The sequence below is a fragment of the Ranitomeya imitator genome, chromosome 1 (genome assembly GCF_032444005.1).
Source record: "Ranitomeya imitator isolate aRanImi1 chromosome 1, aRanImi1.pri, whole genome shotgun sequence".
In the NCBI taxonomy this organism is placed as follows: domain Eukaryota; kingdom Metazoa; phylum Chordata; class Amphibia; order Anura; family Dendrobatidae; genus Ranitomeya; species Ranitomeya imitator.
The window spans coordinates 71,118,128-71,262,306 of NC_091282.1; the positions used below are offsets into that span (position 1 = coordinate 71,118,128).

The following is a 144,179-nucleotide window of genomic DNA, read 5'->3' on the forward strand; positions in this document are numbered from 1 at the left end:
AAGGGATTACAGTGCAGATCGCGCGCTGTGTCTTCACGTGGGCGCAGGGAAGTCGGAACTCTGGACATGCGCACACCACTACGCCACCAACGGAAAGCTGGGGAAGAAAAGAGCGCTGTGAACACGCCCACCTGACCAGACCAGCCTGATTGACAGGCGAAAACGGCGACTTTGGTAATGTATCAATCTCAAAAAACGGGGTGACAGGTTCCCTTTAATAGCCGTCTACAAATATCTCAAGGGCTGTCACGTTGTAGAAGGATCATCTTTATTCTCATTTGCACATGGAAAGACTAGAAGCAATGGGATGAAACTGAGAGGAAACACAGATTAGATATTAGAAAAAACTTTTTGACAGTGAGGGTGATCAATAAGTGGAACAGGCTGCCACGTGACGTGGTGAGTTCTTCAATGGAAGTCTTCAAACAGGCTGGACAGATATCTGTCTGGAATGATTTAGTGAATCCTGCTTTGAGCAGGGGGGTGGGACCAGATGACCCAGGAGGTCCCTTCCAACTCTACCATTCTATGATTTTATGATCCAAGTGATCATATCCTAAGGCTGTGTTCACATAGTGAAAAGAGCAGCACAACCGACCAGATAGTCCAGTAAAATATAACTTTATTCTATCAATGTAAAATTACAGTGAGTAGTACAGTAGCGGGAAAATATACAGGATAATAAAAACAACAAGTATAAATAGAAATGCAAAAAGACGCATATCCAGGAAAATATTAAGTAAATATATATACAGAAAGACTCAATATGAATCACGGCCAAGAACATGTGCAAAGATCGTGATTTATGATGTGAATGAGATAAAGTAGAATCCACAGGTATTACCAAGGACAATCAATGTGTAAAAAAAAAACACAAAACAATAGTGTACAAAAAGTGAAAAAATGTAATTCTGAAAAAATTCAATACTTAACTAAGTGCCAATAAACCAAATAGGAATAACGTGGGGTATATAAATAGACTGGTGAAATTTCATATTGATAAATAAAGGGAATAGGAACAGTGTACTATCATAGGTGTAGGAAAGAAAGGGGTTAAGCCGAAAAATGAAAATAAAAAGCAAACAGGGAATCACTGAAAACTAATAAGAAAAATATCAGTAATGCATAATCACCTACTGTGAAGTAGTGAGACCCTGGTTCCTGAATGGGGAGGACCGGTCCTCTTTGAGATGATGGGTCCTCTCTGAGATGATGGGTCCTCTTTGAGATGATGGGTCCTCTGGGATGATGGGTCCTCTTTGAGATGATGGGTCCTCTTTGAGATGATGGGTCCTCTTTGAGATGATGGATCCTCTTTGAGATGACGGATCCTCTTTGAGATGACGGATCCTCTTTGAGATGACGGATCCTCTTTGAGATGACGGATCCTCTTTGAGATGACGGATCCTCTGAGATGACGGGTCCTCTTTGAGATGATGGGTCCTCTTTGAGATGATGGGTCCTCTTTGAGATGATACGATACGATACGATACACTTTATTGATCCCGTGGGAAATTATGGAATGGGTCCTCTTTGAGATGATGGGTCCTCTTTGAGATGATGGGTCCTCTTTGAGATGATGGGTCCTCTTTGAGATGATGTGTCAAACAGTCTGAAGTAGAAATGAGAGCACATTTAACAATAAATGGCACATCGTTAAAAATAATGGACCTTTAAAATTGAGGCACTTGGGTTGCCAATTAGCTGGCAAAGTGGATCCAGTTTTGCTACTTTTCACATTTTTATACTGGCCCAGTAACTTTCTTAAAAGCAGGAAGAAGACATAATCAACATGGCTCAAAATATTTACTAGACGTTACTCTAGAAAGTGGTGTAAATGATAGAAGAAATCTACTGTAGGTCAGAGCGGTCCAGCTGCATGAACAGCCTGAACAATGCCTCCAACTCATCACAGAGGTTGTCCACTACTGTCTACTGCGTAATTACCTCCTGCCATTTCCTGCACTGCGTCCTCAGACTGGATAGAGAAGGCTATAGATTATTAACACATTGAAAAATGTTTGTATATCAAAATACCATAAATAAAAACTACACCTATGGCATAGAATCTTAGAGTTGGAAGAGATCTCGTGGGTCATTGGTTGGCCCTGCTCAATGCAGAATTCACTAAACCATCTCAGACAGATGCCTGTCCAACCTCTGTATGAAGACTTCCATTGAAGGAGAGCTCACCACCTCTCGTGGCCGCCTGTTCCAGTCATTGATCACCCTCACCGTCAAAAAGTTTTTTCTAATATCTATTCTGTACATGAGCACGGTGGCTCAGTGGTTAGCACAGCAGCCTTGCAGCGCTGGAGTCCTGGGTTCTAATCCCACCTTGGACAACATCTGCAAGGAGTTTATATGTTCTCCCAGTGTTTGCGTGGGTTTCCTCCGGGTTCTCCAGTTTCCTCTCATTCCAAAGACATACTGATAGGGAATTTAAATTTTGAGCCCCATCGGAGACAGTGATGATAATGTGTGCAAACTGTAAAGCGCTGCGGAATATGTCAGCGCTATATAAAAATAAAGATTATTATTATTATTACATACAACCAAATGTATTAAAATTATTTTTTATTGGATAAATTATTTACAACAGGACAGATTAAAAATTGTTTAGGGAAAATAACACAAAAAGATGGTTCAAAAGCATAATGTAGGGGTGTGTCTTAATCATAAATATATTAAATATAATATCAGAAATAATCAAGTGATAAATTATATGCATGCCTGATCAGTTTACACAGAAACTGTAGGAATGTGCACTCTTGGGTCCAACTTCGAAACACGTAGAGAATAAACAGCTAGTCAAATTTCTTATCGTCTTTGTTTCTTTTGAGTTCTCCATCAGCAGCGCATGCTACCACCACTATTCTATTATTTACGGTGTTCAGCACAATGGGATTTCAACGCTGAAGGGTGCTGCCGCAGCTGTTATACATGGCTCCTCAGTTGTAAGGGGAGCAGCAATTCCCTCTTTTTCTGCTTGATTTTCCTCCTTAGGATAAGACGTCATTGCTCCTGGTGTCTCTTTTCTTTCATTTCTTGAATATGGAGCATGTGGGTTCATACTGAAAATTTTACACAAACTCAAAAAAAAGCTCTTCATTGTCCTATGTTTTTTTTTGAGGCTTTGTAGAGCAAAAAGTGGCATAATCTTAATCTGTTATAATGTTGAAAAATACATTCAAAATTACAGCCCAACGAAACAACTAGTAGAACTCGTTGTAAGGGAAATATATACAACTATCATTTACTGAACATACAATTTTGTCTGAGATTACTGCAAAGATTATCAATTGGACTACGAATAACATTGACAGGATTGACTGGTTGGTTATTGTTAACAGGCGCTGTTCTATTCTTACCCCCTGCGGTGGTCAAGTTAGGATTAGCTGGTAGGCCATTGTTCTTTGTTGTAGACACAATTCTGGTGTTTTGGCAAATCATCCATTGTCCTCACAGGGCACCTTTACTTTGAATAGATTCCGGTGCCATAAATACAGTAATTAACAGAGGTCATCTGGTGTCAGGCATTCAATGGAAAGATTTTTTCATAAGTGCAAGGACGCCATTCACAAGATGTATTAAGGTATAGCGTGGCACAGCTGAATTGGTGCTCAAAGAAGGTTCCCACACCAGAGAATAAATGTAATAAACTTTGGCACTCAACTTTGTATGCTGAAAATATTTTATTTTGGCAGCCACTTGTACAGACGTTTCGGTCAATAAAATGACCTTCTTCAGTATGCTGCAATGAATATTATTGTACAATGTATAATCCATGTCCATGATATATAGTTACATGATGCGATTCAAACTAATACAACAACATCATCGTGCACTTATAGTGAGGGATGGCTAACGAAAAGAAGAATGACAAAAAGGGGAAAAAAAGGAAAAAGAAAATACTAGAAAAATAGGTCATACCTTAGTACTAATGAACGAACGTGTATGTGGCTCAAAATCGAAGAGGGGTCCTACTTTGGATCCTAATAAAGGTGATGGTATACCATAATGAAGATAAGAAATTATTCTGAGGTATGTTTATAAGATGATGAGTAAAATTATTGACTAACCTATAAGGTATTGTGGAATGAGGATGTTACGTGAAGTCCTGATGGTGGCTTAGGAAGTGATATCCTATTCAGTCAGAGAGGTAAATCTATATATGAATGTATGAGAAATATTAGAAAAAGCCATGTATAGTGGTGTTAATAAAGGAGAAACTGATATACATACCCCATGTAATCTTATATAGTGGTAAGACCCGTGTAGTGGACCCGTCCCTGTCTGGGTGTAAGAAGGCATGTTATAATGCATTGCAACATGGCCAAAATGCCCCTTAATTTGTGACCAGATTCCATGTATGTCTCTTACCCAGGGTAGGCTGCGCTAATGTCCGGATAGAACGCGGTGTCCGCTGCTTGTTCTGAGGTGGAGTGAGGTGATGTCCGCACATGTTTTTATGTGTTGGGGGCGGGACAAGTCCGCCGGCCGCAAACCGGAAGTGCGTCACCGGAAGTGACGTTGTGATTATTCCGGTGCCATTTTGTGCGTTCCAGGGGAGGCAGGAACTGGTATGGTGGAGCGTTCCACTCCTGTGTGATGTGGGTGTCACTACTGGATGCGTACTATCATATATGTAGCCATGGAAACAGGAGTTCGTATGGTGGAGCGCTCCACCGCTGTGTGTCCTGGAAAACATAGCGTGTTGTATAAAGGAGGTATTTAGCCAGTGAGCGGATTTGTTGATCTAGGCTTAATAAGTTGTTAATAAAAGAAAATACCCAACTTTTATTAACAAACCCCCATATGTACTCAACCCCAGGCTGAGTACATGTGGGGGTTGCCTGGTTGATAGGGAATCCCCACATGTGTTCAAGCTGTCTAGTAGCCGCAAATCATGCTGCTGAGGCGATGAAAACGTAATCTCCGAGCAGTTACAAATACTCGGAGACCACCCGAGCGTGCTCAGGAAAACCAGAGCAACGAGTACACTGTTAGGTGTCGAGTTCCCGCTGATGCACAGGGGGAATCTCGGGCCATGTCTGCTGCGGTCTCCCATTCTACATCAGCTGCAGTGGAGCCTGCTCAGAGGAGACGTCGGTCCCAGCGTCTCATTCAGTCTGATACTGTGCGAAGGGTTACTGCTGCCTTTCCAGGCTCTTCCTTTGTAGCCAGCACTGGTCAGGGCAAACAGGCTTTTCTGGGACTAAGTCCTGCTTTGCACACACTGAGCATGCCCACGGGAGAACCTCTCATTGGAGGTCACACGCTCAGGCCCTGTAGCAGCTCCAATTGGTCCTCCCTCCAGGAAGGTCCTGAAAGAGCTGCAACTATAAAAAGTTCGCATGGCTATGCGCTAGTATCAAATGTATTTGGCTTATGCCAGTGGATACTTTACCACTCTCTCTCTCTCTCTATATATATGTGTGGTGTGAGACTGTAGCGCTGGGACTGTACACTCAGGCAGGCAGTTAGCATCAGTGGGGGCAATTAGCCGTTGGCTTGCTTGCAAGCACAACCCTAGTTAGGGCAATAGTTTTTGTGCACAGCGCGGCAACAGAAATCGCTTTCAGTTCACACTGGGTGAAGCTTAACCCACGTGTGAGCTCTGAGTTTATCCGCCATTACTTTGCAGCAGATATCTCTGCACGGTGGACCCCGGGCTGCGAATGCACCTTGTTGCTTCCTACCTATACTCGGTGCGTTCCGCTAGCCTTAACACTATACTAGCGCCAGGATCTGGCTAAGTAATGGCGGACGAACAGCGATTGCAGGGGTACATCCAGCTGCTGGAGGGTCGGTTGGCGGCTCTCGAGCATGCAACCTCAGCCGTGGATGTTACCGCAATAGCTGTTCAGGCTGCTAGCGTGGCTGCAGCAACATTAACCACTGCCACCCCTGTTCCAACCTTATCCCACCTCCCTCTGCCAGAGAAATATATATATATATATATATATATATATATGTATATATATATATATCAAATGTGGTGTGAGACTGTAGCGCTGGGACTGTACACTCAGGCAGGCAGTTATGACATCTGGGGGGTGCCAATATGCACAAGTACGGCATGCCCTTGTGGCCCAGAACAACTTGGTATTAGACTACGTCTGTGGAGTGGGGACCACGAGGGGTGTTATCTCCTCTTTATATAAGGATCTACTTCACACTCACCTATTGGGATATCTGATTGGCGCGAGGGCTAAATGGGAAAGAGAGCTGGGTCGTTTAGAGGATGAAACGTGGGAATCTGTAATAGAATGGATACCAAAACTATCACTGAATGAGACATATAGACTTTCCCAGCTTTATATTGTACACAAAGTGTATAGATCCCCGGATGTTCTGTATAGAGCTGGGCTGAGATCTGACTCGGAATGCCCTAGATGTAGGAATGATAGTGCTGGAATGTTTCATATGTTATGGTCGTGTTCGAGATTGACTGGTTTTTGGTTGGTGGTTGTAAGGCGGATAGAAGGCGCATACAGATGTGTAATTCCAAGAGAACCTTTGGTGTGCGTGCTGGGGTACGTGGAAGAGATAGCTGTGGATAACAAGCTGAAAATAGCAATCGCCAGACTACTATACATGGCTCGGAAGGTCATAGCCAAAAATTGGATCAAAGAGGGGAGAATATCTTAAATATGTGAAGCAGGTCATTACCCTGGAAAAGGGTGTATATCAGAAAAGAGGGAAGATGGGCCTGTTCGAAAAATAGTGGACGCCTTGGGTTGGAACTAGGCTAGGGGAGGCCAAGAGAAGTTAGGCCTGAGGAGGGTTTGCCTATATATTTACGGTGTATTCGTTTACAAATAAAAGTTATTGTATATGGTTACCGTATATAATACCACAGGATATGTTAAGAGGAAAGCGTGAGCTGTCTAAAAGGGAAGGAGGGGGGCGGGCTAGGTAAGGGGAGGGGGGTTAAGAGTGGGGAAAATGGAAATTTATGTCTTAATGTGAAATGTTTTATTGGACTCTTATATTTAATAAAAAACATTTGAGTAAAAACTATGTCAAAAGCAGAGGACAGGTCTAGAAGGAGGAGTATAGAGTATTGTCCGTTAGCTTTGGCTGTAAGTAGGTCGTTAGTAATTTTGGTCAGGGCAGTCTCAGTGGAATGATGGGGACGGAAACTAGATTGTCAAAGAGCAAGTTAGAGGAGAGGTGGGAGGCAAGTTCTGCGTGGACGTGCTGCTCCAGGAATTTGGAGGCGAGAGGAAGCAGCGATATTGGGCAATAGCTGGACATAGCGGTTGGGTCTAGGGTTGGCTTTTTAAGGATAGGCGTGATTGTGGCAGGTTTGAAAGCAGAAGGGAAGGTACTAGAAGTTAGTGATAGGTTGAAGAGATGGGTTAGGGAAGGGATAAGTGTGGTGGTGAGGTTGGGGAGGAGGTGGGATGGGGTCTAGTGCATAAGTGGTGAGGTGTGATTTGCAAAGGAGACAATTAAGCTCCCCTTCAGTGATGTTGGACAGGGAGGTTATGGGGTTGGGGCATTGGTCTGGTATACAAAGGGGTTGTGGTGGTTGAACAATAAAGACATGCCTTGTTTGGTCGATCTTATTTTTGAAGTGTGTGGCAAAGTCCTCAGCAGAGATGAGGGAGGTTGGAGGGGGAAGCGGTGGGCGGAGGAGGGAGTTAAAAGTTTTGAATAACTGGGGTTGGAGGAGGGTTGTGAAGTAGGCCTGTTTAGTAGAGGTGAGGGCAGATTTGAAAGCTAGCGTTGCCTGTTTGAGTGCAGTGAAATCATCTTGCGAATTTGTTTTCTTCCAACGCCGCTTTGCAACCCTGGACACTTGCCGAAGCTTTTTAGTGATGTTATTGAGCCAGGGTTAAACAGTTCTTCTCATTGAGATAATCCAGAGTAACATCCCTCAGAAACCCTTCAAATATTTTACCAACAATAGAGGTTAGATTTACTGGCCTATAATTTGCAGGTTCGCTTTTAGAGCCCTTTTTTAATATCGGAACCACATTTGCTAATCACCAGTCCCCGCCGCTATAGAGTCCCTAAATATAAGAAATAATGGCTTGTCTATTACATAACTTAGTTCTCTTAGTACTCGTGGGTGTATGCCATCTGGACCCGGAGATTTATCTATTTTCATCTTATTTAGCCGATTTTGCACCTCTTCTTGGGTTAGATTGGTGACCCTTGATATAGGGTTTTCTCGCGCGGCATTTCACGTAGCATTTCATTTTCCACTGTGAATACCGTGGAGAAGATGTTTAACATATTAGCTTTTTCCTCATCATCTACAACCATTCTTTCCTCACAATTTTTTAAGGGGCCTACACTTTCACTTATGATTCTTTTACTATTGATATAGTTTAAGAACAGTTTGGGATTAGTTTTACTCTCCTTAGCAATGTGCTTCTCTATTTCCTTTTTGCAGCTTTAATTAGTTTTTTAGATAAAATATTTTTCCCCCTATAGTTTTTTAGAGCTTCAGTGGTGCCATCCTGCTTTAGTAGTTTAAAAGCTTTCTTTTTACTGTTAATTGCCCCTCTTACTTCTTTGTTTAGCCACATTGGGTTTTTCCTATTTCTAGTCCTTTTATTCTCACAAGGTATAAGCCGCTTACACTGCCTATTTAGGATGTTCTTAAATATTTCTCATTTATTATCTGTATTCTTATTTCCCAGTCAACCAAATAAGAGCATCTCTAAGCTGGTCAAACTTTGCCTTCCTAAAGTTCAGTGTTTTTGTGACTCCCTGACAAGTCCCCCTAGCGAAAGACAAGTGAAACTGTACAATATTGTGGTCGCTATTTCCTAGATGCCCAACCACCTGCAGATTTGTTATTCTGTCAGGTCTATTAGATAGTATAAAAGTGCTGCTCCTCTGGTTGGATTCTGCACCAATTGTGAAAGATAATTTTTCTTGGTTATTAGCAGAAACCTGTTGGCTTTATGGGTTTCGCAGGTCTCTGTTTCCCAGTTAATATCCAGGAAGCTAAAGTCCCCCATAACAAGGACCTCATTATTGGTTGCAGGTTCATCTATCTGCCTTAGTAGTAGATTTTCCATGATTACTGTTATATTTGGGGGTTTGTAGCAGACCCCAATGAGAATTTTGTTACTACTCTTCCCTCCATGTATTTCGACCCATATGGACTCGACATCCTCGTTCCCTTCGCTAATATCCTCCCTTAAGGCTGTGTGCACACATAGCAGATTTTTCGTGTTTTTTTTCACGTTTTTTCGCTATAAAAATGCTATAAAACCGCGAAAAAAAACGCTCACATTAAGCATCCTATTTAATAGAATGCAATCCGCATTTTTTGTGCACATGCTGCATTTTTTTCCTGAGCGGATTCGCATTCCAAAAAAAAAAAAAAAACGCAGCATGTTCATTACATTTGCGGAATCGCGGGGATTCCGCACACCTAGGAATGCATTGATCTGTTTACTTCCCGCATGGGGCTATGCCCACCATGCGGGAAGTAAGCAGATCATGTGCAGTTGGTACCCAGGGTGGAGGAGAGGAGACTCTCCTCCACGGACTGGGCACCATATAATTGTTAAATAAAAAAGAATTAAAATAAAAAAATCGTGATATACTCACCGTCTGATGGCCCCGGAGTCTTCCTGCCCCTCAGCGCTGCACGCGGCCGCTTCCGTTCCTGTAGATGGTGTGTGAAGGACCTGCGATGACGTCGCGGTCACATGACCGCGATGACGTCGCGGTCTCGTGACCGCGACATCATCGAAGGTCCTGCACACACACCATCTATAGGAATGGAAGCCGCTGAGGAGATCGACTGTTTGGGGTAGGTGAGTATAACCATTTTTTATTTTTTTAAATTATTTTTAACATTCTATCTTTTACTATTGATGCGGCATAGGCTGCATCAATAGTAAAAAGTTGGTCACACTTGTCAAGCACTGTTTGACAAGTGTGACCAACCTGTTCAATCAGTTTTCCAAGCGATGCTACAGATCGCTTGGAAAACGCTAGCATTCTGCAAGCTAATTATGCTTGCAAAACGCTTTTTTTCTGTGGGAATATGCATGCCAATTCCGCATGCGATATTCCCGTGGCAGGAGGCGCAGAATTGCTGCGCAAATTTCCACGGCAATTCTGCAACGTGTGCACTTAGCCTAAAGTGGACTTTAGACAAGACTTTACATAAAGACAAACCCCTCCTCCTCTATGATTTTTACGATCCTTTCTAAGCAGACTGTAAATTATGACAATTTCGCAATTTTTCAACTTTGAATTTTTATGCAATTAAATCACAGAGATATGTCTCACAAAATACTTAATAAGTAACATTTCCCACATGTCTACTTTACATCAGCACAATTTTGGAACCAACATTTTTTTTTGTTAGGGAGTTATAAGGGTGAAAAGTTGACCAGCAATTTCTCATTTCTACACCACCATTTTTTTTTAGGGACCACATCTCATTTGAAGTCATTTTGAGGGGTCTATATGATAGAAAATACCCAAGTGTGACACCATTCTAAAAAATACACCCCTCAATGTGCTCAAAACCACATTCAAGAAGTTTATTAACCCTTCTGGTGCTTCACAAGAATTTTTTGACTGTTTAAAAAAAAAATGAACATTTAACTTTTTTTTCACAAAAAATTTAATTCAGCTCCAATTTGTTTTATTTTACCAAGGGTAACAGGAGAAAATGGACCCCAAACATTGTTGTACAATTTGTCCTGAGTACGCCAATACCCCACATGTGGGGGTAAACCACTGTTTGGGCGCATGGCACAGTTCGGAAGCGAAGGAGCGCCATTTGACTTTTCAATGCAAAATTGACTGGAATTGAGATGGGACGCCATGTTTCGTTTGGAGAGCGCCTGATGTGCCTAAACATTGAAACCCCCCACAAGTGACACCATTTTGGAAAGTAGACCCCGTAAGGAACTTATCTAGAGGTGTGGTGAGCACTTTGACCCACCAAGTGCATCACAGAAGTTTGTAATGTAGAACCGTAAAAATAAAAAATCATATTTTTTCACAAAAATTATCTTTTCGCCCCCAATTTTTTATTTTTCCAAGGGTAAGAGAAGAAATTGGACCCCAAAAGTTGTTGTACAATTTGTCCTGAGTACGCTGATACCCCATATGTGGGGGTAGACCACTGTTTGGGCGGATGGGAGAGCTCGGAAAGGAAGGAGCGCCGTTTGACTTTTCAATGCAAAATTGACAGGAATTGAGATGAGACGCCATGTTGCGTTTGCAGAGCCCCTAATGTACCTAAATAGTAGAAACCCCTCACAAGTGACACCATTTTGGAAAGTAGACCCCCTAAGTAACTTATCTAGATGTGTGGTGAGCGCTTTGACCCACCAAGGGCTTCACAGAAGTTTATAATGGAGAGCCGTAAAAATAAAACAAAAATTTTTTCCCACAAAAATTATTTTTTAGCCCCCAGTTTTGTATTTTCCCGAGGGTAACAGGAGAAATTGGCCCCCAAAATTTGTTGTCCAATTTGTTCTGAGTACGCTGATACCCCATATGTTGGGGGGAACCACCGTTTGGGCGCATGGGAGGGCTCGGAAGGGAAGGAGTGCCATTTGGAATGCAGGCTTAGATGGAATGGTCTGCAGGCGTCACATTGCGTTTGCAGAACCCCTTATGTACCTAAACAGTAGAAACCCCCCACAAGTGACCCCATATTGGAAACTAGACCCCCCAGGGAACTTATCTAGATGTGTTGTGAGAACTTTGAACCCCCAAGTGTTTCACTACAGTTTATAACGCAGAGCCGTAAAAATAAAAAATCTTTTTTTCCCACAAAAATTATTTTTTAGCCCCCAGTTTTGTATTTTCCCAAGGGTAACAGGAGAAATTGGACCCCAACAGTTGTACTATTTGTCCTGAGTACGCTGATACCCCATATGTTGGGGTAAACCCCTGTTTGGGCACACGGGAGAGCTCGGAAGGGAAGAAGCACTGTTTTACTTTTTCAACGCAGAATTGGCTGGAATTGAGATCGGACGCCATGTCGCTTTTGGAGAGCCCCTGATGTGCCTAAACAGTGGAAACCCCCAATTATAACTGAAACCCTAATCCAAACACTCCCCTAACCCTAATTCCAACAGTAACCCTAACCACATCTCTAACCCAGACACACCCCTAACCCTAATCCCAACCCTATTCCCAACTGTAAATGTAATCTAAACCCTAACTGTAACTTTAGCCCCAACCCAAACTGTAGCCCTAGCCCTAACCCTAGCCCTAACCCTAATGGGAAAATGGAAATAAATACATTTTTTTAATTTTTCCCTAACTAAGGGGGTGATGAAGGGGGGTTTGATTTACTTTTATAGTGGGTTTTTTAGCGGATTTTTATGATTGGCAGCCGTCACACACTGAAAGACGCTTTTTATTACAAGAAATATTTTTTGCGTTACCACATTTTGAGAGCTATAATTTTTCCATATTTTGGCCCACAGAGTCATGTGAGGTCTTGTTTTTTGCAGGACGAGTTGACGTTTTTATTGGTAACATTTTCGGGCACTTGACATTTTTTGATCGCTTTTTATTCCGATTTTTGTGAGGCAGAATGACCAAAAACCAGCTATTCATGAATTTCTTTTGGGGGAGGCGTTTATACCGTTCCGCGTTTGGTAAAATTGATAAAGCAGTTTTATTCTTCGGGTCAGTATGATTACAGCAACACCATTTATATCATTTTTTTATGTTTTGGCGCTTTTATACGATAAAAACTATTTTATAGAAAAAATAATTATTTTGGCATCGCTTTATTCTCAGGACTATAACTTTTTTATTTTTTTGCTGATGATGCTGTATGGCGGCTTGTTTTTTGCGGGACAAGATGACGCTTTCAGCGGTACCATGGTTATTTATATCTGTCCTTTTGATTGCGTGTTATTCCACTTTTTGTTCGGCGGTATGATAATAAAGCGTTGTTTTTTGCCTCGTTTTTTTTTTTTTTTTTCTTACGGTGTTTACTGAAGAGGTTAACTAGTGGGCCAGTTTTATAGGTCGGGCCATTACGGACGCGGCGATACTAAATATGTGTACTTTTATTGTTTTTTTTATTTATTTAGATAAAGAAATGTATTTATGGGAATATTTTTATTTTTTTTTCATTATTTAGGAATATTTTTTCTTATTTTTTTTTTTTTTTTTTTTACACATTTGGAAATTTTTTTTTAACTTTTTTACTTTGTCCCAGGGGGTACATCACAGATCGATGATCTGACAGTTTGCACAGCACTCTGTCAGATTACCGATCTGATAGCAGTGCAGGCTGCTTCACAGTGCCTGCTCTGAGCAGGCTCTGTGAAGCCACCTCCCTCCCTGCAGGACCCGGATCCGTGGCCATCTTGGATCCGGGTCTGGAGCAGGCAGGGAGGGAGGTAAGACCCTCGCAGCAACGCGATCACATCGCGTTGCTGCGGGGGGCTCAGGGAAGCCCGCAGGGAGCCCCCTCCCTGCGCGATGCTTCTTTGCACCGCCGGCACATCGCGATCATCTTTGATCGCGGTGTGCCAGGGGTTAATGTGCCGGGGGTGGTCCGTGACCGCTCCTGGCACATAGTGCCGGATGTCAGCTGCGATAGGCAGCTGACACCCGGCCGCGATCGGCCGCGCTCCCCCCGTGAGCGCCGCCGATCACGCTGGTCGTACTATCCCGTCCGTGGTCATAGGGGCCCACCCCACCTCGACGGGATAGTACGTCCGATGTCAGAAAGGGGTTAAAAATGTTTTGGTGCTTTTACCTAATAAAAATGTATAGAAATAATTATTTTTGCATCCCTTTATTCTGAGAGTTATAGCTTTTTTATTTTTCCGCTGATGAAGCTGTATGGCATCTTGGTTTTTGCAGGACAAATTGACATTTTCAGAGGTACCATGTTTAATTATACCCTTCTTTTTTATTGCATTTTATTCCACTTTTTGCTCAGCGGTATGATAAGGCATTTTTTATTTTTCTATGGTGTTAACTAAAGGGGTTAACTAGTGGGATAGTTTTATAGCGCAGGTCGTTCCGGACAAAGCGATACCAAATATGTGAAATTTTTTTTATTTTTTTCATACAGATATTTATGAATACAATATCTTGATTTTTTAATTTGTTTTTATATTTTGACAATTATTTAAAGGGAACCTGTCACCCTGAAAATCCCGGGTGAGGTAAGCCCACCGGCATCAGGGGCTTATCTACAGCATTCTGTAATGCTGTAGATAAGCCCCCGATGTAACCTGAAAAGGGAGAAAAAGACGTTAGATTATACTCACCCAGGGGCGGTCCCGCTGCTGGTCAGGTCGGATGGGCGTCTCCGGTCCGCTGCGGCACCTCCTATCTTCTTTCCATGACGTCCTCTTCTGATCTTCAGCCACGGCTCCGGCGCAGGCGTACTTTGCTCTGCCCTCTTGAGGGCAGAGGATAGTACTGCAGTGCGCAGGCGCCGGAAAGGTCAGAGGCTCGGCGCCTGCGCACTGCAGTACTTTGTCTGCCCTCAACAGGGCAGAGCAAAGTACGCCTGCGCCGGAGCCGTGGCTGAAGATCAGAAGAGGATGTCATGGAAAGAAGATCGGAGGCGCCGCAGCGGACCAGAGACGCCCATCCGACCTGACCAGCAGCGGGACCGCCCCTGGGTGAGTATAATCTAACGTCTTTTTCTCCCTTTTCAGGTTACATCGGGGGCTTATCTACAGCATTACAGAATGCTGTAGATAAGCCCCTGATGCCGGTGGGCTTACCTCACCCGGGATTTTCGGGGTGACAGGTTCCCTTTAAAAAAGTTTTTTGTTTTTTATTTTGTCCCACTCTGGGACTATCTCTTTTTTTGCTGGCTGATCACTTGTATGGCATGGGGATGCAGCAGCATCCCTGTGCTATACAAACTGTCAGCTCTGCACTGTCAGAGAAAGTTGCTGATCGTGTTCTGAGCATTATCAAGCGACTTTCCTAGCTCTGGTGACCTGGATGTCATCATGATGACATTGGGTCACAATGGCAACCATCGGGACCAGTGTCACTCCACAGGGTCTCCGATCCAAGGGCAGATGTTGTCATCCCTCTGCCATCTCCCGAAATGCTGCGATTGCAGCATGTAGGGGGTTAAAGTGCTGGGAACTTAGTGCCAGAATCAGCTGACACCTATCCTGCACGCATAGCCTGTGTGCGGGTACGATCGTGTAGACCAAGGGGTCTCAAACTGTATTCCGCGAGGGCCGCAATCCGTGCGTGTCTTCAAGATTTCCTTAGCATTGCACAAGGTGCTGGAATCATCAGTGCAGGTGATTAAATGATCACCTGTGCCATACAAGGAAATCCGGAAACCATGACCTGTTTGCAGCCCTTGAGGAATGCAGTTTGAGACCCCTGGTGTAGACATAATAATCCGTCCTGCATCAATAAGTACCAGGACACATGAATGTATTATTACTGCAAACGTCGGAAAGGGGATAAAAGAGACTAGTAATAATAATCTTAATAATAATCTTTATTTTTATATAGCGCTAACATATTCCGCAGCACTTTACAGTTTTGCACATATTATCACTGTCCCCGATGGGGCTCACAATCTAAATTCACTATCAGTATGTCTTTGGAATGTGGGAGGAAACCAGAGAACCCGGAGGAAACCCACGCAAACACGGGGAGAACATACAAACTCCTTGCAGATGGTGTCCAAGGTGGGATTAGAACCCAGGACTCCAGCGCTGCAAGGCTGCAGTGCTACCCACTGAGCCACCGTGCTGACTAGTGTTATTCTAATAGTATACTATGATTAAGGGTGTCTTAGACGCCAGAAAAGTGTTCGTTTTTTTAAACCCTGTATTACATTTTTATGGCTTGCTAAATAAAAATCCATGTTTTATTGAGTCTCTGGAGGTGCCGCTCTCCTTCCTTTTACTCCTGAAGAGAGTAAGCCTTGTAGACTGGATATCAGGGCGCTGCAGAATTTCATAGAAGAAAGGCGAGTTATTCTCAGCCTTTGTGGAGGATAGGAGGTGAACTACATCTTTACTTCTCGGACTTTAAAATCCATGGGCTTGAGCAAATTGTGTGCCACTGAGGGAGGAACTCTGAAATACGACCTCTTATCGTTTGTTCTGTCAGAGGAAAGGGTTTCTCTCCCATCCCCATTTGAGGTAACTCCACTGGCCTGGGATCTTTTCCTGAAGTTCTTTGGCTCAGATAAAGCTTTCTTGTTTGAGGCCTTCTCCAGTAAATCATCCAGAGCTGGTCTGAACATCTTCTCTCCCTGGAAGTGAATGGAACAAAGCTCAAAGGGAACCTGTCAGCAGGACTGTGCACTGTAACCTACACACAGTGTCAGGTCGGCGCCATTATACTGATTACAGTGATATCTTGGTTGATGAAATCCGTCTTGTGTTTGTTCTTTAATCTTTATTTTCAGTTGTGTGTTAATGATACAGCTCTGTCAAAAATTAAGAGACCACGGCAAAATGTTCAGTTTATCTGATTTTTCTCTTCGTAGGTATATTTTTGAGTAAAATGTAAAATTGTTCTTTTATTCTATAAACTTCTGACATGTCTCCAAATTTCCAAGCACTGACTGGTCACTGATCCGTTACTGACCTGACCCCTAGTTTGCATAATGAATATGTGTACATACTAAAAAAAAAATTAAAAAAAAATTGGAAAATGGTGCCCGCCGTGCTTGCACAGTAGCAGCTATTGGTGTATATAGCTGTGATCTGTTAGCTGCTACTGCGCATGCACCGGCGGCGCCATCTTGGAAGAATTTTTTTTCCTCTAGTCAGATGGCGCTGCTGTACGAGCTATCAGATCACAGCTACTTGTATATACACAGATAGCTGCTACTGGGCAGGCGCGGCAGGTGCCATTTTCAAATAGATTTTTTTTCCCTAGCTGCATAACATGAACAGTTATTATTGGCACATAAAACATGGCGCCTACCTGCAGAATCTTTTATTTCTTTTTTAAGTATGTATAGATATTCTTTATGCAAACTAGGGGGCAGGTCAGTGAAGGATCAGTGACCTGTCAGCAGTCTGCATTATGAATGCCTAGTCAAATTACCACATGAAGACCCCCCACAGGCCGCCCTGGGACACAAATATACCATTAACTAAAAATTGAAAATAAAGATTTAACAACCACAACACGGATTTCCTTAACAAAGGTATCATCTTAATCAGTATAAGGGCGCCGACCTGACACTGTCTGTAGGTTACTATGAACCATCCTGCTGACAGGTTCCCTTTAACTTTAGAAGCAACATCTCTGCTCCTTGATTTTAACCAGAGTGCAAGTCTTGCAGAGTTAGACAGAACTGAGGATCTTGCCGTCACTCTCACCGATTCTGCTGATGCATCGGCCAGGAACCAATGGCCTTATGGAGAAGAGGTAAGGAAGCCAGTATATCCTCTCTGGGTGTTCCCATACTAAGATGATCTTCTAGCCATGGGAACATAGATGGTGCCACACACACACGTAGAGACATTTGTCTTCAGCGGGGTTGCCACTCTAAACAATCCTTAAGCTGAGATGAATCTTCTAATGGAAAATTGTTTTCCTAGCCACTCTAGCTACCTGTATGTCGACCTTTGGTATTTCAGACCAACATTTAGAAATTTCTTCATCTACTGGGAACTTGTCTAAGCCACAAATACTTAGCCATTTCTCAGGAGATTCCCACTCCTCCATTTGGATGTTTTCGTGTATGGGAAATTCCATTTTGTTTTTTATGGGAGGCCCCCAAGCATATTTTCCTGAACCGTTTTGATGGTCTTCTCCTCCTCTACTTCCATGGTACTTCTTACCATAGTAAGGAGTTCTTCCTTATTTTCGGAAGAAAAATAATATTTTTTATTTTCCTGGGTTACATCTGGGACTAAGGTTAACTCCTCCATTTCTAACGGTTCTCCCGGTATAGACATGTGATCCTCCTGGGAATTTGAGTCTATTTCTCCTCTAGCCTAATTTTCCTTTACTTTGCCTTTGAAGGGATCTCAGATGTGGACTGGGAAAAGGAAGCCTGCTCCTCAATAGTTTTATCTGTGCATCCCTGGCATAGTGGTTTTCTATATAGGGAGATGAAATCATCTTTTCACATTTACAGCTTGTCACTTTAGTTTTACGCTTTGGTGCAGGATCCTTGCCCCAGTGAAAGACAGGGGAGGAGAAATAAGGCTAGTATATCATTTGACCTGCACCAAGGAGAGGGACCCACCAATGCCAGAAAAACGTACTGGGACTGCCGGGCTCTGCCGATGTGAAGTTGGAAGAACATAAACCCTCCATGGTATCAGAAAGGATCAGTGCTACCTTAAAGTTTCTTCTGTCCAGAACACTTAGAAACAAGTGACCACACCCTGCAGCTTCATCTCATTAGACGAGACTCCTCACTTAGATCCAGGTCTGGAAATGAGGGGTGGGGGCCCTTAATCACTGGTGGTTATCCTCCGCCGACGCCTGAGTCTGTAACCGGCGCCATAGTGGAATATGCATTAGAGTGGAACACAACTGGAAATGACACTATAAGGGAGCACCCGGTGTCTGACGCCACTTCCGGTAATTCAAGCGTGCATCAAACATGCGTTACATAGCGGAACGCAACCGGACCAGGGCATCGGACATCACCTCCAGCTGCACGCCAGCACAAAGGAGAGGAAGAAGAGCAAGGCTGGGGAGCTCAGGGACGCTCCCAGCCTAACACCATACAACTTTACCAGAAGGCGCAGGAAGAATGGTAAGTCCCGAGTCTGGACAGACAGGATCAGCATGGAGAGGAGAGGCGAAGCAATAATTCTCCGCCTCCCAGCTTTTCCAGATAACTTAGCAGTCTCTGCCGCCGGCACAGAGCACCGCAGAATGACCTCTTTATCCCAATTAGGGCCAGGAAAACCACTGGAGACAGGATGTGGGAGGAGCTGTTTGACCTGTTTCCTGTCCCTATTAGGGTGGGGTGACATCCTCCAGTGGTGCTGTTGTGGAGGGCGATTTTAGAAAATTAGGTTTCAAAAATTATTCTGATCTAAAGTAGACTTGTGGTAAATGTTATATTTTGTGCGGTATAACTATCTGGTTTAAGGGCATAAAAATTAAGTTTAAAAATTGCAAGATTTAAAGTTTGTCCAATTTTTTTTTTTTTTAAAGAAACGCAAATCATATGGACCACAATGTACTACTAACATGAAGTACAGTATGTCCTGAAAAAAAAAATAAAAAAACAAATTTCACCATAACTGGGATACGTTGAAGCGTTCCAGAGTTATTACCCCATAACATAAGAGTGTGTGGTTTTGTATTGACATGACATTATCAATTGTGTAGCGCCTCCCGATTTTATGGAGAGGCTGATATTTTGGTTAATCTAAAGTTATAGCTGCTTTATTGACACAGTATATACAGTATATGTGAGAGAACTCCTGGAAAATGTAGCCACTTCCTGATCACAAGGGACGAGCTGCTGGCCGTTCAGAGAAAGTGAAGAGACCAAAGCTGAAGACAGGTGATGTGCACCGATGTGGTTAAAGGGAATCTGTCACCTCATTTCTCGCATATTAGCTGCGGCCACCGCCATTAGGGACTTATCTACAGTATTCAGTAGACATTCATGAGCCATGACAGAAGCGAGGAAGAGGACGTCATCGCATGAAGATGAGAGCGTGGATCCGGACCTGCGACGCACATCGGACCCGGATCGCCCCTGGGTGAGTACAATCTAACTTATTTTTCTTATCTTTCAGGTTACGTCAGGGCTTATCTACAGCATTACAGAATGCTGTAGATAAGCCCCTAATGGCGGTGGCCACAGCTTATACGCGAAAAATGAGTTGATAGATTCCCTTTAAAATAGAGATTTTTCGTACTCACTGTAAAATCTCTTTCTTGGAGCCTTAACTGGGGGACACAAAAGGGGAAAAAAAAAAAAAAAAAAAAAAGGAAAAAAGCTCCTCAGCAGTATACACCCGCCGACTGGCACAAAGCACCTCAGTTAGTGTTAAAGCAGTAGGAGAAGCAACCAACACAACATATGTACCAACCTAACAACAAAGGCACATAGGCCCAATAGAGGTACAAAACAGTTAGGGAAGGTACTGTGTTCCCCAATGAAGGCTCCGAGAGATTTTACAGGGAGCACCAAAAAACCCACTTTCTTTATGGCTTCATTGGGGGGACACAGGTAGCCAAGGGACATCCTAAGCAGTCCCAAGGGAAGGAAAAAGCATGCAAAGAAAAATAGACTTAGGTCGGCCGATGCGTAACCGCCGCCTGCAGCACCTTCCTTCCCAGGCCTGCATCAGACAAGACATGGGTATGAACCCTGTAAAACCTCACGAAGGTGTGCAAAGATGACCTGGTCGTGGCCTTACAAATCTGTTAAGCAGAAGCCTGGTGGAGTGAGTCTTTACCCCCGGAAGAGGCTGTTTGTCTTGAACGCGATATGCCTCCAATATTGCCGAACAAATCCAACGGGCAGTAGTGGACTGAGAAGCCACTTAAGACGACCTTCAGAGATGACAAATAGGGCATCAGAGTGGCGAAAGGGAGCAGTCCTTGAAAGGTAGGCTCGAATAGCTCTGACCAGATCCAACTTGTGGAGGGACTTCTCCAGGGTATGGACCAGAGAGGGACATGTAGAAGGAAGGACAATTTCTTCTTTACTATGAAATGATGAGATCAGCTTAGGCAAGAAAGAAGGAATGGGTCTGTGAATCACCTTGTACTGATGTAGAATCAGGAACGGAGAACGGCAGGATAATGCTGCAAACTTGAAAACGAGAAGCCAGATTTGGTTGGAAAAGGATCGACAATGCAGAAACTTGACTCTTAAGGGTACTAAGTAGTGATGAGCGAGTGTACTCGTTCCCGAGCACGCTCGGGTGTTCTCCGAGTATTTATGACTGTTCAGAGATTAAGTTTTCATCGCCTCAGCAGCATGATTTACAGCTATTAGCAAGCTTGATCACATGTGGGGATTACCTAGCAATCAGGCAACTCCCACATGTACTCAGCCTGGCTCATAGCTGTAAATCATTCAGCTGCCGTGATGAAAACAATCTCCGAACACTAACAAATACTTAGAGGTCACCCAAGCATGCTCGGGAAAACGCGAGCAACGAGTACACTTGCTCATCACTAGTACTAAGTGATAGCCAGAGTCGATACCTGCTTGGAGAAAACCCAGGATGGAGGGAAGGGAAAAGGACAGAGACCAAATTGTTGTCCTCATTCCACCGAAAGAAGGCCTTCCAGTATCTGTGATAGATAATGCTGGTTTTCTCACCCTAATCATGGTCTGAATGACCCGATGGGAAAAAATGGTGTCCTTTAGGCCTGCGGCCTCAATGGCCATGCCGTTAAACTGAGAGACTGAACTCAGTTGGAAGAGGGGATCTTGCGAGAGGAGATTTAGATTGTCTGGAAGGTTTGCGTGGACGTCCATGAGCAAGTTCACCAGCTCCGCGTACCAGGCCCTTCTTGGCCAGTCCGGAGCCACACGAATTACAGGAATTCCCTCCACCTTTGTCTTTTTCATGACTCTCAGCATTAAGGGGAGAGGCAGAAAAAGATAAGGCAGCTGGAATTGGGACTACAGGATTACTAGAGCATCGAAACCGATGGCTAACGGATCTGGTGACCTGACTACAAACTGATGAACCTTGTGGTTCACCCAAGACGCCATTATGTCGATGTCCAGGGTGCCCCACCTTTGGCATATCAGGTTGAAGATGGCGGGGTTTAGAGACTACTTGCCAGATGCGAGGCCCTGACAACTTAGAAAATTGGTTGCCCAGTTTTTCATCCCCAGAATATACACGGTTGATATGGCGGGAATGTGACGCTCCGCCCATAATGGAATCCTTGCTACCTCCCCCATGACCGGTTTGCTGCGAGTCCCGCCTTGATGGTTTATGTAAGCCATGGCAGTGGTGTTGTCCGGACCGGCTGGCCTGCGAGGAGGGTCTGCCAGCAGCGAAGGGCAAATAAAATTGCCCTGATCTCCAGGAGATTTGTGGGGAGAGCGGCTTCTTGGGATTTCCAGCGACCCTGCGCTGTGTGATGAGGAAAAACAGCACCCCAACTGAGGAGACTGGCATCAGTGGTGATGACCTGCCACCAGGAAAGTGGTCCTCTTGTCCCAAGTGGACAAGAGGGCCAACTTAAGAGGACGGGTATGGAACTTGGCAAAGGGCATGGCCTCCATTGCAGTAATCATTTTCCCCAGAACTCTCATACAGAACCGTAGGGGGAGTGGAGATTATCGCCTTACGGCAGGGACTCCCTGGAAGAGAGAGAACTTCTCCCCTGGAAGGAAGACACTGGTTTGGACAGTGTTGAATCTCATGCCCAGAAACACCAGGCGCTGCGCTGGGGTCAGGGGAGGACTTCTCCCTGTTGACTATCCAGCTGAGACAGACCAGTGTCCAGGGTGAAGACTCTAGTCACAGTCTATACGGGATGGCCCTTTGATCAAAAGATCGTCCAAGTAAGGGATTATGAGAATCCCCTTGGAACGAAGGATAGCCATGACCTTCGTGATCTGATAGTGGTCCTCCTGGATCCCAAACCGGAGGAATCTATGATGCTAAACATAAACAGGAATGTGGAGATAATCATCCTGAATGTCTACAGAGCAAAGAAATTCCCCTGGTTCCATGAAGGCAATTACCGAATGTAGGGACTCCATCCTGAAACGAATAATCCGAACGTTCAATCGCTTGAGGTTCAAAATCAGACTGAGAGACCCATCTTTCTACAGGACTAGAAAAAGATTGGAGTAGAGCCCTGAAAACCGCTTGTGAGCATACTAGGGAAGAGAAGGCCTTAAGAATACCTGGGGCCTGAGCTGGGAGTCTTGGTGGTCGAGACAAAGAAACATCTTCCTGGGGGGGGGGGGGGGGGACAATTCGATTTTGTAGCCAGAAGTCACAATCTCTGACCCAGGCATAGTCGAACCACCGACAACCAGGCGTCCTGGCAGAGAAGCCGGCGTCCCACCCTGGGGAGATTTCCGTGTGGGGGTGACCAGTCACGCCGAAGAGAACCTGTTGGCGCAGGACCCTGAGGGCTTGCAGGAGCGACCCTTTGGCCTCCAGTGAAGTAACATAGTAACATAGTTAGTAAGGCCGAAAAAAGACATTTGTCCATCCAGTTCAGCCTATATTCCATCATAATAAATCCCCAGATCTACATCCTTCTACAGAACCTAATAATTGTATGATACAATATTGTTCTGCTCCAGGAACACATCCAGGCCTCTCTTGAACCCCTCGACTGAGTTCGCCATCACCACCTCCTCAGGCAAGCAATTCCAGATTCTCACTGCCCTAACAGTAAAGAATCCTCTTCTATGTTGGTGGAAAAACCTTCTCTCCTCCAGATGCAAAGAATGCCCCCTTGTGCCCGTCACCTTCCTTGGCATAAACAGATCCTCAGCGAGATATTTGTATTGTCCCCTTATATACTTATACATGGTTATTAGATCGCCCCTCAGTCGTCTTTTTTCTAGACTAAATAATCCTAATTTCGCTAATCTATCTGGGTATTGTAGTTCCCCCATACCCTTTATTAATTTTGTTGCCCTCCTTTGTACTCTCTCTAGTTCCATTATATCCTTCTTGAGCACCGGTGCCCAAAACTGGACACAGTACTCCATGTGCGGTCTAACTAGGGATTTGTACAGAGGCAGTATAATGCTCTCATCATGTGTATCCAGACCTCTTTTAATGCACCCCATGATCCTGTTTGCCTTGGCAGCTGCTGCCTGGCACTGGCTGCTCCAGGTAAGTTTATCATTAACTAGGATCCCCAAGTCCTTCTCCCTGTCAGATTTACCCAGTGGTTTCCCGTTCAGTGTGTAATGGTGATATTGATTCCTTCTTCACACGTGTATAACCTTACATTTATCATTGTTAAACCTCATCTGCCACCTTTCAGCCCAAGTTTCCAACTTATCCAGATCAATCTGTAGCAGAATACTATCTTCTCTTGTATTAACTGCTTTAGTTTTGTATCATCTGCAAATATCGATATTTTACTGTGTAAACCTTCTACCAGATCATTAATATGTTGAAGAGAACAGGTCCCAATACCAACCACTGCGGTACCCCACTGGTCACAGCGACCCAGTTAGAGACTATACCATTTGTAACCACCCTCTGCTTTCTATCACTAAGCCAGTTACTAACCCATTTACACACATTTTCCCCCAGACCATGCATTCTCATTTTGTGTACCAACCTCTTGTGCGGCACGGTATCAAACGCTTTGGAAAAATCGAGATATACCACGTCCAATGACTCACCTTGGTCCAGTCTATAGCTTACCTTTTCATAAAAACTGATTAGATTGGTTTGACAGGAGCGATTTCTCATAAACCCATGCTGATATGGAGTTAAACAGTTATTCTCATTGAGATAATCCAGAATAACATCCCTCAGAAACCCTTCAAATATTTTACCAACAATAGAGGTTAGACTTACTGGCCTATAATTTCCAGGTTCACTTTTAGAGCCCTTTTTGAATATTGGCACATTTGCTATGCGCCAGTCCTACGGAACAGACCCCGTCGCTATAGAGTCCCTAAAAATAAGAAATAATGGTTTATCCATTACATTACTTAGTTCTCTTAGTACTCGTGGGTGTATGCCATCCGGACCCGGAGATTTATCTATTTTAATCTTATTTAGCCGGTTTCGCACCTCTTCTTGGGTTAGATTGGTGACCCTTAATATAGGGTTTTCATTGTTTCTTGGGATTTCACCTAGCATTTCATTTTCCACCGTGAATACCGTGGAGAAGGTGTTTAATATGTTAGCTTTTTCCTCGTCATCTACAACCATTCTTTCCTCACTATTTTTTAAGGGGCCTACATTTTCAGTTTTTATTCTTTACTATTGATATAATTGAAGAACAGTTTGGGATTAGTTTTACTCTCCTTAGCAATGTGCTTCTCTGTTTCCTTTTTGGCAGCTTTAATTAGTTTTTTAGATAAAGTATTTTTCTCCCTATAGTTTTTTAGAGCTTAAATGGTGCCATCCTGCTTTAGTAGTGCAAATGCTTTCTTTTTACTGTTAATTGCCTGTCTTCTTTGTTTAGCCACATTGGGTTTTTCCTATTTCTAGTCCTTTTATTCCCACAAGGTATAAACCGCTTACAGTGCCCATTTAGGATGTTCTTAAACATTTTTCATTTATTATCTGTATTCTTATTTCTGAGGATATTGTCCCAGTCTACCAGATTAAGGGCATCTCTAAGCTGGTAAAACTTTGCCTTCTTAAAGTTCAGTGTTTTTGTGACTCCCTGACAAGTCCCCCTAGTGAAAGACAGGTGAAACTGTACAATATTGTGGTCGCTATTTCCTAGATGCCCAACCACCTGCAGATTTGTTATTCTGTCAGGTCTATTAGATAGTATTAGATCTAAAAGTGCTGCTCCTCTGGTTGGATTCTGCACCAATTGTGAAAGATAATTTTTCTTGGTCATTAGCAGAAACCTGTTGCCTTTATGGGTTTCACAGGTTTCTGTTTCCCAGTTAATATCCGGGTAGTTAAATCCCCCATAACCAGGACCTCATTATGGGTTGCAGCTTCATCTATCTGCTTTAGAAGTAGACTTTCCATAATTTCTGTTATATTTGGGGGTTTGTAACAGACCCCAATGAGAATTTTGTTACCATTTTTCCCTCCATGAATTTCGACCCATATGGACTCGACATCCTCATTCCCTTCGCTAATATCCTCTCTTAAAGTGGACTTTAGACAAGACTTTACATAGAGACAAACCCCTCCTCCTCTCCGATTTTTACGATCCTTTCTAAACAGACTGTAACCCTGTAAGTTAACTGCCCAGTCATAGCTTTCATCTAACCATGTCTCGGTTATTCCCACTATGTCAAAGTTACCTGTAGATATTTCTGCTTCTAGTTCTTCCATCTTGTTTGTCAGGCTTCTGGCGTTTGCGAGCATGCAGTTTAGAGGATTTTGTTTTGTTCCAATCTCCTCGCTGTGGATTGTTTTAGAAATGTTCTTACCTCCCTTCTGAGTATGTTTTCCTGGGTCTTCTTTGTTCGAGTCTAATGTTTTTCTTCCCGTCCCCTCTTCTTCTAGTTTAACGCCCTCCTGATGAGTGTAGCGAGTCTTCTGGCGAATGTGTGTTTCCCAGGTTTGTTGAGGTGTAGTCCGTCTCTGGCGAGGAGTCCATCGTACAAGTAATTCACACCGTGGTCCAGGAATCCGAATCCTTGTTGTCTGCACCATCGTCTTAGCCAGTTGTTCGCATCAAGGATCCTGTTCCATCTCCTGGTGCAATGCCCGTCTACTGGAAGGATAGAAGAAAAAACTACGTGTGCATCCAGTTCCTTTACTTTCTTCCCCAACTCTTCAAAGTCCTTGCAGATTGTCGGTAGGTCCTTCCTTGCCGTGTCATTGGTGCCAACATGTATCAGAAGAAATGGGTGGACGTCCTTGGAGCTGAAGAGCTTTGATATTCTATAGGTCACATCCTTGATCATCGCACCTGGAAGGCAGCATACTTCTCTTGCGGTTATGTCCGGTCTGCAGATGGCTGCTTCTGTGCCTCTCAGTAGTGAGTCTCCCACCACCACCACTCTTCGTTGCTTCTTGGCTGTACTTTTTGCTGTCACTTGTTGCTGTGTGCCCTTTTCTTTTTTGCTTGCTGGTATTGCTTCATTCTTAGGTGTGCCATCTTCATCCTCTACAAAGATTTGATATCGGTTCTTCAGTTGTGTGGTTGGTGATTTCTCCATGGTCTTCTTGCTTCTTTTGGTCACATGCTTCCACTCATCTGCTTTTGGAGGTTCTCTGACACTTTTTTCACCTTCTGTGACCAGTAGAGATGCTTCTGTTCTGTCTAGGAAGTCTTCATTCTCTTTGATGAGTTTCAAAGTTGCTATTCTTTCTTCCAGACCCCGCACCTTTTCTTCTAAAAGGGCCACTAGTCTACACTTCTGACAGGTGAAATTGGATTCTTCTTCTGGTCAATCTGTGAACATGTAGCACATGCTGCAGCTCACCATGTAGGTTGTCACATCTGCCATGTTGTTCCTAGATCCTGCTGACTTGCTGTGTGTTTTCCTTCTCGTGTAATCTACTCAGCCAAGCTTTCTTGCAATAATGTCCTACAGGCAAAAATTTGGTGATGGTTTAGATATGCTTTCTTGCTGAGGGAGACTTCGCTTTTCCCAGAAGGCACCTGGAATATGCAAATTATCCTCCTCAAGCTTGAATCCCTGGTTTAGCTTGAATCCCTGGTTTGAAGTGCAGGTCTGAAGGACGGCTTCTTCCTTTCCCTTTGGGCGGAAAAGTGTTCCTGCTGGGAGGAAGACCCTGAAGGAGAGAAGGGCCGAAAGGAACGAAATTGGAGTGATCTCTTCCTATTGAAAGGACGTTTACGTTTGGACTGGGGAGGAGAAGTGCTCTTCCCGCCGGTAGCATCCGTAATTATTTGATCCAGCTTGGACCCAGTCTAAAGCCTTGAAAGGAAAGGTTAGTAAGGGAATTTTTTGATGGTGGATCCGCATTCCATGCTTTCAACCAGAGAATGCGGCATATGGCAACAATGTTGCTGGTAGCCCTGCTGGAACAACTGGGTGCATCCAAGGAGACATTCAGAAGATATTTGCCAGAATGGGCAATCTGGTCTGCCAAGTCGGCCAGCAAATCCGGAGAGGCTGCCGCTAGAATACACTGACAAAGCATTCGTGCCCAGGCAGACATGGACTTTGCCACCCATGCGGGGGCAAATATCGTAGTTACTTACCGATAACGGTATTTTTCTGATCCCATGACGGCACTAACGAGAGAGAGGGATCCGCCCTCAGGGACAGGAAACCCACAGGTTAAAAAGGCGGGACCTCTCCTCCACCTCAGTTTGGTTTACAGAGCCTTGCAGGGAATTTCTGCTGTAACTTAATTGGTTATTTTACACAACAAAATATAACTATATAACTTATATAAGCTCCTATATATATATATATATATATATATATATATATATATATATATATATATATATATATACACACATACACATATTTTTTATTATTATAATTTTTTTTTTTTTATGCACACCTCGTGACTTAAATTATTAGTAGTGTGGGCACCCATACGTGAAGGGAGGGAATATACAGGTGCCGTCATGGGATCAGAGAAATACCGTTATCGGTAAATAACTACGATATTCTCTTACCCCATGACGGCACTAACGAGAGAATTTCAAAGAATGAAAGTTTAGGGTGGGACTACTGCCTCAAGAACTCTCCTACCAAAAGTTAAAGGTACTGTCACACTAGACGATATCGCTAGCGATCCGTGACGTTGCAGCGTCCTCGCTAGCGATATCGTCCAGTGTGACAGGCAGCAGCGATCAGGCCCCTGCTGGGAGATCGCTGGTCGGGGAAGAAAGTCCAGAACTTTATTTCGTCGCTGGACTCCCCGTAGACATCGCTGAATCGGCGTGTGTGACACCGATTCAGCGATGTCTTCACTGGTAACCAGGGTAAACATCGGGTAACTAAGCGCAGGGCCGCGCTTAGTAACCCGCTGTTTACCCTGGTTTCCAGCGTAAAAAAACAAACAGTACATACTTACATTCAGCTGTCTGTCCCTTGCTGTCTGGTTCCTGCCTTGACTGCTGGCCGTAGTGAAAGCAGAGCACAGCCACAGCAGTGAGTCACCGCTGTGTGACTCACCGCTGTGCTGTGCTTTCACTTTCACTTTGCGGCCAGCAGTCAGTGCAGGGACCAGACGGCAAGGGACAGACAGCTGAATGTAAGTATGTACTGTTTGTTTTTTTTACGCTGGTAACCAGGGTAAACATCGGGTTACTAAGCGCGGCCCTGCGCTTAGTTACCCGATGTTTACCCTGGTTACTGGGGACCTCGGGATCGTTGGTCGCTGGAGAGCGGTCTGTGTGACAGCTCTCCAGCGACCAAACAGCGACGCTGCAGCGATCCGGATCGTTGTCGGTATCGCTGCAGCGTCGCTAAGTGTGACGGTACCTTAAGTCTGAGGGAGAAGATAGATTAAGCTGATAGTGCTTGAAGAATGTAGAGGGGGAAGACCAAGTGGCTGCTCTACATATTTGATCTATTGATGCTCCACCACGTTCAGCCCAAGAGGTTGCCACCGACCTGGTTGAATGAGCCTTAATTGTGTCCGGAGCTTGTTCTCCGGAAGAGGTATATGACATCTTGATGGCATCTCTTACCCACCTTGCCAACGTGGCTTTCGATGCCTTGTGACCCTTATTTGGTCCCTGAAAGCAGACAAACAGAGCCCTCCCTTTCCTACACTCCCTTGTGGCTGATAGTGTGTTAGACATCTCTTTACGTCTAGTGTGTGTAGAGCCTCCTCTTTTTTGTTTTTTGGATTGGGGCAAAAAGATGGTAATGCTATCTCTTGAGATCTGTGGAATTTTGATGCCACTTTGGGAAGGTAAAAAGGGTCAGTTTTAAGGATTACTCTGTCATCTAATATTTGGGTTAGAGTTGGGTAAGCTGATAAGGCCTGCAGATCACTAATCCTGCGAGCTGAGGTTAGGGCCACCAATAAACAGGTTTTCCAAGATATTATTTTCAGTGAAGCCTGAGATAAAGGTTCGAACGGTGCCTTAGTTAGTGCTGAAAGGACTAAGTTCAGATCCCAGGGAGGAGCGGTGAGATGTATAACTGGTCTGGACCTAGTAGATGCTCTAATAAATCTTTTTACCCAGTGATTCCCCGCCAAATCCTGGTTGTAAAGGGCACCCAATGCTGCAATCTGAACTTTCAGAGTGTTTGTTGCTAGGCCTTTCTCTAATCCTTTTTGAAGAAATTCTAAAATTTCCTGAATTGGCATCTGATTTGATAGGATAACCCCTGACGTGGAGAGAAACTTTTTCCAGACTTTGCCGTAGGCTCTGGTAGTTATAGGTTTTCTACTGGCCAGCAGGGTAGAAATTAGATTTGAAGAAAACCCCCTTTTTGTTAATAGTTCCCTTTCAAAAGCCAGGCCGTCATGTGCAAACTTTTTATTTGTGGGTGATTCACTGGCCCTTGATGCAGAAGGTCTGGGATATCTGGGAGTACCCATGGATCCGCTATGGACATTAGGCGTAGCCATGGGAACCATACTCTTTTTGGCCAGAACGGAGCTATCAATATCACTTTGGCTCTGTCTTCCCTGATTTTCTTCAAGACTAAGGGAATTAGAGCTATCGGAGGAAACACATAAGCTAGATGGAATTTCCATGGAATTAACAACGCGTCTATAGCCACTGGACTCCCCCGAGGATCTATTGAGCAGAAGGCCTCAGTTTTCCGATTTTGATTGTTTGCAAATAGATCTATATCCGGGGCCCCCCAAAGATCCACTATGCGTTTGAATATTTTTGTATTTAACTCCCATTCCCCCTGTTTTAATTGGGTTCTGCTTAGAAAATCTGCAGTTTGATTTTCTGACCCTTTTATGTGAAGGGCTGTCAGGGAGGACAATTTGGCTTCTGCTTGCGACATGATGAAATTTGTCACTTTCATTAGGGATTGAGACCTCGTCCCTCCCTGATGATTTAAATATGCTACTACCACCCTGTTGTCCATCAGTACTCTCACGTGGTGGGAACGGAGGGATGTTAAAAAATGATTGATGGCGTACTGAACTGCTAAAAGCTCTTTCATGTTTGAAGTAAGGTCTTTTTCTTCCCCTGACCAAGGACCTTGGGCAATTTGCCTGTTTAGGTGGGCCCCCCACCCCCAAGGACTTGCGTCTGTGGTCAGGATTATCAAGACCGGCCACACCCATGGAACCCCCCCTCCTGAGATTGGATGGATTTGTCCACCAGGCTAAGGAAGTTTTTGTTCGAGAGGATATTTTTAATTGCTTCTCTAAATTTCCTCCTGCGTGGGATACTGCTTCTAGTATTTCCCAATGGAGATCTCTCGAGTGGCTCTGAGCCCACTGGACCGCTGGGATACAAGATGTCATTGACCCCAGTATGGACATGGCTTTCCTTTGAGTGATCAGAGGAGAGACACTCAACTGATTCACTAGATGTATCATATTGGATACTTTCTCTTCTGGTAGACGACACTCTTGCTTCGTTGAATCTATTACTATCCCTAAGTACAGCTGCACTTGAGACGGGATAAGCCTGGACTTTTCCAGGTTCAGAAACCATCCTAGATTCGATAGGGCTACCATCACTCTGTTTAGTTGCTGGCTGCAACGAAGAGAGGAACTGCCCATCACTAGTAGGTCGTCCAGATAAGGCACAATCAATATGTTTTGTTCCCTTATATGGGCCATTACTTCCGCCATTAATTTTGTAAATACCCTTGGGGCAATGGCTAGACCAAACGGAAGAGCTCTGTATTGGTAATGTTTTAGTCTCCCTTGTATCATCACTGCCACTCTGAGGTATTTTCGGAACTCCGGATGGATTGGCACATGATAATACGCGTCTTTTAAGTCTATTACAGTCATGAAACAAGACGGGATAAGGGATCTGACACATGATTTTATTGTTTCCATTTTGAATTTCTCTATCACCAGGTATTTGTTTAGTTGTTTCAAATTTATTATCACCCTGAAAGTTCCGTCCGGCTTCGTTCGAAGAAAAAGTGGAGAATAAAATCCCCTCGTCTCTTCCTGACGTGGAACTTCCTGTAAGACTTTCTTTTCCAGAAGACTGAGAACTTCCCTCTGGATACTCAGTTGCTCGATCTCTGACTTCTTTGTGGTGTAACCACAAACTGACTGTGTGGCATTGTGTGAAAAGCTAGTTTTAGGCCCGTCTTTATGATGTTTAAAGTCCAGGCACTTCCAGAAATTTTTTCCCAGGTTTGAAGAAAGTGGGTCAGTCTCCCTCCTACCTGGGGCGCACCCTCATTGTGGCTGTTTTTTATTATCCGGTTTGTTAAACATAAACCCTCCTTTTTTGAATTTTCTGTCTTCCCACCCCTCCTTTTGGTTTTTTGGGGGGCGTCTGTGTGTGAACCTTCTCCCTCAAAAGGGCCGCCTGTAAGACTGATTTGGGAATCCTGGAAAGGCTTTCTTTTTATCCACCGCTTTTTCGAGGACATCGTCTAGGGTGGGACCGAACAAATATTCACCTTCACACGGTATGGAACACAACTTGGCTTTAGTTTGCAGATCCCCCGGCCAGCACTTCAGCCATAATGCTCTCCTAGCCGCATTTGAGAAAGAAGCTGATCTTGCCGTCAGCCTAACTGAGTCTATTGAGGCATCTGCTAGATACGCAGCGGCACCTCTCATTGCTGACACTGAGTCCAGTATAGACTCTCTCGGGGTTTTATTTTTTAATTGAGTTTCTAAATGATCCAGCCAGACCATCAGAGCTCTCGCTGTACAAGTAGCAGCTATACCGGGTTTTAGCCCCCCCGCTGGCGGCCTCCCAGGACCCCTTTAGAAAGACATCGGCCTTTTTATCCATAGGATCCTTGAGGGTCCCCATGTCCTCAAAAGGCAGAGCGAATTTTTTGGAGGCTTTCGCAATGGCGACGTCTAATTTTGGCGCCTTTCCCCATGATGCGCAGGCTGGGTCGTCAAATGGGTATTTCCTTTTGGGTGTCAACAGTACTTTTTTGTCTGGTCTTTTCCACTCCTTTTTTATAAGGGCTTGAATTTTTTTCGTTTAATGGGAACACTCTGTACTTCTTTTGTTCCAGGCCACTAAACATAAGATCTTGTACAGATTTTTTGGAACGAGTGTCTGCCAGACCCATTGTCGCCCTGACCATTTTTACCAGCGCATCCGTTTCATCTATTGGGAAACAGTTGCGACCGCTTTCTGAAGATGTGGAGGAGGATGCTGAAGCTGTAGAGCTATCTGAATCCTCACTCGAGCTATCTCCCTCGCTGGAGCTGTAATCTGGAGTTTTTTCTGTACGTTTTCTTTTACGTTTTTTTTACACTTTTTAGTGCGTCTGCCACTTGGGTTTTAATTAAGTCTTTTAATTCAGATGTGAAACTCGGCGTCTCCTCATTAATGGTGTTCCTAATACATGACGCACAGAGTTTTTTAACCCATGAATCTGGCAAATCTGCTGAACAAAGCGGGCACACTTTATGTTTACTTTTCCCTTGGCATTTCTTTCCCTAGGAAACAATAAACCCCTATTAGAATATACACTTTCACGGAGGTCACTTACCCTCCTAATGTGAGGAAGATACCGGTTGTGGCTTTGAGGATGCCTCCTCCACTTGAACCACCGTCTCCCTCCTGGATCCACCAGAGCCTCTGCTGCGCTGGGATCCTGAGCTGCTGCGCTGTGTAGGTTTCCGTGACGAATGGCGCTCCTTCGGGTTCTTAGTCACAAGGGCCTGTGAAATTTCTTCCACCGACTGCTCTATTCCACTCATGGTGGTGTCTTTTGAGCAGCGGTATGCCCCTTCTCTTCCTGCTATATACCAACAGTGCGGCGCAAGGCGACTTCCGGATTACCCAGAGGTCCCCTGCGCCGCCCCGGAAGTGACCCCCGCGCCTGCGCAGTAAGTCGCGCCAGCCTCGCGCGCGCTCCATTAGCCGCCGGCTTCACAGAAGGGACGGAGGGATCCCCGCAGCCGCCGCTGCCCATACCAGAGCCTCCTGTTGGTGATCGGCGTCACCCCCTTCTCTGAGCTCCGTCAGACCGGCGGTTTCCCAGGTAACCGCCGCTACCTATTACCGGCTGATTTGTAGGAAAGGAGAAGAAGCAGACTTGTTCCTCTTCACTGCTTCTTCTCCACACATACCGACAGGGCCCGCCGACCCCGGAATGTGTCCTCAGGGAGGATATCCACCCGGAACCGCGGCAGGGCCCCCCGCTGCCTGAATTCGGTCCGATGGTCCCTGGAATCCCGCGACGAACGGTGAGCTGTGGGTTCCCCGTCAGGGACAGGAAACCGAACTGAGGTGGAGGAGAGGTCCCGCCTTTTTAACCTGTGGGTTTCCTGTCCCTGAGGGCGGATCCCTCTCTCTCGTTAGTGCCGTCATGGGGTAAGAGAAAATGGGACAGAGGGAGACGCCAGCTGCTTCAAAGGCTGACTTAGCCAAGGATTGAACCTGTGTCTATCCGTAGAGTCCTTAAGAGATGCACTGTCCGGCACAGACAAGACCGTCTTGGAAGACAGACGAGAAACCGGCGGGTCTACATTAGGGGACTCTGTCCATCTACTAACAAGGTCTGGGCTAAAGGATGTCTAGCTGCTTCCTTCCCGGGAAGCGCTTTTCGTGGTGTTCCCATGGTTTAGACATTACTGCTTGAAATTCCCTGCGATTGGGAAAGGTCCGGGAAGGACGTTTCACTCGTTTGAAAGAAATGGAGTGCTCCTGCGTAGGAACCTTGTCCTCCTTCAGATGAAGAGTTTGGCTAATTGCCAAGATAAGGCTATTGACCATATCTTACATTTTTGAGACCTGGTCCATATCAGACTCAGACTGGGAATCCACATCTGACCCAAAAGCCACCTCTGAGGAGGGGACATGGGATAAGGAAGGCATCCTGAAGGATGCAGAGGGACCCGGAGAACTGGAGAGCCCACTTCCTTGACTTTGTACCCAATCTGTCCCTGTGAATGTCGGGGTCACGTGCATGCGAATCACCATGAGAGGCGTTCGGTGTAGGGACAGTAAAGCTTTCCAGACCTGCTGCGCGCAGCTGTGGGGAGGGAAACATACATACCTGCAAGGCGAGTCCCTGTCCCTCTTCACCAATGAGGATGCCCTCGGGTGGATGAGGGTCACTGGTATGAGAAATCCTCCTTCCCACACCATCTCCAGACTGTGCAGAAGACAGTGTCACCCCCTTACAAGAAGGGGGAAGGCTACCACTGGTGACCACTGTCTTCCTCCCAGCTGTCTGGGGATTAATTCTGACGGAATTTAGGCTGAACTGGATGGACAAATGTATTTTTTTTGGCCTTGCTAACTATGTTACTATGTCTCCGAGGAGAGGGGTGGGGAAGGGAAAAGCTAGGACAGGCCAACAGGAATCACCCTGAAGCACCCGTTCCTGCCTTGCGGGTCCGAGAGTGGGCGATGTGGGTGACACCACACTGCTCTCTCGGTCGCATAGATACGGGAAAACAGGGTGAGAAACTGCACTGTTACCCTAAAAAACAATGGAAAAACATTAATAAACATGACAGAAAACCTGAAAATGAAAATGTGGATCTGGGATCAGATCCAGGTCCTCCTTATACTGACACTAAGCAAAAACTGAGGAGCTTTGTGCCAGTCGGGAGGTGTATACTGCTGAGGAGCCATTTTCCTTTTTTGCATAGTGTCAGCCTCCTAGCGACAGCAGCTTACACCCATGTTTACCTGTGTCCCCCAATGAAGCATTAAAGAAAAGAATGTGCATTACTCCAGAGATTTATTTTTCCAGTTCCTGGGATACCCCATTAAGATCAGTCTTTGAGCATCATATTTTATTCAGTATTTTGTGCCCAATGACCTAAATGAACACCATCTAATCTGTTTAGTTACAATTTATTGTCTTAATTCTCTCAATATACAGATGTTAGAGTCTTTTACACTAAAAAAAAAAATGATAACATAAGTCCCGCAATCAGGACCTACTGGCTAAAGCCTCTTTTGTAAAAGTGATGTTAATGACGTAGGTGTTTCGCTCCAAGTGACTTAAATGGTTTGTACTTGACACAAAAAAGTACCCTTCACGCACACACGCACATACAATATAAGATTTTCACAGATTTTCACAGAAAACCTGGAACCGTCCACCAAAATATTACATGTATCTGTCCAGAGCTAATTACAGCTGAAGTCCAGCAAAACCCCAACAGCGGGCAATTTAAGTGGCCACCAAATGTGTCTTCTTGCTGGAATGTGCACGAAAATATCCATGATTTCAGGAGGTGGAGACACAAACTAAGTGCTTTAAAAAAAAAAAATCAATATAGAAGAGCATTAAAGAAGGGTCAGACAACCACAGAGGCGAGGATCTCAGGCAGCACTTGCACTTTGAACAGCGGTCACTTCTAACCTTGACCGTGTTCTCCAGATTATTTTGTCATTTCTGGAGGAAAATAAATAGTTTGGGAAGTTTATTAAAAAAAAACAAAAAAAACACTTCTTAAAAGAAGCAAAAGTGTAAAATCACAAGTTATTTTTGATGGATTGGCTAGGAAGGGTTATTGAAGAAAGCGCCTAATTTCACAAAATAAAAACAGAATGGACAAAAAAAATAAAATAAAAGAGCAGCAGACAATGTAGTGGCTGCCAAAGGGTCTTTTGATACATTGCACATTAGGAGAGAATGGGTTAACGACACTTCGCCACCTCCTCTCGAGCCCCTTTTCCTATCTCCACAGGCCGGCATAGTTTCCATGGAGTCCAGTTGGTAAAGGACCACCAGCCACAAAGAGTTTTGTTCCAGACGAGTCGTAGCAGTGGGTGTAAACAGCGTTGGGGCAGCAGTCGATATCTGAGAAGTAATTCCTCCACATATCATTGTGATTCTATAACGAGACAGGAAAAAGCTAAAAGTTACCTTCCTGTAATTAAATATAGATCTCAAGGCAAGGTATACATAAGAAATGAATCAAATGCAAGAAGGTATAAAAAGAGACAAAATTTCAAAGTCAAACTTAATATGTATACAAATATGAACAAAGTAACGGACAACTCGGGAATTACAAGCAAAGAAAGAACAAAAAAAAAAAAGAGACCGAACTCATTCCCAAATAATCATATTAAATAATGTTTATGTAAGAAAAAGATACACCGTATGGTAGGGGGAAAAAGAAACCAAAAAAAGGGCGCTACACCAGGAGACGGAGGAGTATTTTTAACAGAATATTAACGTGACTGCATGATAATGAAGTAAATCACAAATGAATAAATAAATACATAATGTCACCAAAAGAAAGAAATAAGATGAATAAGTAGAATATACACAAGTATATAAGAAAGGTGTATACAAAGATAGAACCTTGCAGATTAAGGTGCAACATCACTATACGTTAGGATAGTGCGGACTGAAGTGTGCTCTAAGGCTAAAGTGCATGTTGTGATTGCTGTATCCTGCAGCAGGCGTGTGTATATGAGTATGCCAAAGTAAAATGCAAATGCAAAGCCACTGTGGACTAAGGGAATGACAAATGCAGGTATATGCTCAGAGGTACTAGTGGGTATAGTAATTGCTACTAAGGATGAATCCTAAAATATAGTAAAAATAATGACCAGAGCCAAAATTACCTGTAAAGAAACCGTCTCCTGGATGTGCCCGTCCCCGACGCGCATTTCAGCGTCAGCATCAATAGTAAAAAGAGAGAGAGCGCGCGAGAGAATTTCCCTGACGGGAAATTCTTCCATGCATGCTCAGTTTCAAAAGACGGCATCCGTCGCTGGATTCCTGCTTTTGACAGTCAGTGACGGATCCTGCGTCCATAGGCTTCCATTATAGCCAACGACGGGCAGTGCAGGATCCGTCGCGGAGTGATTTTCCGACGTACAGAAAAAACGCTCTTCTGTGTTGTCTCCGCCCGACGGACAGCAATTTCACGACGGATCCAGCGCACGACGGATGAAACAGAAGGCCATCCGTCACAATCCGTCGCTAATACAAGTCTATGAGAAAAAAAAAAGTATCCAGCAGAAACATTTGCTGGATCAGTTTTTTTTTTTTTTCACAAAATGACGCATTGTGACGGAAAAAGAAAGACGGAAGTGTGAAAGAGGCCCAAGTCAAAGGTGGTTGTTCAGAGGGATTTTTGGTTCTTACCGTAAAATCTCCCTTGAAGCCTTCATTGGGGGACACAGGTAACCATGGATGTATGCTGCTGTCGCTAGGAGGCTGACACTATGCAAATAAAGAAAAATAACTCCTCCCCAGCAGCATACACCCTCCGACAGGCACCAGGCAACTCAGTTGGTGCAAAACCAGCAGCAGGAACAAGTATAAACAACTCAACCTATGTACCAACCCACAACAACGGCACGTTGGCCAATACGGTACAACATAAAGGGAGGGTGATGTGGCCCCCAAAGAAGGCTTTAAGAAAGATTTTACGGTAAGAACCAAAAATCCCTCTTTATTTCTCGCTTCGTTGGGGGACACAGGTAGCCATGGGGCGTCCAAAAGCAGTCCCCAAGTGGAATAAGAACAGAGAACTAGGTCGCCTCGGTGTGAAACCGCCGCCTGCAGAATCTTCCTACCCAGGCCTGCATCCGCAGAAGCCTGAGTGCGCACCTTGTAGAATTTGACAAAGGCGTGGATGGACGACCAAGTTGCGGCCTTGCAAACCTGCGAGGCCGTAGCTTGGTGAAGAACTACCCATGAAGCTCCCACGGCCCGGGTATAGTGAACCCTCACCCCCGGGGGAGGTTGTTTGTTTTGAACACGGTATGCCTCCAGAGCCGCCGAACGGATTCACCGAGCAATTGTGGGCTTAGAGGCGGGGAGCCCCTTCTGACAAACTTCCGAGACAAACAGAGGGTCGGACTGACGAAAAGGAGCAATTCTGGCAAGGTAGACTCGAATAGCCATGACAACATCCAAATTGTGGAGAGATTTCTCCAAAGGATGAACTGGGGAAAGGCACAAAGAAGGAAGGACGATGTCTTCATTGATGTGAAAAGCCGAAACCACCTTTGGCAGAAAAGGAGGGATAGGCAGAAGGAAAACTTTGTCCTGATGAAGGACCAGAAAGGGAGAACCACAGGACAACGCTGCCAACTCGGAAACTCTCCTGATCGAGGTGATGGCGACCAAAAAAGCTACTTTCCAGGAAAGAAGCGAAAAAGAGATGTCCCGAATCGGTTCAAAAGGCGTACACTGGAGGGCGCCGAGCACAAGGTTGAGGTCCCAAGGAGTGACCGGAGGATGGTAAAGAGGTGCAACATGAGCAACCCCCTGAAGGAAGGTTCTCACCTGGGGGAGAGAAGCAAGGTCTCTTTGAAAGAGAATTGACAAGGCAGAAACCTGACCCTTTAACGTGCTCAGGAAGAGGTTCGAATCTAGATCCGAATCTAGATCCGACTGAAAAAATCCGAGAAGCGAAGGGAAGGGAACAAAACCATAGGGGATAGAACGTTGACGTCACACCATCGGAAAAGGAGATTTTTGTATACTCACCGTAAAAAAATTTTCTCCGAGCCAATCATTGGGGGTCACAGGACCATGGGTGTTATGCTGCTGCCACTAGGAGTAAACAGAAAGATTAACTCCTCCTTTGCAGTATACACCCCTTCACTGGCTACAATTCAACCAGTTCGGTAGTAAAGCAGTAGCAGCATGAACAGATGACAAACTATGTCAAAACCAAGGAAGTAACAACAAGCCAAAACAGGGTAACAGGGTGGGTGCTGTGTCCCCAATGATTGGCTCGGAGAAAAAGATTTTACGGTGAGTACACAAAAATCTCTTTTTCTCCTACGCCTCATTGGGGGACACAGGACAATGGGACGTCCCAAAGCAGTCCCTGGGTGGGGAGCAAGATATGCTAATACCCCATGTACCACTGGCTTACGGCTAAGGTACTGCCGATTGCAGAATGCGCCTGCCAAGGGCGGCATCTGCAGAAGAGAGAGAATGAATGTGGTAATGTTTGGTAAAAGTGTGCAAACTGGACCATGTCGCAGCCTTGCAGACCTGCTGTGCTGACGCCTGGCCCACGAGGCGCCCACCGACCGAGTAGAATGGGTCTTGATCCCTGCTGGGATAGGAACACCTTTGGCACGATAGGATTCTTGAATAGCCGACCGAATCCATTTGGCTAGAGTAGCTTTGGAAGCGGGGGAACCCCTCCTTGGTCCCTCTGGAAGTACAAACAGGACATCCGACGTGCGGAAGGGAGCCGTCCGTGAGACGTACCGACGAAGAGCCCTTACCACATCAAGAGTGTGCAGAGCCTTTTCAATGCGATGGACTGGTGCCAGTCAGAACGAAGGCAGAACAATCTCCTCGTTGAGGTGGAAAGAAGAAACGACCTTGGGCAGAAAAGCGGGAGAGGTCCTCAATACTGCCTTGTCCGGATGAAAAATTAGAAACGGAGGGCGGCAGGAGAGTGCAGCCAGCTCCAAAATCCGTCTGATGGACGTAATGGCCACTAGGAAAACTACCTTCCAGGAGAGCAAGGTCAGGGAAACGTCCTGTAGCGGTTCGAAGGGAGTCTCCTGGAGAGCTCCGAGAACTAAATTAAGATCCCACGGATCCAAAGGCATCTTGCAGGGAGGCGCCAAACGGCAAACTCCCTGGAAAAAAGTCTTCACCGGCAATCTTTCGTTGGAAAAGGACTGACAATGCCGAAACCTGACCCTTTAGAGAGCTAAGTGCAAGTCCCGACTCTAGTCCAGATTGGAGAAAATCCAATATGGCAGGGATAGAAAATACCAGAGGAGATCGCCCCTGTGCGTCGCACCATGAGAAGAAAATTCGCCAGGTACGGTGGTAACTGCGCATGGATACAGGTTTCCTAGCCCTGATCATGGTGGAAGACACCTTGGGAGTGAAACCCGCTTGGCCTAGAATCCAGGATTCAACGGCCAGGCCGTCATAGACAGGGCCCCTGAGATCTGGTGGTAAATCGGGCCCTGTGAGAGAAGATCCACGCGATCTGGAAGACGCCAAGGGACGTCGGCGACCAGCTGAACCAGTTCCACGTACCATGCCCGGCGCGGCCAGTCCGGCGCGACGAGGATCACTGGTACCCCCTCTTCCCTGATCTTCTTGATGAACCTCGGCAGCAGGGGAAGAGGGGGAAAAATGTATGGGAGGCGGAACTGACGCCAAGGCAGGACCAGGGCGTCTACTCCGATGGCCCGTGGGTCGAGTGACCGTGCAACGAACTGTGGAACCTTGTTCTTCAATCTGGATGCCATGAGACCCACATCCGGGGTCCCCCAGCGATGACAAATCTGCTGGAAAAGCTCCGGGTGAAGGGACCACTCGCCCGAGGCGAGGCCCTGGCGGCTGAGGAAGTCCGCCGCCCAATTCTCCACACCTGGTATGTGGATCGCCGAGACGGGCGAATGGTTGGACTCTGCCCAACGCAGGATGTGGGACACCTCAAGCATAGCCGTCTTGCTGCGGGTTCCCCCTTGACGGTTGATGTACGCCACGGCCGTGGCATTGTCGGACTGGATTCTGACGGGGTGACCCGCCAGAAGGTGGTGAAACTGGAACAATGCTAGCCTGATAGCTCGTATCTCCAGGAGATTGATGGGAAGGCGAGACTCTCAAGTGGACCACCGCCCCTGAGCTGTGTGATGGTTGAAAACCGCCCCCCAGCCCATGAGGCTGGCATCGGTGGTCACCACCAGCCACCGCACTGGGAGAAAAGACCTCCCCTGGATTAGGGAGGACTTCAGCGTCCACCACCTGAGGGTCTTCCTGACCCATGGGGACAGGGTGAAGCGGCGGTCGAGGGAGGACGGGTTGCCGTCCCACGCCGACAGTAGCGCATGCTGTAGGGGACTGAGGTGAAATTGCGCGAATGGAACCGCTTCCATGGCTGCTACCATCTGCCCGAGAATGCGCATGCTGAATCGGATAGAGTGGGAGACTGGACGGGAAAGACTGAGCTCCCTGCTGCAAGGCCAAGGCCTTGTCTTGAGGAAGAATGACCAGACCGCGTGAAGTGTCCAGTGTCATCCCAAGAAAGGAGATCCATTGGGCTGGAATCGGAGAGGATTTTTCGAAGTTTATCTTCCAACCCAGGCGAGAAAGAGTATCCACCGTGAGAACGACGGACTCTCGCAGGCTGGGTAAGATGGGCCTTTTATCAGTAGGTCGTCCAGGTACGGAAGTACCACCACTCCCCTGGAATGAAGAATGGCCATGGCAGCCGCCATGACCTTCGTGAAGACTCTGGGAGCGGTGGCGAGACCGAAAGGCAAGGCCACAAATTGGAAGTGTTCTCCGCGAAATGCGAAGCAGAGGAACTGCTGATGCGGAGGAAAGATTGGGATGTGGAGGTAAGCATCCTTGATGTCTATGGACGCCAGGAATTCTCCTTTTTCCATGGACGCGACCACAGAACGGAGGGATTCCATTCTGAAATGTCAAATTTTTACAAATTTGTTTAGAATTTTTAGGTCCAGAATCGGACGCAGCGATCCGTCCTTCTTTGGGACCACGAATAGGTTCGAGTAGAACCCTTTGAACCTTTGGTCTAGGGGAACCGGAATGATGACTCCGTCCCTTTGTAGTACCCGTATGGCCTGGAGAAAAGCTGTTGTCTTTGATTTTGGAGGGCAAGACTGGAAGAAGCGCGTAGGGGGAAAGGGGGGGAGGAAAAATTCTATTTTGTATCCGGTGGACACCAGTTCCCTGACCCACTCGTCGGAAACGACCGAGAGCCAGGCTTGACGGAACAAAAGTAGACGCCCCCCTACCTTGTTGGTGCCCCCGTATGTTGCAAGGAATCATTGCGTGGAGGATCTAAGGGATGTGGATCCCTTAGACCCGGGTGGTCTCGGTTTCCAGTTATGGTTAGGTCTGTAAGAGACCTGGGGGCCTCTGTCACCGCGCGAGCCTCGTCCTGATGCGGAGGCAGAGGGTGTAGATGACCAGTTGGTATTGTTATGAAAGGGCCGAAATCGGGGTTGTTGTTGATACCGAAACTGCAGGGTAGGCTTTTGTTGGGGGAGAAATTTACTTTTTCCCCGGGTGGCATCCGAGATTATTTGGTCTAATTTGTCTCCAAATAAACGACCAGCCTGGTAGGGCAGAGATGTCAAAGAGCCCTTGGAAGCCGAATCTGCTCGCCAATCCCTGAGCCACAGGGCTCTTCTAATGGATATTGCATTCGCGGCTGCCTGTGCAGCGCAATTGGCTGCGTCTATTGAGGCGTTGACTACGAAATCCCCAGCCTGGGCTATCTGGTTAGCCAGGTTGATCGCTTCTGGAGGTAAGTTGCTAACTTGGATGGTTGTGGAAAACGTCTCTGCCCAAGCGACCATAGCCTTAGCCACCCAAGAGGCAACGAAAGATGGGAAGAGAGAGGCTACTGTGGCCTCGAAGACGGAGCAAGCCAGATAATCAATCTGGCGGTCAGAGGGGTTCTTAACCGAGGAGCCGTCTGACAGGGACAGAATGGTTTTGGAAGCGAGATGTGACACAGCAGGGTCCACTGAGGGGGACTGCAGCCAGTCCTTGATTAGTTCCTGAGGAAAAAGATATTTGGCCTCGGGCGTTTGACCCGAGAAACATTTATCGGGGCGGTCCCTATGTTTTTGTACAATCTCCTTGAACTCAGGATTAGTGACAAAAACCTTTTGGACACATTTAGTCTTTTTGAACGACACCACGTGTTCGGGCGTAGATACAGATTCCTCGGCCACCTTCAGGGTCTGGTTGACTGCTTCGATGAGAGAATCGAGTGTCTCTTGGGAGGAGTGGGAATCCTGAACGTAGGAATCGTCGGACTCATATTCAGAGTCGTTTGGGTTGTCTGGAGAAGGGGACCGGGAAGCGGAGCTCGCTGACGCTGAAAAACCAACTGGCCCATGGTCAGGGGATGGAACATGGACACGTTTTCTGGAACCCCGAGTAGGAAGTGACAGAGTACGCCCCCTGCTGGTGGACTGATCCGTACCATCGCCCGAATCCTCCGCGGTCTGACTTGAAGGGGGGCCCCGGAGGGAGTCAATTGCCCTGACTAGGGAAGCCATAGATCGTGACAGAGAAGCTGCCCACTCAGGGGGGCTAGGCGCTACAGGGTCGACGGCATCGGCGGGAGGTGGCTGCACAGAGGCCAGAACACAATCCGCACACAAGGGGTTACTGTGAGCTTGGGGCAGGGCCATATTGCAAGTGGCACATGCAGTGAAAAACACTGTGTGCTTCTTGTTACCTTTTTTAGTCTCCTTGGATTGAGACAGTGTCTTTAGAGACAGAGCGGGGCAGTATACGCAGGGAAGGGGTTAAGCTTTCTTGAAGCAGCTTACCCACGGTCCTGTGCCTGTGTCCCCGGGGAGGAATTAGCCGTGGCGGTTCCTGGACAGCGTGGGCCACCTTGCAGAGAGATGGCAATATGGCCCCCGAGATCTGCAGGGCGCCTCTCGTCCCAGACGAGAAGTGCCGATATAGGGGGCAGGGTTACGGCCGTGGGAGGAATCTGCCCACTACGGCCTACTCCGGCTGAAAAGCCAGGGACTAAATTTCCGGCCTGCCCGGCGACCGCAACGGAGCGTCACTGACCACCGCAGGCCCCCGACCGCCGGCACCTCTCCCCAGGGACTCTGCCGCAAATACCGCCGATGCCTGTTCCCCTAGAGCTTCGGGGCGCAGGAGGGATGTGTACTCCGTGCCCTCCGGTAATGCAGGTCCCCCTGTCACCTGTGCGCTCCATCCATCCTCATCCTCTTCTGTCAGCCCTTGTGCAACGCCATGCAGTGTGGGCCTTGTCTGTTGGGCCCCCAGAGAGGTACATTAGAGCGGGCTCTATGTACTCGCCGTCTTGCAGGGGGGAAGGGAAATCGGGACCAAAGATGGAAACCGTCGCCCCAGTAAAAATTGGCGTGCTCCAGCGTCGCAGGAGAGGGACGGGGAGGTATACTCGCCGTGCTCGCCTGTTGCTGGTTCGGGGGAGAGCGGGCCCTATAAAAAGGGATCCGTCGCCCCCTTCACTCCGTTGAATAAAAATTTACATAAAAATAAAAATTAAAATAAGAAAGTTGGGGTCTAAAAACGGACCCAAGTGCCTCCTACAGACACTAAGCAAGAAATGGTTGAATTGTAGCCAGTGAAGGGGTGTATACTGCAGAGGAGTTAATATCTTTCTGTTTACTTAGTGTCCTCCTAGTGGCAGCAGCATAACACCCATGGTCCTGTGTCCCCCAATGAGGCGTAGAAGAAAAAGGCCTTCCAACATCTATGGTAGATACGGGAAGATGCCGGTTTCCTAGCTCTTATCATGGTTTGTATGACACGTTGAGAAAAACCTTCGTCCTTCAGGAACACGGCCTGAACAGCCATACCATTAAATTCAGAGACCGAGAACTCGGGTGGAAGAGGGGACCCTGCAATAGAAGATCCGGACGGTCTGGGAGCCTCCAAGGTACGTCCAATAACATGTTCACTAGCTCCGCATACCAGGCCCTGCGGGGACAATCTGGAGCTACTAAGAGAACGGGAACCACCTCTGACTATCTTCTTTACGACCCTTGGAAGCAAGGGAAGAGGCGGGAACAGGTAAGGCATCTGAAACTGGGCCCACGAGATCGTCGCAGCCGACGGCCCTCGGATCTGGATACGTACTGGGGAACCTTGTGGTTTGCTTGGGAGGCCTTTAGGTCGACGTCCGGTTCGCCCCACCTTTGGCAAATCTGGTCGAAGACAGCGGGGAGAAGAGCCCACTTGACTGACATGAGCCCCTGAAGGCTGAGAAAGTCGGCTTCCCAATTGTCCACCCCTGGGATGTGGACAGCTGATATGGAGGGAACGTGGTTCTCCGCCCACCGCAGAATTTTTGCCACCACCGTCATGACTTGCTTGCTGCGAGTCCCTCCCTGATGGTTTATGTAAGCCACAGCTGTGGCATTGTCCGACTGAATGCGGACCGGTTTTCCCGAGAGGAGGGGCTGCCAGCGAAGGAGGGCTACAAAAATAGCCCTGATTTCCAAGAGATTGATCGTGAGGCATGCCTCTTGAGCAGTCCAGCGCCCGTTGGGCTGTGAGGTGGAGAAAGACCGCACCCCACCCCTGTAGACTGGCATCGGTGGTGATGACCTGCCAGCGGAGGGGGAGAAACGATCTCCCGCGCAGAATGGAAGTGGATTACGTCCACCAAGTGAGAGACTGTCTCACATCGAGAGGGAGGCGAACTGGGCGGTCTAAGGAGAGTGGATTCCTGTCCCAAACTGACAGAAGGGCCAGTTGGAGAGGGCGGGAGTGGAACTGAGCATAAGAAACCGCTTTCATGGAAGCGATCATCTTGCCCAGAACCCTCATGCCGAGCCGTAGAGGTAGAGGGGTAGGACGCTTTAGGACTTTGATGCCCCTCCGAAGGGAGAGGAATTTCTCCCTTGGGAGGAAGACCTGAGCCTGAATAGCGTCGAATTCCATGCCCAGGAATTCTAGGCGCTGGGTCGGAAGCAAGGTGGACTTTTGTTCGTTGATTATCCAAATGAGGCGGGTTAACATATCCAGAGTGATCTGGAGACTGCGACCGCAGTCGCGGCGAGACGGACCCTTTACGAGGAGAACGTCGAGATAGGGGATTCTCATAATCCCTTTCCACCAAAGGATGGCCATGACCGCCGCCATTACTTTGGTAAAGACCCTGGGGCGGACGCCAAGCCGAAAGGAAGAGCCGTGAATTGGAAATGTTGGTCCTAGATCGCAAAAAGAAGGATCCTCTGATGCTGAACACAAATCGGAATGTGCAGATACGCATCCCGAATGTCCATAGAGCACAGAAATTCTCCGGATCCATGGAGGCAATCACCGAGCGCAAGGACTCCATCTTGAAGTGCCGAATCCGGAGGTGGCGGTTCAACCGTTTGAGGTCCAAAATCGGGCGAAGAGAGACGTCTTTTTTTCGGAACTACAAACCGATTTGAGTAAAAACCGGAAAACCGCTGGTTGGAAGGTACTGGGATGATTACCCCTGAGGCGAGAAGGGAATCGATCGCCTGAAAAAGCCTTGGGACATGGGGGGGCTGTTTGGGTGGGTGGGAGAGGAAAAAAAACGTCTTCCTGGGGGCGACGAAAATTCTATTTTGTAACCTGATGTGACAATCTCCCTGACCCAGGCGTCGACCACCGATAACCAAGACTCTGTGAACATTAGAAGCCTGCCTCCCACTCTGGAAAGATTTCCAGGTGGGGGTGACCCCATCATTTGGAGGAAAATCTGTGGTTGCGAGAACCGGAAGATTTGGAGGAGCGAACTTTAGCTCTCCAGTGAGGGGTAGGCCTGAAAGAAGACTTCCTTCGGTCCCTTTGAGTGGAAGACCGGTCATTCTGAGAGGCACCACCTGAGGGGGCGAAGGAGCGAAAGGAATGGGGTCCCTTTCTATTGAATTACGGCTGCCGTTGCTTGAAGATCTTCTTACCTAAAGATGAGGAACGCATCAGGATCCCTTGATGGCAGAAAGGGTCCTGGGAGATGTGGTCCTCCTTTCCGCGCTATATCAATTGGCGCAGAAGACGGCGTCAACCCCTTAAAAGAGGGGGAAGTCACCGCAGGTGACCACCGTCTTCCTCTCAGCCCACTCCGAGGAGAGGGATGAGGGGGGGGGGGGGGGGGGGGGGGAAGGATTTTTGGTTGCTTACCGTAAAATCTGTTTCTTGGAGCCTTCATTGGGGGACACAGGAATCCATGGGTGTATGCTGCTGCCACTAGGAGGCTGACACTATGCAAATAAAAAAGTTAGCTCCTCCTCTGCAGTATACACCCCACCGACAGGAAGTAGGATATTCAGTTAGTGAGAAAGCAGTAGGAGAAGCAACGTGTAAAAAAGAGAAAGAATATAATAATAATAATAATAATAATCATCATCTTTATATAGCGCCAACAATTCTGCAGCGCTTTACAGATTAACAGTTTCAAACACTCAAGGAGTGTTCAAAGAACTCAACCGTTAACAGTATAACACAAAAAACAGAGCTGTTCAACTTGGGAGGGTGCTGTGTCCCCCAAGGAAGGCTCCGAGAAACAGATTTTACGGTAAGCAACCAAAAATCCTGTTTTCTCTGTCGCCTCATTGGGGGACACAGGAAACCATGGGACGTCCCAAAGCAGTCCCTGGGGTGGGAACAGCAGTCAACTCCAATCTAGGTCAGAGGAACTCGCCACCATCGCCTGCAAGGTCTTCCTACCTAAGCCTGCATACGCCGAAGCTAGGCATGCAAGTTTCGCAAACAATTGGAGGACCGATCATCAGTCTGTAGAGGTGCAAGGCAGAGGCCCTATATTGGCACAACCGGGAGGCGCCCACTGCCCGGGTAGAGTGCGCCTTAAACCTGGAAGGAGCAGCTCTGCTCTGACCTGGTAAATCTAAACATTGCTGACCGGATATTGCGGGCATACATTGATTTGAGGCCGGAGGGCCTCTACGCCGAGCCCGTATACTGAAAAGAGGGCCTTAGCTGGACAGATGCACCTTGCCCTGACCTGGTGATGAGAGAACGCTCCAAAGGATGAGTCCGAGCAGGGCGAAGGGAAGGGAATCAAGAACGATGGACAGAGCCATGGAGAACCTCAGCAAGGTAAGGGCAGAGCACTGAACCTGTGATCCCCAGAATGTACAAAACTTCTACCACAGACTCAGGAAGTGGTTGAGAGCCTGAAAGAAAGGTATAAAATGAAAAAGGACCTGCCCCTTGCAAAAATGCAGGAATGTCTGATGTCTTGAAGAAATTTCATAAAATAAAAGAAAGCACACGCGGTCCCAGGAGAACTACGAGTTTTAGACTGAGGAAGAAGAGGACTTGTCCCTCAGAGGACCTCCTTAATAACTGGTTCAAGTTGGAGCCAAACTGACGGAAAAGCTCAGAAGGCAAGCTGGTGAGGGACCTCCTAGAGGATAAGTCCTGCCACGCCTTAATCAAAAAGGGTCCTTCGGATGGGCACCAGATTGCTGGATGTCCAAGCAGCACCTGCAGCGGCATCCGCGAGGGCGGATACCATGTACTTCCTTGCAAGGGAAAATTAGTCCGCAAGGGAGACAAAGGCAGGGCACAATGTAGCGGCGGACACTTCAATGGACGACTTCACCATGGACTATTAGTCCGCCATTGGTATCCTTGAGGGATGCTCTCTCTGGGAGAGGAGGACCATCGGTGGAAAGTCTGGAAACCGGAGGGTCCAGAGACGGAGAAGAGGTCAGCTCGCAGTAAGTTCAGAAGAGAGGGAATATAGGAAACCGAGACGCTTCCCTCCTTGGAACAGCTGGACTAAGGATTCCAAGAGAAACCCCAGAAAAGACCATTAAATTGAAATGACAAGAAAGGACTTGAAAGTAGGGTACTGAGGACCTGCTAGAGAGCAAAACGCTGAAGACGTACTGAAGGGGACCTCGGGTGAAACCTTGGATCTCAACCCAGCAATGTAGGCTCTGCTACATCAACAAAACGGCTCAGAAAGGGAGAACCGTTTGAAGAGACCACCTCTTGCCTGTCTAAGTAGATAGAACGGAGACTACCGGAAGATTCCGCAGACTCAGATCCATCAGGAAGCTAAACTTAAGCGCACGGGGATGAAGGTGGTTAACAGGGACTATGGAAAATGTAGACAAGATGGGCATTGATCGGCACAATCGGATATGAGCAGTCAAAGGAGGCGAGTCCATGGAAAACCTGGAGAATGTCAATTCCATGAGAAGTTGGCCCTAGGAAGGAGTACATAGGCCTCAGAAAAAAACTTGACTGCCAAAAGGAAGATCCTTACCTATGACGACATGAGTGACCCTATCCGATCCGGACCCTCTGGAACGGGGAGAGGGTTCTAGCATTTGGATCTACTTACCTAGGTATAAGACACCACACAAACGAGAATAACGGTGAAAAGGATACGAATCCTGCTGAAGGAAGGAACGTATTATCACCAAAACCCCAAGATCTGATCCAGGCGTGGAGCAGCCTTCTACACTGGACGATGCTTGCCCAGAGCAAGATCCAATTCCTATCCGAGGTGGGAGAACCTGTTCCTGCCACGGTCGGAAATAAAAACCTGGAGCTGCTCGAGGTTTAATCCAGTGTCTGTAAGAAAGAAAAGGTAAGTGCTGACACATAAAAGGGAAGCTGAATATCCTACTTCCTGTCGGTGGGGTGTACACTGCAGAGGAGGAGTTACTTCTTTATTTGCATAGTGTCAGCCTCCTAGTGGCAGCAGCATACACCCATGGTTCCCGTGTCCCCCAATGAGGCGACAGAGAAAAGGCAAGGACTGGCCACCAAAAGTAAACATGAACACACCAAGGTGACATGAAACAAAGTCCTGCCCAGCGGATCCGAGAGGGTGCGATGTGGGTGATACCACACTGCTCTCTCGGTCGCTTAATGCAGGGAATCAGGCTGAGAAGAACTGCACCCTGTAACCCCCAGAAGTGTATCTGAAGCGAAAGGGAAAAAGATTAATAAACACACAATCCCTAAAAGAAAAAAAAAGAAATGCGGATCTGGTGTTCGATCCAGGTCCGCCTCCTACAGACACTAAGCAAAAACTGAGCTGCCTGGAGCCTGTCGGAGGGTGTATACTGCCGCGGAGGAGTTACTTCTTCTTTATTTGCATAGTGTCAGCCTCCTAGCGACAGCAGCATACACCGACGGTTACCTGTGTCCCCCAATGGAGCGAGAAAGAAACAACATTTATCACCTATCCGCAGGATAAGGGACATTTCCTCTGCAAAAGGGCACTTTCGTGGGGCTACTTTAAAAGTGGCACTACATGCAGTTAAAAACTCCAAATTTATAAACTACAGAAAACTGGGGATTATACAATTTTTTCACATTATCATCTATTTATAGGACACTTGATAAGTTGCCGATCACTGGAGGTCGAGCATGCACACCACCGCTCCATGGTCAAATGCCACGCCATACAAACGGGGCTGTGTAGCGCCCTATTCTCAGGATGGGAGGCGCTCCCATCAGTAAGATTCCCGGTGATCGGCAAACTTATCTCCTATTCATAGGAATCTTGATGTAAGCCCAATAGATGCCGATTAATTTATCCATGCAAGCCGATACAAAAAGGTACATTAGCATCCATCTTACTTATTAAGCCAAAGCGCATCCCTTTATCTCCTTCGTATGTACTCACCAGCCAGCCTTTCCCGGTTGTCAGTTTGAGGAGGTCTCCTTTGGACTTTGAACTATTAAAATAACTGGTGGAATAATCCAAAAACCTCTGCGCCCGGATGTCATAGAATAAGAGAGAGCCCTGACCGGTCCCCACAGTGATAATATGCTCATAGAAGCTCACAGAGCGGATACCTGCACACAAATACAGATTATATGTGATCAAAGCAAGAAAGAGTATCCTCTCCGTCTGCCGCAGCCGTACAGTATATACATGGTTAATAGCCGCGCTTCTGATCTAGACCACCTCCAGCTTATTCCACCATTACTTCAATCATCATTTTGCTGCTGGGGAGAATGTGGATCAATCAATATTGACTTTTGTTTAGTATGAGGCACTAGTTGTGTTGAGTTCCTAAAATGGGTAAATAATACTTCTCTACAACACTCTGTTCAACTACTAAGGCCCGTAGACTCACCACTGCCTTGTTCTTTGCAGTACACGGACTTGGCGCTCTCAGGAGGCTGCCGAGGATCAAGAAAAGACACATGCGCCTGTGATCCCACAGCATAGACGGACCACTCCAGGCCATAGGCCAGACAGACGTTCTCTCTGTAATAGGGTAACTTTGTAGACAGCAGCTGCTTGAGACCAGAAAAGGAGAGGGAAAAAAAAAAAAAAAAAGGTAATTAAATCGGATGTCAAGTTTAACCATTAAGTTGTTCCTATCTTTAGAGAAGCAGTAATACTACAAAGCAATAAAACTCCCAGAAGAAGGCAGTGCGCTGAAACGCGCGTCGGAGTGAGGGGCTGGGCACCACAGCCCACAGGAGGTAACAGTTCTTTTTATACACACTTTTCTCCTGCTGTTTTCCTAGCTTGTGTTATCCATACTGGTTCAAGGAACTTCTTTGCATGGTATGTCTCAGATACCATCTAATCTATTTAACTGCATATTACCATTAGGGAACATTGATAAGTACAATTTATTTTCCATCGGATATCAAAGCAGTAAAACCGTAATGCCCGCTATTATACCATGGAAGTTCCTGTCTAGATTAGGTCTATTGATCACTAGACTTTCCGTAAGTATGCAGAGCTCTAACAATATCTCTTTGTAGTAATAGGATTCAAATTAACCCACCACTAGGGGGAGCTCCCCGCATACATAGCTTGCTTCAAAGTGAATGGTAAATTCATTTTCAGGTCATAGGCTATCGCTTTAGTAAAATAATTTTTTTGGGGGGTGGGAGGGGGGGGGGGGCAAAACAATTATTTTTGCAGTCGAGTCATTACAAATTTTGCAGTTTGGCTTTCACAGGCACTTTGTTTCCCTACAGAAAGGTTTACGTAAAAATATGTCAGTAAGCTCGGTCTGATGGCAGAGTTTGTAGGGCTTTGCTCATACAGTACAGACCAAAAGTTTGGACACCTTCTCATTTAAAGATTTTTCTGTATTTTCATGACTATGAAAATTGTACATTCACACTGAAGGCATCAAAACTATGAATTAACATACGTGGAATTATATACTTAACAAAAAAGTGCGAAACAACTGAGATTATGTCTTATATTCTAGGTTCTTCAAAGTAGCCACCTTTTGCTTTGATGACTGCTTTGCACACTCTTGGCATTCTCTTGATGAGCTTCAAGAGGTAGTCACTGGAAATGGTTTTCACTTCACAGGTGTGCCCTGTCAGGTTTAATAAGTGGCATTTCTTGCCTTATAGATGGAGTTGGGACCATCAGTTGTGTTGAGCAGAAGTCTGGTGGATACACAGCTGATAGTCCTACTGAATAGACTGTTAGAATTTGTATTATGGCAAGAAAAAAAGCAGCTAAGCAAAGAAAAATGAGTGGCCATCATTACTTTAAGAAATGAAGGTCAGTCAGTCCAAAAAATTGGGAAAACTTTGAAAGTGTCCCCAAGTGCAGTGGCAAAAACTATCAAGCGCTACAAAGAAACTGGCTCACATGAGGACCGCCCCAGGAAAGGAAGACCAAGAGTCACCTCTGCTTCTGAGCATAAGTTTATCCGAGTCACCAGCCTCAGAAATCGCAGGTTAACAGCAGCTCAGATTAGAGACCAGGTCAATGCCACACAGAGTTCTAGCAGCAGACACATCTCTACAACAACTGTTAAGAGGAGACTTTGTGCAGCAGCCTTCATGGTAAAATAGCAGCTAAGAAACCACTGCTAAGGACAGGCAACAAGCAGAAGAGACTTGTTTGGGCTAAAGAACACAAGGAATGGACATTACACCAGTGAAAATCTTTGCTTTGGTCCAAATTTGAGATCTTTGGTTCCAAACACTGTGTCTTTGTGCGACTCAGAAAAGGCGAATGGATGGACTCTACATGCCTGGTTCCCACCGTGAAGCATGGAGGAGGAGGTGTGATGGTGTGGGGGTGCTTTGCTGGTGACACTGTTGGGGATTTATTCAAAATTGAAGGCATACTGAACCAGCATGGCTACCACAGCATCTCGCAGCGGCATGCTATTCCATCCGGTTTGCGTTTAGTTGGACCATCATTTATTTTTCAACAGGACAATGACCCCAAGCACACCTCCAGGCTGTGTAAGGGCTATTTGACCAAGAAGGAGAGTGATGGGGTGCTACGCCATATGACCTGGCCTCCACAGTCACCAGACCTGAACCCAATCGAGATGATTATGGGTGAGCTGAACCGCAGAGTGAAGGCAAAAGGGCCAACAAGTGCTAAGCATCTCTGGGAACTCCTTCAAGATTATTGGAGAACCATTTCCGGTGACTACCTCTTGAAGCTCATCAAGAGAATGTCAGGAGTGTGCAAAGCAGTCATCAAAGCAAAAGGTGGCTACTTTGAAGAACCTAGAATATAAGACATAATCTCAGTTGTTTCACACTTTTTTGTTAAGTATATAATTCCACATGTGTTAATTCATAGTTTTGATGCCTTCAGTGTGAATGTACAATTTTCATAGTCATGAAAATACAGAAAAATATTTAAATGAGCAGGTGTGTCCAAACTTTTGGTCTGTACTGTATGTCCAGCTGCCAAAATGTAAATTATATGGACTAAAATGGGTGCAAAAATAGAAGATAAAAATTATTTATTAAGAAATAAACCATAAGTAAACCAGCAACATTTTGCTGTGATTTTTTAAAATGGTAAATTTTTACTGCGTCAAAAAAATGCAACATGAGATTGCATGAAATATAACTATTGTTAGTGCTGTACTGCCTGGAAATGGACGAAAGTGCTGGGATAAGGTGTTATCTGAGCATGCTCAGGTACTAACCGAGTGTCTTCAGTGTGCACGAATAATATGTTCGGATCCCTGCGGCTGCATGTCTCCCGGCTGTTCGACAGCCACGACACATGCAGGGATTGCCTAACAAACAGCCAATCCCTGCATGTGTTGCAGCTGCAGAGACTCGGATATATTATTCGAGCACGCTGAAGAAACTCTGTTAGCACCGGAGCATGCCCAGATAACACCTTATCCCTGCATGTTCGCTCATCACTAGCTGTGACCTGCTTGGACTACATCCAAAGTTCACTCTTAAGTGAGCAGCACAGGAGGGAGGAGGTTCCTGCTCAGCCATCTTCTTTCATGGACTAAAAAGTAGGAACACAGAGGATTAAAAGCAGAAATGAGAATTTTATTACAATCCAAGGCACATTTGTGATTAGTGCTGGGCTTTTTTCTCCTCTAAAAAAGAGACACCTACACTTTTTTTGATACAGGCAAAAAAAAAAAGCTGCTGGAAAGCAAATGAATGATGTTTTGTGACACTCCTGTTACAATATAAATGAGTGGGTCCTCTACAAGGCCAAATCCTTTTTTTTTATGGTCCCAAAAAAAATGTAAACAGGCTCAGCTGAAATATCCAGCAGATAACTCGTTTTTCTTCTTCGGAGTTCCTTAGGATAGGTCATTGTGGTGAAATGTGTGTGTAATATATATATACAGTTATGGCCAAAAGTATTGACACCCCTGTAATTTTGTCAAATACTCATTTTCTTCCTGAAAATGATTGCAATCACAAACTCTTTGGTATTATTATCTTCATTTAATTTGTCTTAAATGAAAAAACACAAAAGAGAATGAAGCAAAAAGCAAAACATTGATCATTTCACACAAAACTCCAAAAATGGGCCAGACAAAAGTATTGGCACCCTCAGCCTAATACTTGGTTGCACAACCTTTAGCCAAAATACCTGCGACCAACCGCTTCCGGTAACCATCAATGAGTTTCTTACAATGCTCTGCTGGAATTTTAGACCATTCTTCTTTGGCAAACTGCTCCAGGTCCCTGATATTTGAAGGGTGCCTTCTCCAAACTGCCATTTTTAGATCTCTCCACAGGTGTGCTATGGGATTCAGGTCTGAACTCATTGCTGGCCACCTTAGACGTCTCCAGTGATTTCTCTCAAACCATTTTCTAGTGCTTTTTGAAGTGTGTTTTGGGTCATTGTCCTGCTGGAAGACCCATGACCTCTGAGGGAGACCCAGCTTTCTCACACTGGGCCCTACATTATGCTGCAAAATTTGTTGGTAGCCTTCAGACTTCATAATGCCATGCACACGGTCAAGCAGTCCAGTTCCAAAGGCAGCAAAGGAGCCCCAAAACATCAGGGAACCTCTGCCATGTTCGACTGTAGGGACCGTGTTCTTTTCTTTGAATGCCTCTTTCTTTCTCCTGTAAACTCTATGTTGATGCCTTTGCCCAAAAAGCTCTACTTTTGTCTTATCTGACCAGAGAACATACTTCCAAAATGTTTTAGGCTTTTTCAGGTAAGTTTTGGCAAACTCCAGCCTGGCTTTTTTATGTCTCGGGGTAAGAAGTGGGGTCTTCCTGGGTCTCCTACCATACAGTCCCTTTTCATTCAGACGCCGACGGATAGTACGGGTTGACACTGCTGTACCCTCGGACTGCAGGGCAGCTTGATCTTGTTTGGATGTTAGTCGAGGTTCTTTATCCAACATCCGCACAATCTTGCGTTGAAATCTCGTCAATTTTTCTTTTCCGTCCACATCTAGGGAGGTTAGCCACAGTGCCATGGGCTTTACACTTCTTGATGACACTGCGCACGGTAGACACAGGAACATTCAGGTCTTTGGAGATGGACTTGTAGCCTTGAGATTGCTCATGCTTCCTCACAATTTGGTTTCTCAAGTCCTCAGACAGTTCTTTGGTCTTCTTTCTTTTCTCCATGCTCAATGTGGTACACACAAGGACACAGGACAGAGGTTGAGTCAACTTTAATCCATGTCAACTGGCTGCAAGTGTGATTTAGTTATTGCCAAAACCTGTTAGGTGCCACAGGTAAGTTACAGGTGCTGTTAATTACACAAATTAGGGAAGCATCACATGATTTTTCAAACAGTGCCAATACTTTTGTCCACCCCCTTTTTTATGATTGGTGTGGAATTATATCCAATTTGGCTTTAGGACAATTCGTTTTGTGTTTTTTTCATTTCAGACAAATTAAATGAAGATAATAATAATAACAAATAATTTGTGTTTGCAATCATTTTCAGGAAGAAAATGAGTATTATCTGACCGAATTGCAGGGGTGTCAATACTTTTGGCCGTGTGTGTGTGTGTGTGTGTGTGTATACACATATACACACACACATACAGTGGACTATGTATAGATTTGTGGCACTTGCAATAATGTAACATCTGTCTTGAGGCACTGCATGTCGCACCCAGGTGTTAATATGTATTTTCCTGGGACAAGTAGAATTCTGTCTCCAATCTCACCAAGGGGTCCTGCTGGAAGCCGAGAAGAAAGGTAACATTTGACACCTCCTAGCTCTTGGAAGAGAGATGTTAATTACGGCCTGATAGTATTTCTGGGAGAGCGGTTACACAAAGAATCTCAAGAGAAAATAATATATTGATTGGGGGGCGTGGCCGTGGTCCAATCAAAAACCAAGCAATTATGATATTAACCTGAGGGGCTGTTTTAGAAACCTGACCTCCAGACCAAAGTTATAAATTAGACCTGTATACAGAGACAGGTGTTCACATGTGAGGGCAGCTTCCACCAACTCCATTCAGCCCCCCCCCCCCCCCCCCCCTCAGGGAGCAGAAAGCAAACTACCAGTTAGATGATTTCTGTAAGTTTCTTCTGTTATTTTACACTGTTATGCATAAGTCTTTTTATTATCACATTTTTATACCTTTCTCCTACTGTAAGCATTGAACGTTCTGTATTAAAGTATAAAACTTTAATAAGTTGAACCTTGAATGTTCTAAAAGAATCCATAGCCTAATCTGTGTGAGCTTTATGAGTGGTAGACATTATTAGTATTGATATTTCCAGGACTCACCGCCCGTGTATTCGGTGAGTGGCGGCAGCGTGTATGAGCGGGTGTCTGGCCTGGGTCGGTGTGTGATTTATGCTCCCATTACAGCATAGGACAGGATTGAATGCTGGACTGAGAGAGGGGAGATAGATAAACCCTTGCAGGCACAACCCCAAGTCTGAGTGCTGAGAGTGGGCACGTGACGAATTAGTTACACCACGGAGTAGGGGCCCGTGACAGTCATCAATGACCGATCGGTCATGGTCCACGTGGTCCCACACTCAGCTGTTATCGGCGTTGGTGGCTGCCGGCCTATTGATTTGAATAGGAAACGGATGTGTAGCACCCTGCGGCGGCCAATTTCAGAAGCCTACCAAGCTCCGAGAGTACTTCTGACCGTCGCCGACATCCGTAACAGCTAATCGGAGGGGGCGACAGGTGTCGGACCCCGACCGATCAGACATTGATGACCTATTCCATGGATAGGTCATCAGTGATAAAACACTGGACAACCTTTATTAACTTCACTTTCCTGTGGTTTCCTCACTGGTTGTATCCGTGAGTTAACAGCCAAGTCTGTAAAAGCCAAATGGTGCAAAGCGGTTTTTTTTTTCCCATAAAACTCAATTATAATTTTTTTTTGTCCCAAATATATCCATTTAATAAAATAATAAAATAAATTGTATCCAAGGTATTAGACCTCCAACTACGTGGCTAAGTTCCTCCCTTCAGCGCCATACTCAGATACCTTGGCTAAACTGTATTCTGCTGTCCACAAGTGGAAATAACCATCCAGAGACACGGCTCCCAGCTCCTGCAAATAAACAATTGTTTTTTTATAATTATCTAAAAGATGAATAACCCACAATGATATAACCAGATATTAACAGAATTTATCAAAGACACTTTATAGAACACTGGTTTATGATTCTTCTATGTGACTGCAGACTTGTGAACTCTCACAGCGCACGCACAGTGTACACTGTAAGGATTTTCCAGTGCCAGGAGGGCACATGACTGCATGCATGCAAATCACAAACTTGCTGTCACATGCTAACAAAATGTGCGCAGCCTTGATCAATACAAACGAATTAATTAGTTTCCAGTACCATCTCTATGCTGATGACACCCAATTATACACTTCTGCTCCTGATATCTCACCTGCCTTATTAGAAAACACCAGTGATTGTCTTACCGCTGTCTCTAACATCATGTCCTCCCTCTATCTGAAACTAAACCTGTCAAAAAATGAACTCCTCATGTTCTCTCCTTCTAACCTACCTTTGCCTGACATTGCCATCTCCGTGTGCGGTTCCACCATTACTCCAAAGCAACATGCCCGCTGCCTTGGGGTCATCCTTGATTCTGACCTTTCATTCACCCCCCACATCCGATCACTGGCTCGCTCTTCTTATCTGCATCTGAAAAACATTTCTAGAATTCGCCCTTTCCTTACTTTCAACTCTGCAAAAACTCTTACCGTTTCACTTATTCATTCTCGTCTGGACTATTGTAACTCTCTACTAATCGGCCTCCCTCTTACCAAACTCTCCCCGCTCCAATCTGTCCTGAATGCTGCTGCCAGGATCATATTCCTCACCAACCGTTACACCGATGCCTCTACCTTGTGCCAGTCATTACACTGGCTACCCATCCACTCCAGAATCCAGTACAAAACTACTACCCTCATCCACAAAGCACTCCATGGCTCAGCACCACCCTACATCTCCTCCCTGGTATCAGTCTACCACCCTACCCGTGCCCTCCGCTCCGCTAATGACCTCAGGTTAGCATCCTCAATAATCAGAACCTCCCACTCCCGTCTCCAAGACTTTACACGTGCTGCGCCGATTCTTTGGAATGCACTACCTAGGTTAATGCGAATAATCCCCAATCCCCACAGTTTTAAGCGTGCCCTAAAAACTCATTTGTTCAGACTGGCCTACCGCCTCAATGCATTAATGTAAGGATCCCTGTGTGGCCTATTTAAAAGAAAAAAAAAATGTTCTCATTCACTTTATGCAGTTAATAGCCCTCTGTGTCTGTACTGTTACATACTTAGGCAGTTAACTGGTTCATGCAGCTTTACATGAACACCCGAGCCTTACACTATGGCCGGTCCGAATAACTATAGCATTTGTTACCATCCACCTCTCGTGTCTCCCCTTTTCCTCATAGTTTGTAAGCTTGCGAGCAGGGCCCTCATTCCTCCTGGTATCTGTTTTGAACTGTATTCCTGTTATGCTGTAATGTCTATTGTCTGTGCAAGTCCCCTCTATAATTTGTAAAGCGCTGCGGAATATGTTGGCGCTATATAAATAAAAATTATTATTATTAAAATTAAACAAGGCTGGACACATCTAACCGGAATGTGGCAGGTAGTATACTAATTGCATACGTGCGGTCACAACTTCCTACTCCCGGCGCCTGCACAGGAGAATCCTGACAGCGCGCATTGTGCGTGCTGCAAGGATTCACAAGTCTGCAGTCAGAGTGACTGCAGACTTGAGCCCCACGCCTGGACAACTCTTACCATGTCCGCTCCCCTTACAGCAGGATACTAGGGAGGGGGTGGCGGTAGGGGCACAGCGGATATGTATTTATCAGCTTAAATTGTTACACGAGACAAAAACAAAAACAGTAAGGAAATAAAGGGAAAGCATTAGGATTTTTTTATATGCAGGTTTGTTTAGTGTTCCTTAAAGAACAAGGATGCTCCTTAGGCCGCATTCGCACGTTCAGTATTTGGTCAGTATTTTATCTCAGTATTTGTAAAGTCAAAACCAGGAGTGGGTGATAAATGCAGAAGTGGTGACATGTTTATATTTTACTTTTCCTCTTATTGTTCTCTTCTGATTTTGGCTTACATATACTGATGTAAAATGCTGACCAAAGTTTGCATCTCATAGACCTGTCGCTTATTATTGCTTATAAAAACTTTTCTTTGCATCAATCAGGGATCTTAGCATTGCTATATAACATCCAATGATCTAAAACTACATTATATTCAGCGTTGTGCAAGTTTCTTTAATTATTTTGGCCATCTCTATAATGGAGCTTGACATCCCTTCTTTAGGATGTTATAAGTAACAGGAGTCCCAACAAAAGCGGAGAGCTTCCACCTATCTCCATTAGACAGGAGGTTAGGCCGTCACAGCCTGGAGGGGAAGGTTTCCTGGAATTGTTTGCACAAGGCAGGAGCTCAGTAGAGGTGGAGCAGCAGACGAGGTATGGGCACACGTTACCTTCTTCCTGCTGTTGAACGCCAGGGCGCGGACCTTGCAGTTTGAGGAGTTGCTGCTCTCTTTGGGGATGTCCTTCAATGCTTTGTGGTAAATATGAGCATAGACTGGTACCCGGGAGTGGCTTTGCTGGAGGTTGCATTCATTCAGCACCTCGTCATTAATCTCCCAAAGAGCCATCGATCCATCACGGGAGCCTGAAACAAGAAGGGGGTTCAGACCAACCTGGATAAAAGGTCATTTTTTTTCTGTAATAAAAAGTGTATATCTCTTTGGCTGCAGCAGTGACATCCGGACTCCTACATAGTATACTGCACTTTATTCTCCTTCACCTCACTGGGGGACACAGACCGTGGGTGTATGCTGCTGCCACCAGGAGGCTGACACTAAGTATTACAAAGACAGTTAGCTCCTCTCTGCAGTATACACCCTCCTGCTGGCTCATAGAGAACCAGTTCATGCTTAGTGTCCGTAGGAGGCACACGGTCTGCTATTCAGACCCAAAACTCTTATTTTAATGCTTAAGATTTTTTTTACTTGGATGAAGGGCGACGGATCCTTTCAAGGCTCCGATCCAACAACAGGCGTGCACTGCGAGTGTCCCCTCCACATATCCTCTCCTGTGACGTGGGACGCCATGCCTGGGCTGATTTTTAGGGGCAACAGGTCCCTTAAAAAGGGCACCGACCTCCCTGCACCATCAAAGACGAGCACATGGAGTGTCGCCTCCATGTATCCTCTTCTGCAGCCAGGCCTAAGGCCGAACATTCAGCCCTGTCCACCAGGACTTAACCCCTTGGATGTACAGAGGCACCTTTCGTTTTGGCATCCGTGCAGCCTCCACTGCTCCACCACTGTCTAGCGGATGAAGCAAGGAGGCGGACGGTTCCTCTCCATCTCCCTATGAAAGGGAGAGTGGATTGAGGGTTTTTCACCTTATCCCTGCACATCCACAAAATCACCAGCGACAGCAGCTGCAAAACGGAGGTCCGAAAGACATCTCCAGCCTCTCCGGTAAGCGCTGAGAAGGGAGGGCTGTGAGAAGTACAGGCACAGGCAGGCATTTTTCTGTTTTTCGGGCCAGGGTAAAAATGTAGTCCCCGGCTTTGGCCTTATACAGGCCAAAGCACCGCCCCTACTATGGCGCGATCTGGCAGTCTCGCCCACTTTTCCGGCGCTTCTCGTTCTGAATGAGAGTTGCCCATGAAATCTCGTTGGCCATCTTCCTACACCCTGTCGCAAGCTGACAGGGCCTCCGGAAGCTCAGGAAGCCTCCTGCTTGCCCGGATAGCGACGCGGAGTGGGATTCTCGTGGCTGGGACGCAGGACCTGGGTAGGAGCGCTGCCACTAGCTCTCTCGCAGTATCTTATCCTCCACCGTAGCTGGTAGACCCGTAGTCCATCATGTGACCGCCAGCTGCAATGACAACGCTTGGCTCCCCATGATGTGGGGGCGTTGGGAGAGGAGCGTAAAGCAGCGCTTTCCATCTGTTTGGTTGGAGGTGCACGCCGCGTACGCCAATGCTTCATTCATTAAGACAAACCATTGGTCTTCATGAATCAGGGCCTAAATGTAGAAAACTAATTGGAAACTCGTGTCCTCATAACAACTTACCTGACACAACCAAGGTGTCACTAATCCATGCAATAGAGAAGATCCAGTCATTGTGACCCTCCTTTAATGAAAAAATAAAATATAATTAGGGCAAGACACACAAGATGTATAGAGGCTTCTGATAGTAGAACCTAAGCAGCAGAGAGAATTTCTTAGAAGCACTAATGTGGGTGATATCACACAGTCAGGTTCACTTTAAAGCTCAAAATATAAACTGGTTTGTCTGCAGCCCTCACTAGATGGAGCTTTGGAGTTTTCCCATTATTGAGGTTAATGTATACAACAGAAGGCAGTGATCTCCCTGCAGTGTGGACTGTAGGAAACTAGAATTTTATCATTTAAAAAAAAATGAACTGCTATGGTAATTTTGCCACCCTTCATCGCCACAATGACATATCGGATGACCTCGTTATTTTTCCATACTATCCGGTCTGTTTTGTTTTTCTCAAATATAGTAATAGTGTGATACAGCAGCGAAAAAGGCAAACAGTTCTAGGATGTATAAAGAGAAGCATAGTCTAGATCACGTGAATCTACTCCTCCTTGGTCAGGCCTCATCTGGAATACTGTGTCCAGTTCTGGGCACCACATTTTAAAAAAAGACATTAAGAAACTGGAGCAAGTTCAGAGAAGAGCGACCAGAATGATGAGCGGACTGCAAAGTATGTCCTACGTGGAACTGTTAAAGGATCTGGGAATGTTTAGCTTGCACAAAAGAAGGTTAAGAGGAGACTTAATAGTGGTCTACAAATATCTGAAGGGCTGTCACAGTGTAGAAGGATCATCTTTATTCTCATTTGCACAAGGAAAGACTAGAAGCAATGGGATGACACTGAATCGGAGGAAACACAGATTAGATTTTAGAAAAAACTTTTTGACAGTGAGGGTGATCAATGAGTGGAACAGGCTGCCACAAGAGGTGGTGAGATCTCCTTCAATGGAAGTCTTCAAACAGAGGCTGGACAGACATCTGTATGAGATGGTTTCGTGACTCCTGCTTTGCGCAGGGGGTTGGACACGATGACCATGGAGGGCCCTTCCAACTCTACCATTCTATGATTCTATAACAGATAAAATTAATTTTTAAAATACTGCACGTCAATGAGCAACCGAGTGCTCAAAATGTGTCCAGTGGCCAATATTGTTCCTTTAGTATTGGTTCACATTCCCACAAATGCTGTAATCACCACCGAGCTTCTCCAAAACATGGCAGCATGTAGAGACACAGGGCGTGCTGTGCCCGGCTTCATCACAGTACATATTACCGCCCCGATCATGCCCGGGGAGGACAAGATGACACTGCACAAGATCTGGGGGAGGCTGGTGGTGAACCTACATTATTTATATCTGGAGTCAAAGTATAAACTAAAGCTCACATCTCCCACACAGACGGGATCCAGGGTTGGCAGTCGATACACTGCCAGACTGTTGGGGTTATCTCCCCCGGTAGCCAGCAGCGTCCGTGAAGGGTTGATCTCGATGGCATGGATTCCACAGCTTTGAGGCGTCGTATTGGCTGGTTCACGATCTTTTAGGATTGGGATCTTTGTAATCTGTCCCGTCTGTACATCCACCACAAATAACTAAATAAAAAAAAGCAGAGGGAATTAAGTTTGGAAAACAATACACGTTCACAGATTTATCAGGAGACTTATTTTAGGAAAAGCTCAATACGAAGACAATCCAACCCCGATATCCAGAAATAAAACCTCAGTGAAATAAGGCTAGGTTCACATTGCGTTATGTGAACCCGTTAAACGGACTACGTTACACCGCGGCATAACGCGGTGTAAAAGTCCGTTAACGCCGCCATTGCTTGTAATGGCGAACGCATCGGTAGCGCACGCCCACATTGGGCGTGCGCTAGCAATGTGCCGTCATTTGAGTGATGGACCTCAAACGCTGCTTGCATTGGGCATCTGTGCTAGCGGGATCAGCAAATGCGATCCCTTTTGGGACATTGCGTTAGCGCAGTCCGTAGCGCTATGCGGTAAACGGACTGCCCTAACGCAATGTGAACCTAGCCTAACAGTTGTCCTATCCAGGAACAAAGTAACGATTTTTTCTATTGTTAACAAAACCTACAAAGTAACAGAAATAGGTCAACGGCATAAAGAACCAGTGGGCAAAGAAGCCACAGCCCTTGTTCTACCCCACACAGCATCCCCATGTCAGAGACCAAATAAAGAGATGTTCTACGCAAAAAAGGGTAAAAATGCAATAGACATAAGGATATACTACACAATTCTCACTTACAGAATGGCTGCTATTCAAAACAGTGTAATAACACAAAAAGATAGCACAACTCATTACTCCAAACAACATATCTGATCAGCTCTTCTATACATATAATTGTCTAAGGGTCACTTCCGTCTGTCTGTCCTTCTGTCACGGTTATTCATTCGCTGATTGGTCTCGGCAGCTGCCTGTCATGGCTGCCGCTACTAATCAGCGACGGGAACAGTCCGATTAGTCCCTCCCCTACTCACCTGCACTCACTGCCCGGCGCCCGCTCCATAATCCCCTCCACTCACCGCTTTCACAGGGTTAATGGCAGCGGTAACGGGCTGCGGTGTAACGCACTGTTACCGCTGCTATTAACCCTGTGTGTCCCCAACTATTTACTATTGATGCTGCCTAGGCAGCATCAATAGTAAAAATATGTCATGTTAAAAATAATAATAAAAAAAAAAAACCTGCTATACTCACCCTCCGCCGCCTTTCCCGCTTCTCGCCACGCTCCGGTGACCGCTCCATTGCAAGCGGCAGCTTCCGGGGTCAGGCCTGGTGTGCGACAAGGACCTGCCGTGACGTCACGGTCATGTGACCGCGACGTCATCATAGGTCCTGCTCACACCAGCCCTGGGACCAGAAGCTGCTGCTTGCAATGGAGCGGTCCCAGGAGCGTGGCGAGGAGCGGGAAAGGCGGCGGGTGGTGAGTATAGCACGACTTCAACGGGCCTTCAGAAGGTGAATATATGTGGGCAGTGCTATATACTACATCACTGGGCAATATACTACGTCACTGGGCAATATACTATGTGGACATGCATATTCTAGAATACCCGATGCGTTAGAATCGGGCCACCATCTAGTTTATAATATATAGTAAATTATCAGCACAATTTATCAATGACATCAGATTGTGCACGACTCCAGATTTAGGTCCACACCATGGAAGCAGCGTCCGGTCAGATCTCATGGAGGGGACGTGGAGTTGTATACAGAGAAATTGGGTCTCCCCAATCATAGTCCAAGCAGCAGATACAAACTGCGGAGTTCCTGCATGGCATGGAGCCGGCGGAGCAGAGTGATGTGTCTAGATGGTATTAGATCCAAACTTACTTACAGGTTAGTAGTGTTAGGAACGTGCCCGGCCACCATCCCGAAAGTGCAGCACCCAGGAGAAAATTAAGCGGATTTCTCCAGGGAAAAATCAGTTATACAGGCACGCCGGCGCAAAAATCAGTCATACAGGCGCAAAAATCAGTCATACAAGCGCGCCGGCGCAAGAATCAGTCATACAGGCACGCAGGCGCAAAATCAGTCATACAGGCACGCCGGCACAAAAATCAGTCATACAGGCACGCAGGCGCAAAAATCAGTCATACAGGCACGCTGGCAAAAAAATCAGTCATACAGGCACGCCAGCACAAAAAACAGTCATACAGGCATGCCGGCACAAAAATCAATCATACAGGCACGCTGGCACAAAATCAGTCATACAGACACGCCGGCACAAAATCAGTCATACAGGCACGCCGGCGCAAAAAAATCAGTCATACAGGCACGCCGGCACAAAAAAATCAGTCATGCCGGCACAAAACCAGTCATACAGGCACGCCGTCGCAAAACCAGTCATACAGGCACGCTGGTGCAAAAGTCAGTCATGAACGCCGGCACAAAAATCAGTCATACAGGCACACCGGCGGAAAAAATCAGTCATACAGGCACGCCAGCGCAAAAGTCAGTCATACAGGCACGCCAGCGCAAAAATCAGTCATACAGGCACGCCGGCACAAAAATCAGTCATACAGACACGCAGGCGCAAAGCCAGTCATACAGGTACGCCGGCGCAAAAATCAGTCATACGGGCACGCTGGCGCAAAACCAGTCATACAGGCACGCCAGCACAAAAATCAGTCATACAGGCATGCCGGCGCAAAAAACATCAGTCATGCCGGCGCAAAAAAAAAAAATCAGTCATGCCGGCGCAAAACCAGTCATACAGGCACGCCGGAACAAAAATCAGTCATACAGGCACGCCGGAACAAAAACAGGATTTTTGGTTGCTTACCGTAAAATCTGTTTCTTGAAGCCTCCATTGGGGGACACAGGAACCATGGTGTATGCTGCTGCCACTAGGAGGCTGACACTATGCAAATAAAAAAAGTTAGCTCCTCCTCTGCAGTGTACACCCCACCGACTGGCATTATACTCTTCAGTTAGTGAGAAAGCAGTAGGAGATAATGAAACAAGGTTGAAAAACCATAACCACAAACTTGAGAACTGTAACGTGAGAACAGTCATAGAACAGATAACAACAGAAAACATTGGGAGGGTGCTGTGTCCCCCAATGGAGGCTTCAAGAAACAGATTTTACGGTAAGCAACCAAAAATCCTGTTTTCTTTATCGCCTCTCATTGGGGGACACAGGAACCATGGGACGTCCCAAAGCAGTCCCAAGGGCGGGAAAACGGACTTCCATCAGGTCAGAGGACTCACCACTGCCGCCTGCAGGATCCTTCTGCCTAGGCTGGCGTCCGCCGATGCGTAGGTATGGACCTTGTAAAATTTGGCGAACGTGTGGATGGAAGACCAAGTTGCCGCTTTGCAAAGCTGTAGGGCGGAAGCCCTGTGGTGCACCGCCCAGGAGGCGCCGACTGCCCGGGTAGAGTGAGCCTTAATCCCAGGAGGGGGCACTCTGTTCTTGACCCGGTAAGCCTCTAAAATTGCCGTTCTGATCCAGCGAGCAATAGTCGCTTTAGAAGCCGGCTGGCCTCTGCGTGTGCCATCAGGAATGACGAAAAAAGAATCTGTCTTCCGGAAAGAGGATGTTCTATCCAGATAAATCCTCACTGCCCTGACTAGGTCTAGCTTGTTCAACGATCGCTCCAGAGGATGAGTCGGAGCTGGACAAAAGGAAGGTAGAACGATGTCCTCGTTGAGGTGGAAGGTGGAAACCACCTTAGGAAGAAAAGAAGGTGGAGGTCGGAAGACCACCTTGTCCTGGTGAATGACCAAAAACGGAGGGCGGCAAGACAGTGCCGCCAGCTCGGAAACGCGGCGAATGGACGTGATGGCCACAAGAAAGGCCACCTTCCAAGATAAAACTGATAGAGGAATCTCCCTAAGAGGTTCAAAGGGAGAAACCTTCAAAACGTCCAGTACCAGGTTTAGGTCCCAAGCCTCCACAGGGGCCCTGAACGGCGGGACGGCGTGGGCTACCCCCTGAAAGAAGGTCTTAACCTGTGGCCGAGAGGCCAAGGTCTTCTGAAAGAGGATGGAAAGCGCAGAGACCTGACCCTTCAGGGAACTAAGAGCCAGGCCCGAATCCAGTCCTGCCTGAAGGAAGGCCAAAAGAGAAGGCAGAGAAAAAACCATAGGCGGCACGCGGTTGGACTCGCACCAACGGAAGTAGGCCTTCCAGGTGCGGTAGTAGATCCTGGAAGACGAAGGCTTCCGAGCCTGAATCATGGTGTGAATCACCCGGTCCGAAAGGCCAGACGCTCTTAGAACCGCGGTCTCAACAGCCACGCCGTTAAACTGAGCGACCGAGAATTCGGGTGGCAGATCGGACCCTGGGACAGCAGATCGGGCCTGTCTGGAAGGCACCAGGGAGCGTCCGCGAGAAGGTTGACGAGCTCCGCGAACCAAGCTCTCCTGGGCCAATCCGGGGCGATCAGGATGACCGTCACCCCTTCCGCTTTGATCTTCTTCAACAGTTTGGGAAGTAATGGAAGGGGTGGGAACAGGTAGGGCAGCTCGAACTGTGACCAAGGAATGGCCAGAGCATCGACGCCCACTGCGAGAGGATCGCGGGACCTGGAGACGAATTGCGGAACCTTCCTGTTGATTCGAGACGCCGTGAGATCCACATCCGGAGTTCCCCATCGAAGACAAATCTGATGGAAGACCTCCGGATGCAGGGACCATTCCCCCGCCGCGAGACCCTCGCGGCTGAGGAAGTCGGCGGCCCAGTTTTCTACGCCGGGGATATGCACCGCGGATATCACCGGAACCGTTGCCTCTGCCCAAAGGAGGATCTTGGATACCTCGGCAAGGGCCAAGGAGCTCCGAGTCCCCCCCTGATGGTTGACATATGCCACAGCCGTGGCGTTGTCCGTCTGGATCCGGACTGGAAGGCCCCCGAGGATCCTTTCCCAATGGCGGAGGGACAGAAAGATGGCCCGAATTTCGAGGACGTTGATCGGCAGCGCAGACTCCTGCGGCGACCAACGGCCCTGAACCGTCAGGTGGCGAAAAACCGCACCCCAGCCGATCAGGCTGGCATCCGTTGTCACCACCTGCCAGTGAACCGGAAGGAAGGACCTGCCCTGGGAGATGAGAGGAGACGTCAGCCACCAGTTGAGAGACCGCTTGACCCGAAAGGAGAGTCTGATCGGCCGATCCAGGGAGAAGACCGACCTGTCCCACTGAGACAGAATGGCTTGCTGAAGGGGTCGAGAATGGAATTGGGCGAAGGGAATCGCTTCCAAGGTAGCTACCATCCTCCCCAGAACCTTCATGGCCGATCGGAGGGAGGGAGGCCGAGGACCCTGGAGCAAGAGTATGTCCCGACAAAGGGTGGATCTCTTGTCTTTGGGAAGGAAGACTCTGGACTGACGAGTGTCGAAGAGCATGCCCAGAAAGATGATGCGCTGAGAAGGAATAAGGCAGGACTTCTTCCGGTTGACCAGCCATCCGAAACGGGATAAGGTGTCGAGAACAATGGACAAGCTTTCGTGGGCCTGAGCAAAGGACGGAGCCTTGATGAGGATGTCGTCGAGGTATGGGAACAGGACCAAGCCTCTGACCCTCAAAATGGCCATCAGCGCCGCCATGATTTTCGTGAACACCCTTGGCGCGGTTGCGAGACCGAACGGCAGGGCGACGAACTGAAAATGATCTTGTTGCACTGCAAAGCGCAGGAAACGGTGATGTCCGGGAAATATTGGAACATGTAGGTAGGCGTCCTGGATATCTATAGAGCATAGAAATTCCTGAGCCTCCATGGAAGCAATTACTGAACGAAGGGATTCCATCCTGAAGTGTCTCAGGCGAACCCTCCCGTTCAGCAATTTGAGGTCCAGAATGGGACGAACCTTGCCGTCTTTTTTCGGTACCACAAAGAGGTTCGAGTAGAAACCCGTGTACCGTTCCTTTTCTGGGACGGGAACAATTACCCCGGATTTTAGCAGAGAAGCGATGGCTGCGAAGAAGCCCGGAAACAAAGCGGGATCTTTTGGAGGACGAGATTGGAAGAAACGATCCCTGGGTCGGGAGGCGAACTCTATTTTGTATCCCGAGGATACAACTTCCCTGACCCATGCATCCTCTACTGCGGAAATCCAGACGTCCCTGAAACGGAGAAGATGGCCCCCCCAACCTGGGAGTTGGGCTGGAGTCTTGCCGAGAGTCATGCGGAAGTGGATCTTCCAGTCCTGGGCCTGGACGATCTACCCTGGGAATAGCGAGGACGCCAGGACGGAGTGGGCCTGAAGGACACCGCCTTCTTCTCTTGACGTGCCTGTGGCCTCTGTTGCTGCTGGGAAAAGGAGTTTGATGCAGCGAAGCGACGAAAAGGCCGAAACGAGCGAAACTGCCGTCTAGGGGGAGGGCGACGAGGTTTAGCCTGGGGGAGAAGGGAACTTGTGCGCCCAGTGGCGTCCTTAATGATCTGGTCCAGCTGGGAACCAAAGAGACGAGAGCCCTGGAAGGGCAGACTAGTGAGGGACTTTTTGGAGGACAAGTCCGCCTGCCAGGCCTTGAGCCAAACGGTCCGGCGGATGGCAACGGCATTGCTGGAAGCCTGAGCCGCACAAGAGGCGACATCCAGGGAGGCGGAAACCAGGTATTCACCCGCGTGGGAAATCTGGTTGGCAAGTTCCGCTAATTGCGCGGGAGGAGCCCCGTCCAGGATACCTCGCCGTAGATCCTTGGCCCATTTTGAGATGGATTTTGAGGCCCAAGTGGAAGCAAAGACTGGGCATAGCGCTGCTGAAGCCGCTTCAAAGGCAGATTTCGCGAAGGATTCTATAACTCTGTCGTTAGAATCCTTCAGAGACGCTCCGCCGGACAGTGGAAGCACCGTGTTGGTGGACAGCCTGGAAACAGGGGGATCCACCGAGGGAGAGACCGTCCAATTGGCGGTAAGATCTGGTGAAAAAGGATATAACACCCCCAGGCGTTTTCCCCTCTGAAAACGTCTGGTCGGATTCTCTCTCTCTCTGGCCAGGATTTCCTCGAATTCAGGATGAGGAGCAAAAAATTTTGAAGGTGGTTTGGCCCGTCTAAACGAAACCGCCTGATCTGCGGGTTCCGTAGAGGGATCCTTAATGCCACAGGTTTGGTTTATAGCCCGAATGAGGTTCTGGACCGACTCACTCATGGTGGCGATTTGGCTAGGATCCAGCTCCGAAATCTCCTCTGAGGGCGCATCAGATAAAGCCTCGCCTGACTCAGGGGAGGAGGAACGGTGCGACACCAACCGCGGGGGAGGGCCGGGCGGCGAGATGGAACGCGAAGAGGACTCAGACCGACGTTCCTGTCTGGACCTTTTGTAGCTTGGCAAGGAGGTCTCGGGTGGCGGTTCCTACGACCCGCTGGCCACGGCAGGGGTCTGCAGGGGTAACCGATCCAGCGCGGACACCAAGGATTGAGATACCCGTGTTAAATCGGCCACCGATTGTGACAGAGAGGCGGCCCAGCCTGGGATGGGGGGATCACTCTCGGGCGGAACAGTCGGGGGATCCTGGGCGGTGGGAACAATCGGGTTGCTGCAGGACTGACAGCGGAGAGGACTGACCTGAGGGAAGTTTGCTGTTACAGGACGAACACGCAAAGTACGTGACTAAGGCAGAAGATGAAGAGGTAGGGGGGCGAGAGCGGCCCCCTTTAGAAGACATTTTGAGAGATCCCTGAAGATGCCAGTGGGTTAGGGGACAGTGGGGCAGAGAAGGGTGTCAGTCTGCAGTGCAGCTACTCACGGACCCGATCCTGGAAGATGTCCCACTTGTGGAGCGTGGCGCGCTGCGTGAGGTGCTGCGAGGGCTGCTTGCTGTGTGAAGCGGCGCACACCAGCTGAGAGTCCCACGAGGAAGGGGGCGGAGCCAGACGCAGAGGCGCCGGTGGGCAGGGCGCAGTATGTCGGGCGGGAAAAAGCCCGCCCGCAGGAGCGGAAAAGAAGAGGCCGAAAACCGGAAGTAGGCCCCGGCCGAAGCCGGGGCCTAAATTAGGAACCGGCGGCCGAGAAAAAGAGCCGCGGCGCCGAAATAAAGCGCCGGAACAACGCGGCGTGAGGAAGGCTGGCGCCGCAGCCTGCTTAGGCTGCGCCGCTGAAGGGCGCCGCAGAAAAAACACCCACCTGCGGCGCCAGCAATGTGCCGCAGGGAGACGCGGCGCGACAGCCTGCAGGGCTGCGACGCTGAAGGGCGCCGCAGAACACCACCTCCTGCGGCGCCAGAGCAATGCGCCGCAGGGAGACGCGGCGCGACAGCCTGCAGGGCTGCGACGCTGAAGGGCGCCGCAGAACACCACCTCCTGCGGCGCCAGAGCAACGCGCCGCAGGGAGACGCGGCACGACAGCCCGCAGGGCTGCCACGCTGAGGAAGCTGAGCTGCGGCGCCAGAAGATGTGCCCAGAGTAAGAACCGCAGCGCTGGTAATGCGCCGCGGAAAGTGCTGGGGGGATAGAGCGCGGTGGCCTAAAAGGGGGGCCCCTCGCTGAAGACAGAAGGCCCTTGGTAAAAGGGAAGAAGAAAGGCGACAGGGAGCCCCTAACAAGAACCCCCCCTAACAAAGATCCGGGATGGGAAGGGGGAAAATACTCACCCAAACATCCCACGCTGGTACTAACCTTGAAAGGGTTTGAGACGTCCAGGGAGCTGATGGACGTCCTCGTCTCCTCCGACCGACAGGCTCTGGTAGGCGAGTGGGTGGGGGACGGAGCCAGGACCGGACTTCTGAGCACGCTTGTGTGCTAGGATCTTGGTCTGGTGAAGGATCTATGAGGATACGGGGTGGCAGTACACGCCGTACTCATAGTCCGCTTTGTGGGACTACAGGTGTGACTGTTCACCCTGTATCCCATCCGGAAAAAACCTGTAAAGGAAACGACGCACATTGAGGTAGATAAGGGTCTAATGAAAGACCCGTGTCCACCTCCTACTGACACTAAGCTAAAACTGAAGAGTATAATGCCAGTCGGTGGGGTGTACACTGCAGAGGAGGAGCTAACTTTTTTATTTGCATAGTGTCAGCCTCCTAGTGGCAGCAGCATACACCATGGTTCCTGTGTCCCCCAATGAGAGGCGATAAAGAAAATCAGTCATACAGACACGCAGGCGCAAAACCAGTCATACAGGTACGCCGGCGCAAAAATCAGGCTACAGTCACTACTCACAGGATTGAGAGCGGTGGCTGTGAGCACGCCCCAGGCATTTTGACCAACAGCCGGCTTTGCAGAGAATCAGTGCCAGCTGTCAAAGTGTTGGGATGAGTGTACATCCCCCCCTCCCCCCCGCTGTGCACATTGCGTTACAAGGAAGAGAGACACCTAGTGGTCATAACTTTAGGCCATGTTCTCACGCAGCAATTTTTTTTTAATGCAAACCTGCTCTCATCGCAATAAAAATTGCAGGTTTGGCTGCAAATTATAGGTGTAATTTGTCTACAGTAAGTTTTAGTACAAAAAAAAAAGCTGCAAAGACTGTTAAAGAATTGTTATCTTGCAGTTTAAGAAAAAAGTTGCAAAGCTCAAGTTTATTGAGGACAAAAAAAAAAAAAAAAAAAAAAAGACAGATGAACAAGTATGTACATAAGATTTCTGAAATCCCCTAGCTTTTGCTGATAAAGTAAAACCCAGCTTTTCTGCTGCTAAAACCTACTCTCCAGTGTTTTGGTTTTGTTTGTTTTTTCAGCTTTACTACAACTTTTTTTTTGCTGCGGATTACGTGTGATTTATCTTTAGTACATGCTTAACAAAGATAGTATTATCCACCAAAAATGTGGCAAAAAAACGCTGCAAAACCCATTTGCTGCCTATTTTGCCCCTTCTCAATGCTTTCTATGGATGGAAAAAAAAAAAAACAAAAACAAAAAAAAAAAAACACTGAATTGACATGATGCAGATTTCAAAATACCTGTCAGCTCTTAACCCCTTCATGACCCAGCCTATTTTGACCTTAATGACCTGGCCGTTTTTTGCAATTCTGACCAGTGTCCCTTTATGAGGTAATAACTCAGAAAGCTTCAACGGATCCTAGCGGTTCTGAGAATGTTTTTTCGTGACATATTGGGCTTCATGTTAGTGGTAAATTTAGGTCAATAAATTCTGCGTTTATTTGTGATAAAAACGGAAATTTGGAGAAAATTTTGAAAATTTCGCAATTTTCACATTTTGAATTTTTATTCTGTTAAAGGGAACCTGTCAACCCGTTTTTTCAGTACGAGATAAAAATACTGTTAAATAGGGCCTGAGCTGTGCGTTACTACAGTGTATTTTGTGTACCCTGATTTCCCACCTATGCTGCCGAAATAACTTACCAAAGTCGCCGTTTTCGCCTGTCAATCAGGCTGGTCAGGTCATATGGGCGTGGCGGCATCGCTGTTTCTTCCCCCAGATCTTGCATATATTTCCGTTGGTGGCGTAGTGGTTTGCGCATGCCCATCTTCTGAATCCACTGGGCAGGAGAAGAAAAAACGCGCGATCGGCGCTATTTCCCTGGTGATCTGTGGGGGCGGCCATCTTCCTGAGGCCACGCGTGCGCATATGGAGTCCTCTGCTGCCCGGGGCTTCAGAAAAATGGCCGCGGGATGCCGCGCGTGCGCAGATGGAGATCGCGGCGGCCATTTTCCTGAAGCTGAGATGCCAAACGTTGTTGTACAATCTGTACTGAGTACGCTGATACCCCATATGTGGGGGTAAACCACTGTTTGGGCGCATGGCAGAGCTCGGAAGGAAAGGAGCGCCATTTGACTTTTCAATGCAAAATTGACAGGAATTGAGATGGGACGCCATGTTGCGTTTGGAGAGCCCCTCATGTGCCTAAACATTGAAACCCCCCACAAGTGACACCATTTTGGAAAGTAGACACCCTAAGGAACTTATCTAGATGTGTGGTGACCACTTTGACCCACCAATTGCTTCACAGAAGTTTATAATGCAGAGCCGTAAAAATAAAAAAATCATATTTTTTCACAAAAATGATCTTTTCGCCACCAATTTTTTATTTTCCCACGGGTAAGAGAAGAAATTAGACCACAAAAGTTGTTGTGCAATTTGTCCTGAGTGCGACGATACCCCATATGTGGGGGTAAACCACTGTTTGGGCGCATGACAGAGCTCGGAAGGAAAGGAGCGCCATTTGACTTTTCAATGCAAAATTGACTGGAATTAAGATGGGACGCCATGTTGGTTTGGAGAGCCCCTGATGTGCCTAAACATTAAAACCCCCCACAAGTGACACCATTTTGGAAACTAGACCTCCTAAGGAACTTATCTAGATGTGTTTTGAGAGCTTTGAACCTCCAAGTGTTTCACTACAGTTTATAACGCAGAGCCGTTAAAATAATTTTTTTTTTTCGCAAAAATTATTTTTTAACCCCCAGCTTTGTATTTTTACAAGGGTAACAGAATAAATTGGACCCCAAAAGTTGTTGTCCAATTTGTCCTGAGTACGCGGATACCCCATATGTGGGGGGGAACCACTGTTTGGGCGCATGGCAGAGCTCGGAAGGGAAGGAGCGCCATTTGGAATGCAGACTTAGATGGATTGGTCTGCAGGCGTCACGTTGCATTTGCAGAGCCCCTGATGTACCCAAACAGTACAAACCCCCCACAAGTGACCTCATATTGGAAACTAGACCTCCCACTGAACTTATCTAGATGTGTTGTGAAAACTTTGAACCCCCAAGTGTTTCACTACAGTTTACAACGCAGAGCCGTGAAAATAAAAAATCCTTTTTTTTTCCCACAAAAATGATTTTTAGCCCCCCAAATTTTTATTTTCCCAAGGATAACAAGAGAACTTGGACCCAAAAAGTTGTTGTCCAATTTGTCTCGAGTACGATGATACCCCATATGTTGGGGTAAACCCCTGTTTGGGCGCACGGGAGAGCTCGGAAGTGAAGGAGCACTGTTTTACTTTTTCAATGCAGAATTGGCTGGAATTGAGATCGGACGCCATGTCGCGTTTGGAGAGCCCCTGATGTGCCTAAACAGAGGAAACCCCCCCAATTATAAATGAAACCCTAATCCAAACGCACCCCTAACCCTAATCCCAACTGTAACCCTAACCACACACCTAACCCTGACACACCCCTAATTCTAATCCCAACCCTAATCCCAACCGTAAATGTAATCCAAACCCTAACCCTAACCCTAGCCCTAGCCCTAACCCTAACGGGAAAATGGAAATAAATACATTTCTTTAAATTTTATTATTTTTCCCTAAGGCTAGGTTCACATTGCGTTAGGGAAATCCGTTTAGCGCTAGCGGATTGTGCTAACGCAATGTCTTTTTAGGTGTCGTGTTTAGTGGTCGCGTTAACGTCCCCGCTCTGGAAGATTGGGGATCGGACCTCGGGCGCGCCGCGGACGCTGCAAGCAGCGTCCGAGGCGCGCCACAAAAGAACGGCACCTTGCTAGCGCGAGCCAAAAATGGCACGCTCTAGCGATGCGCTACACCCGAAAATCACATTGCTGTCAATGGGTGTGCTAACGGACCCGTTGCACGGCGTTAATTGTGACATTTTCGCCGTGCAACGCTGTCCGTTAGCGTTAACCCATTAACGCAATGTGAACCTAGCCTAACTAAGGGGGTGATGAAGGGGGGTTTGATTTACTTTTATATCGGATTTTTATGATTGGCAGCTGTCACACACTGAAAGACGCTTTTTATAGCAAAAGTTTTTGCGTCTCCACATTTTGAGACCTATAATTTTTCCATATTTTGGTCCACAGAGTCATGTGAGGTCTTGTATTTTGCGGGACGAGTTGACGTTTTTATCGGTTACATTTTCGGACACGTGACAGTTTTTGATCGCTTTTTATTCTGATTTTTTGTGAGGCAGAATGACCAAAAACCAGCTATTCATGAATTTCTTTTGGGGGAGGCGTTTAGACCATTCCGCGTATGGTAAAATTGATAAAGCAGTTTTATTCTTCGGGTCAGTACGATTACAGCGATACCTCATTTATATCTTTTTTTTTATGTTTTGGCGCTTTTATACGATAAAAGCTATTTTATAGAAAAAATAATTATTTTGGCATCACTTTATTCTGAGGACTATAACTTTTTTATTTTTTGGTTATGATGCTATATGGCGGCTCATTTTTTGCGGGACAAGATGACGCTTTCAGAGGTATCATGGTTATTTATATCTGTCTTTTTGATCGCGTGTTATTCCACTTTTTGTTCAGCGTTATGATAATAAAGCGTTGTTTTTTTGGCTCGTTTTTTTTTTTTTTTTTCTTACGGTGTTCACTGAAGAGGTTAACTAGTGGGCCAGTTTTATAGGTCGGGTCGTTACGGACGCGGCAATACTAAATATGTGTACTTTTATTGTTTTTTTTTTTTTAGATAATGTATTTATGGGAATAATATTTTTTTTTTTCTTCTTTATTTAGGAATTTTTTTTTTTTTTTACACGTGTGGAAATTTTTTTTTCTACTTTTTCACTTTGTCCCAGGGGGGGACATCACAGATCACCGATCTGACAGTGTGCACAGCACTCTATCAGATCGGTGATCTGACATACAGCCGGGCAGGATTAGAGCTGCAGCTGCAGCCTGATCCTGACCCGGAAGTGCTCCCTGCAGGACCCGGATGCAGCCCGGCGGCCATTTTGGATCCGGGGACTGCAGGGAGAAGACGCTCGGTACACAGTGAGTACATCACCGTGTACCGATCGTCTCAGGGAAGCACGCAGGGAGCCCCCTCCCTGCGCGATGCTTCCCTGCACCGCCGGCACATCGCGATCATCTTTGATCGCGGTGTGCCGGGGGTTAATGTGCCGGGAGCGGTCCGTGACCGCTCCTGGCACATAGTGCCGGATGTCAGCTGCGATAGGCAGCTGACACCCGGCCGCGATCGGCCGCGCTCCCCCCGTGAGCGCGGGCGATCGCATATGACGTACTATCCCGTCCCTGGGAATTAAGTCCAGGTCACCTGGACGGGATAGTACGTCTTATGGGATTAAGGGGTTAACAGTATTTTTATCTCATACTGAAAAAACGGGGTGACAGGTTCCCTTTAAACCAGAGAGTTATGTGACACAAAATAGTTAATAAATAACATTTCCCACATGTCTACTTTAGGCTACGTTCACATTTGCGGCTTTGGACGCAGCGGCGTCGCCGCAAAACAACGCACGCGTCATGTTTCCCTATCTTTAACATTGGGGACGCATGTGTGTTCGTTTTCATGCGTTTCGGTGCGTTTTGCGACGCATGCGTCCTTTCGACGCACCTGGCAGTGCGTTGCAAACGCAACATGTTGCATTTTTTCTGCGTCAAAATTTTAAAAAAACGCTTGCGTCGCACTTGCGTTGTATTTGCGTCGTCGAAACTTCAAATCCTCCATTGAAGTGTATTGGCAAAGCAGAAGACGCAAGTACTTGCGTTGTTGTGCGTTGTAGGACGCATGCGTTCTTTACTTTAAAAATAGAGAAACTGAAAAGACCCAATATATTAAAAAACGGTTGAACGCATGCGTTAAAAATGCATGCGTTCTACTTGCATCTTTCGTGCGTTGCGTCCACGACGCTGCGTCCAAAGCCGCAAATGTGAACGTAGCCTTACATCAGCACAATTTTGGAAACAAAATTTTTTTTTGCTAGGAAGTTAAGGGTTAAAATTTGACCAGCGATTTCTCATTTTTACAAAACCTTTTTTTTTAGGGACCACCTCACATTTGAAGTCAGTTTAAGGGGTCTATATGGCTGAAATAGGGATTTTTGTGTACTCACCGTAAAATCCTTTTCTCCGAGCCATTCATTGGGGGACACAGACCATGGGTGTATGCTGCTGCCACCAGGAGGCTGACACTAAGTAATACAAAGAAAAAGTTAGCTCCTCCCCTGCAGTATACACCCTCCTGCTGGCTCCCAGCTAACCAGTTCGGTGCAAAAGCAGTAGGAGATCAATAACGACATATAAGCGTAAAGCATGTCACATTATATATAAGAGTATAACATATCAAAAGATAAAAACAAAGCATAAGCTAATAACAGGGTGGGAGCTGTGTCCCCCAATGAATGGCTCGGAGAAAAGGATTTTACGGTGAGTACACAAAAATCCCTATTTCTCCTTCGCCTCATTGGGGGACACAGACCATGGGACGTCCCAAAGCAGTCCCTGGGTGGGGACAACATCACTTCAGGCCGTGTAGCCGCTACTTACAAGTGCGCCACCGCGGCCTGCAAAGTCCACCTGCCCAGACTCACATCTGTGGAAGTGAGTGAATTATAGTGCTTCAAGAATGCATGCGGCCTGGAGGAATTCGCAAGCCTGCGGTCGTGCTTGCCGACGTCTGGCGCCTAGAGCCCTCAGACAGGGAGATAGGCTGGCATCTAGCGCGAAAGGACTCCTGGATGGAGAAAAGAATCCACCAGGCTAACGTGGCCGAAGAGAAACGGCTAAACCCTTCCTGCGACCGTCAGGAAGCCTACTTACCATCGAAAAACCCGAGTAAAATGTCCAACCTTTGGAAGGACGTCGTCCTCGATACGAACCCACTCGGAGCACTCGCTTCTTCCAGATTATGGAGAACCCATTCCGCTTTGTGGACTAGAGCCGAAGGAGATGAGAGGACGATGCCCCTGCAACAGTGGAGATATAATACCCCTTGGCAACGAGGGAAGGGGATGGCTAGAGGGCAACCTTGCCTTGAAGGTAATAAGGAAAAAAGATAAAGAACAGAGCGTCGAGATCTGAAGACTCATCAGGAGGACAAGAACGCAGAGAAAGAAGGGGAGAGACCCTCCCTGATAGAAAAGTCTATCCGGATCAGAAAAGGAGTCCACTGTAAGATGCCCAGGACCATTAAGGTCCCACGGATTTAACGGTACGCGGTAGGGAAGAACTACAGGTTGAGGCCTGCAAGAAAGACCATATTTCCAGCTTGAGACAATAAGCCGGAAAAATACTAGTACCGCAAGCGAGAAAAAAACCTGACATGGTCAGTGCGGGTCTCCCGGGATCACTGGGGCCCTACCCGCTTCCGAAAAGGTTTCAGACGTAGTGGAAGAGGGGTTATGGAAATTGGTACCATGGAAGAATAGATCATGCACTGCAATGGTCTTGGATCGCGAGGCCAAACCATGAACTGGAGTACATTGGCGTTTAGCTTGGACGCCATCCGAACTACCTCTGGAGTACTCCAGTGAAGGCAGGTCCGATGGAAGATTTCCGAGTGAAGTTCCCACTCACTTGAGGAAAAACCCGGACGGCTGAATATGTCTGCCGCCCAGTGTTCTACTCCAGGGAATGTACTGTTGAGATCACCGAAGATAGAACTCGGCCCATCAGAGAGTGCGAGGTACCTTAGCCATGGCGCTTGACTGAGGGGACTTGCTAGATGGCTAACTTGGGGCACAGCCGAGGCATTATCCAACTGAAGACCCGCCAGAAGGCAGAGGGCCTGCTGAAGGAATAGCCGTACCGTTCGGATCTACAGAGAGATGATCGGGAGAAGAAAACTGGCAATGGTATCTCCCAATAGCCCTTGTGCCAGGAGAAGGCTCTGGAAGAGAAAGGAGCTCAGAGACTACCCTTTGAGAGCCTGATTGACTTGCAGAAAACGAGCGCAGCGAAGGAAACTGCTTCCGTAGACGTCCTTTCCCTCAGAACCCTCCTAGCGAATTGAAAGAACCGAGGGAATGAGAGATCGAGTGCGCAAGCTCCCTGTAGAAGGGCCACGACCTAGACCCGAGAGAGAATAACCATCCTTCTTGGGCAGGATCATCCTCTCAAAGAGGATCTGCTGGGCTGAGAATGAGGGAAAAAAACTTGTCTAAGTTTAGCTGCTAGCCCAATAGAGAGGTAATTGCAAGTGATATGGACGACTCAGCGTAGTCCTAGGAGAGCCGCTACAAAGTCGACCAAATAGGGCAGGACGACCATGCTTCTAAGGTGCAAGAAGAACATGACAACCGTCATGACCCTTGCGACCACTCTGGTGTGGTAGCCAGGCAGAAGGGCCAGGTCGTGAAAATACTGTTCGCGAATGGAAAGGCGAAGAGATTATAGTAGAGAGGAGAAATAGGTATGTGAGGGTAAGAATCCCGAATGACGATGGATGCCAGAAAACAACCACGTTTCTCTGTTGAAGTAGTGGCTGAGCGGAGGAACTCCATCCGAAAAAAGAAAGGGCCCTGTCAAAGGTTGTTAGAAGTTTGGGGTCCAGGAATGGAGATACTTTTCATTCCCTCCATTTTGGAACCAAGATCCCTTAGATCTAGACTGTCCTGGCCAATGCTTCCACTGCTGGTTGAGCCTGAAGAAGAGATACGATCCCTTGCTAGTCTCCCGCTCAGAAGATTTGATTGGCCAGCTATACTGTGGAACGAAGTAGATAAGGTCTGGGACCCGGAGACTTTCATTCTCTCCCTTTGGTCAAGCAACCCATGTGGCGGCTAAGGAAGGGTAGAGCGCTGAACCCGAAAACCACAAGACGGAACGAACTAGATTTGCTATCCGACCGTCTGTGGAATCTTAATTGATGATACACCGGCCAGGATACTGGTAGGAATACCGCAAGAAATTCTGCCCGGCGAGTCTGCCAAGTGACAGAATGCGGGACTGTAACCAGTAGGTCTCTGCCATCGTCGTGCAGAGAAGAAAATAAGGAAAAACCTCGATCCACCATCTTCTTAACAGGGAAGTGGAGAGGAATCGTCCACTTTCTTGCATCTGATACAAAGGGGGGAAAACCTCCTTGTTGGGACGCCACAAATGTGGACGCCACATCCCCAGAATTGAGGTTTCCGAGTGGACAGGGCAGGTTGTGGCGATAGACCTGGATGCAGAAGAAGATACATGGAGGCGACACTCCGTGGGCTCGTCTGTTGAAGGTGTGGGGGGAAATCGGAGCCCTTTAAGGGACCCGTCGCCCATAAAATTCCGACCAGGTATGGTATCCTACTTAGAAGTCTTCCAGTGCATCACCGTCAAATGTTGATGGAGATTTTCTAGAACCTGTACGTTTTTCTAGAATACTTGCGGCCCCTGCTAGCCGACGGCTCCCATTGTAGGAGAGGGAGCATGTGAGTGCTCCAGAGCTCAGTTAGGGTGACCAGCTTAGGATAGATGATGTGCCCTTAAGACCAGTAAATACTGGTCATGCGCCTTTAAGGCTAGGGGTTACTGGCCATGAGCCTTTAAGACCAGGGAATACTGGTCTTGTGCCTTTTGTAAGATGACATACTGTTCATGTGCCTTTAAAAGCAGGGCATGCTGAAATCCAGGAGATAATGGTCATGTGCCCTTAAAACCAGGGTATGCTGGTCATTTGCGTTTAAGACCAGGGCGTACTGGTCCTGAGCCTTTAAGTCCAGGGCATAATGGTCACGTGCCTTAAAGACCAGGGCATACTGGTCGTGTGCCTTTAAAAGCCAGGGCATACTGGACATGAGCCTTTAAGACCAGGGCATACTGGTCATGTGCCTTGAAAACCAGGACGTACTAGTCATGTGCCGTTAAGACCAGGGCATACTGGTTATTGCGTTTAAGACCAGGGGATACTGGTCACGTGCCTTTAAGACCGGGGCATACTGGTCATGTGCCTTGAAAACCAGGACGTACTAGTCATGTGCCTTTAAGACCAGGGCATACTGGTTATTGCGTTTAAGACTAGGGATACTGGTCACGTGCCTTTAAGACCAGGGCATACTGGTCATGGCCTTGAAAAACCAGGACGTACTAGTCATGTGCCTTTAAGACCAGGGCATACTGGTTATAGCGTTTAAGACCAGGGGATACTGGTCACGTGCCTTTAAGACCAGGGCATACTGGTCAGGTGCCTTTAACCCCTTCATGACCCAGCCTATTTTGACCTTAAAGACCTTGCCGTTTTTTGCAATTCTGACCAGTGTCCCTTTGTGAGGTAATAACTCAGGAACGCTTCAACGGATCCTAGCGGTTCTGAGATTGTTTTTTCGTGACATATTGGGCTTCATGTTAGTGGTAAATTTAGGTCAATAAATTCTGCGTTTATTTGTGATAAAAACGGAAATTTGGAGAAAATTTTGAAAATTTCGCAATTTTCACATTTTGAATTTTTATTCTGTTAAACCAGAGAGATATGTGACACAAAATAGTTAATAAATAACATTTCCCACATGTTTACTTTACATCAGCACAATTTTGGAAACAACATTTTTTTTTGTTAGGAAGTTATAAGGGTTAAAATTTGACCAGCGATTTGTCATTTTTACAACGAAATTTACAAAACCATTTTTTTTAGGGACCACCTCACATTTGAAGTCAGTTTGAGGGGTCTATATGGCTGAAAATACCCAAAAGTGACACCATTCTAAAAACTGCACCCCTCAAGGTACTCAAAACCACATTCAAGAAGTTTATTAACCCTTCAGGTGCTTCACAGCAGCAGAAGCAACATGGAAGGAAAAAATGAACATTTAACTTTTTAGTCACAAAAATTATCTTTTAGCAACAATTTTTTTATTTTCCCAATGGTAAAAGGAGAAACTGAACCACGAAAGTTGTTGTCCAATTTGTCCTGAGTACGCTGATACCTCATATGTGGGGGTAAACCACTGTTTGGGCGCACGGCTGGGCTTGGAAGGGAAGGAGCGCCATTTGACTTTTTGAATCAAAAATTGGCTCCACTCTTTAGCGGACACCATGTCACGTTTGGAGAGCCCCCGTGTGCCTAAAAATTGGAGCTCCCCCACAAGTGACCCCATTTTGGAAACTAGACGCCCCAAGGAACTTATCTAGATGCATAGTGAGAACTTTGAACCCCCAGGTGCTTCACAAATTAATCCGTAAAAATGAAAAAGTACTTTTTTTTCACAAAAAAATTCTTTTAGCCTCAATTTTTTCATTTTCACATGGGCAACAGGATAAAATGGATCCTAAAATGTGTTGGGCAATTTCTCCTGAGTACACCAATACCTCACATGTGGGGGTAAACCACTGTTTGGGCACATGGTAAGGCTCGGAAGGGAAGGAGCGCCATTTGACTTTTTGAATGAAAAATTATTTCCATCGTTAGCGGACACCATGTCGCGTTTGGAGAGCTCCTGTGTGCCTAAACATTGGCGCTCCCCCACAAGTGACCCCATTTTGGAAACTAGACCCCCCAAGGAACTTATTTAGATGCCTAGTGAGCACTTTAAACCCTCAGGTGCTTCACAAATTGATCTGTAAAAATGAAAAAGTACTTTTTTTTCACAAAAAAATTCTTTTCGCCTCAATTTTTTCATTTTCACATGGGCAGTAGGGTAAAATGGATCATAAAGTTTGTTGGGCAATTTCTCCCGAGTACGTCGATACCTCATATGTGGGGGTAAACCACTGTTTGGGCACTCGGCAGGGCTCGGAAGGGAAGGCGCGCCATTTGACTTTTTGAATGGAAAATTAGCTCCAATTGTTAGCGGACACCATGTCGCGTTTGGAGAGCCCCTGTGTGCCTAAACATTGGAGCTCCCCCACAAGTGACCCCATTTTGGAAACTAGACCCCCCAAGGAACTTATCTAGATGCATATTGAGCACTTTAAACCCCCAGGTGCTTCACAGAAGTTTATAACGCAGAGCCATGAAAATAAAAAATAATTTTTCTTTCCTCAAAAATGATTTTTTAGCCTGGAATTTCCTATTTTGCCAAGGATAATAGGAGAAATTGGACCCCAAATATTGTTGTCCTGTTTGTCCTGAGTACGCAGATACCCAATATGTGGGGGTAAACCACTGTTTGGGCGCACGGCAGGGCTCGGAAGGGATGGCACGCCATTTGGCTTTTTAAATGGAACATTAGCTCCAATCATTAGCGGACACCATGTCACGTTTGGAGAGCCCCTGTGTGCCTAAACATTGGAGATCCCCCAGAAATGACACCATTTTGGAAACTAGACCCCCAAAGGAACTAATCTAGATGTGTGGTGAGGACTTTGAACCCCCAAGTGCTTCATAGAAGTTTATAATGCAGAGCCGTGAAAATAATAAATACGTTTTCTTTCCTCAAAAATAATTATTTAGCCCAGAATTTTTTATTTTCCCAAGGGTTACAGGAGAAATTGGACCCCAAAAGTTGTTGTCCAGTTTCTCCTGAGTACGCTGATACCCCATGAGTGGGGGTAAACCACTGTTTGGGCACACGTCGGGGCTCAGAAAGGAAGTAGTGACTTTTGAAATGCAGACTTTGATGGAATGGTCTGCGGGTGTCACGTTGCGTTTGCAGAGCCCCTGGTGTGCCTAAACAGTAGAAACCCCCACAAGTGACACCATTTTAGAAACTAGACCCCCCAAGGAACTTATCTAGATATGTGGTGAGCACTTTGAACCCCCAAGTGCTTCACAGACGTTTACAACGCAGAGCCGTGAAAATAAAAAATCATTTTTCTTTCCTCAAAAATTATGTTTTAGCAAGCATTTTTTTTGATTCACAAGGGTAACAGGAGAAATTGGACCCCAGTAATTGTTGCGCAGTTTGTCCTGAGTATGCTGGTACCCCATATGTGGGGGTAAACCACTGTTTGGGCACACGTCAGGGCTCGGAAGTGAGGGAGCACCATTTGACTTTTTGAATACGAGATTGGCTGGAATCAATGGTGGCGCCATGTTGCGTTTGGAGACCCCTGATGTGCCTAAACAGTGGTAACCCCTCAATTCTACCTCCAACACTAACCCCAACACACCCCTAACCCTAATCCCAACTGTAGCCATAACCCTAAACACAACCCTAACCGCAACACACCCCTAACCACAACCCTAACCCCAACACACCCCTAACCATAACCACAACCCTAATTCCAACCCTAACCCTAAGGCCATGTGCCCACGTTGCGGATTCGTGTGAGATATTTTCGCACCATTTTTGAAAAATCCGCGGGTAAAAGGCACTGCGTTTTACCTGCGGATTTTCCGCGGATTTCTAGTGTTTTTTGTGCGGATTTCACCTGCGGATTCCTATTGAGGAACAGGTGTAAAACGCTGCGGAATCCGCACAAAGAATTGACATGCTGCGGAAAATACAACGCAGCATTTCCGCGCGGTATTTTCCGCACCATGGGCACAGCGGATTTGGTTTTTCATATGTTTACATGGTACTGTAAACCTGATTGAACACTGCTGCGGATCCGCAGCCAAATCCGCACCGTGTGCACATAGCCTAATTCTAAAGGTATGTGCACACGCTGCGGAAAACGCTGCGGATCCGCAGCAGTTTCCCATGAGTTTACAGTTCAATGTAAACCTACGGGAAACAAAAATCGCTGTGCCCATGCTGCGGAAAAACTGCACGGAAACGCAGCGGTTTACATTCCGCAGCATGTCACTTCTTTGTGCGGATTCCGCAGCGGTTTTACAACTGCTCAAATAGAAAATCGCAGTTGTAAAACCGCAGTGAAATGCGCAGAAAAACCGCGGTAAATCCGCAGCGGTTTAGCACTGCGGATTTATCAAATCCGCAGCGGAAAAATCCGCAGAGGACCAGAATACGTGTGCACATACCGAAACCCTAACCCTAGCCCTAACCCTAACCCTACCCCTAGCCCTAACCCTAACCCTACCCCTACCCCTAACCCTATTCTAACATTAGTGGAAAAAAAAAAATTGCTTTATTTTTTTATTGTCCCTACCTATGGGGGTGACAAAGGGGGGGGGGTCATTTATTATTTTTTTTATTTTGATCACTGAGATAGATTATATCTCAGTGATCAAAATGCACTTTGGAACGAATCTGCCGGCCGGCCGATTCGGCGGGCGCACTACGCATGCGCCCGCCATTTTGGAAGATGGCGGCGCCCAGGGAGAAGATGGACGGGACCCCGGCTGGATCGGTAAGTATGATGGGGTGGGGGGGGACCACGGGGGGGGGGGGGGGGGGATCGGAGCACGGGGGGGGGAATCGGAGTGCGGGAGGGGTGGAACGGAGCACGGGGGGGCTGGAATTGAGCACGGGGGGGGTGGAACGGAGCACCGGGGGGGGTGGATCGGAGTGCAGGGGGGGTGATTGGAGCACGGGGGGGTGATTGGAGCACGGGGGGAGCGGACAAGAGCACGGGGGGGGGGGGGGAGCGGAGCACTGGATGGAGGGGAGCCGGAGCAGTGTACCGGCCAGATCGGAGGGCTGGGGGGGCGATCGGAGGGGTGGGGGCACATTAGTATTTCCAGCCATGGCCGATGATATTTCAGCATCGGCCATGGCTGGATTGTAATATTTCACCCGTTATAATAGGTGAAATACTACAAATCGCTCTGATTGGCAGTTTCACTTTCAACAGCCAATCAGAGCGATCGTAGCCACGAGGGGATGAAGCCACCCCCCCTGGGCTAAACTACCACTCCCCCTGTCCCTGCAGATCGGGTGAAATGGGAGTTAACCCTTTCACCGGATCTGCAGGGACGCGATCTTTCCATGATGCCGCATAGGCGTCATGGGTCGGAATGGCACCGACTTTCATGACGCCTACGTGGCGTCATGGGTCGGGAAGGGGTTAAGACCAGGAAATACTGGTCACATGCCTTTAAGACAAGGGCATAATGGTCATGTGCCTTTAAGACCAGGGTATACTGGACACGTGTCTTTAAGACCAGGGGATACTGGTCACGAGTCTATAAGACCAGGGCATGCTGGTCACGTGCCTTTAAGACCAGGAATACTGGTCATGAAAGGAATGTTGGAACAAGTGCCTTAAAGACCAGCAAAGCTGGTAATGTGCCTTTAAGAACAAGAATGCTGGTCATGCTCCTTTAAGACCAAGGATGCTGGTCATGTGCCTTTAAGACGAGGGCATACTTGCCATGTGCCTTTAAGACCAGTGCCTACTGGCCCTGTGCCTTTAAGACCAGGGCATACTGGCCTGATTAAGTACTAAGGAAAAGGAGACCGGCTTCTGGCAGAGCAGAGAATGCTGGGGATGTGATCCTTTTAAAACTAGGGGACCCTTAAGACCAGGGAATGCTGGTCCTGGGTTTAATAAAAAGGCATGGAAACCTGGGGATGCACCTATGGGCCCAGCGACTACCGGGCAGAGTATTAAATACCAGGGAATGAGTCACCAGGGAATGAGTCATGAGAGCTTCATTGCTGGGAACTCACAGCTCTCTGTTTGCAAGCCTGCACACTGTACTATACATTCTGTAGTGTGCAGGAGCACCAGAGATTGCAGCCTTAAGTATATAAAAAAACAGGGAAAGCTAGTCCCTTAATGCTGCCGGGATGCGTGCCGGGGGGGGGTTGATATTGGGGCGATTCACCTTACTCAGGTTCTGAGTCCCCCGTCTGGAATAGCGCTGACTTCAGCGCTGAAAAACCGCCGGCCGCAGCCCCCTCCAGAAGAAATAGTGACCGCAATGGAGGAGGAAGAAGATGGCCGCCGAGATCTCGTCTGGAACGAGAAGCGCCTGAATAGGGGGGCGGAGCCGCTAGAAGGGAGCAAGCGGTGGGCGGGGCTTCCCGGGATGCGGCCTAAACAGGGCCGAAGCCGGGGACTAAATTTATGGCTTCGGCCGGCGCGCACCCGCAGACTGAGGGGAAAAGTGCCGCGAAGCTCTGTGGGGACCCAGTCGCTATGGGGCCCTCCTCTGACCGCCGGAAAACCCAAATCTCACGGAGCACTTACCCCAATATGGAGGGGGTGGCAGATGCTGCAGGTAGGAGCTGTGCCCGGGTAGATAGGACGGTGCAGGGTTGGGGAGCCTCCATCCACCATCCCTGCAGAAGAGGGGTGGAGAGGAACCGTCTGCCTCCTTCCATCATCCGCTTTTTCAGTGGTGATGCAGTGGGGGCTGCTCGGACGCCACGCTGGAAGGTGCCTCTGTACAGCCGAGGGTAAAACCTGGTGGACAGGGCTGAATGTCCGGCAATAGGCCTGGCTGCAGAAGAGGATACTGAAGGTGAAACTCCAGTGCTCGTCTGATAAGGGAGGGGGGAGATCGGTGCCCTTGAAGGGGCCCGTCGCCCCTAAAATCAGCTCAGGCAGTGGCTTCCCACGTCGCAGGAGAGGATACGGAGAGGTAAAACTCCCGTGCTCGCCTGTTGATGGTTCGAGGAGATCGGAACATGAAAGAATCCGTCGCCCCATTCGACCGTAGTAAAAAGTAAAAAACGGTAAAAAAGAGTTCTTTGGGTCTGAATAGCAGACCCGTCCGTGTGCCTCCTACGGACACTAAGCAAGAACTGGTTAGCTGGGAGCCAGCAGGAGGGTGTATACTGCAGGGGAGGAGCTAACTTTTTCTTTGTATTACTTAGTGTTAGCCTCCTGGTGGCAGCAGCATACACCCATGGTCTGTGTCCCCCAATGAGGCGAAGGAGAAAATACCCAAAAGTGACACCATTCTAAAAACTGCACCCCTCAAGGTGCTCAAAACCACATTCAAGAAGTTTATTAACACTTCAGGTGCTTCACAGCAGCAGAAGCAACATGGAAGGAAAAAATGAACATTTAACTTTTTAGTCACAAAAATTATCTTTTAGCAACAATTTTTTTATTTTCCCAATGGTAAAAGGAGAAACTGAACCGCGAAAGTTGTTGTCCAATTTGTCCTGAGTACGCTGATACCTCATATGTGGGGGTAAACCACTGTTTGGGCGCACGGCAGGGCATGGAAGGGAAGGAGCGCCATTTGACTTTTTGAATGAAAAATAGGCTCCACTCTTTAGCGGACACCATGTAGCGTTTGGAGAGCCCCCGTGTGCCTAAAAATTGGAGCTCCCCCACAAGTGACCCCATTTTGGAAACTAGACGCCCCAAGGAACTTATCTAGATGCATAGTGAGCACTTTAAACCCCAAGGTGCTTCACAAATTGATCCGTAAAAATGAAAAAGTACTTTTTTTTTTTTTTTTTCAAAAAACAATTCTTTTAGCCTCAATTTTTTCATTTTCACATGGGCAACAGGATAAAATGGATCCTAAAATTTGTTGGCCAATTTCTCCCGAGCACGCCGATACCTCATATGTGGGGGTAAACCACTGTTTGGGCACACGGCAGGGCTCGGAAGGGAAGGCGCGCCATTTGACTTTTTGAATGGAAAATTAGCTTCAATCGTTAGCGGACACCATGTCGCGTTTGGAGAGCCCCTGTGTGCCTAAACATTGGAGCTCCCCCACAAGTGACCCCATTTTGGAAACTAGACCCCCCAAGGAACTTTTCTAGATGCATATTGAGCACTTTAAACCCCCAGGTGCTTCACAGAAGTTTATAACGCAGAGCCATGAAAATAAAAAATAATTTTTCTTTCCTCAAAAATTATTTTTTAGCCTGGAATTTCCTATTTTGCCAAGGGTAATAGGAGAAATTGGACCCCAAATGTTGTTGTCCAGTTTGTCCTGAGTACGCTGATACCCCATATGTGGGGTTAAACCACTGTTTGGGCACATGCCGGGGCTCAGAAGTGAAGTAGTGACGTTTTGAAATGCAGACTTTGATGGAATGCTCTGTGGGCGTCGCGTTGCGTTTGCAAAGACCCTGATGTGGCTAAACAGTAGAAACCCCCCACAAGTGACCCAATTTTAGAAACTAGACCCCGAAAGGAACTTATCTAGATGTGTGGTGAGCACTTTGAACCCCCAAGTGCTTCACAGAAGTTTATAACGCAGAGCTGTGAAAATAAAAAATCATTTTTCTTTCCTCAAAAATGATGTTTTAGCAAGCAATTTTTTATTTTCACAAGGGTAACAGGAGAAATTGGACCCCAGTAATTGTTGCACAGTTTGTCCTGAGTATGCTGGTACCCCATATGTGGGGGTAAACCACTGTTTGGGCACACGTCGGGGCTCGGAAGTGAGGGAGCACCATTTGACTTTTTGAATACAAGATTGGCTGGAATCAATGGTGGCGCCATGTTGCGTTTGGAGACCCCTGATGTGCCTAAACGGTGGTAACCCCTCAATTCTACCTCCAACACTAACCCCAACACACCCCTAACCCTAATCCCAACTGTAGCCATAACCCTAATCACAACCCTAACCCCAACCCTAATTCCAACCCTAACCCTAAGGCTATGTGCCCACGTTGCGGATTCGTGTGAGATTTTTCCGCACCGTTTTTGAAAAATCCGTGGGTAAAAGGCACTGCGTTTTACCTGCGGATTTACCGCGGATTTCCAGTGTTTTTGTGCGGATTTCACCTGCGGATTCCTATTAAGGAACAGGTGTAAAACGCTGCGGAATCCGCACAAAGAATTGACATGCTGCGGAAAATACAACGCAGCGTTTCCGCGCGGTATTTTCCGCACCATGGGCACAGCGGATTTGGTTTTCCATATGTTTACCTGGTACTGTAAACCTGATGGAACACTGCTGCGAATCCGCAGCGGCCAATCCGCTGCGGATCCGCGACCAAATCCGCACCGTGTGCACATAGCCTAATTCTAAAGGTATGTGCACACGCTGCGGAAAACGCTGCGGATCCGCAGCAGTTTCCCATGAGTTTACAGTTCAATGTAAACCTATAGGAAACAAAAATCGCTGTACACATGCTGCGGAAAAACTGCACGGAAACGCAGCGGTTTACATTCCGCAGCATGTCACTTCTTTGTGCGGATTCCGCAGCGGTTTTACAACTGCTCAAATAGTAAACTGCAGTTGTAAAACCGCAGCGAAATGCGCAGAAAAAACGCGGTAAATCCGTGATAAATCCGCAGAGGACCAGAATACGTGTGCACATACCGAAACCCTAACCCTAGTTCTTACCCCAACCTTAGTGGAAGAAAAAAAAAATTTCTTAATTTTATTATTGTCCCTACCTATGGGGGTGACAAAGGGGGGACGGTCATTTAGTATTTTTTTATTTTGATCACTGTGATCGGTTTTATCACAGTGATCAAAATGCACTGTGGCGCATTGGGGGACGGTGCAGACCAGCGTTTCCAGCCATGGCCGATGATATTGCAGCATCGGCCATGGCTGGATTGTAATATTTCACCAGTTTTAATAGGTGAAATATTACAAATCGCTCTGTTTGGCAGTTTCACTTTTAACAGCCAATCAGAGCGATCGTAGCCACTGAGGGGGGGGGCGGGGGCGAAGCCCCCTGGGCTAAACTACCACTTTTTTTTCGTCACAGGTCGGATTGGCACCGACTTTCATGATGCATACGCTGTGTCACAGGTCGGGAAGAGGTTAAATTCAACCCGCAACAAAAATTGAAAAAAATTATAAAAAAAAAACAAAACAAATGAGTGCAAGAGATTTCTGAAATCTAATAGCTTTTGAGGTTTTATTTCTATAAAACAGCGGTGTGTGTGTGAACATAGCCTTAGAACAATTTTTAAACAAAAAAATTAAAATTAAAACAAACTACCCCATCCGTCGAGTCTACATATGCAATCTCATAGGCATATTATTTTTCTCAATAGTGACCATTTTCCTACTACATGTTCTATTGCGCAAAAGGGATTTCCCACCTATGAAAATTGTTTTGCAAAAGAATATAGAAATGCCATACTCTTTATATGTACCAATGTGACGAGGAAAAATTCAACCAACTTACTGTATTGCATTTGGTACCGCAGACGACTTGCCGATGGTTCAGCCACTGCGACGCGAACACTTTATTGAGGTTTCCAAGCTCGAACTCCCTCTCCTTCAGGACGCCAGGCAGTGCTTGGGCCGCGCAGCCCCGTAAGAGGCGGTGGTAACTGGGGTCATCCTGGGCCTTCAGCTCCCTGGTTTTCAGATAAAACACCACAGACTTCTTCTCTGGAGGAAGCCGCCTGCGCTTCTGAGCCACAGCATCCCAACTAGCCTGCAAAATAATTAAGCACAAGAAGCTAAAGGTACCTTCACACTGAGCAACTTTAGAACGATATCGCTAGCGATCCGTGACGTTGCAGCGTCCTGGATAGTGATATAGTTGTGTTTGACAGGCAGCAGCGATCTGGATCCTGCTGGGAGATCGCTGGTCGGAGCTGAAAGTCTGGAACTTTATTTCGTTGCTGGATCACCCACTGACATCGCTGAATTGGCGTGTGTGACGCCGATCCAGCGATGTGTTCACTTGTAACCAGGGTAAACATCGGGTTACTAAGCGCAGGGCCGCGCTTAGAAACCCGATATTTACCCTGGTTACCATTGTAAATGTTAAAAAATAAAAAAAAACACCACATACTCACATTCCGATGTCTGTCGTGTCACCCGGCATCAGCTTCCCTGCACTGTGTCAGCGCCGGCCGGCCGTAAAGCGGAGCACAGCGGTGACGTCACCGCTCTGCTTTACGGCCGGTGCTTACACAGTGCTGGGAAGCGGACGCCGGGGGATGCGACAGACACCGGAATGCAAGTATGTAGTGTTTTTTTTTTTTTTTACATTTACAATGGTAACCAGGGTAAACATCGGGTTACTATGCGCGGCCCTGCGCTTAGTAACCCGATGTTTACCCTGATTACCCGGGGACTTCGGCATCGTTGGTCGCTGGAGAGCTGTCTGTGTGACAGCTTTCCAGCGACCACACAACGACCTAAACAGCGACGCTGCAGCGATCGGCATCGTTGTCTATATCGCTGCAGCGTCGCTTAATGTGACGGTACCTTAAGATATAGGGAGCGGATAGCAGCAATCTAACTTGCCAGGTATTTGCCATGTAAAAAAATACCATGAACTGTTCTGTTTCAGAACTTTTTCCACCTTTAATGTCACCCATAATCTGTGCAAATCCATAGAGAAAAAAAAAATCTTTTTCAGGTGGAAAATATATAAAGTGGATGCATAAATATACACACCCTTAAACTAATACTTTGTGGAAGCCACCTTTGAATTTACGACAGCATTCAGTCTTTTTGAGTAGCAGTCTATCAGCACAGCACATCTAGAATTGGCCATATTTACCAGCACTTCCTTGCAATAGCTCCAACTCTGTCAGACAGCGAGGGCATCTCCTGTGTACAGCGCCCTCTTCAGGACACCCACATTTTCAACTGGATTCAGGTCTGGGCCACCCAAAACTTTGATCTTCAGACAACGCCATTATTTTGTTGATTTGGAAGTATGCTTAGGATCGTTGTCACTGAAAGGTGACATTCCTTTTTATATTTGTAACACAGACCTGAAGGTTTTGTTGCAAAATTGAGTGAGATTGGAACGGTTTATAATTCCCTCAACCTTGACTAAAGCCTCAGTTCCAGCCGGTGAAGTACAGCCACAGAGCATTATGCTGCCTCCACCATGCTTCACTGGGGGTATGATATTTTTTTTGTGATGTGTAATGTTGGCTGTGTGTCAAACAAACGTTTTGAAATGATGGCCAAAAAGTTCAACCTTGGTCTCATCAGACTAGGACACATTTTCCAACATGCATTTGGCGGACTTTATGTAGATTTTGGCATAGCAGGGATTGGTTGTTGTTCTTAATAATAAAAAGCTTCAGTCTTTCCACCTTACCCCACAGACCAGACATATGGAGAATATGGGACATTGATGTCACATGCAGTTCACAACCAGTCCTGCCAGAAATTCCTGCAGTTTCTATATTGTTGCTATAGGCCTCTTGCCAGCCTCCAAGACCAGTTTTCTTCTTTGCTTTTCATCAATTATTGTTATATATAAAGTCTTCCTGCACCAAATTTAAGCCACTTCAGTGTTACATGGCATAGCCACTGCATTTTTTATATTCTCCAACTGACTGATCAAGATCAGTAATGAGTTCCCTTTGCTGTGTTGTCAGCTGTTTACAAACCATGGCTTCTGAAGTAAAATGCAACGAAGAAATGTCAGGAAAATCCTACTAGAACAACAGAACTTTAAATGGGGCGAATTAGAATTACTAAACAAAGATGACCATGTGTACTGACTACAAATGTAAATGTGATTGGTGTGGTCCGAATTGGCCAAACATACGATTATACTTATGCAAGCACATTACATAAGTTTTATTATTTTTCTTTACTTTCTTTATCATGAAGGAAAGTTGTGTCACCATAAGGAATGCAGGACAGATGCAGCAATACTTGGCACTACTGGGGGGACAGAAACTGAATGACAGGAGCGGATGATAAAACATATCCCCTACTATAAAACCATATTGCCTAGGCGGACTAGCCCTTTAATGAGGTCAGAGATTCTGTTTATCCGATGACTTATAATATAAAAATTAAAAAAAATAAATCACTTATTGACAACCTATAAAATGACTAATTACTGGCCAAAGTCTGCATCTGGGGGTTATCATTGATTAAGTTGAGTAGCAAGTTCTGCTTTTCTGTTGGGCCTTTATAGTACGTAGGTGGAGGCGATTATCTCCGCCGCAGTATCATCTCAGATAAAGCTGCAAGATTGGCAAGTAACGCAGCGGAGCAAATCTTACTGCATGTTCTTAACGGGGGTCGTTCTGTTCTCAAATACCCCAAATGCTTGACCCCTATGAAAATAACACAACAATCATTATTTGCAGCGTGGCCATTCCACCGTCACAAATACAGGATGTAACTGCTGCAGAAAATCACTGGGGTCAGTAGTTGTGCAAGAGGCTGCAAGTACAGTCATTGGCTAACGTAATTTTGCTGTAGTCGTGACATCAGTGACACCGCCATGCAGCAGTGGAGAGACAGCGCTGGAGGGGCAGCGAGTACGTAATGACTGAAAATGAAAATGGAGCAAAGCATTCACGGTGTTACATTTCGAAAAAGGAAAACCTCATTCATTAAGTTTATAGCCATGTATTGATTAATTGGATGGAGGGGAACAAACCAGGAGTTTATTTAACGAAGACTGACATCAGACCCACAGGTCACTGCCATAAAAGGGATAAGCTGGAGCAGAGCCACGGCGTAGAACAAATAAAGTTACATAGGCACACAGTGACTGCACCAGCAGAATAGGGAGCGCAGCTCTGGGGTACAATACAGGATGTAACGCAGGATCAGTAATGTATGTACACAGTGACTGCACCAGCAGAATAGTGAGTGCAGCTCTGGGGTATAATACAGGATGTAACCCAGGATCAGTAATGTAATGTATATACACAGTGACTGCACCAGCAGAATAGTGAGTGCAGCTCTGGAGTATAATACAGGATGTAACTCAGGAGCGGTAATGTAATGTATGTACACAGTGACTGCACCAGCAGAATAGTGAGTGCAGCTCGAGTATAATACAGGATGTAACTAGGGATCAGTAATGTAATGTATGTACACAGTGACTGCACCAGCAGAATAGTGAGTGCAGCTCTGGAGTATAATTCAGGATGTAACTCAGGATCAGTAATGTAATGTATGTACACAGTGACTGCACCAGCAGAATAGTGAGTGCAGCTCTGGAGTATAATACAGGATGTAACCCAGGATCAGTAATGTAATGTATGTACGCAGTGACTGCACCAGCAGAATAGTGAGTGCAGCTCTGGGGTATAATACAGGATGTAACTCAGGATCAGTAATGTAATGTACAGTATGTACACAGTGACTGCCCCAGCAGAATAGTGAGTGCAGCTCTGGAGTATAATACAGGATGTAACTCAGGATCAGTAATGTAATGTATGTACACAGTGACTGCACCAGCAGAATAGTGAGTGCAGCTCTGGGGTATAATACAGGATGTAACTCAGGATCAGTAATGTAATGTATGTACACAGTGACTGCACCAGCAGAATAGTGAGTGCAGCTCTGGAGTATAATTCAGGATGTAACTCAGGATCAGTAATGTATGTACACAGTGACTGCACCAGCAGAATAGTGAGTGCAGCTCTGGAGTATAATTCAGGATGTAACTCAGGATCAGTAATGTAATGTATGTACACAGTGACTGTACCAGCAGAATAGTGAGTGCAGCTCTGGAGTATAATTCAGGATGTAACTCAGGATCAGTAATGTATGTACACAGTGACTGCACCAGCAGAATAGTGAGTGCAGCTCTGGAGTATAATTCAGGATGTAACTCAGGATCAGTAATGTATGTACACAGTGACTGCACCAGCAGAATAGTGAGTGCAGCTCTGGGGTATAATACAGGATGTAACTCAGGATCAGTAATGTAATGTATGTACACAGTGACTGCACCAGCAGAATAGTGAGTGCAGCTCTGGAGTATAATTCAGGATGTAACTCAGGATCAGTAATGTATGTACACAGTGACTGCACCAGCAGAATAGTGAGTGCAGCTCTGGGGTATAATACAGGATGTAACTCAGGATCAGTAATGTAATGTATGTACACAGTGACTGCACCAGCAGAATAGTGAGTGCAGCTCTGGGGTATAATACAGGATGTAACTCAGGGTTAGTAATGTAATGTATGTACACAGTGTCTCCACCAGCAGAATAGTGAGTGCAGCTCTGGAGTATAATACAGGATGTAACTCAGGATCAGTAATGTATGTACACAGTGACTGCACCAGCAGAATAGTGAGTGCAGCTCTGGGGTATAATACAGGATGTAACTCAGGGTTAGTAATGTAATGTATGTACACAGTGTCTCCACCAGCAGAATAGTGAGTGCAGCTCTGGAGTATAATACAGGATGTAACTCAGGATCAGTAATGTAATGTATGTACACAGTGACTGCACCAGCAGAATAGTGAGTGCAGCTCTGGAGTATAATACAGGATGTAACTCAGGATCAGTACTGTATGTACACAGTGACTGCACCAGCAGAATAGTGAGTGCAGCTCTGGAGTATAACGCAGGCTCAGAGCTGTGTGCACACATGAGCTTTGCCCGCAGTGCCGCCTCCATAGTGAGCAGCTCCCTACAGAGCCATCTCTCTATACACCGCCCCGCCAGTCTGCCCGGTTTTCGTTGCTCCCCCTCTGTCCGTTGTCGCTCTCCCCTCGGTTGTACACCAGACATCCCCTCCTCCCGCCGGCCCCTCACCTACCGGTTCCCCGGGGCCTGCTCCCGGCGCCGCTCTCCTCTTCCTGCTAGCTGCTCTTCGGGTCATGCTCTCGCCCGCACAGCTCCCGCGCCCGCATGGGGAAGGCCCGGGCAGCCGGAAGATCTCTCATATAACGGGAGGAGGAACCGAGAGCAGCACAGAGAACATCCAGCAACATAAAAAAAACAGCGACGGACACCACGTGACCTCTCACCCCAAGCGGCGCGTCACGTCACCCTACGCAATAGGCTGGCCACGCCTGCGTCTCCTGGCAACGGCGAGGAGGCGGAGATATGGTAATTATAGCAGTGGGCGTGTCCGCGCTCTGCTCTGACGTCAGTGACGTATCCGTTGCGCTTTTCCTGCGGGTCTTGTGTCCGTTTTGTATGTGAAGATAACGGAAGAGCGGAGCACGACTAGTGATAAACCATTAGCTTCCAGTTCTCAGGGATGCAGCTGGTTTTCCTTTTTTCTGTTTGCATTCTTAGGCTATGTTCACACTTTGCAGATTCCACTGCGGATTTTTCCGCAGCAGAATTCCAAAATCCGCAGTGAAAACCGCAGCGCGTTTTCACTGCGGATTTATCGCGGTTTTTACTGCGTTTTCTTCTGCGGATTTTCAACTGCAGTTTTCTATTGGAGCAGCTGAAAATCCGCAGAAAAGAAGTGACATGCTGCGGAATGTAATCCGCAGCGTTTCCACGCGGATTTTTCTGCAGCATGTGTACAGCGTTTTTTGTTTCCCATAGGTTTACATTGAAATGTAAACTCATGGGAAACTGCTGCGGATCCGCAGCGGTCAAATCCGCTGCGGATCCGCAGCAAAATCCGCAAAGTGTGAATATAGCCTAACTATCCTTCCTCCAAGAGCCATAACTTTTTATTTTTCCCATCGCCGTCGCCATACGAGGGTTTTTTTTTTCCTGGACGAGTTGTAATTTTGAATGACGCCGTTCTTTTTGCTGAAAAACATGGAAAAAAAATTGGTGGTGAAATGGAGAAGAAAAATACTATTCTGCCACTGTTTTTTTTAAATTTGTTTTTACGGCGTTCACTTTAGGCTATGTGCACACGTTCAGGTTTTTTCGTGTTTTTTCGCGCTAAAAACGCTATAAAAACTCATTAACCCCTTCCCGACCTATGACGCCACGTAGGCGTCATGAAAGTCGGTGCCAATCCGACCCATGACGCCTATGTGGCGTCATGGAAAGATCGCGTCCCTGCAGGCCGGGTGAAAGGGTTAACTCCCATTTCACCCGATCTGCAGGGACAGGGGGAGTGGTAGTTTAGCCCAGGGGGGGGTGGCTTCACCCCCTCGTGGCTACGATCGCTCTGATTGGCTGTTGAAAGTGAAACTGCCAATCAGAGCGATTTGTAATATTTCACCTATTATAACTGGTGAAATATTACAATCCAGCCATGGCCGCTGCTGCAATATCATCGGCCATGGCTGGAAATACTAATGTGCCCCCACCCCACCGATCGCCCCCCCAGCCCCCCGATCTGTCCGGTACACTGCTTCGGCTCCCCTCTGTCCTGTGCTCCGCTCCCCCCCGTGCTCTTGGCCGCTCCCCCCGTGCTTCAATCACCCCCCCCCATGCTCCAATCACCCCCCCTGCACTCCGATCCACCCCCCCATGCTCCGATACACCCCCCGTGCTCCGTTCCAACCCCCCCGTGCTCCGTTCTACCCCCCTGTGCTCCGTTCCACCCCTCCCGCACTCCGATTCACCCCCCCATGCTCCGATCCCCCCCCCCCGTGCTCCCGCCCCACCCCATCATACTTACCGATCCTGCCGGGGTCCGTCCGTCTTCTCCCCGGGCGCCGCCATCTTCCAAAATGGCGGGCGCATGGGCAGTGCGCCCGCCGAATCTGCCGGCCGGCAGATTCGTTCCAAAGTGCATTTTGATCACTGAGATATAATCTATCTCAGTGATCAAAATAAAAAAAATAATAAATGACCCCCCCCCTTTGTCACCCCCATAGGTAGGGACAATAAAAAAATAAAGAATTTTTTTTTTCCACTAATGTTAGAATAGGGTTAGGGGTAGGGTTAGGGGTAGGGTTAGGGCTAGGGGTAGGGTTAGGGGTAGGGTTAGGGGTAGGGTTAGGGGTAGGGTTTTGGTATATGCACACGTATTCTGGTCCTCTGCGGATTTTTCCGCTGCGGATTTGATAAATCCGCAGTGCTAAACCGCTGCGGATTTATGGCGGATTTACCGCGTTTTTTCTGCGCATTTCACTGCGGTTTTACAACTGCGATTTTCTATTTGAGCAGTTGTAAAACCGCTGCGGAATCCGCACAAAGAAGTGACATGCTGCGGAATGTAAACCGCTGCGTTTCCGTGCAGTTTTTCTGCAGCATGTGTACAGCGATTTTTGTTTCCCATATGTTTACATTGAACTGTAAACTCATGGGAAACTGCTGTGGATCCGCAGCGTGTGCACATACCTTTAGAATTAGGCTATGTGCACACGGTGCGGATTTTGCTGCGGATCCGCAGCGGATTGTTCCATCAGGTTTACAGTACCAAGTAAACATATGGAAAACCAAATCCGCTGTTCCCATGGTGCGGAAAATACCGCGCGGAAACGCTGCGTTGTATTTTCCGCAGCATGTCAATTCTTTGTGCGGATTCCGCAGCGTTTTACACCTGTTCCTCAATAGGAATCCGCAGGTGAAATCCGCACAAAAAACACTGGAAATCCGCGGAAAATCCGGAGGTAAAACGCAGTGCCTTTTACCCGCGGATTTTTCAAAAATGATGCTGAAAAATCTCACACGAATCCGCAACGTGGGCACATAGCCTTAGGGTTAAGGTTGGAATTAGGGTTGTGTTGTGGTTAGGGTTGTGATTAGGGTTATGGCTACAGTTGGGATTAGGGTTAGGGGTGTGTTGGGGTTAGTGTTGGAGTTAGAATTGAGGGGTTTCCACTGTTTAGGCACATCAGGGGGTCTCCAAACGCAACATGGCGCCACCATTGATTCCAGCCAATCTCGTATTCAAAAAGTCAAATGGTGCTCCCTCAATTCCGAGCCCTGACGTGTGCCCAAACAGTGGTTTACCCCCACATATGGGGTACCAGCATACTCAGGACAAACTGCACAACAATTATTGGGGTCCAATCTCTCCTGTTACCCTTGTGAAAATAAAAAATTGCTTGATAAAACATCATTTTTGAGGAAAGAAAAATGATTTATTATTTTCACGGCTCTACGTTGTAAACGTCTGTGAAGCACTTGGGGGTTCAAAGTGCTCACCACATATCTAGATAAGTTCCTTTCGGGGTCTAGTTTCCAAAATGGGGTCACTTGTGGGGGGTTTCTACTGTTTAGGCACACCAGGGGCTCTGCAAACGCAACATGACGCCCGCAGACCATTCCATCAAAGTCTGCATTTCAAAAGTCACTACTTCCCTTCTGAGCCCCGACGTGTGCCCAGACAGTGGTTTACCTCCACACATGGGGTATCAGCGTACTCAGGAGAAACTGAACAACAACTTTTGGGGTCCAATTTCTCCTGTAACCCTTGGGAAAATAAAAAATTCTGGGCTAAATAATTATTTTTGAGGAAAGAAAACGTATTTATTATTTTCACGGCTCTGCATTATATACTTCTGTGAAGCACTTGGGGGTTCAAAGTGCTCACCACACATCTAGATAAGTTCCTTTCGGGGTCTAGTTTCCAAAATGGGGTCACTTGTGGGGGGTTTCTACTGTTTAGCCACATCAGGGGCTCTGCAAACGCAACGTGACGCCCGCAGAGCATTCCATCAAAGTCTGCATTTCAAAACGTCACTACTTCAATTCCGAGCCCCGGCATGTGCCCAAACAGTAGTTTACCCCCACATATGGGGTATCACCGTACTCAGGAGAAACTGGACAACAAATACTGGGGTCAAATTTCTCCTGTTACCCTTGGGAAAATTAAAAAATTCTGGGCTAAATGATTATTTTTGAGGAAAGAAAACGTATTTATTATTTTCACGGCTCTGCATTATATACTTCTATGAAGCACTTGGGGGTTCAAAGTGCTCACCACACATCTAGATAAGTTCCTTTCGGGGTCTAGTTTCCAAAATGGGGTCACTTGTGGGCGGTTTCTACTGTTTAGCCACATCAGGGGCTCTGCAAACGCAACGTGACGCCCGCAGAGCATTCCATCAAAGTCTGCATTTCAAAACGTCACTACTTCAATTCCGAGCCCCGGCATGTGCCCAAACAGTAGTTTACCCCCACATATGGGGTATCACCGTACTCAGGAGAAACTGGACAACAAATATTGGGGTCAAATTTCTCCTGTTACCCTTGGGAAAATTAAAAAATTCTGGGCTAAATAATTATTTTTGAGGAAAGAAAACGTATTTATTATTTTCACGGCTCTGCATTATAAACTTCTGTGAAGCACTTGGGGGTTCAAAGTGCTCACCACACATCTAGATAAGTTCCTTTCGGGGGTCTAGTTTCCAAAATGGGGTATCAGCGTACTCAGGAGAAACTGGACAACAACTTTTGGGGGTCAAATTTCTCCTGATACCCTTGGGAAAATAAAAAATTGCAGGTTAAAAGATCATTTTTGAGAAAATAATTTTTTTTTTTTTTTTTTCATGGCTCTGCGTTATAAACTTCTGTGAAGCACTTGGGGGTTCAAAGTCCTCACCACACATCTAGATAAGTTCCTTTGGTGGACTAGTTTCCAAAATGGGGTCATTTCTGGGGGATCTCCAATGTTTAGGCATACAGGGGCTCTCCAAACGTGACATGGTGTCCGCTAATGATTGGAGCTAATTTTCCATTTAAAAAGCCAAATGGCGTGCCTTCCCTTCCGAGCCCTGCCGTGCGCCCAAACAGTGGTTTACCCCCACATATGGGGTATCAGTGTACTCAGGACAAACTGGACAACAACATTTGGGGTCCAATTTCTCCTATTACCCTTGGCAAAATAGGAAATTCCAGGCTAAAAAATCATTTTTGAGGAAAGAAAAATTATTTTTTATTTTCATGGCTCTGCGTTATAAACTTCTGTGAATCACCTGGGGGTTTAAAGTGCTCAATATGCATCTAGGTAAGTTCCTTGGGGGGTCTAGTTTCCAAAATGTTGTCACTTGTGGGGGAGCTCCAATGTTTAGGCACACAGGGGCTCTCCAAACGCGACATGGTGTCCGCTAACAATTGGAGCTAATTTTCCATTCAAAAAGTCAAATGGCCCGCCTTCCCTTCCGAGCCCTGCCGAGTGCCCAAACAGTGGTTTACCCCCACATATGAGGTATCAGCGTACTCGGGAGAAATTGCCCAACAAATTTTATGATCCATTTTATCCTATTGCCCATGTGATAATGAAAAAATTGAGGCGAAAAGAATTTTTTTGTGAAAAAAAAGTACTTTTTCATTTTTACAGATCAATTTGTGAAGCACCTGAGGGTTTAAAGTGCTCACTAGGCATCTAAATAAGTTCCTTGGGGGGTCTAGTTTCCAAAATGGGGTCACTTGTGGGGGAGCGCCAATGTTTAGGCACACAGGAGCTTTCCAAACGCGACATGGTGTCCGCTAACGATGGAGATAATTTTTCATTCAAAAAGTCAAATGGCGCTCCTTCCCTTCCGAGCCTTACCATGTGCCCAAACAGTGGTTTACCCCCGCATATGAGGTATCAATGTACTCAGGAGAAATTGCCCAACAAATTTTATGATCCATTTTATCCTGTTGCCCATGTGAAAATGAAAAAATTGAGGCTAAAAAAATTTTTTTGTGAAAAAAAAGTACTTTTTCATTTTTACGGATCAATTTGTGAAGCACCTGGGGGTTCAAAGTGCTCACTATGCATCTAGATAAGTTCCCTGGGGCGTCTAGTTTCCAAAATGGGGTCACTTGTGGGGGAGCTCCAATTTTTAGGCACACGGGGGCTCTCCAAACGTGACATGGTGTCCGCTAAACTAAAGAGTGCAGCCAATTTTTGATTCAAAAAGTCAAATGGCGCTCCTTCCCTTCCAAGCCCTGCCGTGCGCCCAAACAGTGGTTTACCCCAACATATGAGGTATCAGCGTACTCAGGACAAATTGGACAACAACTTACGTGGTTCAGTTTCTCCTTTTACCATTGGGAAAATAAAAAAATTGTTGCTAAAAGATAATTTTTGTGACTAAAAAGTTAAATGTTCATTTTTTCCTTCCATGTTGCTTCTGCTGCTGTGAAGCACCTGAAGGGTTAATAAACTTCTGGAATGTGGTTTTGAGTACCTTGAGGGGTGCAGTTTTTAGAATGGTGTCACTTTTGGGTATTTTCAGCCATATAGACCCCTCAAACTGACTTCAAATGTGAGGTGGTCCCTAAAAAAATGGTTTTGTAAATTTCGTTGTAAAAATGAGAAATCGCTGGTCAAATTTTAACCCTTATAACTTCCTAGCAAAAAAAAATTTTGTTTCCAAAATTGTGCTGATGTAAAGTAAACATGTGGGAAATGTTATTTATTAACTATTTTGTGTCACATATCTCTCTGGTTTAACAGAATAAAAATTCAAAATGTGAAAATTGCGAAATTTTCAAAATTTTCGCCAAATTTCCGTTTTTATCACAAATAAACGCATAATTTATTGACCTAAATTTACCACTAACATGAAGCCCAATATGTCACGAAAAAACAATCTCAGAACCGCTAGGATCCGTTCAAGCGTTCCTGAGTTATTACCTCATAAAGGGACACTGGTCAGAACGGCAAGGTCTTTAAGGTCAAAATATGCTGGGTCATGAAGGGGTTAAAAATGCATACATTATGCATTCTATCATTTAGAATGCATTCTGCATGTTTTGTGCACATGGATGCGTTTTTTTCCGCGAAAAAAACGCATCGCGGTAAAAAAATGAGCATGTTCATTATTTTTGCGGATTTTCTGCGTTTTTCCCGCAATTCTATGCATTTGGGAAAAAACGCACCAAAAATGCGTCACAAACGCGGTAAAATCGCTGTAAAAACACATGCGGATTTCTGGCAGAAATGTCCGTTTTTTGTCAGGAAAATTTCTGCAAGAAATCCTGACGTGTGCACATACCCTTACGCTAAAAATGTCCCAGAAGCGCGAATCTCCGGAACGACTATGGCCGAACCAAAGACGTGAAGATTTATTTTTTTATTTTAATGGTGATTTTTTTCAAAAGTCTGTAAAAATAACATTTTGTAGTTTGTGACACTTTTTCTGTTCGTGGTGTTTAATGATCGGGCTAAGGCCACGTGCACACGTTGCAGATTTGCCTGTGGAATTTTCTGAGTAGATTCTGCATCTCGTGGCAGAAAACGCAGGTAAAAATCCCCGCGGATATGATGCGTTTTTGATGCAGATTTTTCACGCGTATTTTTTTCATGCGGATTGTAAGCGCTTTTGTACTCTAAATAAAGATCTATTATTTAACACAAAAAGAATTGTGATGTCATTTCTTGTCCAGCCTCTTCTTTTACATACTCCATTGGAGAATAATGTTTACACACACAGCTAGATTGATGATAGATCTATAGATAGATAATATCAAGCCCGATGTTTAGCAATAAACATAATAAAATGGTACATAAAGACGCACATGCACAAAATCTGCATTAGGCGGGGGTCACGCTTGCAAGAAACTCGCACCTTAATACCCGGCACTCGGACCAGAGCGTTCAGGTACATAGAAATACATGCAGCCGCACACTCAGGTCCTGAGTTCAGGCTGCAGTGCCGGGTATTGAGGTGCAAGACTCGTGAGTTTCTCGCAAGTGTGACCCCGGCCTTAAACACAATATCTGTTTAATTTTTTTTTTAAATGTGGGCTCCTGCGCAATTTTCTGCTCCAGAGAGGGAAAGCCAGCAACTGGGGGCCGATGTTTATAGCCTAGGAAGGGGTTAATACCCATAGCTCTTCCCAGGATTTGAATATCAGCCCGCAGCTGTATATTTAGCCCTTTCTGGCTATTAAAATAGGGGGACCCCCCAAAAAAAATGACGGATCCCCCTATAATAGCCAGAAAAGGCTACGCAGACAGCTGCAGTCTGATATTAAAAGCCTAGGAAGGGACCATGGATATTGCCCCTGCCCCCGACTACAAACACCAGCTCACAGCCGCTCCAGAAATGTCTCTATGATGCGGCCGTTCCGGCACTTAGCCTCTCTCTTCCCACTGCCCTGTAGCGGTGGCATATGGGGTAATATTTGTGGGGCTGATTTCACCTTTGTATTGTAAGGTGTCATCAAGCCGGCTTAGCAAATAAGACACCTATCCATTACTAATCCTATAGTTGTTAAGGGGTTAAATAAAGACGGCCAGAGTAAAGTATTTTAATGAAATAAAGCAAAAATCACAGTTCCCCATCTTTATTGTTAAGCCTAAGGCCGGCTTCACACTTGCGAGTTTTACGGACGTAAGAGCGCAGAAACTACGTCCGTAAAACTTGCAAAAAATACGGCACAATTACTCTCTATGCCCCTGCTCCTATCTGCCGTATTAAACTGATCAGTATTATACGGCTTTCTACGGCCGTAGAAAATCGCAGCATGCTGCGTTTGTCACCGTATTGCGCAAATAAAATGTCTATGAAAGTCTATGGAAGCCCCAAAAATACGGATCACACACGGACCAGCAGTGTGACTTGCGAGAAATACGCAGCGGTGTTAGCGAGAAAAGCCGGTAATTCATTGCGGTGTACAGTAAAATCACACTGACAGCTTCCAGTAGAATAGGTAGAATAAATGTGTACACATAGAATAGGTATATATATATATATATATATATATATATATATATATGTCAGTGAGACACACATATATATGTATATATATATTAATATTTCTTCCAGCGCTAGACAGCTGTAAAGCCGGTAATTCAATTACCGGCTTTTGCTTTCTCCTTCCTAAACCCGACATGATTTGAGACATGGTTTACATACAGTAAACCATGTCTTCTCCCCCTTTTTTTTGCATATTCCACACTACTAATGTTAGTAGTGTGTATATGCATAATTTGGCCGTTCTAGCTAGTAAATTAAGGGGTTAAATGGCAGAAAAAATTGGCGTGGGCTCCCGCGCAATTTTCTCCGCCAGAGTAGTAAAGCCAGTGACTGAGGGCAGATATTAATAGCCTAGAGAGGGTCCACGGTTATTGCCCCTCTCCCCGGCTAAAAGCACCTGCCCCCAGCCACCCCAGAAAAGGCACATCTGGAAGATGCGCCTATTCTGGCACTTGGCCACTCTCTTGCCATTCCCGTGTAGCGGTGGGATATGGGGTAATGAAGGGTTAATGCCACCTTGCTATTGTAAGGTGACATTAAGCCAAATTAATAATGGAGAGGCGTCAATTATGACACCTATCCATTATTAATCCAATACTAGTAAAGGGTTAAAAAAATACACAAACACATTATTAAAAATTATTTTAATGAAATAAAAACAAAGGTTGTTGTAATATTTTATTGAACGCCCAATCCAATCACTGAAGACGCTCGTTCTGTAACAAAAAAACATAATAAACCAAGAATATCCTTACCTTCCGCAGATCTGTAAAGTCCAACGATGTAAATCCATCTGAAGGGGTTAAAATATTTTGCAGCCACGAGCTGTGCTAATGCATTGATGCTTGTGGCTGCAAAACCCCAGGGAATGAAGGTAAAGTAGGTCATTGACCTATATTTACTGCGTTTGCGGTGAGGCGCCCTCTGCTGGCTGTTCCTAGATCGTGGGAACTTTCCTAGAAAGCTCCCTGGCTCGAGTTCATATGAGGACAACCAGCAGAGGGCGCCCTCTTTTGATCTCGAGCCAGGGAGCTTTCTAGGAAAGTTCCCACGATCTATGAACAGCCAGCAGAGGGCGCCTCACCGCAAATGCAGGTAAATATAGGTCAATGACCTATTTTACCTACATTCTCTGGGGTTTTGCAGGCAGGAGTAGCGCTGCATTAACAGAGCTCCTGCCTGCAAAATATTTTAACCCCTTCAGATGGATTTACATCGTTGGACCTTACAGATCCCCGGAAGGTATGTATATTCTTGGCTTACTATTTTTTTTTTATTTACAGATCGAGGGTCTTCAGTGAGTGGATTGAGAGAAGAATAAATTAATACAACAACCTTTGTGTTTTTTTCATTAAATTAATTTTTAATAATGTGTGTGTGTTTTTTTTTAACCCTTTACTAGTATTGCATTAATAATGGATAGGTGTCATAATTGACGCCTCTCCATTATTAATTTGGCTTAATGTCACCTTACAATAGCAAGGTGACATTAACCCTTCATTACCCCATATCCCACCGCTACACGGGAATGGGAAGAGAGTGGCCAAGTGCCAGAATAGGCGCATCTTCCAGATGTGCCTTTTCTGGGGTGGCTGGGGGCAGATGTTTTTAGCCGGGGGGGGGCAATAACCGTGGACCCTCTCCAGGCTATTAATATCTGCCCTCAGTCACTGGCTTTACCACTCTGGCGGAGAAAATTGTGCAGGAGCCCACGCCAATTTTTTCCGCCATTTAACCCCTTAATTTACTAGCTAGAACGGCCAAATTTTGCACATACACACTACTAACATTAGTAGTGTGGAATATGCAAAAAAAATGGTGATATGAGATGGTTTACTGTATGTAAACCAGGTCTCATATCATGTCGGGTTTAGGAAGGAGAAAGCAAAAGCCGGTAATTGAATTACCGGCTTTCTGCTATATCGCGCTGGATGAAATATTAATATATATACATATATGTGTCTACTGACATATATATATACATATATATATACATATATATATAGACAGTATATATGTTTTGTTTTTTTTTAACACATGGATCCCTTGTATAGCCTTATGTCGGTTTGGCAAGCCTGCGATAAAAACACGCAGTACGGATGCCATACGGATTACATACGGAGGATGCCATGCGCAAAAAACGCTGAAACACCCTGCCTACGGAGGAGCTACGGAACACTATTTTCGGGACTTTTCAGCGTATTACGGCCGTAATATACGGACCGTATTTTCATACGCTGAGTGTGAAGCTGGCCTAATCCATGCGACGCCCTCGATTACCTGTAAAAAAAAATAAAATAATAAACCAACACAAATACTCCCTGTTCCGGCGTAGTCCATTTAATATCGAGTGTCCGATGACGATCTCCCCTATAGAGCAGTCACATCATGAAATTTACCGCACTATAGGCCTCCAGTGACACACTGACAGGAGTTAATGTCTCCTGCATTGTTGTTACTGAGGGTTCACTGGAGTTCATGCTGTCACTTTACGGAACTGCTGTGTGAGAATTTTCTCACAGCGTTGCTGGTGACCGCATGAACTGTGACCTCTGACGGGAGGATACCTGCCCTCAATATATCACCGCAGCCCCTGTAGAACATCTTCTGATGTGACAGCTCTATGCGGGGGATCGCCGTGGGACACTCGTTATTAAATGGATTACGTCGGAATCGGGAGTATAGTGTTGATTTATTATTTTACTTTTTTACAGGTGATCGAGGGCGTCAGGAATTAGCTGTATGGTGAGTATGTACTGTTTATGTGTGTATGTGTTTTTTTTACACTTGAACACAGTAGCCGGATGATGGGGCTACTACTGTCCCATCATCGGCTAGCTGTCACTGTAGCAGGCATAGCCGGATGGGACTAGTAGTACCATCGGACGATGCCTGCCTACATACCCACACACACAGCCCCGCAGACACACACAGACCCCCGCACACACAGACACACACCTGCACACAGACACCACATCTCCGCCCACACATACAGTCTCTGCCCACACACAGTATCCGCCCACACTCCGCACACACACTCTTCCCCCTCCCGCTCTGCAGCGTTTCTTGCACTCAACTCCGCAGCAAAAACGCAGATCTTTTAAAACGTGCGGATTTGCCTGACATAATGGAAGTCAATGGGTGCAGAAACGCTGCAAATCCGCAAAAAGAATTGACATGCTGCGGAAAATAAAATGCTGCAAATCTGTGCGTTTTTTTCTGCAGCATGTGCACAACAATTCTCCATTTCCCATTGACTAGCATTGCTTGTGCACTACACTGCGGATTTGATGCTATGCTGTGCGTCCATAGGCGTAGCTAGGGTTTTGGTCCAGGGGGGGCGAAGCTTCTGAGTGGTCCCCTAACCAGGTAACTGCAACTGATACCCCAATACTGAGCCGCTGCTGCCGTATGCCCCTATTATTGCACCTGATACCCCAATACTGAGCCGCTGCTGCCATATGTGTCCCTATTACTGCACCTGATACCCCAATGCCATATGTCCCTATTACTTCACCTGATACCCCAATACTGAGCCGCCACTGCTGCCGTATGTGTCCCTATTACTGCACCTGATACCCCAATACTGAGCCGCTGCTGCCGTATGTGTCCCTATTACTGCACCTGATACCTCAATACTGAGCCGCTGCTGCCGTATGTGTCCCTATTACTGCTCCTGATACCCCAATACTGAGCCGCTGCTGCCGTATGTGTCCTTATTACTGCCCCTGATACCCCAATACTGAGCCGCTGCTGCCGTATGTGTCCCTATTACTGCACCTGATACCCCAATACTGAGCCGCTGCTGCTGTATGTGACCCTATTACTGCTCCTGATACCCCAATACTGAGCCGCTGCTGCCGTATGTTCCTATTACTGCTCCTGATACCCCAATACTGAGCCGCTGCTGCCATATGTGTCCCTATTTCTGCACCTGATACCCCAATACTGAGCCGCTGCTGCCGTATGCCCCTATTACTGCACCTGATTCCCCAATACTGAGCCGCTGCTGCCATATGTGTCCCTATTTCTGCACCTGATACCCCAATACTGAGCGGCTGCTGCCGTATGTGTCCCTATTTCTGCACCTGATACCCCAATGCCATATGTCCCTATTACTTCACCTGATACCCCAATACTGAGCTGCCACTGCTGCCGTATGTGTCCCTATTACTGCACCTGATACCCCAATACTGAGCCGCTGCTGCCGTATGTGTCCCTATTACTGCACTTGATACCTCAATACTGAGCCGCTGCTGCCGTATGTGTCCCTATTACTGCTCCTGATACCCCAATACTGAGCCGCTGCTGCCGTATGTGTCCTTATTACTGCCCCTGATACCCCAATACTGAGCCGCTGCTGCCGTATGTGTCCCTATTACTGCACCTCATACCCCAATACTGAGCCGCTGCTGCTGTATGTGTCCCTATTACTGCTCCTGATACCCCAATACTGAGCCGCTGCTGCCGTATGTTCCTATTACTGCTCCTGATACCCCAATACTGAGCCGCTGCTGCCATATGTGTCCCTATTTCTGCACCTGATACCCCAATACTGAGCCGCTGCTGCCGTATACCCCTATTACTGCACCTGATTCCCCAATACTGAGCCGCTGCTGCCATATGTGTCCCTATTTCTGCACCTGATACCCCAATACTGAGCCGCTGCTGCCGTATGTGTCCCTATTACTGCTCCTGATACCCCAATACTGAGCCTCTGCTGACGTATGTGTCCCTATTACTGCTCCTGATACCCCAATACTGAGCCGCTGCTGCCGTATGTTCCTATTACTGCTCCTGATACCCCAATACTGAGCCGCTGCTGCCATATGTGTCCCTATTTCTGCACCTGATACCCCAATACTGAGCCGCTGCTGCCGTATACCCCTATTACTGCACCTGCTGTGTGGTTCTCTATGCCCTCTAAATTCTAAATAAACCCTCTATAATATAGTAATGCCGGGTGCAAGTGCCCTGTGTGCCCCTTTGATAGCCACAGTAACCTGAGCTCCTCTATAACAATAAGTGCCCACTTTACATTTAATAAAGTCCCGAGTCTCCACCCTGTACAGCTCCCCTATACACAGCATGATTAACTCTTATACACAGTATAATGCACCCACACAGTATACTGACTCCTTAGTAGCCCCCAAACTGTTTGATGGCTCCATCAATGTATAATGACCCCCACACTGTAGTCTCCACACTGTATGATGGCCCCTAGATAGCCTCAATATACAGCATAATGCACCAAATAGTCCACAATATAGTATAATGCACTCCCCATAAGCAGACTCTATAGCATACGGCAGCCCCCATAGGTAGACACTGTAATAAGACAGCCCCCTGTATTAAGGCAGCACCCCATAGTCAGACCCTGTAATAAGGCAGCCTCCATAGTCAGACACTGTAATAAGGCAGCACCCTTAGTCAGACCCTGTAATAAGGCAGCCCCCATAGTCAGACCCTATAATGAGGCAGCACCCCCATAGTCAGACCCTGTAATAAGGCATCACTCCCATAGACAGACCCTGTAATAAGGCAGCCTCCATAGTCAGACCCTGTAATAAGGCAGCCCCCTTAGTCAGACCCTGTAATAAGGCAGCCCCCATAGTCAGACCCTGTAATAAGGCAGCACCCTTAGTCAGACCCTGTAATAAGGCAGCCCCCATAGTCAGACCCTGTAATAAGGCAGCACCCCTATAGTCAGATCCTGTAATTAGGCAGCCCCCATAGTCAGACCCTGTAATAAGGCAGCCCCCTTAGTCAGACCCTGTAATAAGGCAGCACCCTTAGTCAGACCCTGTAATAAGGCAGCCCCCATAGTCAGACCCTGTAATAAGGCAGCACCCCTCTGTGTGGAAACTTCCTGAAGAAGAAGCCATGAGCTTCGAAACGCGTTGAATAAACCACCCGAACATCTTACAAGTATATCTGGATCTATTATTTGTCGCAGCAGCGCGGATGTAATCCACATTTCATCTATTATAACGGTCCTGTAATAAGACAGCCCCCATAATCAGACCCTGTAATAAGGCAGCACTCCCATAGTCAGACCCTATAATGAGGCAGCCCCCATAGTCAGACCCTGAATTAAGGCAGCACCCCATAGTCAGACCCTGTAATAAGGCAGCCTCCATAGTCAGACCCTGTAATAAGGCAGCCCCCATAGTCAAACCCTGTAATAAGGCAGCACCCCTATAGTCAGACCCTGTAATAAGGCAGCCCCCATAGTCAGACCCTGTAATAAGGCAGCACCCTTAGTCAGACCCTGTAATAAGGCAGCACCCCTATAGTCAGACCCTGTAATAAGGCAGCCCCCACAGTCAGACCCTGTAATTAGGCAGCCCCCCATAGACCCTGTAATAAGGCAGCCCCCTTAGTCAGACCCTGTAATAAGGCAGCCCCCATAATCAGACCCTGTAATAAGGCAGCCCTCCCATAGTCAGAGACTGTAATAAGGCAGCACCCCTATAGGCAGACCCTGTAATAAAGCGGCAGACCCTGTAATAAGGCAGCACCCGCATAGTCAGACTCTGTAATAAGGCAGCCCCCATAGTCTGACCCTGTAATAAGGCAGCACCCCCATAGGCAGACCCTGTAATAAGGTAGCAGACCCTGTAATAAGGCAGCACCCCCATAGGCAGCCCCTGTAATAAGGCAGTACCCCCATAGTCAGACCCTATAATGAGGCAGCACCCCCATAGTCAGACCCTGTAATAAGGCATAGCCCCCATAGTCAGACCCTGTAATAAGCCAGCACCCCTATAGTCAGACCCTATAACGAGGCAGCCCCCATAGTCAGACCCTGTAATAAGGCAGCACCCTTAGTCAGACCCTGTAATAAGGCAGCCCCCATAGTCAGACCCTGTAATAAGGCAGCACCCCTATAGTCAGACCCTGTAATAAGGCAGCCCCCACAGTCAGACCCTGTAATTAGGCAGCCCCCCATAGACCCTGTAATAAGGCAGCACCCTTAGTCAGACCCTGTAATAAGGCAGCCCCCATAGTCAGACCCTGTAATAAGGCAGCCCCCATAATCAGACCCTGTAATAAGGCAGCCCTCCCATAGTCAGAGACTGTAATAAGGCAGCACCCCTATAGGCAGACCCTGTAATAAAGCGGCAGACCCTGTAATAAGGCAGCACCCCCATAGGCAGACCCTGTAATAAGGTGGCAGACCCTGTAATAAGGCAGCACCCCATAGGCAGCCCCTGTAATAAGGCAGTACCCCCATAGTCAGACCCTATAATGAGGCAGCACCCCCATAGTCAGACCCTGTAATAAGGCATAGCCCCCATAGTCAGACCCTGTAATAAGGCAGCACCCCTATAGTCAGACCCTGTAATAAGGCAGCCCCCATAGTCAGACCCTGTAATAAGGCAGCACCCTATAGTCAGACCCTGTAATAAGGCAGCACCCCCATAGGCAGCCCCTGTAATAAGGCAGTACCCCCATAGTCAGACCCTATAATGAGGCAGCACCCCCATAGTCAGACCCTGTAATAAGGCAGCACCCCTATAGTCAGACCCTATAATGAGGCAGCCCCCATAGTCAGACCCTGTAATAAGGCAGCACCCTATAGTCAGACCCTGTAATACGGCAGCACCCCTATAGTCAGACCCTATAATGAGGCAGCCCCCATAGTCAGACCCTGTAATAAGGCATCACCCCCATAGTCAGACCCTATAATGTGGCAGCCCCCATAGTCAGACCCTGTAATAAGGCAGCCCACTTAGTCAGACCCTGTAATAAGGCAGCCCCCTTAGTCAGACCCTGTAATAAGGCAGCCCCCTTAGTCAGACCCTGTAATAAGGCAGCACCCTATAGTCAGACCCTGTAATAAGGCAGCACCTCTATAGTCAGACCCTGTAATAAGGCAGCCCCCATAGTCAGACCCTGTAATAAGGCAGCCCCCTTAGTCAGACCCTGTAATAAGGCAGCCCCCATAGTCAGACCCTGTAATAAGGCAGCCCCCTTAGTCAGACCCTGTAATAAGGCAGCACCCTATAGTCAGACCCTGTAATAAGGCAGCACCCCTATAGTCAGACTCTATAATGAGGCAGCCCCCATAGTCAGACCCTGTAATAAGGCAGCACCCTATAGTCAGACCCTGTAATAAGGCATCACCCCCATAGTCAGACCCTATAATGTGGCAGCCCCCATAGTCAGACCCTGTAATAAGGCAGCCCACTTAGTCAGACCCTGTAATAAGGCAGCACCCCATAGTCAGACCCTGTAATAAGGCAGCCCCCTTAGTCAGACCCTGTAATAAGTCAGCACCACCATAGTCAGACCTTGTAATGAGGCAGCACCCCTATAGTCAGACCCTGTAATAAGGCAGCACCCCTATAGTCAGACCCTGTAATGAGGCAGCCCCCATAGTCAGACACTGTAATAAGGCAGCACCCCTATAGTCAGACCCTGTAATAAGGCAGCACCCCTATAGTCAGACCCTGTAATAAGGCAGCCCCCCTGGTCAGACCCTGTAATAAGGCAGCCCCCTTAGTCAGACCCTGTAATAAGGCAGCACCCCCATAGTCAGACCCTGTAATAAGGCAGCCCCCATAGTCAGACCCTGTAATAAGGCAGCACCCCCATAGTCAGACCCTGTAATCCCTGTAATAAGGCAGCCCCCATAGTCAGACCCTGTAATAAGGCAGCCCCCATAGTCAGACCCTGTAATGAGACAGCACCCCTATAGTCAGACCCTGTAATAAGGCAGCACCCCTATAGTCAAACCCTGTAATAAGGCAGCACCCCCATAGTCAGACCCTGTAATAAGGCAGCACCCCCATAGTCAGACCCTGTAATCCCTGTAATAAGGCAGCCCCCATAGTCAGACCCTGTAATAAGGCAGCCCCCATAGTCAGACCCTGTAATGAGACAGCACCCCTATAGTCAGACCCTGTAATAAGGCAGCACCCCTATAGTCAGACCCTGTAATAAGGCAGCACCCCCATAGTCAGACCCTGTAATAAGGCAGCACCCCCATAGTCAGACCCTGTAATCCCTGTAATAAGGCAGCCCCCATAGTCAGACCCTGTAATAAGGCAGCCCCCATAGTCAGACCCTGTAATGAGACAGCACCCCTATAGTCAGACCCTGTAATGAGACAGCACCCCTATAGTCAGACCCTGTAATAAGACAGCAGCACCCATTTAAAAAAATAAAATAAATAAATACCTCTCTTCTTCCTGGTTTCTTCCTGCGCTGCTCCCGCTGATCTCCTGACAGCGGGCGCCGGGCAGTGACATCATCACGCCCGCACCCTCTGCCCCCCGGTAGCTACGCTACTGCGTGCGTCCCAAAATGCTGCGGAAACACATCAAAATCCACAACGTGTGCACATAGCCTAATTATTTTTAGATTTTGATCGGACTTTTCTGAACTCGGCGATACCAAATATATGTATTTTTAAACTTTTGTTATCTTTATTTTTAAAGGGTGACAAGGGGTGATTTGAATGTTTATATTACTTTTATTTTTTTCATATTTTTTCAAACTTTCTGTTTGTTCCTTTTCGCTGTATTTATTAATCCCCTCAAGGGACTTGAACCTGGGATCATCTGATCCCTTGTACTTTACAGTATACAGCAGTACCACAGTTTTGCTGCGTACAGTAAACATCACAGTCTCCTTTGAAGTTCGGCCACAGGCTATGTTTCAATGAAGTTCCATAATGATAAGCACACAGATCTTAAACAGACCCTCCCACACACCCCTGGCTGTAAGGGTATGTGCAATAGTAATCCATCTGCAAGCTGCGATCACATCACAGGCGCGTGGGAAGACACTGCGCACCCCCCATAGCTATTTTAGGCATTTTCTGGCTGTAAGACACAAGCTTTACATGCCGCATGTGGAGCTAGCTCACCCCATGAACCCCCTCCATACACACACTACCGAATTGCACCATATGCAGCCAAGGAGTTGATACATGGTTTAAATAATTTTATACTGTATTTTGATAGTTCTGACTAGAATTGAGCGACTTTTACTTTTTTAGGATCGAGTCGGGTTTCGCAAAACCCGACTTTGTCAAAAGTCGGGTAAAATCGTCCGATTATTTCGAAAAGTCGTGGGCCGACCGAAACACAAAACGCAATGCAAGTCAATGGGGAATCAAAGTCAGCAGTAAGTGGAGGACAGGAAAACACCTACAGTGCCCATTTTAATGCCAAAAACATCAATTCTTATTTCTTAAGCTTGTCACTCTTAATTTACTTTATAATAATAGTTAGGCATTGAAAACAGTTGGCTAAAGTTGTGGGGGGGTAGGGCTGGCTCAAGATTTTCATGGGCCCAGGAAACGCGGAATACGTCACGGCGGTGGAGTAGGGAGAGGTAAGTATTTCAACTTTGCAAGTGCTGTGATCCAGAGCAAGCAGGGGGGGCCCACTCGTTGGCACTGGCACAGGGCCCCTTATGGTACGGTGGTGTGTTTGACGGTGGGTAGCGCCTCCCACTGCCAGAGACACTTATGCATACTATGAGGGGCCCTGTGCCAATGAATATGCCCCCCCACCTGATGAAGGAACCTGCACTTTCATCTGCACCTTCCTCTTTGTCCCCGTATAAGGTGGTATAGTATGCGGGAAGGGGAACCTGACTTTCAGCAGGGTCAGATTCAGGCTGTGTAGCGTGCAAGGGGAATGCAGTGGTCTGGGTCAATGTACCAGCAGACTCATCTAGCAGTGGTTGGGCAATGGGCGGGATGAGGAGGAAACACAGATATAGGCCCAAATAATAAAGTAGGCTAAATGCAGTTAAAAATTGGTAACAGGACTAAACAGGCGGCATAGCTTTGTTCAGTGGAGGACAACTGTAGTGAGTGGCGCAGACACAGTTAGTAGGCCCAAAATAAAAAAGTAGGCTAAATGCAGTTAAAAATTGGTAACAGGACTAAACAGGCGGCATTGCTTTGTTCAGTGGAGGACAACTGTAGTGAGTGGCGCAGACACAGTTAGTAGGCCCAAAATAAAAAAGTAGGCTAAAAGCAGTTCAAAATTGGTAACAGGATTAAACAGGCGGCCTAGCTTTGTTCAGTGGAGGACAACTGTAATGAGTGGCACAGACACAGTTAGTAGGCCCAAAATAAAAAAGTAGGCTAAAAGCAGATCAAAATTGGTAACAGGACTAAACATGCGGCATTGCTTTGTTCAGTGGAGGACAACTGTAATGAGTGGCGCAGACACGGTTAGTAGGCCCAAATACAAAAGCAGGTTAAAAGCAGTTCAAAATTGGTAACAGGACTAAACAGGCGGCATTGCTTTGTTCAGTGGAGGACAACTGTAATGATAATGAGTGGCGCAGACACAGTTAGTAGGCCCAAAATAAAAAAGTAGGCTAAATGCAGTTCAAAATTGGTAACAGGACTAAACAGGCGGCATAGCTTTATTCAGTGGAGGGCAACTGTAATGAGTGGTGCAGACACAGTTAGTAGGCCCAAAATAAAAAAAGTAGGCGAAATGCAGTTCAAAATTGGTAACAGGACTAAACAGGCGGCATTTATTTGTTCAGTGGAGGACAACTGTAATGAGTGGCGCAGACACAGTTTGTAGGCACAAAATAAAAAAAGTAGGCTAAATGCAGTTCAAAATTGGTAACAGGACTAAACAGGCGGCATTGATTTGTTCAGTGGAGGACAACTGTAATGAGTGCTGCAGACACAGTTAGTAGGCCCAAAATAAAAAAAGTAGGCTAAATGCAGTTCAAAATTGGTAACAGGACTAAACAGGCGGCATTGATTTGTTCAGTGGAGGACAACTGTAATGAGTGGCGCAGACACAGTTAGTAGGCCCAAAATAAAAAAGTAGGCTAAATGCAGTTCAAAATTGGTAACAGGACTAAACAGGCGGCATTGCTTTGTTCAGTGGCGGACAACTGTAATGAGTGGGGCAGACACAGTTTGTAGGCCCACAATAAAAAGTAGGCTTAATGCAGTTCAAAATTGGTAACAGGACTAAACAGGCGGCATAGCTTTGTTCAGTGGAGGACAACTGTAATGAGTGGCGCAGACACAGTTTGTAGACCCACAATAAAAAAGTAGGCTAAATGCAGTTCAAAATTGGTAACAGGACTAAACAGGCGTCATAGCTTTGTTCAGTGGAGGACAACTGTAATGAGTGGTGCAGACACAGTTAGTAGGCCCAAAATAAAAAAGTAGGCTAAAAGCAGTTCAAAATTGGTAACAGGACTAAACAGGCTGCATTGCTTTGTTCAGTGGAGGACAACTGTAATGAGTGGCGCAGACACCGTTAGTAGGCCCAAAATAAAAAAGTTGGCTAAATGCAGTTCAAAATTGGTAACAGGACTAAACAGGCGGCCTAGCTTTGTTCAGTGGAGGACAACTGTAATGAGTGGTGCAGACACGGTTAGTAGGCCCAAATACAAAAGTAGGCTAAAAGCAGTTCAAAATTGGTAACAGGACTAAACAGGCGGCATAGCTTTGTTCAGTGGAGGACAACTTTAAAGAGTGGCGCAGACACAGTTTGTAGGCCCACAATAAAAAAGTAGGCTAAATGCAGTTCAAAATTGGTAACAGGACTAAACAGGCGGCATTGCTTTGTTCAGTGGAGGACAACTGTAATGAGTGGCGCAGAGACAGTTAGCAGGCCCAAAATAAAAAAGTTGGCTAAATGCAGTTCAAAATTGGTAACAGGACTAAACAGGCGGCATAGCTTTGTTCAGTGGAGGACAACTGTAATGAGTGGCGCAGACACGGTTAGTAGGCCCAAATACAAAAGTAGGCTAAAAGCAGTTCAAAATTGGTAACAGGACTAAACAGGCGGCATAGCTTTGTTCAGTAGAGGACATCTGTAATGAGTGGCGCAGACACAGTTTGTAGGCCCACAATAAAAAAGTAGGCTAAATGCAGTTCAAAATTGGTAACAGAACTAAACAGGTGGCATAGCTTTGCTCAGTGGAGGACAACTGTAATGAGTGGCGCAGACAAAGTTAGTAGGCCCAAATACAAAAGTAGGCTAAATGCAGTTCAAAATTGGAAACAGGACTAAACAGGCGGCATAGCTAGGTACTGGGGTGGGGGTGAGTAGCAGACAGTGGTAGTAGGCGCAAAGTATTATCTGTATATTTTAACTATCATCTATTATTTCAACAAATTTGTATTGGCAGTGCCATTGAAGGATTTAACAGCACCGACTACACAGTGGTGGAGCAGGGAGAGGTACCGTATATACTCGAGTATAAGCCAAGATTTTCAGCCCATTTTTTTGGGCTTAAAGTCCCCCTCTCGGCTTATACTCGAGTCATATACCCGGGTGTCGGCAGGGGAGGGGGAGCGGGGGCTGTGTAGTCATACTTACCTGCTGCGGCGCGGTCCCTGCAGTCCCTGGCTTCCCCGGCGCTGCAGATTCTTCCTGTACTGAGCGGTCACATGGCACCGCTCATTACAGAAATGAATAGGCGGCTCCACCCCCATAGGGGAGGAGCCGCATATTCATTGCTGTAAATGATCGGTGCCATGTGACCGCTCAATTACAGGAAGAAGCTGCAGCGCCGCCAGAGAAGCCAGGGACTGCAGGGACCGCGCCGCAGCAGGTAAGGGGAGCGCAGCGCTATAATTACCTGCTCCTCGCTCCGGTGCGGCTCCGTCTGCAGCGTCCTCTAGCAGTGACGCTCAGGTTAGAGGGCGCTGTGACGTAGTCAGTGCGCGCCCTCTGCTGAGCGTCAGTGCTGGAGACGGAGCCGCAGAGGAGCAGGTAATTATTGAAAGCGCTGGCGTCCTGAGAAGAGAGGTGAGTATGTGATTTTTTTTTATTTATTGCAGCCGCATTCTATATGGCACAGCATTATAAGGAGCACCTAAGGGGCCATAATCAAAGGTGCAGAGCATATATGGCACAGCATTATAAGGAGCACCTATGGGGCCATAATCAAAGGTGCAGAGCATTATATATGGCACAGCATTATAAGGAGCATCTATGGGGCCATAATCAAAGGTGCAGAGCATATATGGCACAGCATTATAAGGAGCATCTATGGGGCCATAATCAAAGGTGCAGAGCATATATGGCACAGCATTATAAGGAGCATCTATGGGGCCATAATCAACGGTGCAGAGCATTCTATATGGCACAGCTTTATAAGGAGCATCTATGGGGCAATAATGAACGGTGCAGAGCATTCTATATAGCACAGTTTTATATGGAGCATCTATGGGGCAATAATGAACGGTATGGAGCATCTATTTTTATTTTTGAAATTCACCGGTAGCTGCTGCATTTTCTACCCTAGGCTTATACTCGAGTCAATAAGTTTTCCCAGTTTTTTGTGGCAAAATTAGGGGGGTCGGCTTATACTCGGGTCGGCTTATACTCGAGTATATACGGTAAGTATTGCAAGTGGTAGGGCACTGTTCGAGCTGGGGGGGAACACTCTCTCGTGGGCGGCGGTACTGGCACAGGGCCCCTCATATTACGACGGTGTGTCTGATGTTGGTTGTGCACCACCACCGTCAGAGACACTTCATTGTACTATGAGGGACCCTGTGCCAGTGCCGTCGCCCAAGAGTGGGTGCACCCACCTGTCCAGGCAAGCGGCACTCGCACGAGTGCTTGCGCCAGGTGGTGACCACGGCCCTGTGGGGGGAGTCAGCCCATTTAGGGAGGTATAAAAATGGCCTATGGTGGACATTCAACAGCTGCAAATGGCGGAATTGGAGAAGTCAGTAAGAGGAGGCCAAAAGCAAGACATTTTTCAGGCAAGCTACGTGTCAGCAGGAGAAGGTGGGGCAAAATAATTTGAAATCCATGATTGGTTCATTTTAATGAAGGTTAGATCATCAACATTCTGGGTAGCCAGACGTGTCCTTTTTTCGGTCAGTATTGAACCAGCAGCACTGAAGACTCTTTCTGATAGTACACTAGCTGCTGGCCAAGCAAGCTCCTGCAATGCATATTCTGCCAATTCTGGCCAGGTGTCTATTTTAAATGCCCAGTAATCAAAGGGGAATGACCTGTGAGGGAGAACATCGATAAGGGAGGAAAAGTAGTTCGTAACCATACTGGACAAATGCTGTCTCCTGTCACTTTGAATTGATGCTGCAGTACCTGTGGTGTCAGCGGTCATTGCGAAATCACTCCACAACCTGGTCATAAAACCCCTCTGTCCAACGCCACTTCGGATTTGTGCACCTCTAACAACTCTGCCATGTTGCCCCCTTTGGCTCATGTGAGAACCATCACCGCCGCTGTGTGCTGGGAATGCCTGAACCAAACGGTCTACAAGAGTTGCTTGTTTGGTAGCCAATATTTGCTCAAGGTTCTCATGTGGCATGATATTTTGTAATTTTCCTTTATAGCGTGGATCTAGGAGGCAGGCCAACCAGTAATCGTCATCGGTCATCATTTTGATAATGCGGGGGTCCCTTTTTAGGATACGCAAGGCATACTCAGCCATGTGGGCCAATGTTCCAGGTGTCAATTCACTGCTTGTGCTGCTTTGAGGAGCACTTTTTTTGCAAATCAACATCACTTGTGTCCCGCAAAAACCCTGTACCTGACCTTGCAAAGCCACCAGTTTCTATTGCCCCCTGAGAAGCATCCTCCTCCCATAAATATTCATCCCCATCATCCTCCTCCTCGTCCAGGAGAGTTCCCTGAGCAGACAATGGCTGACTGTCATCAAGGCTTCCCTCCTCAGCTGCAGACGCCAGCTCCTTAATGTGCGTCAAACTTTGCATCAGCAGACGCATTAGGGGGATGCTCATGCTTATGATGGCGTCGTCGGCACTTACCAGCCGTGTGCATTCCTCAAAACACTGAAGGACTTGACAGAGGTCTTGGAGCTTCGACCACTGCACACCAGACAACTCCATGTCTGCCATCCAACTGCCTGCCCGTGTATGTGTATCCTCCCACAAATTAATTACAGCACGCCTCTGTTCGCACAGCCTCTGAACCATGTGCAGTGTGGAGTTCCACCTTGTTGCAACGTCGATTATTAGGCGGTGCTGGGGAAGATTCAGCGATCGCTGATGGTTCAGCATACGGCTGGAGTGTACAGGCGACCGGCGGATGTGCGAGCAAAGTCTTCGCACCTTCAGGAGCAGGGCTGGTAACTCCGGATAATTTTTGAGGAAGCACTGCACCACCAGGTTCAAGGTGTGAGCCAGGCAAGGTATGTGTTTCAGTTCTGAAAGGGCTATGGCAGCCATAAAATTCCTTCCGTTATCACTGACTACCTTGCCTGCCTCAAGATGTACACTGCCCAGCCTTGACTGAGTTTGTTGCTGCAAGTACTTGGCCAGTACTTCCGCGGTGTGTCTGTTGTCGCCCAAACACTTCATTTCTAACACAGCCTGCTGACGTTTACCACTAGCTGTTCGATAATGGGACACCTCGTGTGCAACACTGGCAGCTGCAGATGGAGTGGTCGTGCGACTGCGCTCTGTGGACGAGCTTTTGCTTCTGGAGGAGGAGGAGGAGGGGTGGCGAACGCTTACAGCCAACTGTTTCCTAGACCTTGGGCTAGGCAGAACTGTCCCACTATGGCTGTCCCCTGTGGACCCTGCATCCACCACATTAACCCAGTGTGCCGTGATGGACATGTAACGTCCCTGGCCATGCCTACTGGTCCATGCATCTGTTGTGAGGTGCACCTTTCTACTGACTGATTGCCTCAGTGCATGGACAATGCGGTCTTTGACATGCTGGTGGAGGGCTGGGATGGCTTTTCTCGCAAAGAAGTGTCGACTGGGTAGGTCAGAGCGTGGTACTGTGTAGGCCATCAGGGCTTTGAAAGCTTTGCTTTCAACTAACCGGTAGGGAATCATCTCTAACGAGATTAGTCTAGCAATGTGGGCGTTCAAACCCTGTGTACGCAGATGAGAGGGTGAGTACTTCCTTTTCCTAATGAGAGCCTCTTGTAGGGTGAGCTGGACTGGAGAGGTGCATATGGTGGAACTAGCGGTGGTGGTGGTGGACATGGCAGATTGAGAGAGGGTTGGTGATGGTATTCTCGATGTTGGCCTACATACAGTGTTTCCTACCAATAACCTTGTGATTCCCTGACTGCTTTGGCCTTGCGACGATACCTCCACATTTGCTGCTGGTGGTGTCCTAACCGGTGGGCTTAGAGTGAGGGAAGCAATGTAGCGTTGCTGACTATCTTCATTCTGAGCAGGTGCACCAACGGTACGGGACGTTTGATAGTTAGTCCAGGCTTGCAAGTGCATGGTGGTTAAATGTCTAAGCATGCACGTTGTATTTAAATTTTGAAGATTCTTCCCTCTGCTAAAGGTCTTTGATCATTTCTTACAGATAACTTTTGACTACTCATTCGGATCTTGGTTAAAAAATTGCCACACTGCACTCTTCCTACTATGGAATACCTTTTCAGGCATTGCACGCAGTGCTACTTTCACCAGATGGCCACGCTGTCCTAAAACTGTTTTTGACAAACGTTTTTGGGCTGATACGGGCCTGCCAGATGACAGCTGTTGCGATATAGATGGCTGCTTCGTATCATCCTCCTCCGCTTCTGAGCTACTGCCAGCGGCACCCTCTTCCCCCAATGGCTGCCAATCTGGGTCAACAACTGGGTCATCTATCACCTTCTCTTCAATGTCATGTGCACCTTCCTCTGTGTCACCGTGTAAGCCGGTGCTATAGCGTTCGGGACGGGGCACCATAGTCTCATCAGGGTCAGATTCTGGCTCAGTACACTGCGAGGGCAATGTAGTGATCTGAGTCAATGGAACAGCATTATAATCTAGCTGTGGCTGTGCATCAGTGCACTCCATGTCCGATTCATCTTGTAATGGGCAGTTAACAATTTCCCGTTCTAACCCAGGCACGGTATGTGTAAAGCGCTCCATGGAGTAACCTGTAGTGTTGCCTGACACATCCTTCACTTTTGGTTTGGGTGAAGGACACAAGGAAACGCCTTGCTCCTGACCGGGAGCAGCCACTGACAACTCGCTGCTTTTATATTTGGAACTTTCTGAAGAGGAGGCGAAAGAGATAGAGGCTGAGTCAGCAAGGAAAGCCAAAACTTTTTCCTGCTGCTCCGGCTTTAAAAGCCGTTTTCCTATTCCCAGATAAGGGAGTCTTCGAGGCCTTGTGTAGCCAGACAATGACGCTGGCTCAACACCTCCAGCCTTAGGTGCTATTGTGCTTTTGCCACTACCACCAGATGCACCACCACCACCACCACCACCATCAGTACCAGCTGGCAGCCACCGCTCACGGGCTCTTCCACCAGACTTCCTCATTTTTTGGAAAATCTAACCAAAATAACAACCGCTATATGGTACTGTAAAACAAGATAGAAGGTGTATATAAACGTGTTGAGATTTTAAATCTCCCTTTTTTTGGGGGAGAGGCTGAACAAAAAATCAGGCCCTGTGCAAAAAAAAACAATGTATGTGGCTGAAAGTGGCTGGCTGATATACGACAAACTAATAGGACAGAAGTATATCCACTTTGTGAGAATTTGAATCTCCCTCTTTTTTGGGGGAGACTGAACCACAACTCAGGCCCAGTGTATATAACAACGCAATCTAAGTGGCAGAAAGTGGCTGGCTGATATACGACAAACTAACAGGACTGAAGTATATCCACTTTGTGAGAATTTGAATCTCCCTTTTCTTGGGGAGACTGAACCACAACTCAGGCCCAGTGTATATAACAACGCAATCTAAGTGGCAGAAAGTGGCTGGCTGATATACGACAAACTAACAGGACTGAAGTATATCCACTTTGTGAGAATTTGAATCTCCCTTTTCTTGGGGAGACTGAACCACAACTCAGGCCCAGTGTATATAACAACGCAATCTAAGTGGCAGAAAGTGGCTGGCTGATATACGACAAACTAACAGGACAGAAGTATATCCACTTTGTGAGAATTTGAATCTCCCTTTTTTGGGGGGGAGACTGAACCACTACTTAGGCCCAGTGTATATAACAAGGCAATCTAAGTGGCAGAAAGTGGCTGGCTGATATACGACAAACTAACAGGACAGCAGTATATCCACTTTGTGAGAATTTGAATCTTACTTTTTTGGGGGGAGACTGAACCAAAAATCAGGCCCAGTGTATAAAGCAACACAATGTAAGTGGCTGGAAGATATATGAAAAAATACAAAGACTGTAGTACAATTTCAATCTCCCTACAATGATCTCAGGAAAAGTATGTCAGCAATAAAAAGGACTGCTGCAGTGCACACAAAAGTGTGGACAAATAAACAAGATAACTGTGCAAAAAGGAGCAACAGGATTTTTGCTTTTAAAAAAACAGTTGGTTTGCACAGCGGTGTGCAAACAGCAATGCAGCTATCAGGGAGCCTTATAGGGCAGCCTAATAAGCTACAGAGCTGATGCACAAAAATATAGCCTCCACTGTCCCTGCAAAAAAATGGTGGTGTTGGATAGTGGAAATCGCTACAGCACAAGCAATTTCAGGGCTTAATCTTCCCTCCCTAACTATATCCCTTCTTCTGATGAAGCTGCGGCAACCTCTCCCTATGCTACGATCGGCAGAAGTAAGATGGCGGTCGGCGTGCACGCCCCTTTATAGCCCCTGTGACGCAGCAGAAAGCAAGCCAATCACTGTCATGTCCTTCTCTAAGATGGTGGGGACCGAGACCTATGTCATCACGCTGCCCACACTCTGCGTCCTCTTTCATTTGGCTGAAAAATGGCACTGAAAGAGTCATACGAAACGCGACTTTGTCACGAAGATCGCCGACCTCATGGCCGATCCCACACTAGGATCGGGTCGGGTTTCATGAAATGACTTTGCCGAAAGTCAGCGATTTTTGAATTTGTCCGATCCGTTTCGCTCAACCCTAGTTCTGACCAGTGGCATAACTAGAGTCCAATGGGCCCTGGTGCAAGAATTGATCCAGGTTACCCCCCATTCTGGTATATACACTGCTCAAAAAAATATAGGGAACACTAAAATCCCACATTCTAGATATCACTGAATGAAATATTCCAGTTGTAAATCTTTATTCATTATATAATGGAATGTGCTGAGAACAATAAAACCTAAAAATGATCAATGTAAATCACAACTAGTGATGAGCAAACCTGCTCACCACTATTCGTTACTCGCCCGAGTATCGGGGTACTTGCCGAGCAGCGAGCATTTGCGTGATTATTCGGCGGTAACTGCAGTCTCCACCCAGCAGTTTTGACGGACTTTAGAGACCATCTCACGGTGCAGGGATTGTCTGCCAGGCCATTAAACGCCGCAGCTATCTTTGTTGTGATCATACAGTGATTGGCTGGGCCCTACAGCATTATCCTGAGTATAAGAGACCTGGCACCGCCCTGCTCACCGCATTCTGTTTCTATTTCACCGAGAGTAGGGAGAGCTGCTGCCGAGATAGGGTCAGAATTGTGGTTTTAGAGTTAGTGTAGGTCTGCAACTCTTACATCCACAACTCCTCACAAACAAAAGTCCTTTTTAGGGCTAATTTGTGGGTCCCGATATTGTAGCGGTAGGTAGGCACGGCACGGCATGGCACATCCACATCAGTGCAAGGCCTGCAGGCACTGTATGTGCGTCCATTGGTCCCACTGCATCCTTCCCAAAGCTGCATAACTGCCTGCTGCTGCTGCAGCTTATTTACTGTCTATATTTATTTACTGTCTATATACCTTTTTTTTCCCAAAAATCCCCCCCCAAAAAAAATATACAGTCTGTTCTGTCATACTGAGGCCTGTGTAAAAATGTATAGTTTGTCAGGCATACGTAGCATAATTGTGTGTGCTAGTGCAGCGCCCCAGAGACCTGGTCATTGCAGTAATGTCGCTCTGCCACTAAGGGGAGTGATAGTACGTCTGATGGCACTAAAGGAGTTCATCTGACCAGGTATCACCAGCACACATTACACTTCACACTCCGGCCACTAGGGGGAGCAAAAGGCACTATTTACTAGGTCACTCCTCACACTGGTAAAACTAGGGGTTGGATAGGAAGTTAGGACAGAAGCTGACTGGGTTTTGCCCAGGCAACATCTCGTGGCAGGGGGTGTTGCGAGGGAGACTTCAGGGGAGTCCCTGTCAGGCGTGGGAACCTGGCAGAGACTTAGTGACAAGAACAGAACAAAACGGAACTGCGCCTGCACTACCTTGCGGCGGTATCCTTAGAAAGGACACGAAGCGAAGGATATTGTGGACAGTGAGATACGAGATCAAGCACAAAGGAGAGCCAGTAGGAGTCGTGCCCCGAAAACGGCAACATCCTACTGAGGTGCGTAGCCGGTGCCCGTAACACCGAGGAAGTAACTGACTTTGTGCCTTACTTCAAATACCGCAGGACAGTTAATTATAGGTTGGCTGTCTACCTTACATCACCTAAGCAGACATAGGGGGCAACCGTGGAGAGGGGCATCTCTAGGGTCCCAGAATAGCTCCGAGCCTACCCGTCAAACGGGTGCGTCCTAGCCATAACAAACTTGGGGGAATAGAAAGAACGAGAAAGAACTAGAAAGAACGAGAACAGAAGTTGTGAGGACTATCCCGAATGCTCAGCAGGGAAGCACTACAACACACAGGCGCTAGTGGTTGGTCAACGATTTCCACCTGCAAAGGGAACTCTGGATGTGCCTTTGGACCAGCCGGTCTCAGACAGCCCTGTTAACAGTGCTCTGGATTGAGGATCCTGAAGTCATCAGTAAAGAGGAAAAAGAGACTGCAACCCTGTGTCCTCGTTATTGACTGCACCTCACACCATCGCCACCTAAACCACTGGGAAGCCCTTGGGATATACTTCACCTGTGAGAAGGTATACCATCTAGCTGCCATCACATCACCCCAGTGGACCCCGAGCAGCGTCGGTCACCCTGACCAAATACCACAGGTGGCGTCACGAAACCTTGACAGACTTGTATCACCTTTTATAGGACGCCCCTTAGCAGGGTCACGGACCGGGTCCAGCCACCGTGACAACCCTTGAGCCTGACCTTGAGGACCTTGAGGACCGGTACCGAGTAACCCGCGGCCCTGCGTCTGGGGGCGCTCCAACTTGGCGTCACGAACAGGATCTACTTAAGCCTGAGAAGCAGGCCATGTGTGCCTTGGAACTGTGATTGAATTGTGATTGAACTGTGACTTATTGCAAAGACTGTGTATTGCTATTTGCCGCCATGATTCCCGCCAAAACTGCCGCCATTACAGCGCCACGAGGAGCGCAGGAGAAGAAGGGCGTGGAGTTGTGGGCGTGAATGAACTGAGAAGCACGAAGAACAATGGCCGCTCAGTCTAAATATTTCTGTACCTTGAGGACGTGTCGGTCAGCAGCTGAGATCCGCCTCCTGATCCTCAATGGCGGGCGGAGACAAAGAAAACGAAACCGCCCACGAAGAGGAGAGCGGGAAAAGGACGAGGGAGAAGTGAGTCACGTGGGAGACGCCATGGCCAGCCGACCGGGATCGGAGCGTGGGGTCGGAGCAGAGGACTCCCCCAGCTACCCAGAGAGATACCGCGGCCAGGCGTCACCTGTTGGCCCCGACTTCCTGCAGGCAGGAGTGGACGAGCTCAGCGATCAACTCCGGCGGACGCAGCTGAGCACTGAGGCCGGGTGGAAGGAGACCGTCATCGAGGGCCTCACCAGACGTCTGTCGGCAGCCTCGTCTGGTCCGGAGCAAGAAAGAAATTCCAGCGCTCCGAAGCCAGAAAGCAAGGCCCTGCCGGAAAGCGAGATACTGCAAACAGAGATGACAACGCCACAGCACAAGGCCCCGCAGTCAGCGTTTCAGATCCCAGCGGAGACGGAGCAGGCCGGCACTGGAGGGACCGCATCTGAAGCAGGTATGAAGAACGACCCTGCCCCAGTGACAGAAGACCTACTGGTAGGCCCCGAAGCAGCGCCACCTGCTGCCATGACTAAGACTAACTCTGAACTGACAAATTCCAGTACTACTACCACAGTGGGCATTATTGCCGCTATTGAACCTACTACCAGAACTGACATTCGAACCCAGATTATACCTGAAAAACCAATTAGTGACATTGATACTGCATCGGATGAGAAGTCGAACACAGATCTTCTCAGCCCAGGAAGTGTTCGCTACCAACTGATGCCTTGCAACCTACCGTCGCGAGAATACACCTCGAAACCCCGACAAATGTAAATAGTTAACTGTTTGATTCCTGCTCTTTTGCCTAAACCCGTTTAGGGTTAACTCTTAAAGGGATCCCTTTGTTTACCCGGGATCCCTATTGTTTTATTTTATTTTGCATAAGTTCATCACTGTTTAAAAGACTGCCGAATCATGGATGGTGAATGGTTCACAAACTGTTTTGTAAATAGTTCGCACCTTCTTAAAGGTGCCCTCTACTGGTTTTACAAAGATAGAAGGCTTTGTGAAGAGACTGTTTTTGAATACAGCACAGAAGTTCTTGCTTTCCAACGGACTTGCAGATAGAGAGAATCTGCACTACCTCAAAGAAACTTGGTTCCCTCTTAAAGGGAATGTTCACGTGTTGCACTTAAGTATAATGTTGCCTTAAGAAAGTTGAATTGTAATAATGTTAAGACTTAGGAAATGTTGATAATGTTACTAGAGATTGAGGACAGGAAAAGTTGGAAGCCGAATTTCAACATAGTGAACCCATAGGGGTTAGAGAGTCCTCCTGAGAACCGTAGAAAGATGGTTGATCGCGACAATGGCAGTAGGCCCAGACAAGGAGCTAGGCGGTCCTGCATTTGTGAAGTTAGAAAAATAAAGAAAAAGTTGAGTTTGTATGATAGTACTTTGTAGTAAGCCTTTAGTGGGTTCAGCCTATACGCCCTTAAAGGAGAAGTTAAATTATTGTTCAGAATTTGCACTTAGTAGAATACCCGGCAGGGTACCAAAAGTTATTTATAGTCAGAGTGTTATTTAAAATATTTAACCTTGTTTTCGTTTGTAACGTTCAAGTGCCGTCACCTCCCATAAAGGGAAGCTTTGTTATATTTTCCTTGCATTTCAAAAATTTGTATGTCTTTTGCTAACATGTATTGTTGTTCTTCTTCCCAGTCCAGGAGTACTGGATTTAACCGGGGGGAAGTGCAGCGCCCCAGAGACCTGGTCGTTGCAGTAATGTCGCTCTGCCACTAAGGGGAGTGATGGTACGTCTGATGGCACTAAAGGAGTTCATCTGACCAGGTATCACCAGCACACATTACACTTCACACTCCAGCCACTAGGGGGAGCAAAAGGCACTATTTACTAGGTGACTCCTCACACTGTTAAAACTAGGGGTTGGATAGGAAGTTAGGACAGAAGCTGACTGGGTTTTGCCCAGGCAGCATCCCGTGGCAGGGGGTGTTGCGGGGGAGACTTCAGGGGAGTCCCTGTCAGGCGTGGGAACCTGGCAGAGACTTAGCGACAAGAACAGAACGAAACGGAACCGCGCCTGCACTACCTTGCGGCGGTATCCTTAGAAAGGACACGAAGCAAAGGATATTGTGGACAGTGAGAAACGAGATCACGCACAAAGGAGAGCCAGTAGAAGTCGTGCCCCGAGAACGGCAACATCCTACTGAGGCGCGTAGCCGGTGCCCGGAACACCGAGGAAGTAACTGACTTTATGCCTTACTTCAAATACCGCAGGACAGTCAATTATAGGTTGGCTGTCTACCTTACATCACCTAAGCAGACATAGGGGGCAACCATGGAGAGGGGCATCTCTAGGGTCCCAGAATAGCTCCGAGCCTACCCTTCAAACGGGTGCGTCCTAGCCATAACAAACTTGGAGGACGGAGAATAGAAAGAACGAGAAAGAACTAGAAAGAACGAGAACAGAAGTTGTGAGGACTATCCCGAATGCTCAGCAGGGAAGCACTACAACACACAGGCGCTAGTGGTAGGCAACGATTTCCACCTGCAAAGGGAACTCTGGATGTGCCTTCAGACCGGCCGGTCTCAGACAGCCCTCAGACACCTCACACCATCGCCACCTACACCACTGGGAAGCCCTGGGGATATACTTCACCTGTGGGAAGGTATACCATCTAGCTGCCATCACATCACCCCAGTGGACCCCGAGTAGTGTCGGTCACCCTGACCGAATACCACAGGTGGCGTCACGAAACCTTGACAGACTTGTATCACCTTTTATAGGACGCCCCTTAGCAGGGTCATGGACCGGGTCCAGCCACTGTGACAACCCTTGAGCCTGACAGAGAGGACCGGTACCGAGTAACCCGCGGCACTGCGTCTGGGGGCGCTCCACTACCCTTGTGCCCCCTATTTTACTTTTTTTTTGGCGTTTTAAATTCACCGAAAAAGGCCTCATATATCTCTGTGCTCTAAGTTTGGTCATTGGAGGCACTATTGCGCCTAAAAAAAATTGAAAGTCCACAGATTTGCCAGTGTGGTATTTCTGTTACAGCTGTCATATATCTCTGCTCCGTGTTTTGGCATTGGAGGCCGATGTACTTATTTTTTGGCTGTGAGATACTCACATTCTATACAGCGCTATTTAGCCAAAAATTTTTTTGAAAGGCCACAGATTTGCCAGTGTGGTATTTCTGTTATGCAGCGCCCCAGGGTCCTGGTCGTTTCAGTAATGTCATTTCCCTCTAGGGGGGAGTGATGTTACGTTTGGAGGCAAAGAAGGACAACTGAAATCCAGGTATCACAAACATGCAACACATTTCGCACTCCAGGTCACCAGGGGGAGCTCTGCTCCTATTTATTAGGGCACTCCTCACACTTAGGTAAAACTGGTTGCCTGGGGAGGAAGTTAGTTAGTTGCTGGCTGAGCTTTGCTCAGGTAGTTGGTCCTTGACAGGGGTGGGATCCTGTCAGAGATCCAGACAGAAGGACACGAAGCTGTGACTGCCCTGAGTGCGGCAGCTTCTAGAAAGAGACACTGAAGGATGTTGTGAATTCTGTGGCTAAGTTCACTTCTGTGGTCACAAGTGGTATTGCAGTCTCTGGGCTTCCTCCCTCAGGTGTTTTGGTGAGCTCGTTGGCTGCCTTGCTATTTAGCTCCACCTGAGTCTGTCTTCCTTGCTCCTTGTCAATGTTCCAGTGTTGGATCTGAGCTACTGCATCTTTCCTTGGGCCTGCTGCTCTGCTAGATAAGTGCTTCTAGTTTGTTTTCTGTTTTTTCTGTCCAGCTTGCTATTAACTTTTGCTGGAAGCTCTGAGAAGCAAAGGGGTGCACCGCCGTGCTGTTAGTTCGGCACGGTGGGTCTTTTTGCCCCTTTGCGTGGTTTTCGTTTTAGGGTTTTTTGTAGACTGCATAGTTCTCTTTGCTATCCTCGCTCTGTCTAGAATATCGGGCCTCACTTTGCTGAATCTATTTCATTCCTACGTTTGTCTTTTCATCTTGCTAACAGTCATTATATGTGGGGGGCTGCCTATTCCTTTGGGGTATTTCTCTGAGGTAAGTCAGGCTTGTATTTCTATCTTCAGGCTAGTCAGCTCCTCAGGCAGTGTCGAGTTGCATAGGTAGTTATAGGCGCAATCCACTGCTGCTTATAGTTGTGTGAGGATAGATCAGGTACTGCAGTCTACAGAGATTCCACCTCTCAGAGCTCGTCCTATTGTTTTTGGTTATTGCCAGATCTCTGTATGTGCGCTGATTACTGCACGCTGTGTTGCCTGATTGCCAGCCATAACAGTACAAGGAGCCAGGAAGACAGACTCAGGTGGAGCTAAATAGCAAGGCAGCCAACGAGCTCACCAAAACACCTAAGGGAGGAAGCCCAGAGACTGCAATACCACTTGTGACCACAGAAGTGAACTTAGCCACAGAATTCACAACAGTAACTGTTATGGCTGGCAATCAGGCAACACAGCGTGCAGTAATCAGCGCACATACAGAGATCTGGCAATAACCAAAAACAATAGGACGAGCTCTGAGAGGTGGAATCTCTGTAGACTGCAGTACCTGATCTATCCTCACACAACTATAAGCAGCAGTGGATTGCGCCTATAACTACCTATGCAACTCGACACTGCCTGAGGAGCTGACTAGCCTGAAGATAGAAATACAAGCCTGACTTACCTCAGAGAAATACCCCAAAGGAATAGGCAGCCCCCCACATATAATGACTGTTAGCAAGATGAAAAGACAAACGTAGGAATGAAATAGATTCAGCAAAGTGAGGCCCGATATTCTAGACAGAGCGAGGATAGCAAAGAGAACTATGCAGTCTACAAAAAACCCTAAAACGAAAACCACGCAAAGGGGCAAAAAGACCCACCGTGCCGAACTAACAGCACGGCGGTGCACCCCTTTGCTTCTCAGAGCTTCCAGCAAAAGTTAATAGCAAGCTGGACAGAAAAAAACAGAAAACAAACTAGAAGCACTTATCTAGCAGAGCAGCAGGCCCAAGGAAAGATGCAGTAGCTCAGATCCAACACTGGAACATTGACAAGGAGCAAGGAAGACAGACTCAGGTGGAGCTAAATAGCAAGGCAGCCAACGAGCTCACCAAAACACCTGAGGGAGGAAGCCCAGAGACTGCAATACCACTTGTGACCACAGAAGTGAACTTAGCCACAGAATTCACAACAGTACCCCCCCCTTGAGGAGGGGTCACCGAACCCTCACCAGAACCCCCAGGCCGACCAGGATGAGCCACATGAAAGGCACGAACAAGATCTGGGGCATGGACATCAGAGGCAAAAACCCAGGAATTATCTTCCTGAGCATAACCCTTCCATTTGACCAGATACTGGAGTTTCCGTCTAGAGACACGAGAATCCAAAATCTTCTCCACAATATACTCCAATTCCCCCTCCACCAAAACAGGGGCAGGAGGCTCCACAGATGGAACCATAGGTGCCACGTATCTCCTCAACAACGACCTATGGAATACATTATGTATGGAAAAGGAGTCTGGGAGGGTCAGACGAAAAGACACTGGATTGAGAATCTCAGAAATCCTATACGGACCAATAAAACGAGGTTTAAATTTAGGAGAGGAAACCTTCATAGGAATATGACGAGAAGATAACCAAACCAGATCCCCAACACGAAGTCGGGGTCCCACACGGCGTCTGCGATTAGCGAAAAGCTGAGCCTTCTCCTGGGACAAGGTCAAATTGTCCACTACCTGAGTCCAGATCTGCTGCAACCTGTCCACCACAGAATCCACACCAGGACAGTCCGAAGACTCAACCTGTCCTGAAGGGAAACGAGGATGGAACCCAGAATTGCAGAAAAATGGAGAGACCAAGGTAGCCGAGCTGGCCCGATTATTAAGGGCGAACTCAGCCAACGGCAAAAATGACACCCAATCATCCTGGTCAGCGGAAACAAAACATCTCAGATATGTTTCCAAGGTCTGATTGGTTCGTTCGGTCTGGCCATTAGTCTGAGGATGGAAGGCCGAGGAAAAAGATAGGTCAATGCCCATCCTACCACAAAAGGCTCGCCAGAACCTCGAGACAAACTGGGAACCTCTGTCAGAAACAATATTCTCAGGAATGCCATGTAAACGAACCACATGCTGAAAGAACAAAGGCACCAAATCAGAGGAGGAAGGCAATTTAACCAAGGGCACCAGATGGACCATTTTAGAAAAGCGATCACAGACCACCCAAATGACCGACATTTTTTGAGAAACGGGAAGGTCAGAAATGAAATCCATCGAAATATGTGTCCAAGGCCTCTTCGGGACCGGCAAGGGCAAAAGCAACCCACTGGCACGTGAACAGCAGGGCTTAGCCCTAGCACAAATTCCACAGGACTGCACAAAAGCACGCACATCCCGTGACAGAGATGGCCACCAGAAGGATCTAGCAACCAACTCCCTGGTACCAAAGATTCCTGGATGACCGGCCAGCACCGAACAATGAAGTTCAGAGATAACTTTACTAGTCCACCTATCAGGGACGAACAGTTTCTCGGCCGGACAACGATCAGGTTTATTAGCCTGAAATTTCTGCAACACTCTCCGCAAATCAGGGGAGATGGCAGACACAATGACTCCTTCCTTGAGGATACTCGCCGGCTCAGATAACCCCGGAGAATCGGGCACAAAACTCCTAGACAGAGCATCCGCCTTCACATTTTTAGAGCCCGGAAGGTATGAAATCTACCTCAGAGAAATACCCCAAAGGAATAGGCAGCCCCCCACATATAATGACTGTTAGCAAGATGAAAAGACAAACGTAGGAATGAAATAGATTCAGCAAAGTGAGGCCCGATATTCTAGACAGAGCGAGGATAGCAAAGAGAACTATGCAGTCTACAAAAAACCCTAAAACGAAAACCACGCAAAGGGGCAAAAAGACCCACCGTGCCGAACTAACAGCACGGCGGTGCACCCCTTTGCTTCTCAGAGCTTCCAGCAAAAGTTAATAGCAAGCTGGACAGAAAAAACAGAAAACAAACTAGAAGCACTTATCTAGCAGAGCAGCAGGCCCAAGGAAAGATGCAGTAGCTCAGATCCAACACTGGAACATTGACAAGGAGCAAGGAAGACAGACTCAGGTGGAGCTAAATAGCAAGGCAGCCAACGAGCTCACCAAAACACCTGAGGGAGGAAGCCCAGAGACTGCAATACCACTTGTGACCACAGAAGTGAACTTAGCCACAGAATTCACAACAGAAGGAGAACTGTATTGTGGAGAGGGTGAAGAATTCATAGCAAAGAAGTGGATATCAGAGGAGTTCTGCCCTACACAGGCTGCCTCCTTCTGAGGTGCCGGATCCCGGTAGCCAGAACACCGAGGGAGCAACAGTCCTTTATGCCTTCCTCTAGAGACTGGCAGGCCAGCTAATTTCATGTTACCTGCCCGCCCTGTACCCAGGAGGCAAGGTGGCACCCCCTTAGAGGCTGGGGCATGATAGAGTCCCTGTAAAACGCCTCAAGCCACCGGTCATATGGGTTTGTCCTATCCATCTGGGGGACAGAGAGAGACATAACATCTGTAACATCTTCATCAGTTGTGATGACCTTATGAGATGCTTAGCAGTAAGGTACTACAACACCACGGCGCTAGAGGAAGGCTACTGATTTCTACCTCGACAAAGGGACTCTGTATTTGCCTCCAAACCGGCCGGACTCTGCCTGCCCTGTGGTCTGGTACCCTGGACTGTGGATGCTGAAGCCTTCAGTAAAAGGTAAAGAGACTGCAACCTTGTGCCCTCGTTCTTCACTGCGCCTCTCACCATCCACCATCTACACACTGGGAAGCCCTGGGGATACACTTCACCTGTGGGAAGGTATACCATCTAGCTGCCATAACATCACTCCAGCGGACCCCTTAAAGCAGCGTTGGTCACCCTGACCGAATACCACAGGTGGCGTCACAAACATTCCCCCTTTAAAGACCTTTCCCTTTAAAACGGACGTCCCAGGGCCACGGACCGGGTCAGCCACCGTGACATCCCCCTGTGAACCGAAGGACCCAGTACTGAGTACCCCTAGCCCTTGGGGGCGCTCCATTCTTTTTGGCGTCACGAACAGGATCTACTTAAGCCGGAAAATCGGGTCATGTGCGCCTAGAGACTGTGCCAGAATCGTGCTTGAACTATGATTTATTGAAGGACTGTGTATTGCAAAAGACCGCCAAAATTCCCGCCAAAACCACCGCCATTACCGCGCCACGAGGAGAGCTGGAGAAGAAGGGCGTGCCATCGTGGGCATGAACTAACTGAGAAGCGCAAAAAATAATGGCCGCCCACTGCAAGTACTACTGTACCATGCGGACATGTCCATCAGCAACAGAGATCCGCCTCCTGATCCTGAATGGCGGAAGAAAGAAAAAGAAGAAGCTCCATGTTATGACCTGGTGGTTAGGAGCACCCGACCTGATAGTTAAACTCATACAGGATGAGCTCTGGGATGTGGGAGCTCTGCTGACCGCAAGCCCTAATCCTATCGCACACACTAAAAATAGCCGTGGAGCGCTCCTGACGCTCCCTAGGCGCCTCGTCACAGCCTCAGAGCTAGCTAGCCCTAGAGATAGAAAATAAAGCCTACCTTGCCTCAGAGAAATTCCCCAAAGGAATAGGCAGCCCCCCACATATATTGACTGTGAGTAAAGATGAAAGTCACAAACGCAGAAATGAAATAGGTTTCAGCAAAGGGAGGCCAGACTTACTAAATAGACAGAGGATAGGAAAGGAATCTTTGCGGTCAGCACAAAAACCTACAAAAGGCCACGCAGAGTGTGCAAAAGGGTCCTCCGCACCGACTCACGGTGCGGGGTGCCACTCTGCATCCCAGAGCTTCCAGCTAGCAAGACAAAATCAGGATAACCAGCTGGACAAAGAAACAATGAGCAAAAATAACAATAAGGAACTTAGCTTCTGCAGGAGAAGACAGGTCACCAGGCAGATCCAGGAGCGAACTGAAGCAGCAGCTTCACTCATAGCCACCAGAGGGAGCCCATAGACAGAACTCGCCGAAGTACCATTCACGACCACAGGAGGGAGTTCGACAACAGAATTCACAACAGTACCCCCCCTTGAGGAGGGGTCACCGAACCCTCACCAGAGCCCCCAGGCCGATCAGGATGAGCCAAATGAAAGGCACGAACAAGATCGGCAGCATGAACATCAGAGGCCAAAACCCTGGAATTATCTTCTTGACCATAACCCTTCCACTTGACCAGGTACTGGAGTTTCCGTCTCGAAACACGAGAATCCAAAATCTTCTCCACCACATACTCCAACTCCCCCTCGACCAACACCGGGGCAGGAGGATCAACGGAGGGAACCATAGGCGCCACGTATCTCCGCAACAACGACCTATGGAACACATTATGGATGGCAAAAGAAGCTGGAAGGTCCAAACGAAATGACACAGGATTAAGAACCTCAACGCCGGCAACGCCGGCAACTGCCCTCAACGCCGGCAGTTAGCGAAACGTTGAGCCTTCTCCTGGGACAATGTCAAATTGTCCACCACATGAGTCCAAATCTGCTGCAACCTGTCCACCACCGCATCCACACCAGGACAGTCCGAAGGCTCAACCTGCCCTGAAGAGAAACGAGGATGGAAACCAGAATTGCAGAAAAAAGGAGAAACTAAAGTAGCCGAGCTGGCCCGATTATTAAGGGTGAACTCAGCCAAAGGCAAGAAGGACACCCAATCATCCTGATCAGCAGAAACAAAGCATCTCAGATATGTCTCCAAAGTCTGATTAGTTCGTTCGGATTGGCCATTAGTGTGAGGATGGAAAGCCGAAGAAAAAGACAAATCAATGCCCATCTTAGCGCAAAAGGACCGCCAAAACCTCGAAACAAACTGGGAACCTCTGTCCGAGACGATGTTCTCCGGAATACCATGCAAACGAACCACATGCTGGAAAAACAATGGCACCAAATCAGAGGAGGAAGGCAGTTTAGATAAGGGTACCAAATGGACCATCTTAGAGAAGCGATCACAAACCACCCAAATGACCGACATCTTTTGAGAAACAGGGAGATCAGAAATAAAATCCATGGAAATATACGTCCAGGGCCTCTTCGGAATCGGCAAGGGCAAAAGCAACCCACTGGCACGAGAACAGCAGGGCTTAGCCCGAGCACAAATCCCACAGGACTGCACAAAAGAACGCACATCCCGTGACACAGAAGGCCACCAAAAAGATCTAGCCACCAAATCTCTAGTACCAAAGATTCCAGGATGACCAGCCAATACTGAACAATGAATCTCCGAGATAACTCTACCAGTCCATCTATCAGGGACAAACAGTTTCTCCGTAGGACAACGGTCAGGTCTATCAGCCTGAAACTTTTGCAGCACACGCCGCAAATCAGGGGAAATGGCAGACAAAATTACCCCTTCTTTAAGAATACCCGCCGGCTCCGGAACACCCGGAGAGTCAGGCACAAAACTCCTTGACAGGGCATCAGCCTTCACATTCTCAGATCCCGGAAGGTATGAAACCACAAAATCAAAACGGGAGAAAAAGAGCGACCATCGAGCCTGTCTAGGATTCAACCGTTTGGCAGACTCGAGATAAGTCAAATTCTTGTGATCCGTCAAGACCACCACGCGATGTTTAGCTCCTTCAAGCCAATGTCGCCACTCCTCGAATGCCCACTTCATGGCCAACAACTCCCGATTGCCCACATCATAAGTGCGCTCAGCAGGCGAGAATTTTATAGAAAAGAAGGCACAGGGTTTCATCACCGAGCCATCAGAACTTCTTTGCGACAAAACAGCCCCTGCTCCAATTTCAGAAGCATCAACGTCCACCTGAAAAGGGAGCGAAACATCTGGCTGGCACAACACAGGGGCAGAAGCAAAACGACGCTTCAACTCCTGAAAAGCCGCTACAGCCGCAGAGGACCAATTGACCACATCAGCACCTTTCTTGGTCAAATCAGTCAACGGTTTAGCAATATTGGAAAAGTTAGCGATGAAGCGACGATAAAAATTAGCAAAGCCCAGGAACTTCTGCAAGCTCTTCACAGATGTCGGCTGAGTCCAATCGTAAATGGCCTGAACTTTAACAGGGTCCATCTCGATAGTAGAAGGGGAAAAAATGAAACCCAAAAATGAAACCTTCTGAACTCCAAAGAGACACTTTGACCCCTTCACAAACAAGGAATTCGCACGAAGGACCTGGAACACAATTTTGACCTGCTTCACATGAGACTCCCAATCATCCGAAAAGACCAAAATGTCATCCAAATATACAATCATAAATCTATCCAGGTACTCTCGGAAGATGTCATGCATAAAGGACTGAAACACAGATGGAGCATTAGAAAGCCCGAATGGCATAACCAGGTACTCAAAATGGCCCTCGGGCGTATTAAATGCTGTTTTCCATTCATCACCCTGTTTAATTCGCACAAGATTATACGCCCCTCGAAAATCTATCTTGGTGAACCAACTAGCCCCCTTAATCTGAGTAAATAAGTCAGACAGAAGCGGCAAAGGATAGTGAAATTTGACTGTGATCTTATTAAGAAGGCGGTAATCAATACAAGGTCTCAAAGAACCATCCTTCTTGGCCACAAAAAAGAACCCTGCTCCCAATGGTGACGACGACGGACGAATATGACCTTTCTCCAAGGATTCCTTTATATAACTCCGCATAGCGGCGTGCTCTGGCACAGATAAATTAAACATTCGGCCCTTAGGAAACTTACTACCAGGAATCAAATTAATAGCACAGTCGCAATCCCTATGAGGAGGTAGGGCACCAGATTTGGGCTCTTCAAATACATCCCGGTAATCTGATAGAAACTCAGGGACTTCAGAAGGAGTGGAAGGCGAAATTGACAGCAATGGAACATCACCATGTACCCCCTGACAACCCCAGCTGGACACAGACATAGATTTCCAATCCAACACTTGATTATGGACCTGTAGCCATGGCAACCCCAAAACGACCACATCATGCAGATTATGCAACACCAAAAAGCGAATATCCTCCTGATGTGCAGGAGCCATGCACATGGTCAATTGAGTCCAGTACTGAGGCTTATTCTTGGCCAAAGGCGTAGCATCAATTCCTCTCAATGGAATAGGATACTGCAAGGGCTCCAAGAAAAAACCACAGTGGCTAGCAAACTCCAAGTCCATCAAATTCAGGGCAGCGCCTGAATCCACAAATGCCATAACAGAATAGGACGACAGAGAGCAAATCAGAGTAACGGACAAAAGAAATTTAGACTGTACCGTACCAATGGTGGCAGACCTAGCGAACCGCTTAGTGCGCTTAGGACAATCGGAGATAGCATGAGTGGATTCACCACAGTAAAAACACAGCCCATTCCGACGTCTGTGTTCTTGCCGTTCACCTCTAGTCAAAGTCCTATCACATTGCATAGGCTCAGGCCTATGCTCAGAGAATACCGCCAGATGGTGCACAGCTTTGCGCTCACGCATGCGCCGATCGATCTGAATGGCCAAGGACATAGACTCATTCAGACCAGCAGGCGTGGTAAATCCCACCATGACATCCTTAACCCCTTTACCCCCAAGGGTGGTTTGCACGTCAATGACCAGGCCAATTTTTACAATTCTGACCACTGTCCCTTTATGAGGTTATAACTCCGAAACGCTTCAACGGATCCTGGTGATTCTGACATTGTTTTCTCGTGACATATTGTACTTCATGATAGTGGTAAAATTTCTTTGATAGTACCTGCGTTTATTTGTGAAAAAAATGGAAATTTGGCGAAAATTTTGAAAATTTCGCAATTTTCAAACTTTGAATTTTTATGCAATTAAATCACAGAGATATGTCACACAAAATACTTAATAAGTAACATTTCCCACATGACTCCTTTACATCAGCATAATTTTGGAACCAAATTTTTTTTTTGTTAGGGAGTTATAAAGGTTAAAAGTTGACCAGCAATTTCTCATTTTTACAACACCATTTTTTTTTAGGGACCACGTCTCATTTGAAGTCATTTTGAGGGGTCTATATGATAGAAAATGCCCAAGTGTGACACCATTCTAAAAACTGCACCCCTCAAGGTGCTCAAAACCACATTCAAGAAATTTATTAACCCTTCAGGTGTTTAATAGGAATTTTTTGAATGTTTAAATAAAAATGAACATTTAACTTTTTTACACAAAAAATTTACTTCAGCTCCAATTTGTTTTATTTTACCAAGGGTAACAGGAGAAAATGGACCCCAAAAGTTGTTGTCCAATTTGTCCTGAGTACACTGATACCCCATATGTGGCAGTAAACCACTGTTTGGGCGCATGGGAGAGCTCGGAAGGGAAGGAGCGCCGTTTGACTTTTCAATGCAAAATTGACAGGAATTGAGATGGGACGCCATGTTGCGCTTGGAGAGCCACTGATGTGCCTAAACATTGAAACCCCCCACAAGTGACACCATTTTGGAAAGTAGACCCCCCTAAGGAACTTATCTGGATGTGTGGTGAGCACTTTGACCCACCAAGTGCTTCACAGAAGTTTATAATGCAGAACCGTAAAAATAAAAAATCATATTTTTTCACAAAAATTATATTTTTGCCCCCAATTTTTTATTTTTCCAAGGGTAAGAGAAGAAATTGGACCTCAAAAGTTGTTGTCCAATTTGTCCTGAGTACGCTGATACCCCATATGTGGCAGTAAACCACTGTTTGGGCGCATGGGAGAGCTCGGAAGGGAAGGAGCGCCGTTTGACTTTTCAATGCAAAATTGACAGGAATTGAGATGGGACGCCATGTTGCGTTTGGAGAGCCACTGATGTGCCTAAACATTGAAACCCCCCACAAGTGACACCATTTTGGAAAGTAGACCCCCTAAGGAACTTATCTGGATGTGTGGTGAGCACTTTGACCCACCAAGGGCTTCACAGAAGTTTATAATGCAGAGCCATAAAAATAAAACAAAATTTTTTTCCCACAAAAATTATTTTTTAGCCCCCAGTTTTGTATTTTCCCTAGGGTAACAGGAGAAATTGGACCCCAAAAGTTGTTGTCCAATTTGTCCTGAGTACGCTGATACCCCATATGTGAGGGGGAACCACCGTTTGGGCGCATGGGAGGGCTCGGAAGGGAAGGAGCGCCATTTGGAATGCAGACTTAGATGGAATGGTCTGCAGGCGTCACATTGCGTTTGCAGAGCCCCTAATGTACCTAAACAGTAGAAACCCCCCACAAGTGACACCATTTTGGAAAGTAGACCCCCTAAGGATCTCATCTTGATGTGTTGTGAGAGCTTTGAACCCCCAAGTATTTCACTACAGTTTATAACGCAGAGCCGTGCAAATAAAAAATATTTTTTTTCCACAAAAATTATATTTTAGCCACCAGTTTAGTATTTTTCCAAGGTTAGCAGGAGAAATTGGACCCTAAATGTTGTTGTCCAATTTGTCCTGAGTACGCTGATACCTGATATGTGGGGGGGAACCACCGTTTGGGCGCATGGGAGGGCTCGGAAGGGAAGGAGCATCATTTGGAATGCAGACTTAGATAGATTGGTCTGCAGGCGTCACATTGCGTTTGCAGAGCCCCTAATGTACCTAAACAGTAGAAACCCCCCACAAGTGACCCCATATTGGAAACTAGACCCCTCAATGAACTTATCTAGATGTGTTGTGAGAACTTTGAACCCCCAAGTGTTTCACTACAGTTTATAACGCAGAGCCGTGAAAATAAAAAATCTTTTTGTTTTCCCACAAAAATTATTTTTAGCCCCCAGTTTTGTATTTTCCCAAGGGTAACAGGAGAAATTGGTCCACAAAAGTTGTTGTCCAATTTGTCCTGAGTACGCTGATACCCCATATGTGAGGGTAAACCCCTGTTTGGGCACACGGGAGAGCACGGAAGGGAAGGAGCACTGTTTTACTTTTTCAACGCAGAATTGGCTGGAATTGAGATCGGACGCCATGTCGTGTTTGGAGAGCCCCTGATGTGCCGAAACAGTGGAAACCCCCCAATTATAACTGAAACCCTAATCTAAACACACCCCTAACCCTAATTCCAACGGTAACCCTAACCACACCTCTAACCCTGACACACCCCTAACCCTAATCCCAACCCTATTCCCAACTGTAAATGTAATCTAAACCCTAACCCTAACTTTAGCCCCAACCCTAACTGTAGCCCCAACCCTAACCCTAGCCCTAACCCTAACCCTAGCCCTAACCCTAGCCCTAACCCTAGCCCTAACCCTAGCCCTAACCCTAGCCCTAACCCTAACCCTAGCCCTAACCCTAACCCTAGCCCTAACCCTAGCCCTAACCCTAGCCCTAACCCTAGCCCTAACCCTAGCCCTAGCCCTAACCCTAGCCCTAACCCTAACCCTAGCCCTAACCCTAGCCCTAGCCCTAACCCTAGCCCTAACCCTAGCCCTAACCCTAGCCCTAATGGGAAAATGGAAATAAATACATTTTTTTTATTTTTCCCTAACTAAGGGGGTGATGAAGGGGGGTTTGATTTACTTTTATAGCGAGTTTTTTAGCGGATTTTTATGATTGGCAGCCGTCACACACTGAAAGACGCTTTTTATTGCAAAAAATATTTTTTGCAATACCACATTTTGACAGCTATAATTTTTCCATATTTTGGTCCACAGAGTCATGTGAGGTCTTGTTTTTTGCGGGACGAGTTGACGTTTTTACTGAAAACATTTTCGGGCATGTGACATTTTTTGATCGCTTTTTATTCCGATTTTTGTGAGGAAGAATGACCAAAAACCAGCTATTCATGAATTTCTATTGGGGGAGGCGTTTATACCGTTCCGCGTTTGGTAAAATTGATAAATCAGTTTTATTCTTCGGGTCAGTACGATTACAGCGATACCTCATTTATATCATTTTTTTATGGTTTGGCGCTTTTATACGATAAAAACTATTTTACAGAAAAAATAATTATTTTTGCATCGCTTTATTCTCAGGACTATAACTTTTTTATTTTTTTGCTGATGATGCTGTATGGCGGCTCGTTTTTTGCGGGACAATATGACGCTTTCAGCGGTACCATGGTTGTTTATATCTGTCCTTTTGATCGCGTGTTATTCCA

The 144,179-nt window shown here is 46.9% G+C and overlaps 1 protein-coding gene across 2 annotated transcripts; it reads right to left on the reverse strand.

Annotated features, from left to right (window-relative positions):
• Positions 1-35,315: 35,315 nt before the first annotated feature.
• On the reverse strand, positions 35,316-97,284 carry DCAF12 (DDB1 and CUL4 associated factor 12). 2 transcript variants are annotated; one of them, XM_069747754.1, is made up of 9 exons: positions 97,049-97,284; positions 91,734-91,988; positions 63,207-63,413; positions 61,831-61,891; positions 60,219-60,412; positions 57,722-57,787; positions 51,148-51,310; positions 50,691-50,863; positions 35,316-36,437 (listed from the first exon to the last, which is right to left on the reverse strand). In XM_069747754.1, exons 1-9 carry the CDS (start codon positions 97,109-97,111, stop codon positions 36,279-36,281), a joined length of 1,341 nt encoding a protein of 446 aa, XP_069603855.1. In that variant the 5' UTR covers positions 97,112-97,284; the 3' UTR covers positions 35,316-36,278. The 2 variants fall into 2 exon arrangements, with proteins under 2 accessions (XP_069603855.1, XP_069603846.1); XM_069747745.1 differs by having other exon boundaries at positions 51,148-51,313; positions 97,049-97,279.
• Positions 97,285-144,179: the final 46,895 nt, after the last annotated feature.

What these genes read in the sequence shown, in the direction of transcription:
- DCAF12 (XM_069747745.1), bottom strand. Translation starts at nt 97,111, where the DNA reads ATGACCCGAAGAGCAGCTAGCAGGAAGAGGAGAGCGGCGCCGGGAGCA. An exon ending in GCGGTACCAAATGCAATACA is followed by an intron (nt 63,414 to 91,733) that starts GTAAGTTGGTTG and finishes TTTTTTATTTAG; the next exon opens with TTATTTGTGGTGGATGTACA. An exon ending in CAGAATACAGTTTAGCCAAG is followed by an intron (nt 51,314 to 57,721) that starts GTATCTGAGTAT and finishes TCTGGTCTCAAG; the next exon opens with CAGCTGCTGTCTACAAAGTT.